This window comes from Pteronotus mesoamericanus, unplaced genomic scaffold (assembly GCF_021234165.1).
Source record: "Pteronotus mesoamericanus isolate MK-2021 breed Mesoamerican mustached bat unplaced genomic scaffold, CSHL_Meso_final scaffold_1186, whole genome shotgun sequence".
NCBI lineage: Eukaryota > Metazoa > Chordata > Mammalia > Chiroptera > Mormoopidae > Pteronotus > Pteronotus mesoamericanus.
This window is the reverse complement of record NW_026555302.1, coordinates 4377774-4506106: the sequence shown is the minus strand read 5'-3', so window position 1 is coordinate 4506106 and position 128333 is coordinate 4377774. Positions and strand designations below refer to the sequence as shown.

At 44.2% G+C, this 128333-nt stretch overlaps 2 protein-coding genes across 3 annotated transcripts; one reads left to right on the top strand and one right to left on the bottom strand.

The window, feature by feature from the left end:
- Positions 1-7072: 7072 nt before the first annotated feature.
- COLGALT2 (collagen beta(1-O)galactosyltransferase 2) lies at positions 7073-88134 on the bottom strand. The gene is made up of 12 exons (XM_054587669.1): positions 87838-88134; positions 43432-43542; positions 41198-41315; positions 36432-36566; positions 34739-34943; positions 28847-28966; positions 21030-21106; positions 17719-17825; positions 12384-12516; positions 11162-11289; positions 9088-9294; positions 7073-7559 (listed from the first exon to the last, which is right to left on the bottom strand). The coding sequence occupies exons 1-12, from the start codon at positions 88098-88100 to the stop codon at positions 7283-7285; spliced, it is 1881 nt and encodes a 626-aa protein (XP_054443644.1). The 5' UTR covers positions 88101-88134; the 3' UTR covers positions 7073-7282.
- Positions 88135-96023: 7889 nt separating this feature from the next.
- TSEN15 (tRNA splicing endonuclease subunit 15) lies at positions 96024-111157 on the top strand. Of its 2 annotated transcripts, XM_054587532.1 has the most exons (6): positions 96024-96161; positions 98855-98936; positions 99256-99391; positions 109822-109963; positions 110474-110530; positions 110780-111157. In XM_054587532.1, the coding sequence occupies exons 1-5, from the start codon at positions 96036-96038 to the stop codon at positions 110492-110494; spliced, it is 507 nt and encodes a 168-aa protein (XP_054443507.1). In that variant the 5' UTR covers positions 96024-96035; the 3' UTR covers positions 110495-110530; positions 110780-111157. The 2 variants fall into 2 exon arrangements, with proteins under 2 accessions (XP_054443507.1, XP_054443506.1); XM_054587531.1 differs by having other exon boundaries at positions 110474-111157.
- Positions 111158-128333: the final 17176 nt, after the last annotated feature.

The window sequence follows — 128333 nt, the reverse complement described above, 5'->3', positions numbered from 1 at the left end:
AGGCAAATTTAATTATTTTAGACTCAGAATTTAAAAACCACCTATTTCGTATGGTTTTTCAACACCTCTACCCAGAAAACTCTGTGGAAGCAATTAACAGCTGCTAACATTTTGTGAGGAGCCGGAGGCATCTTGGAAATGGTGGGGTCCCCCCTTCGCGTTACAGAGATGGGCTGAGGCCGGGGGCAGTGAAGTCCGTTGCCCGAGGTTAAGGGCCGAGCTGTGGATTATCTATCCCCCTACGTGCGTGCGACAGCGGGCTGGACCCTGAATCCCAGAGGTGGGTGCGCCTGTAGCCCAGCCGAGCAGGGGAGCGCGCCTGGACCTCTCTGCACCGTAGGGCCTGATGCCCGCGGGCGTGCACACCGTCTTGGTTCGATGGTTCTTTAAGGCCTCCACGGAGCGTTCCGCTGCCGGTCAGAGCTCTGCTCCTTATTATCCCGGGCACGCCTCCATGTCACAGATGAGGAAGCAGGGCCTTAAAATCGGGGCTACGTTGTGAGTTCGCTCCTTAGCTAGGATTTGAGGCCATTCCTGATCCCTGAACTCGGCGCGCCCCCGGTGGTGGGGTGGTTGCGGGGGGAGGGGAGGGCGGGCCTCCTGTGGAAAGCACCGATGTGGGAGGAGTTAAGGGAGGCATGTGACTGGGGCTTGGCTGCCCTTGGTTCGAGGGAGCTGGGACCTCCCTGCGCAGCCACTGTAAGCCAGCTACCCGAGCCAAGCACCTGTGCACAGGCTTCCCCGAAGGTATGACTTTATCCCCACCATCGTTTCTTCCCAAAGCTACATTTTGTGCTGCAGCTCCAATTTCTTACATAAGGGGTACGAGAAAATCAAGTAAAGAAAAAAAAAAAAAAAAAAAGGGCAGTGAGTGATTTAAACTGTTTCTGGATTGCTCCAGGCATAAAAAAATATATCAAGGCGCCAGTTGCGAAATGGGAGCAGCATTCTAAATGAGACTGTTAGGTTTAGCTTTCCCCAGACGTCTATTTCTGATCCTTGTTTTTACAATATCTGACATCCAAGCCTCCAGCAAACCGTCTGATCAGTTGACGAGTCAATATATGAGGTACCAGGCGGGAAGTAAACGCAGGGCTGGAGCTGCAAGCCCCTCTATGTTGATAGAGCTGTGTGCGTGCGTGCGTGTGCGTGCGTGTGCGTGCGTGTGCGTGTGTGTGTGTGTGAGAGAGAGAGAGATTCAGAGGGTCAGACAAAGATAGAAACATTTGAGGTTAGTAAGAAATCAAGAAACGAGACAGACTGTCCACCGGACGCGGTGCGTGGATGGCTTGGTGTGGATGGAATCTGACCCCAGGCCGCCTACTACTTTAGCTAAGTCACTGAGTTACTATTGCCTCACCTGAAAAGCGGGAGCTGGTGAGGGTTCCCACCTGTGGAGGCTGGTGCGGGTTAAAGGACAGAGCGCCCAGGAGGGAAGCAAGCACTCGGGCATCAGCCAGCCGCCCGTACTCCTGGCGGCTTCTGGCAGCGGGGAGCCGCGTCTTCCCAGAAGCTCTCCCTCCGCCTGCCCAGTGGGGCAGCCACAGGCGGCAGCTGGGACAGCTCAGAGGTGAGACGCCAGGTGCGCGAACAGCAGCGCCCTGGGAGCAATCCAGTTTGTTGCTGCTTTGCGGAAAGACTGACTCTCGGGGCTGGAGGGCAGCCAGGGCTGCTCCGGCTTGTTCCACCTCCGCAGGCCAAAGAGGCTCCCAGAGACGGGACCGTGGGCCCACGCGGCCCTGCCGGCGCGCGGGGCGGGCTGCAGGCTCTGCTGGGTGGGCGCGCACTGGCCGGGCTTTGATGGGGCGGCCCGCTGACGGGAAGCAGCCCTGGTGAGCGGCGCGTCCCTCCCAGGGCCAGAGCTCCGTCACCACACGGCGTCAGCAGGGATTCGCACGACGGTCCCACCTCCTTGAATCCCCTCGGTAGTGACGGAGGGACAGTCCTCTCACCAGAGGGCACTGTCCCTTCTTCCAGGCGCTCCCTCCCGTGTCCACCTGGACCCTGCATCTCTCTCCGGGGGAAGGGAGTCTCTGTCCAGGACCATTCAGACGCGCGGCCTTGCATTGTTGCTGGTCCTCAGGCGTGGGCGGCTCTAGGCCGTTGCTCTGCAGGCCGTCCCGCCGAACCACGGCCTTGCCTCTCCCACCGCTGCGGGTTCGCCAGGATAAAGCAGCTGCTTTGAGGACCAGGCGTTGCCAGTGCCATGGAAGCCTTTCTAGTTCTGCTGTTTCCCTTCTGGTCCCTCCCTCCTTTTCTGGCCTTGTTTTCTCCGCAGAGGGGCTTGACTCTGTCCCTTCGCCCGGGTCCTGGCACATCTGTCCTGGGCTCTGTGCACTGCGCCCTGGAAGCCACCGCTTCCCTCTCCCCTGCATTCCCTCAGGCCTGCGCCCCTCCTCCGCCCGGACACTCAGCTCTGTGCGGGGTCCTCCCAGTGCCCAGCCTGCACAGGCGCAGCCCCGTCAAGCCCACAGTTTGTCCCACCAGTTTTCAAAGCAGCTGAAACCCCCTAGGTCACACCATCGATGCCTGGGCATCTCAGCTCCTGTCTGGGGGACTTCCCCAAACTGCCAGGTTCCTCCCAGAAGAGGGCACTTTGTCACATTGTATTCTAAGTTCCTCTGAAGAGACAGAGGGCTGTCCACCGCACTTTGAAGGTCAGAGTCCCCACACACAAGAACCAGCCGTCTCTCCAGCTCCCCTAAAACTGGAAACGCCCAGGGGAGCCCTCTGGGTCCAGGGTGGGGGGCTGGGACACTTGCGCTCTGTGAGCCCCGGAATTGCTCAGACGTGGAGGTTTTATTAAAATGCCTATTCTAGAGGCAGCCAAGCTGAAGGAACCACAGGGAAGGGCCATGCAAATAAACTCAGCGAATTAAAAATAAAGAGAAACCAATGCTCAGAGGCAGCTCTTCATTCTTTCCACCCCTCTCGGGGGCAGATGGGAGGATGACTTTGGGCTGGGAGCGGCGCAGCTGGTGTCGCGGGAGCCACAGGAGCAAGACCATCTCAATGTTAACACATCCGCGGGCGGAGAAAACACCCGGGCCGTTTTAGGTCAACTCACAGAGCGGAAGGAACCGTTCTCCTGCTCAACGACACATGCCAGTGGGGACGTGCCACCACTTGCCTTGGACTCCCATTTGGTGTCGAATAATCCTGTGAATAAATGCTTCCCGAAAGCACCCCCAAAACTCTTCACGCTGTGGTTCGAGCTGCGGCCCTCGTCCTGTGCTGGAGGAGGCACCATTTTCCCTGTCATCTGTGGTGACGCAGAGCACCAGACCCCACCGTCCTCTTTCTCTCTTTTCCAAGCCGGCCACGAAGCACGGGCGAGCCCGCGCTGGCCAGACTCTTCTTCCCCGTCTCAGCCGCCCTGCGCTGGCTGAGAGCTGTCACCTCGCTCACAGGGAGGGCGCCTCCCAGCCCCTGCCCTCTCCTCTGGGCCCTCCTGCCTCCGCCACATTTAATCGGAATGTCCTGGGGGAGGAAGCTTCCGTGGAAGCTACACACCACGGAACACACAATATGGCGTGACGATTGTTCCCAAGGCTGCCTGCTTTCAGTTTTCCGCCTTTGCTACTTAACCTGTCACGCCATTTTCTTATCCAGCCTCATTTTAACACTCACTTTGTCATTACTGGACTCCTCAGCGAATTAATTCCTTGTCGGCCATGGAGACCCTTCCGGATCATTTCTCTTCCCCTCTGTTCACTTGGAGAGTCTCAAATGCTCATGGCACACACCTCGCCTTTATTGGACAGTTACTTGTTGGAGGGATTTATTCCAACCTTAAGTGAAAAGATTCCCAAGTGTGCAGCTGAATGGGAGCATCTCTGGTGTCAGACATCACGTTTTACTGGAAACCTCCACCCACACTGTCTGTCAGGAAGCCGAACGCAGAACTGACCCAGGAACAATGGCCTCTGCATTCATGTTGAGACAGCCGGGCCATCGCTACCAGGTCTCAAGCTTGTTTCTCCCCGCCCCACCCCCCCAGCTGGCACATACCTGACTCTCAGTCCCACCCAGGTCCCCGTCCCTGCCGCAGGCGCCGTCACAGTGCCTAGGAAGCATTTCCACCCACCCTGCCCAACCCTCCTGTCTCGTCTAAACTCCCAGTCATGCCCGGCCCCCCAGCCAGCACAAATGTCGCCTTCCCGGCGGAGCTGCCTCACCGGTCCTCCCCGGCAGAGCCAGGTGTTCTGGGGCCCCCTCTGCTCCTGCCTCTGAGCTAAAGCCACCTGCTTGTGTGGCTGCTCCACTGGACCACGGGGCCCACAGCAGAAGGGACCTTTCTCAGTCTTCCGAGCATCTTAGTGCCCAGAGCAGTGCCTAAAACAGGGTAGCCCTCAGACCTGGTTTTTCAAGTTTTGGGGAAGCATGATCTGAAGTTCAAGGGGTAACTAAGACTAGCATGGATTTTTTTTGTCCCAGGATAAACCTCCTTGGCTTTGGTCAAGCATCATAGTGCCTTCTGACGAATGGACAGACTGACCCACAGCACAAAAATGCAAGACGCCCTCCCACTGCGGATTCCTGTCCTTTTCCTGTAGCCTAGAATCTTTTCTGGCTGCCCCACCTCTACCAAGCGCTCTCAAACAACCCGCACTGGGCAGGAAGGTCTGTGACCAACCCCCCACCCCCACCCACCGTGTGCTGTGGGGCCACGCAGCAGTGACGGGTGCCTCTGGCCTTCGGCACCTTCGCTCCAGGGCAGACCTGGAAATCCCAACTGTGGCCATTGTTCAGTGTCGGAGGAGCCAATGAACAATCATAATAGCATGGAACCAATTTTTTTTTTTTTTAATTTTTCACAAAGAGCTTTAGAAGGCAAGTAGTAGTTTATCACTTCCTCTCCTGAAATGCCATGGAAAGACAGGCAGTGTAGGGTGCGGGGATGCGGGCTCTGCCCCGTTTTCCAAGTCCCTGTGGCGGCCCAGGACCCGAAGCAAGGCCCATGCTGTCCTCGCCCCGAGGCACCGGCCGCGCTGGGGTCAGGTCGTCTGTCCAGAGGGCCCACCTTGCGTCCTAAGACCCAGACAGGGATCCGGATGGGGAATCCAGGTGGAGCTTAACTTCAGAGGTGGGATGCAGGTGCCACAGCGGGAGGCAAAGCCTCTGACACTGCGAAGGCCAGAGAGAAGGGGCACAGGAAGAGGATGAGGTCAAGTAGCCCCTGGACCACTGAAGGGATCGCCTGGTAAGGGATGTTGGGCCTTCCGCCTGCAGTGTCTGCGGCCAGAGAGCTTCGCCTGGGATTCCGGACCCGGGCAGGGAGAAGCAATGGCTGGGCTAAGAGAGCTGGAACTTTCTTCACAGTAGGACAGACCTACTCTAAAATTCTAGAATTTAAGACCAATGTTTTTTAAGAATGGGAATTCATAAACCCACCAGACCAGCTGATGGGGGGGGGGGGATGTTCTCTATTAAACAAAACCACACGAAAAACAGCTTAGTCCCCTCTGCGCCCAATATCCCAGCCACCTCCCACCCCATTAAAAACATATCATGAACATCACACACACGTACACACACTGAAATACGCAAACAAAATACAAAATACCCAAGGAAACCTTAGGGATCACCTAAGGGTTTTTCACAAGCTCTCCAGGTTTTTCTTCCTGTTTTGTTTTGTTTTGTTTTCTAGAAAAAAAGAGTCAAGCTCTGACAGCTACATCTAAGCCATAAAAACGAGTCGGCCGAGATCCCTTCTCTCCATGTCCTGGCTTGTTAGTCAACGTAGAGGGGTATCAGCAATACTTCGGGAAGGCAGGCCAAGACTGGCGTCTGCGGAAGGGGAGCTGCCTCGTCCTGCTGCCTCGTCGTGGACCCTCACCGGGGTGCCCACCCCCCTCCCTGGAGAACTGTGAGGAAGGTGTGGACAGGATGCTGGGGAGGCTATTTCTAGAGCAAAGCTTTACTGCTTGTGGGCATGAGAACATGAACCAGAAGCAAACGGTCCCGAGACAGCCGAGGATCCCAGAACAGGTGACGTAGTCCAAGTCCGCCTTCCACAGAAGATGAGTCCATGAAGGAAGTGGGGAGGGGGTCTGCCCGGGATCCTGACTCCGGGAGCTTCCCCGGTGGCTGGCCCACATCAGTTGATCAGTCCACTCTTTCTGACCAAGCTCTCTCACCTGGAATGGATAATCATTTGTTTCCAGGTGGTTACAGCCTCCCATGCAACAAGAGCCAAAGGAGGAGAAGCAGACTGCTGAGCCAAGGGGCCTACACTGACCACTCCCCAGGGCGCCGTTGTGTTTAGTGTCTAAACACAGTAACGCTTGAAACATCTGTTTCTCTGCCTATTGTACAGGTATCTCCCCCACATTTTGTAAAATAAATAATTCAAACTAGAACGAAAAACTCAGGCAAGGACAGTTGCTGCCTCTGAACAGTGACTCATAAAACTCACACCTGCAATTCATTCCCAGGCGGGGTGTAGAGGGGAGCGTCTGATGTGCCAAACCCTTGGGACAGAAATTAACACCAGCCCTGACCTCTTATATATTAAATTTATCTTCATAAATAGAGCATCCTAACTCCAGTGACCACACTCAAAATGGCCAAAGTCTGAGTTCTTTTTTTTCCTCAAATATCTACACAAACCCCCAGAAGAGCTACTAAACTGTACCCACATGGTGAACTGGAACCCTGTTATAGAGCTTCAGTCGCCATGATAGTCAAAGGCAAAGTCTCAGCCAGACCCAATACCCATCCCCGTTGGACAAAAAGAACTAGGATGAAAAACTCAGTTTGCAATAAGGCTCATGACAGAAATCCTTTCAACAAAAAGCCCAGTTAATTTGATTTTCAATAACTTGATTTCCCCCCATAAACTTATTAGCTACACAAGCTTTTACGGTCACATCTATGAATCAAATGGGCCCACCAGACCTCAGATATGGCCAAATTGGCGTGGCTGCCTTGCCCTCTTGTTAATTGACAGTGTGGTCATCACCTTTCTTTTGGACAGGTGTCTGAGCCATATTCTTCCACCCTAATGTGAGAGCCAGTGGCACACAGGTAATGAACTAGAGGACTAGGTGTCTACATTGAAGCACATCTTACTGGCTGCCATCAATCCTATCTTCTAGCCATCCTAGGAAATTTGGGTTTAATTTTCTTATTTCTCCTCCCCTGTCAAAAATATACTTATTTTGATTGATCCCTTTTTGACTGCTTTGGTTGGATTACTGTGACCACCAGAAGAAGCCAGAGCAAACCGATGAACAGCCCATTAGAGAAACCAAAGGGTGGTGAACCCTGCATGGCGCCTTCATAGCTCATCCCTCGAAGGCACGGTGTTTAGGGAGGTCGGCGGAGGCAGGGCCTCTGTGTTCTTGGCGTTGTGGTGGATGTGGCCCTGCTTCTGGGACTTCCAGGAATGCGTCCTGTCCCAGTCAGTGGCCACTGTCTCGTTGTCCCAGATGGTCGAGGTCTCCGTGTCGCTCAGATAGCCCGGCTGGCCTGTGTAGTGCGTGGGGTAGATGAGCAAGGGCTCTGCGGAGAAGGCTTTCAAGTCCCGGGATTTGTAGTACTCCTTGTACTCTGCTCTGCAAGCGAGAGGCGCACAGGCGAGTGAGGGCCGGGCACTTACAGGACGGGGGACAAGAGAGAGGGGCCCTGCCCGTTACCCTGCCAAGGGTCAGGGAATCATCAGAGGAGCTTTTAAGTTGTGTCCTTTGTGGAGAACTTTAGTCTATAAATACAATAAACGTCCTTTGAAAAGTTTTCAGATGATCTAAACGAGTACGTAAAGAAAAAGTCAGGATATTTCTGTTGTATTTGGATAGGCTACTTTAAAAGATGAATTTCAGGTCTTACTCTAAAAGTTAGGAAGGAAGCTCTGTGGGACCATGATAATGAATACATGTGATTCTCTGTAGCAAAGGCCCTGTCGCCAGATTAATCAGTTCGATGGCAGCATGGGGAGGGCAGTGAAGGGGCAAGGGGACCGGCGGAGGCCTGGAGGCGTGCCAGCGTGGCTTCGCGTTCCAGCTCCCTGTGAGTATAATGTTGAGGGGGACGCAACCTCCTTCCCAGGGCCCTGAGGCAGGTGATCTGGGGCGACACTTGCTCAGCTCCTAGGCTGGTAAGCGCTCCACAGGCTCCCCTTTCCTTCCTGTGAGGGGGGTGGTATGACCTTCCTGTTTCTCCAGGACTCAGCGATCATGCCGGCCTCTGACATGTATAGACGAGGGCAAGGAGCTCGTCCTTACTGAGGACAGGAGACAAAATGAGCAAGGCAGCGCTCAGGGACTCTCAGCTGCTGACGTGAAGACCATCTATGTGAGGACGTCACCCAGCAACTGCGAGAAGGAGCTGAGGTTAGGCTCTGGTCTCCTGCTTCATGAACAAACTTGGGAATCCTTGACAGAGCAGCTGGGAGGGGCAGAGCTTGGTTTAGACTCTAAAGATATAGAAAGGGAGGACTGTGCCTACCTCCGGGGCTCCTGGGTTGCTGGGGAGACTGACGAGGACACTGTCACTTACCAAGCCCTTTGACAAGTGCGTGGTCAGAGGGAACGCCTGGGCACTGAAACCCTGAGCATCAGGCCGCTTGCTTCCGTGGACGCCGTCCTCACGGCCACCTCACTTCCCCTGAGCCTCTAACACACACCCCGGATCAGAGCATCACAGTCTGTCATGATGATTGTTTGTGGGTCTGGGTTCTTGGCTAGACCGCGAGCCACTGCATGGCCAACAGTACACACAATGGACTGAGAGGTGAATTGAAAAATTTGAGGTGCTTAGGAAGATGACCTTCACCTTGAGGTGTATGGAAGGGTTTATGGAAGTAAGATCCAAGACAAGGAGAGGACTGAGCAGATTATGTCCATTTAAATTACACACTGGATATTAAGTGGGATCCCTATGCAAGACTCACCATTTCTGCCGCATCCTCCCAGTCTCTAAAAGGGATAATCACTCAAGTCAGCCTCTCTGGGTCATGACGAGGGACAGATCATTTAGGAAAGCAGCACACCTTTAGCAAATATCAAGTACTGCCCGGTAACTGAGGAGGGTCATTCTCGAGTGCACTGCGCTCACGGGACAGGCAGGGAGTTCAGGGCGACTCACACGGGATGCTTGTTGTACATGATTGGCAGGAACTCGTCCACTGGCAGCATCTTCCCAAAAGGATCAGCTCCGACCAGCTTCCGCGCTCCTTCCAGGGAGATGACGTAGCCCAGCGTCCAGTAGGAATAGTCGGCTTCGACCAGATTGACCACACTGGGCACCGCCTTCTCTGGCTCTTTTACTTGCATCCTCTTCCTACCAATGTAGCTGAAAGGAAGTGGGCAGATCAGACAATTCCAATTTGAGTACCAGACGCCCATAAAAATGGAGCGTGGCTTCTCAGGCACTTTTGAAGGCTCGGACCAACTGGGTCATGTATTAAACGCTTCACGCCCCACTTTGCATTGCGTCTGCCACCAACCATGACTGTCCCCGGCCACCAGTGAGGCCATGGCCCTGGCTCCATTTATCCACAGCTCATCGATTCTTGCTTAGCAGACAGTGTTTCAGCCAGAAGGTTAAGATGTAAAGAGAGTTCCAGCTGTGTTTACAGAGGTTGGGAGGGGACCAGACAGGCCAGATGTGAGAATCCTGAGTCTCAGGTCCCCAGAGCTTCCGCCTTTGCTGTTGTCGGCACAGCTCTCCAAAGGCTGGTGGCAAACACAGGATAGAAGGGCCGTGGGAAAGGGGCGGTGTGCAGTAAAAGGTCCAGGGACCCAGCAGGGACGCCAAGGCGGCTCCTCCGGGGGAGAACGATGACAACACCTCACCCACCTCGCTCGGCCCATGCTGCCTCTTGCGTGCCCTGCCCTGAAGAAAGCGTCCGGGTGCATCCTCTTCCGCATGAGCATCTCTGGCAACCCCAGTTGTACCCGCAGCTGAGTCTGCCCTCCCGCCACCTACTCACGGGTGTGACACCCGTTCCTTTTGTCTGGGACCTGTCTGTTTTACGCTTACCTGAGCAAGCTGAATTTTACCTGCCACATAGAGCTGACTTCCTCTACTTGGCCCTAAAACTCTCTTTCAACATCCAAGGGAACAGAGTCACCAATATTCTAATAACTGTGTTTGGTGCCAGGTGGGTGCTGGAAATATCAGGGGGCCACTTTATAAAGTATGTGATTGTCTAATCCTCTGCTGCACACCCCAAAAGCAACACAAAATAATGTCGAATGTAAACTGTAATTAAAGAAAAACATTCACGGGGTACTTCTTATTAAAACATCCCAGGATTTGTGGAACAAAACTAGGTTCACCTTCAGCTCTTTGGGGCATTAAATGTGCCCTCTCAGCCACTGTCTCTCCCGACAGAAGAGTCTGAATTTTTTAAACATGTCATCAAGTGGAGAAGAAACCTCTCGTGAGCATGTGAGAGGAGGTGAGTGGGACTGAGTCTGTACTCAATTTTTTCATTTTACTTACGTTCAGTTTTAAAATTGGAGACGTGTAAAATATTTTACATATTAATAAATGCGTAACCGCCATTACACAAAATTCATTATTTTAAAGAAAACTGTTATTATTAGTAAACAAAACAGACTATTTTGGTAGGATAACAGTTTACTCTAGCAGCTGAAAGCTTAGCATTGAGATGGCGATGTGTCATAGGTGTAAAACACTCACTGGATTTTGAAGACGGTGTAAACAAAGGAGGTAGCCCTGATTGTGTGGCTCAGTGGGTTGGGCATTGCCCTGCAACCTGAAAGGTCGCTGGTTTGATTCCTGGTCAGGGCACACGTCTGGGTTGCAGGCCATGTCCCTGGTTGGAGGCATGTGGGAGGCAACTGATCGATGTTCCTCTTGCACATCAAGGTTTCTCCCCATCCCTTTCTCCCTCCCTTCCCCTCTCTCTAAAAATAAATTAAAAAAAATTTTTTTTTCTAAAAAAAGGATACAGACTATCTCATTGATAGTTTGGAAATATTGATTACATGTTAAAATAATATTTAGGTATGTTGGGTTAGATAAAATGTACTGCTGAAGTTAATTTGCGCCTGGCAACTGAAGAGAGAACGAAGCAGGTAAATGGAGTCTGAGCCGTATCTCCTCCCAGCTGGGGAGGTGGGGCTCGCTGCCCCCTGGAATGGACCGAGTGCCCTTCCGAGCTCTCTGATAAGTTTGTCTTGTCACTCACATCAGTTCCCAATCCAGCTGAGCCTGGTCAATTTCATCCATCAGCTTCATCAGCTTCTTCTTAAACTGATGTTCAAAGCGCACATCGTCCTCAATAACAAGAGTCTTCTCCAGCTCCCGGTCAATTACCTGCAAAGGTCATCAGCGAGAAGTATCATATCTATTTTTTTATTAGACCAATAAGTATTAAACCGTCAAGAGTTTAATAGCATAATCTGTAAAAGCTCATAATTGGATTCCAAGCCAGTGCCCATCAATAGTAGAATGGGTCAAAAACTGTGGTGTATTTACAGCAATTAGAATGTATGACACCATGTATGATCTACAATCAAGTACAAGGTTCTAGGTGAATCTCCCAAGCGTAGTATTGAGAGACTCTGCATACCATATGGCTCCACTCATATAAGAAAAGTACAAAAGAAGACAAAACTATTGTTTCTGTTGCTAAAAGTCAGGACGGTGATCACCCTTGGGGACAGGTGACTAGACGGAAACACAGAGGAGGTGCCTCTCCAGGGCTGGCACCTGCTTCTTGATCTTGGTGCTGGTTTAACATGGGTGTGTTGTTCAGTTTGGAAATTTCATTGACCCACAGTTTACAATCTACATATTTTTCTACATATCTCTTACATTTCATTTAAAATTTAAAGGGGAAAAAAAAGAGCAGCCTAGACTGGATCATTCAAAGAGAGGAGGCATTCAAGGCCCCTTATTAAGGGACTTTCTCTATTCTTGTGAGACTTGAACCTTTATCAGGAACCTCACACTGCAATATCACCCCTATCAATGTCTGATCTGTAAGATATGGGTTCAAGTCCTGGCTTTGCCACTTCCTGCCTGGGCAACGTATTTATTTCCTCTTGGTTAAAATGGGTCCCCTGCTGACCCAGTTCATATGACGACTGTGGGGCTTCCTGTATGAAATCTCTTAATAAATGATGACATGTTAGATACATACAAGGCACTCCTACAAAGGAGGAGAACGCATCAGTAGGAGTGTGGCCCCAGAACATGGGTATCTTCCCCTGTCACTGTCCCAAGTGGCACCAAGGTGACCCGTGGCTGGCCTTGTGTCAGAGGGAGACAGGAGGCAACAGCAACTTCCAAGTCTCCTTCCAGAACAGAGGTGGGTTCACTTTACACCCAGTCCTCATTCACGTACAAGGTCCCACTCTCCTTCCTGCTCATGACAAAATCGCACATCTTAACAAAGCACCATTTACCTCTTTCCAGACAGAGTAGTGGCTTAGAAAGCAGCCGATTTCACCCCTGGTGAGAGGCCTGGAGGAGTAGGGGTCTCGGTATCCGGGCAGCATCTCAATGTTCAGGGCCTTCAGCTGGCTTGTGTTGAGTGCCCTGCATGACAGAGAACATGTCTGAAGGTTAACAAGGTGAGATGTCCCCACCACGGAAGCCAGAAAGAGAGCTCTGCCTATTCTCCAGAGCTTTTACGCACACTGAGAAAAATGTCCCAGGTTTCCCATGATGCCTTGGGAGCTTCCCAGGATTAATGTGTCCTGGAGGTGTTACAATCTTTGTGAAGATAAGAGAGTATCTTATATTTTGTGTGTCCCCTACAATTTCCAACATATTTCTAAGTACCATCACTTTTTTGACAAGTTTGAGGAAGTATTTTTCTAATGAAGGAAAGTGGCTAATAGAAACATTAAATACTGGAAGGGATGAGGATAGGAAGAAATGAAAAAGGAATTGTGTGTGTGTGTGTGTCTTTCCTTTTGATCTAATTTTTTTTAAAAGAAGGGTTAAAAACAAAAATAGCAGAAAGAATGTTTTAAGTAGCAAGAGGGAAGTGCCTCACTGCATAAAAAGTACACTTGATCCTTGAACAACATGGTTTGAACTATGCCGGGTCCACTTACACATGGATTTTTTTTTTCAATAAATACATACAATACTGTAAATGTATTTTCTCTTCCTTATGATTTTTTATTTTTTTTAATTTATAAATCATGTTTATTCTATTACAGTTGTCTCAACTTTTCCCCCTTTACCCCCCTCCACCCATCCCACCCCCACCCCCCACTCCCACAGTCAATTCCCACTCCATTGTCCATGTCCATGGGTCATTCATACATGTTCTCTGTCTAGTCCCTTCCCCTTCTTTCCACCATTGTCCTCTTTCCCCATCCCCTCTGGTCACTTTCAGTCTGCTCCATGTTTCCATGCCTGTGGTTTATTTTGTTCATTAGTTTATCATGTTGAATAGAGTCCACTTATAGGTGAGATCATATGGTATTTGTCTTTCATCAACTGGCTTATTTCACTTAGCTTAATATTCTCCAGTTCCATCCATGTTGTCGCAAAATGTAAGAGTTCCATCTCTCTCTCTCTCTCTCTCTTTCTTTCTTTCTTTCTAAATGCAGATTGAGTTTATTTATTTTTTAACATGTCAAAGATAATTATAAAATATTTAAAAAATTTAAAACCGTTATAAATTTCAGCAATTATACCAACATGACACCAGCACAGAAACAATAAAGTAAAACAATGAAATATAATAAGAATTCTAAAGATAAATGTATATATCTGTCTAACAATGTAATAAAGGATTAAGTTGATACCTCAAACCAATGGGGAAAATAAGATTTATTCAACAAGTAAGGGGCATGGACCACTATTACTTGAAATAAAACAAACATAGAGCCCTATTTCACACATTATACAAGAAATATTCAGGTGAGTTAAAAATCAATATGAAGAATCTAAGGAGTTCTAAGAGAAAATACAAAATAATACTTTTCCTACCCTGAAGTAAAATATTCAAACCAAGAAGCTATAAAATAAAATATTGACAATATGACTATATTAAACATTTAAGACTGTACAGTAATATACATATAAAAAAATTAAAGGACAAGTAATAGAATAGAAAAATATTTGCAACACATCTAAAAAAGAGTTAATGGTTTGCTTTGGGTTTTTTTTGGGAAAAAGTTCTACAAATTTTTAATAAAAAAATGGATTAAGAATACTAAAAAGTCATTTAAAACTTTTTAAAAAGAATATAAATAAGCAGGAAATATATAAAAACAGGTTTAGTTTCAACAAATAACAAAGGAACAATTAAAATAACACATCATTGTCATAATCAGATTAATACATATTAGAAAATATTGGTAATATCAAGTATTGGCAACTGTGAAAGGAACAGGGTATTCATAGACTCTTTTTCTTCATCTTAAAGCAGTCTCTTTAGCATATTTTGCAATGCTGGTTTGGTGGATGTGTACTCTTTTAGTCGTCTTTTGTCTGGGAAACTCCTTATTTCGCCTTCCATTTAATTGAAAGCCTTGCTGGGTAGAGCAGTCTTCGGTTGCAGGCCTTTGCTTTTCATTCCTTGGAATATTTCTTGCCTCTCCCTTCTGGCTTGCAGTGTTTCTGTTCAGAAGTCAGCTGCTAGTCATATCAGGGCTCCCTTATATGTTACTACCTCTTTCTCCCTTGCTTCCTTTAGGATTCTGTTTGCCTTTGATATTTGCCATTTTAATGATGATGTGTCTTGGGGTGGGCCTCATTGGGTTCCTCTTGACTGGGGCCCTCTGTACTTCCTGGACTTGTGTGACTTTTTCTCTCCTCCAATTATAGAAGTTTCCCGTCATTACTTTTTCAAACAGATTCTCTATCCCTTCCTCATCCTTTTCTCCTTCTGTTATCCCTATTATATGGATATTATTATGTTTCAGATTGTCCTGCATTTCCCTTAATGGCTCTTCATTCTTTTTGAGTCTTTTTTCATTTTCCTGCTCTTTCTGGGAGCTTTTTTCTACCTTGTCCTTTGGCTCGCTGATTCGATCTTCGGCTTCATCTAGCCTGCTTTTGATGCCTTCTACTGTTTTCTTCAATTCAGAAATTGTATTCTTCATTTCCTCTTGTGTCTTATTGCCAGTTTCTATGTCATTTTCCATGCTGATACAGTTTGCAGTAAGTTCCTCATAGTTTCGCTGTAGTTTTTGGTAATTCTCTCTGAGCTCACTGAGTTTATTGAGCTTCCTTAGAACTGTTGTTTTGAACTCATTATCTGATAGTTTACTTGCTTCTATTTCATTTAGTTCTCTTTCTGAGGATTCCTCCTTTCCCTTCGAGTCGGGGGTGTTTCTTTGTCTTTCCATTATTTGTGAGACTCTTCTTTTCTGCTTCTGCTCTCAAATTGATCTGTCTTGATTTCCTGACTTTGTGGTGTGAACTTCTATGGTAGGAGATGGCTGTTTTTACTTTCTGGACCTTTGATGATGTCATATGCCATCCCTGTCTGACCTTAGGCAGTCTGTTTGAGATTTCCAGGGATCTACTGTCTGTGGCTGTCTCCTTCAGTTGCTAATCTGGTCACTCTGCACTCAGCAGGCTGCCGTAGACAGCTCAGGGTGGGGTGGAGTCCCTTCTGGGGGCGGGGTTATTGGGTCCTCTCACTCTGCTGCCATGTGGGGGAGGAGTCAGCACTGGGATCCCACCGGCTACTCTCTCCCTTCTCTCCCCAAAGCCTCCGTCCCCAGTCTCTCCGTAAGTGTCTCCAGACCTCTCTGCACTCCCTTTATCCAGGGATCTACTATCTGTGGCCACCACTCTGCACTCAGCAGGCGGCTTAGACAGCACAGGGTGGGATGGAATCCCATCTGAGGATGGGGCTATTGGGTCCTCTGAGGCTGCTGCCGCTTGGGGGAGTGGTCTCTCCCTGAGCAAGATGGCTGCTGCCGCATGGGAGATGAGTCAGCACCGGGATCCCACCAGCTACTTTCTCAGTTCTCTCCCCAAAGCCTCTTTCCCCAGTCTCTCCTCAGGTGTCTCTAGCCCACTCTGCCCTCGCCTTTGCAGGAGACCAGGGTAAGTGGCTGGAAGTAGAAGTTTGTGCGTTGGCTCTTTAAATGGTTCTTTGCATCTCCAGCCACCAGTCTCTGGCAGAGAGCAACCCTGCCGCTTTTCTCGGCTGGCTGTTTTCTGTGTTCTTCTGGGCTCTGGTGCTGTAGGCTAGAGATCCCCGCTTTTGGTTTTAGACCCCACTCTTCTCAGGGGGATCCAACTGGCCATTTCACTATCCTTCTGGTGTTGCCACCCGTGGGCACCCCACCTGCCTTCTCGAGTCTCTACCATACTCCTTGCCAGTTAGGTTGTGCTAAAGCTGATTCTTCTGTCTCCAGTATTACAAGGCTCCTCTCTCACTATTGTTCAGTTGCTTGTTCTAGGTAATTTCTCCACAATTTAGTTGTAATTCCAGGTTGGTCCTGGGAGGTCAGCGTGACTTCCATTCACTCCTCTGCTATCTTCCTTATGATTTTTTAAATAACATTTTCTTGTCTCCAGCTTACTTTATTGTAGGAATACAATATATAATATATAAAACACATAAAATTATGTGTTATTCAATTGTTTATGTTGTCAGTAAGACTTCCAATCAACTCTAGGCTCTTAGTAGTTAAGTTTTGGGGAAGTAAAAAGTTATATGCATTTTTTTCAACTACGCAGGGGATCAGTGCCCCTAACCCCCACATTGCTCAAGGGTCAAATATATTCTCAATAAGATTAATAGCTGATTCTCATTAGAAGCCATGGAGGCCAGAAGGCAGTAGGTTGACACATACAAATTTCAGATAAACAATTTTTTAGTATAATAAATAATTTTTTCAGTATAAGTCTCATGTAATGTTTGGAACAAATTTAACTGGGTGTCCTGTATCTTATGTGGCAACATTACTCAAAAAAAAAAAAAATCACCTTGAGGCTTCTTATATACAGATTCTTGGCCGGCCCTAAAGATCATGATTCAGAAGCTCTGGGATGGACTCTGGAAGCTGCCCTCTCCTCAGCCCTGTGCATGTCCAGGCTCCACTTCAAGAAACACTGATGGGATTAACTAAAGGAGTCATAAGAATTTCCACAACAGAGGCATCCATATTCCAAGTGAACATATAACACTGAAGCTGTAGTATTTGCAAAAATCTATGCCTTGAAATAGGGCATCAAATAGAAGATCAAAACAAAAGAAAATAACAACAACAACAGCAGTAACAAAAACCCTTGAAGGAATCTTCTAGGGTGTCTTTCCTGCCACATCCTCGGAAACAGTGACCAGCCAGATGGACCGTGGCAAGCGTCTCATGCAACAGGATACACAGATCGTTATGCACTTTTTCCATTAATTTTCTTCAGGTTGCCCAAGTTTAGACACTTTGCTCTAAATCAGGCTCTGCATGCAACTCTGAACACATTCTTTCCAATACACAGGGGAAAGCTGGGAACCACCCCAACCATTGCAAGAACCCCGGAGTTGGGGACATTACTTCCAGGGTGAGCCTTCAGCATCGTGCAGACCAGAGATGGCAGAAGGTGAGTAGGTTACAGGCCAGCTCTGCACAGTGAAATTAACCCCCATGCTGCTATATATGTCATAGCATGTCTTCCTCTGTAGGCTGCACGTGGCTGTTGTAAAAGCACGTCTATATTCTAATGACTGCAGATTCCCCCCACCCAGAAATACTCCATCAGATAGGGCACATCCCGACGCCAACCCCATCTGCAAAGGGTCAAGAAAAAACCCCAACTCACTTTCCATCCACAGCCTCCACAATTTTGACCTCAATCTCCTGCTCATACAGGGTGCGTAACATCCGGTCCCTCCTGTCCTTTCTGCGTTTGAGATTTATCATGAAAATCTAATGTGGGAAGAAAGAGAGAAGAAAACACATTACTCAAGTCTTCTGTTAGGCTCTGAGAATTTAAGTAAATGTAGGACCAACGTTTTAAAAGCTTTAGTTAGAATAAGGAGTGGAAATAACAGGGACACTGTGGTGAAGATTTGTTTATATTTCTTATCGGGTCAAATGACACGAATCCAAACAGATTTAGTCTCAAATCTGAGCCTTTTGCAGGGACTTAACACTCTCGTTTTCCCTGATGCTCGTTGATGTACATGGTCACTTTGATTTTGAGACAGAAAAGTTGAAAAATTACTCGTCAGGAGGCTTACAGACTTAAATGTAAACATAAGCACTAAGGGCAGGAGGCAGCTTCTCAAGTGGTTCAATTTATTAGCAGATCTGAGTTCCCGTCCTGACTGTTATTTGCTAGTGTTTGCCTTGGACCAGATCTTCTGCCTCAGTTTCCTCATTTGTAAAACTGGAATAATAATGGTCTTACCTCATGGGTACTAAATATCAGCTATTATTTTAATGTTTATCCACTGGCAATAAATTTGAAGTCATTCAAAGAATAAGAAAAATGTAGTCTTAACAAATTCCTTTTATTTCCAAAGGTTCCAAACTGAGTTATCAAGGTCTCAGTTTTAGTAGCTTCTGTGTCAAAAGTCAACTCTCTTAAAGACAAGGGAATTTTTCTGAAAAAAGTAAAGGGAAGACGCTGTGGCCTTGCAGGTAGCCCGCTGAGAAAGAGAGAAGGGGAAAATGGAAAGACATAAGTGAAGGCTTAAATGAAATCCTGAATTTCCATGTGGATCTGTAGGAAAGGCTATAGGGGAACCTACTGGTCCCAAAGAAGGTGCATTTAGAACGCCCCCCACCATGAGGGCTAGGTCCGCCTGTGCCCCCACTTTAGTCCCTACATTCCTGATGGCTGCACTGAACAAATTCATATCATGAAGCCATGACAGGAAGTCCCAGCTGATGAGGCTGTCCTAACTATTCCCAGACTTAAGGAACCACAGAAGAACCTAGAGTCTTGTGAATGCTATTACAGGTAAATTAGTATTTTTAATAAGGTCTCTTTGTTACCTGCAGTAATAAAATCACTCTGAACATTAAACTAGTCCTCTGAGTGAAGAAGACTTCAGCTACTGAGAAGAAATGAGAACACTTAGCATGGAAAAGGAGAAACCTGCAGGAATAAGTCAGATGACGCTGGCTTCCTCCTGACTAACCACCTAGGTGACATTTAGGGACATTTAATGTTACAGAGTCCAGATCCTTGTTTCTAAAAAGAGGGAGCTGAACAAATTCCTCTCTCAAGTCAAGTACAGATTAAAACATTCTATGACCCATAGTTTATAATAGAGCTGCCTTATGCTACATCCAGAATAATGAAGAGGGTATCTTACAACCAGCCTGGAGTTCAGACTAGATTGGGTAAAACTTCGGTGCATATGGTCATTCTGAGTGTGCTTATCAATATGTTATACAATTTACTGGGATAAAAAGCTACACTAACTAAAATGTCAACCCATCCTTACAAAATACTCTCCCTTCCATCCATTTAGAAAGCTCTGGGGAAAAAATACTGATGGGGAGCAAGATGTCTTCTTAAAAAACCATTCACTGCATTTAGGGCAACGTGAGCCAGATGCATTATTTTTTTAAAACATAATTTCTGTGGTGACTATTTGCCTGGTCACTTGGCATTTTACAATTTCATGGAAGGTGTTCTTTTATATTTCATTTTCTTCCTGTGCAGAATCACACTGCAAGAGGCCATGTCCCAGCCCCCAATTTGATAGACAGGGGAAGGGCGTTGCTCATGGGTACACAGGGGCCTACCCAGGGCCACTCCAGGAGAGCAAAACTAAGCCAAAACAAAAAATTAACAGAAATAAACAAAAAAGTCCTCTCACACCAGAGACCTCTTGCCTGGGATGACTTGGGGAAATTACAACCCTGTCCCAGTTTCTACCAGGACAAGTGCAATAAAAACTGTAGCCACGAAGGAAAAACACAGACGGCTTGCTCATACTTAGTGAACAGTAAACAGAGAAAAAGCTACACAGCCAAGTGCAACTGAGACGCCACCGCCCAGGTCACAGAGTACTGGGCGCATTGGAAGGCCCAGGAAGTCTTTTTTTTCCGCACTATCCTATCTCTGTTCAGGACAGAGGGGTGATCACCCCGAGCTCAGGAAAGTAGAGTCGCTGAGCCTGCGTCACTCGCAAGAGTTGGCATTTTTCAGAAGGCTTCCAGGAGTGATCCAGTCGTCACACCCATGTCCAAATGGAAGATCCTGGTTTGGTCCCATTTATGTGGGGATTAGGAACACGCGTTGTATGATACGGGGTGATCAGTAAGGAATTTCCTCTCGGTGGAGCAGCGACAATGAGCACAGAGCAAGAAGCCTGTCCTGTAACATACCCAGAATCCATGAAAAACTCCTCAGCTTGTGGATTCCTGAGGGACTGCCCTCGCCTCCAGGCCCCCCCGTCCCTGAATACTGTCAGCAGCCACACGACACGAGGGACCAGCAAGGATTCAGTGACTCGGGAGTCACATTTCTTGCCCTGCCAGGCATCAAATACGTTGGGCATATTACCGAGGGGCATCTCTTTATATTTTTACTTCATTCTTTATACAACTGAAACTTAACAATAAACATGGTCCTCAGAGAGCTATTTTAAAGTTCTTACCTGCCCAAAGGCAGAATTTTAGAACAGTTTCTTTTTTCGCTTTTTCTTTGTCCTCTTAACCTTACCCTCCAACCTTCGGAGGTTGTTTCATGGGAGAACAGCAGTAAGAAAATAGTGTTCCAGAACAATTTCCACCCACTCCAAATAAAGTCCTCTAATACCTAAAACATATATCCTCTTTACCTTCCCCTTGAATCTTGATAAAAAGGTTGATAAAAGATGGCAATATTTTAGAAAAAAATATCAAATTTATTTTCACTACTGAACAGGACCTTCTTTGTGACTCCAGGATTGATTCACTTTTACCACCATGCTCCCTTTTTTCAGAGAAGAAAACAGGCAAACAAAAACCAAGTAATTTTCCCCAAAACCTCAGTGCCTTTTCAGTAGCCAAGCCAGGCTTGCAGGCTCTCAGATGCACGCTCGGGCTTCTGTTTTGATATAAACATAGAAGCATGCTATGCACACCCTTGCACACGCGTGCCGCACACCCACCCACAGGCACCTTTCCTACCTCATCAAATCCCATCTTGTCTGGATACTTAGGGACAACTGAGACAAACTGGGAGGGTTCCATCGGAGGGCGGTCAACTGGAAGACACAAGATGCACGCAGAGTGCTTTGTGAGTGAACGTCAGACAAGAGTATTCCATCCACACACCTGACGCCTCTCGACATGACCTGGGTGTCCCGGGCCGGGGTCCCGCTCAGTGCTTCTCCAGGACTGGGTGGCTGCACAAGAACCCTGATGGCCAGGGCACTGGTTTGGAGAGCACTTGTGTATAGGCAGGTTGCAGGCTTTGCTGCATTTCCATTCAGATTTATTGTCAGAGCATTTGGTAGGGAGTTTAGGGCGAGGATTAAGGGGAAGGGCTCTGCGGTCAGATGGCCTGGGTCCACACTTTGGTCTCTGAAGGTCTGGAACAGTTAGGTGACTTCTCTAGGCCCCTTTCTTCACGTGTAAAGTTGGGATAATAAAAGTGTATATTTTAGGATGTTATAAAATTTAAATAATACCAGCATGCAAAGCACTTGCCACAATAAATTAGCCTAATAAATACTCATAGCCCTCAGCTAGTTCTTATGGTGACCCATGATGAAAGAGTTCAGAAATAGGCCAGACTTTCTCAGAATAATGCTTTTTCTATACAGTTAAAATGGTCAAAGTCTAGGACTATTTTTATCCCAGCCAGGCAGGTTTCACTACAGATGCACAAAAAGTCCTTTATTTTCATACAAACTCAGCTCTGAGGTCCAGCCCACATCCCAGAACTTGGAAAAGGGCTGACAAGGACATTTCCAGATGGAAGGGACATCACATCTTAAGTAATGAAAGTTTCATTTATTTGATACTCCAAAAAAACTATCATGACAAACTCTATATTTACAAGGTTGATAGCCATGTTGATGTAAAAACCTGAGAAGACCTTGAAGATTTCTGGTATTGCACAAATTCAAAGCACTCATTTGGTTTTTTTCTTAAAGAGCTAATACAAAGGACGTTCGAAATGAAAGCTAGTCAGTGTGTTGTTTGAAGAACTATGGGTGATGGCCACCACCAGAGTCCGCCAACACCCATTCTCCCCTATTCCAGGTCCAAAGAGGAATGCAGCTCCTCACCCTTGAAGTTAGTCATGGCCACGTGACTTCCTGCTGCTCCATTCTCTAAGCCCCACCCCCCAGCCAGACCTGCCACCGTGATCTTAGCAGCATGTTGACATGGGGAAGCCACCAGTTTGAAGCAGCCCAGAATGATGTGCCGACCTACGGCGGATAGCTGCCCAAGAAAGACATCGAACCACGGCACACTTTGCACAGCCAGAAAGAAGCCATTGCTGCATTAAGCCAAGGAGATCTGGGCACTGTTTGATATACCAGCATAACTTGGCGCATCCTTACTGAGATACTGTCCAAAAGGCATTATTTAATGGACTTACCCTTCACTGAGATATTTGTTTGAAAAAACTTAGTATTTAAATTTTTTTTTAATTTCATGACTTGAGAGAGAGAGAGAGAAAGAGAGAAATATCAATTTGTTGTTCCACTCATTCATGCACCCACTGGCTGTCTCCTACATGCGTCCTGACCAGGGATTGAGCCCACAACCGGGTGCATCGGGACGACACTCCAACTAACTGAGCCATGCAGCCAGGGCCTTCACCGGGATGTTGAAGAGAAAGCAGGACATCCAGTTTCACTCATAATCAAATAACGTCAAGTTCTAGAAGATAGCGAGATAGGTTTCCTCAGCCAAACACTAGAGCTGTCTTCATTACTTCAACCGTGACCCTCACAGCCCCGTCTCTGGGCGTACACAGAGCACATGTTTGTTTTGTCAGCAGCCCAGAACGTTTTGCTCCTTTCTGTTCCACCCCCTCATTAGTTTCTTTTAAAATCAACAAATATTTATTGAGGGTCCACCATGTACAGAGTTTGGTTTTTAAGAGGAACAAAGTTAACATACAAATGTCTCATTCACACCATTGTTTGAGGCGCTGTCTAGCACTCCCTCCTTGGGCTTTAGACTGGGAGGGGTTATTTTTTGAGTTACCCTTTCCACGCTCTTGGTCTGTTTGGCACTCACATGGTTTGTGTGGCTTTCCCATTTCAGCCAAACAGTCTGCTTTTAACCACTTTGCTTCCATCAAACATGGGCAGTCATTGTGTTCATAGAAGTGTCCCCAAAAAGCCCAAAGTGGCCGGCTCCTGAAAACCACCATTGAGCAAAACTATGAGAAACACCCCTGGGTTTTGCCACTAAAGGCAGAGAGCTAAGCCATAGGGAAAAACAGAAATGAGGAATTAGACCTAAGACACTATATGGGGGAGAAGGGATGGGTCTTTGCTTACATTAGACTTCAAGGTTCGCTATGTCCTAGCTTCTGCTTGGGGTCATTTCTGACTCCATCATTCATAATATATCCAGTCCCTCATTGAGTTCCTCCTAATACATATTCCCTCCCTGTGCTGCCATTTGGTGTGATGTGTTTCATTGGCTCCCGGATCTAGAAATCAAGATCTAGGGATAATAGCTATTTTACAGAGTTTTTATTACTCACTGAACTCTGAGCTACCCTCTTGACATATTTAATCACATTTCTTTAAGTTTAACAACATATACCATAGATAGGTAAGACTGTCCTTATTTTTACAGATTAGGGGGGAAAAAAGCTTAAATAACTTGCCCAAGGTCACAGAGCTGATAGCACTGATGTTTGAATCTAGGCCTGACTCCTGCACCTGAACCCTTAACCCCAAAGCTGTACCCTGCCCCCAAAGCTAATTCTTGGTAGTCACTGGAGTCAAGCTGGCCTGGGGCAATGGGTCTGGGTTCATAGTAGCTCAGTTAGCTACGTCCTTGCTCCTGGGTGACCATCACTTACTGCTCTTTCTGTGGTCCACACTGGAGCACCCTCTACTCATCACACAATGTACCAGCCCAGTCATGCTCAGAAAAGAAGTTGAGAAATTGTGCTTGGAAAAAACCCTAACACTTCCCTATGGTTTCCCCAAATGTCCATTGCTCTAGCCACTACCCTAGCTCAGATCCTCACTCACCTGTTTGGGGTGTTTTAATATTTTTCAAATACTTATGTGCTCTTACTCTTGCCTCATTTTAAGTCATTGTGCACACTGTTGTCAAAATAATTTTCTTCCACAAAACAGCTCTGTTCTTGACCATAACTGCCAAGCTTGGCACTCAAGTGCTTTACAATTTGTTGAGTACTTTTGTGTTCTCCACATCATTTGATAGTTTCACTTTTACTGTTTGTTTTTATAAATGAGGCAATTGAGAACAACCCACACGTAGACTTTCTCAAGGTCAAATAGTAAATGATGGGCGGAGATGGATCTCATTTTTAGCTCTGACATCAGATCCAATATTTTAATAATCATTACCTGACATTCACTTGCCTCAAGATGTCATTGCTGAGAACAGGCACCTAAGATTTCTACTGTCTCGAGCTCCGATGTGCCAGGGCAGACTCCTCATGCCTCATACCCACTTACCCCATCACTTTTGCAAGGTTTTGTCATTTATCTGTCCAGGAAGCACATTCATAAATTTCCATGCATCTCCTAATGTACTGAATGAGTCAGTGCATGGAGGGTGATGGGTACAGTGTGATTCATAAGTGTCATCTACTGTCCTTATACCCCACCTCCCACCCACCTAAACTTTTTAGCTCTGATCCCTCAAACTCCAGTCTGCAATTCATAAACTCCCTGACATATTTGGTCTCTTCACCCTTTCTGTCTCTTCACCTTTTTGTTTTAATTCAAAGTTGGCTTTCTTTTGAAGACACTGCCTCCCGTTCCGCTGTCAGAGTGGAAGGTGATTTTTCTCATATCCCCCAACCCACTCCAAACTGTTTCTCCTTCATCTGTCACAACTTCCAGCTTCTTTGAAGCATATTTTCGCACACTCCACCTCCTCATCAGGCCCCTTCAGCCACTGATGACTACGGTCACTGGCTCATGGTCTCACTGACCCTGTCATCATTCTTAGAAACCTCAGCATCCACGTGATGATCCATCTAATGGCCTGTTGGCTTCTAGGTCCTAGACCTTTGCACCAACAATCACGCTTTCGGCGACCCACTACCATGCCCGTCACTCCCCTCCTGCCCTTGCTTCCATCGCTGCCCAGCCCGGACCTCATGGTCTAGCACACTAACCATTCCTTGTAAAGACCCTTGAACCTCTTCCATTGATCTTGTGGGGTAAAACCCCAATCCTGGTTAAACTCAATTGTCCACTTACTCAGACCCAAGAAAAATAGCACAAGAAAAATACACACAGTTGTTTTGACTGAGTCATTGCAAAACTATAACCACAGATGTCAAATTGGCACTCCACGTTGCCAAATGATGCAACTGTGTACTTCCATCGTAGATTTACTCTCTTATTCTCTGAGAGATCTAGTTTATACCTTTTTCTCTCTCCTGAAATCTCCAACATCTCTTTAAATGCGATTAAAGCTGATGACTGGAATGCATATGTCATAGAGAAAACAAAGTCATATTAGATATGCCTTTTCTTTGACCTCAAGTTTGCAAACCCAGATGCATCTGTATCCACACATTCTGACTTCCACACATCATTGCCCTATCTAGAGCAACCTCTCCAATGTTGTCCTGGGTTATACCGTCTCTTGTTCTCGCAAGGACTTCAGCCTTACAGTCATCTTCTCCTCTATATCACCAAGTTTTCCTTATATGTTGGTTCCTTCTCATAAGCATACAAACATGCTAAAATCCTATCTTAAAAATAAACAACACAAAAAACAAAACCTCTGCCTTAATCTCTCACTGCCTTCCAGCCACCATCCTACTCCTCTCTTCTCCATCCCAACAGATTATTTTCTCATCTCCCCATTGTCCTCTCTTCAGTCCACTCCCATGGGCTTGTGTCCCAGTCATTGCACTGAAGGGGCTCTTATCAAGGCCATTATAGATTTCTATCTTGACGGAACAAAAGATCAGTTCCCTACCCTCACTTTATGTGACTTCTCCTCAGCATCTGGCCCCTTCTTGAATACTTCTCAATTTTTCCTTTCAGCTTTCTGGCTGTTTGTCTCCCCTGGGGATCTGTCCTCCCTCTCCTCTACCCTTTCAATGTTCTGTTTCTAAACAAGTTCACACTGTTCCATGTCTTCAAATATCCTTTTAATGGTAATGACTCTCAAGTGTCTGTCTCCAGCTGGAGTCTCTCCCTGAACTCCAGACTCATAGAGCCAAGTATCTCCTAATCTTTCCATTCAGATGTTCAATAAATATCTTCAGTTTACGTCACCGAAACTTCTCTCCCCAAATCTTTTCCCACGAAGACTTTCCCACTTCATTAAATGGTATGCCAGGCCAAAATCCTGGACTCATCCTTCATTCCTTTCTGTCCTCATGGGCTGCATCCAGACCTCTCTAAGTCATATTGGGTCTGCCACCGAAATATATCCTAAACCTACCTGCTTCCCATCACCTCCCCGCTACAGCTTGCATTCCCAACACCATCATCTCTCACCAAGAGACACAGATATACCGGTCTCCCCACTGTAGTGTCTGTGCCATAGTCTGAATGACATTCCTAAATGCACCAGTCACATCATGCCACTCCTGTTATTCTTAGATTAAAATCCAAATGCTTTGCTGTGGCCACAATATTCAGCCCGATCTGGACACCTCTTCCTCCATGACCTCATCTCCTCCTACTCCGTTCCTCATCGTGTCTACTCCAGCCACGTTGGCCTTCTGTTCCCGGAGCACCCAACCTCTTTCTTAACGGCCTTTGCATGTGTCATTGCTCTGCTTGAAACACTCTACCCGAAATATTCATTCATGTGGCTGATTCCTGGATATACTGTCTACTTCTCTGTGGAAGCTTCTGTCAGTTTTGTTCACTGCTATATCCCTAGCCTCTTGAACAATCCATGGCACATCGTAAGTGGTTAATAAATACTTACAGCCCCGTTCTCTCTTCGGATACCTTCCTTGGCTCCTCACTGCTGAGGAGGAGTGTCCTGCTGGAGCTTGCCATTCAAGGACCATGACAGGGGAGTCATCCCAGCCCTCAAACCTTCCTTCCTTCTGTGGTGTAAAGCCAACTCTCTTCCAGGCAGAGAATGCTTTTGGATCAATGTGTTCGCTCAGTTTGTATCCCCTACCTATAGTGCCCTCCGTGTATCCTTCCTTTTGTTTAAAGCCCATGCTGCTGTCAAGGCTCAGCTTCAGAACCACCAGGATATGACGTTCTCCTAGATCACCCCAGCCCCCAGCAACCTCTCCCTGTTCCAAACTCCCTTTGCCCTTATACTGAATATCTGTTCCTTTCACAAAGCACCTCATCATTGGAGACTTTTTATATCTGTCTTGTCTCCCCAGTTCAATATAAACACCCAAAACAGAGAATGGGCTATAAAATCTTTTAAATCCCCAGCACCCGCGTGAGTGAGTCATCCACTGGGGGCAGGCACTCGGCATTTGCACATGGATATAGTGACTGTTCCACACTTCCCTTGGTGTCATCTATTAGCAGCTATCTGTTTACTGACTGTTGGGTTCCAGAGGTTGTGCCAAGGGCTTTTAACATCTAGTCCATCCTTCCTAGGGACACTTGACAGATATGATTCCATCACCAGCATACTTCTATGAATCCTCCAAGGTCCTCTAGCCTACATTTCTGCATTATTACCCTCAAAGATTTATTTTGCAATTATTTTCTTATTCTAATTATGCTCTATCTTTTAAAATTCGGAATCTGAAATTTTAACAAAGTTATAACTAGAAAAGGTAAATGCAAGAATTAAATAAAATGCCATCTTTAAAGTGCCTGAAGCCAGCATTCCCCCACCCCGCCCCGCCCCGCCCCAGCCACAATTCTCGGCCACGAGAGTGACTGTCCGAAATCCAGGCTCCAACCTGACATTTTCCCACTAAAATCCCCTTAATTGCTCCCCTCCCTTCAGGAAAAGCCCAACACATTAGAGGTCCTTCTAGCTGGGCTCACTGCCTGTCCCTTCCCCACACACAGCCTACACTCCGGTGATGAGTCGCTGAATTTGTTAGTTCCTGCGTGAGAAATTCAGTGCAAATATTCCCTCTGATGGAAAGCCATTTCTGACCTCTTCCCCTGGGCAGGGGTTATCTGTCACTTCTCCTTTAGCCACCTGTACATTATACATAGTAATTAGTGTAGCTACTAGTTATTGGGTATTTCCCAGTCCTGATCTCACGCTAGACCTACGGGCAGTAACAACGCTGTGTTTAAGGCCATGAGTTTTGGAGATAACAAGATTGGTTCAAAACTCAGTCTGTCATTTGTTTAGCAGAACGATCTAGGGCAAGTTACTTAAACTGTCTACACCTCAATTTCTTCACCTTCAATAGGGGGATAATAAATCCCTCATTGTTGTTGTTATTAGACTTTATATATATAGTAGAGAATCTTTCCCCCCAACTCTACAAGTTTTCATCATCTCCATCGCACAACTAAAGAGGTAAGTTACTTTCTGAAAGTCACATAAGTGAAAAGGAGCCAAGTCTGAGTTTCGATCCCACTGCAATGCACCATTATAGCCCCTGTGACATTGTGTGAAATGCGTTTACTGTGCACACAGCTCTCCACCCGGATGGGATGCTCCCAGAGGGCAAAGACCTTGTCATATCCACATTTCACATTAGGAAAAGCCTAAGAATAAGCGAATGAATGAATATCCATGTTTCAGCCGAGGCAGACTGGGGGCTGTGAGACCCCAGTCCCCAGCGAGGGGAGAAGTGCTGGGTGCAGTCACGTGGCCGTGGGACCAGAGCCAGCGCAGGCTCCTGGGTCACTCACTCATGGCTTCTATCTGCACGTGGATGAGGCTCTCGATGTCATCCTGCAGGGTCTGATGGGACTTCAGGGGGATGGGCAGGTAGCCGTAGTGCTCTCGGTTGCAGAGGTACATCTGGATGCCTGAGGACCCAAGAAAGGAACAAAGATGACCAATCAGAAAACACACTTCTTAGTTTGATAGTGACCATTATGGAGAAAGAGACTGGACTGTAGGAGACCCTGGGTTTGGTGCTTACACTTAACAAGCAGCTGTTCCAGGCACTGTCTGGAGACCTCAGAAATGCTCCTTTATTGAGAAAGTATAACAGGGCATTGGGGTCTAATAAAAAGCCCAGGCCACACTTCAGCTCAGAGGAAATTGATTTTTTTCCCCTCTAAAGCAGAAGCATACTTGTGGTCTGAAATGAACACGAGAGGCATGAACCAATCAAAAGGGAGGCAAGGAATTCCCGTTCCAGAGAACAGAATGGAACACTGTAATCCAACTGCAGGAAATAACGAGAATGAGGAATAAAATCCATATTTGATATGAAAGCAAACAGGAGGACAGATTATTAAAGCTGAATCTAGGCATCTGTAGAACAAAAAAATAAAAAGCAAGGACACTTAAATTCTCCAGGACTCTCCTTGGTTTTATTTCACGTCTTAGCAAGCATGGATTTGGACACAGCCAATGGACATGAAACTTCTAGAACAGTTTCATAAAGGAACGAAAGAAAGACTGCGTTTCAAGTCCTGTTAAGAACCTGCCAAAAATATGCCACAGCCCTCTCATGTTCAACACCGGTCTTCACAGCCCCGGCTGGCTAACTCTGAGTTATGCTACAGCGTCTGTGTCCAACCAGATAGGCAGCAATACAGGGATCAAGGGGGTCTCAGAGAGGCCTGGCAGCAGACAGTCCTGACTAATGAAAAGATTGCTTAATTAAAAGCACGGGTCTGCCAAGCTCCGGTCCGTGTGTCCACGCTTCCGATTAGTTAATTGATATGCCAATCATCTATGCTTCCCAGAGACAGAATCACCTGCACAGAGCCGCCTTTATGCTGTGCAGATGAGGTTTCCTTCAGTCAGCTACATCACCTGCCAAATCAGGTGAAGCTGTCCCCTGGCATTAACAGAGAAGAATGAGAAAGAAAAGAGTTTTTATTCCCCCCTTTGCTGACTCTGGCGGAACCAAGGTTGGCCTACCAAGCACTGTCACTTCTCGTGCATCGCCAAGTGCGCTCACGAGCTCTGCTGTTTGCCCACATAAATGCTTCTGGGGAACTTCAAACCAAACGCTACCCTCATGATGAATTCAGGAAGAAGAGGGAAAGTGATTTCATGTTTAGGTTGTCTCTCTACCCTAATTAGGTCAATCGTTTTACTGTTTAACTTTCCAAAGCTTCATTAAAAAGAGGAATGAGACCTAGCCAAGCTATCCATCAAGTGAGGGGACAAGAGAGGCATGTTCAGACATTCCAGGTCATAAATATTTACTCCCTATCCCTCTGTCTCATCAGGTTACTGGATGATGTGGAAGAAGAGGAAGGAGAAGGAAGGGGAGGAGGAGGAGGGTTACAAATAACAAGGGAGACTTGGGACACATGGTGATGAGGACAGTCAGTGAAGAAGAGACGAGAAGGGGGTCCCAGGCTGACATCTGTGGCACCATGAAAGTTCGAATATGTCAGAGGTTTGAGGACAGATGTTATCATGAACACACCAAAAGGACCTCTGGCAAATCTGACATTCTAGAGACCCAAAACACTAATTTCAAAGAATATGTGCACTCCTATGTTCATTGCAGTGTTGTTTAAAATGGTCAAGATAGGGAAGCAACTGAAGTGCCATCAATAGACAAGTGAGTAAAAAAGCTGTGGTACATTTATGCAATGGACTATGACCCATAAGAAAGAATGAAATCTTACCGTTTGTCACAGCATGGATGGACCTAGAGGGCATTATGCTATGTGAAATAAGTCAGTCAAAAAAGACAAATACCATGTGATTTCACCTATATGTGGAATCTAAAGAACAACATATATGAACAAACAAAATAGAAACAGACTGAAAGACACAGGAAGAGATTGAAGGTTGCCAAGAGAAGGGGGGTTGGGGACTGGATAAAAAAGGTGAAGGGATTAAGAAGTACAAACTGGTAATTACAAAATAGTCATAGGGATGTAAAGTATAACATAGGGAATAAGTCAATAACATCGTAATATTATGTATGGTGCCAGAGGGGTGGGTACTGGAAATATCAGGGGGAACACTTTAGAAAGTATGTGATTGTCTAACTACTATGCTGTATACCTGAAACCAATACAAAATAATGTTCCATGGAGACTGTAAAAAAAAAAAAAAAGAGGAAGTAGATGGATGCAGGTGTACTTAGCTATATATTAAAAAATCTGGCCATGTGCATGCTAAGAGCAGTTTTAGACAATTAGAGATTAGTTTTGGATTGTATTAGTAATAATCAATCTAAGACACCCCCCAACCAAAGGCAATTGCTAAGTTAGATATGAAAGGAAAACTAAGCACAGTCTATAAAGTGCCCAGTGTAGAAGAATTCGGGTGAGGTGCCTATAATATTGAAAATGCTGACCATCCTAAATTACCACATAACTCTACGGAGAGGAGACCGGGTGGGAAGAGGGAGCAGAGAGAACTTCATCTGTAGAGGACAGTCCATTGATTATTCCTACGATAAAACCAGAAAATCAAGAAATAGCGATACAAGCGTGTTATTTAGAAACACGGGTGCAAATGTCATACTTGCATCCCCCTCAGGAAGAGTTAGTGTGTCTCCTAGAAAAGGGAAATGGCACAGGGGAGACAGGCAGGGGACTCGAATTTTATAATCAGTCTTGGGGGACTCTTTGAACTCTTTCAACTAGGCGCATGGATAATTTGACAAAAACATAAACATTATAAAAGGAAATGTGTTGATGGTTAGATCAAGTCTAGGAAGGAGTCTGGTGCTCTCCTTGGACGCTGCTCCCGGGAAAACGCTTCTCTCTGAGGAAGAATGGCGAACGACGCCGCACCCGGAAGGGCTGTGCTTACCATATGAAGATCTCAGTCATTCCCTTGTCCTCACATAGCACCTTAGCCTTGTAAGGGGACATACTTTTCTTTATCCTGGGTGATGAAAACTCAGACTCAGAGAGGCTGCGACCATCGCCGGTCATACAGTCTGTCATTAGCGCCAAGCCTCTGTCCCCCAAGGCCAATGCCAAGAATCTTTCTACCCACCGGGATCCGGAAGCCGAGCCTCAGGACCAGTAGTCGCTCTGCAATGCCACCCTGCACAGGGGTGCACTTTTGATCACTATCAGTGATGTGCAGGAGGCAGATCTAGCGGCTGTCACCCATACCTTGTGCCTCTTTGGACTCGCTGGAAGATGACCGGCTGGCGCCAGGGACGGTTCCTGGGGCCATGATACAGAGCCAAGGTCACCGGCCACCATGGGAAATGAACTCCTGACCTTGCTCTCATTATGGCCACAGACACTTCCCTATGACCCTGCTCTCTTTTGGGGATAGATGGGTGGCCATGTCCCCAGCGCCCCGGTCCACTTGGATTGACCCTCTCACTCATCACCCCGCTGTGGCCATGCCTGGGGTCTGAGGTTAAAGAATAAGGATCAAGGTTTATGCATAGACAGTCCTGCCTGGGACGCGCAGACCCTTTATTTCCTTTCTGACAGTTTAAAAACAATGCTCCAATGGATGCAACCCAGCCAGGGAGCATCACAAGAGTAAGGACAAAAGAATACATGCCATCTGCCTAGAAACACTCCATGGGCTGCCTTCGCATCTCTCCTGAAAATATTGATACTTCAAGACAAGTGAAAGTGCTACCTTAGGACCCCACGACGTCGGGAAAGCTGTTCCATTCCTGCAAAAGGCAGTCAGGCTTTCCGGGCCCGACCCATGGCCTGTTCTCAGGTTGAACCGCCCACCTGGCCCACAGCTTCCACTGTTTCTCAGCTGTGATGGTTATGTTTCCACAAGGAAAGGCCCCACCTCTCCCAGCACAGTGCCAGGCACCAGGGCGACGCCTAGGGCCCCAGCCCCTGCGCCTTCCTTTCCTACCTCTCTGCCCCGAGCTGAGCCACCAAACAGCGTTGGGCCACTGCACCTGCTTTCAATGTCCCTGGCGGACCCTTGGGCCGATAAAGAATGAAGACCAAGCGAACAGGACGAGCAAAGGGCAGAGCTGAAAAATTCCTTCCCAGCCAGTGTCTCCCTCTAAGCCACAAACCCAGTTTTTGGTTTAAAAGAATTTATTGTCATGAGTTAGTGCATGGGTCACCCTAGTGCCCTTTGCGATGGCCGTACAGGGTGACCCTGTTAGGCAAGGATCGTTACTGTGATTGTTCATCGTTCGCTTTCCTGGAACAGCCTTACTGCAAGCTCTGAGGTAAAGGGCCTGGCACATGTGGAAGGAACCAGAAAGCCCTGTGCCTGCTTCTCACCCTGGGGAGGTCAGAACAAATCACAGGCCAAGCTGAAAGAAGCGGTTTCCACTAACACTGACACAGGAATCTTCAGGAAAAGTCCCGATCCACAGGAGACTAAGGACCTTGCTTTTGCCCTGACACAGGCCTAAAAATGGCTACATCTGGTCAAAAGGGTCGCAATGACCCTAGCAGCGAAGGGGGGGAAAATCAGCCTTCCGCATTTCCACCACATATTCTCATTCCTGCCAAGTCGACAACTGATGCGTGGGACACCTTTGGCTTTCAGAATGGTCCGGTGAGTGAGCTGTGGCTTAAATTTGTATTAACTCTCACCTGCCAGCAACCTGCCTCAGCTGGGTAGGGTCTTGGCATGCTCCCAGCCACCCTAATTTTTATGGCCACCGTGAGTTTATCCACCATCTGCCTGGTTTCTGAACTCACTTTTGCTGGGGGTGAAGTGGCACATTCCTGGCTCGTAGATAATGCATTGGACCTGGCTTCCGTCAGGAAAGTCTGAATGATCCTGAGAAGAAAACGTTTCAGGAATGTTGTGGCTCTTCCTGTTGAACTGCTCTGGTGAATTATGTCCTCCCTGGTGGCATGTGCCGGTGACCCGAGAGAAATAACAGACATTCCTACTGACTGGTCTTCTTTACAAAACTTAACACACGCCACTGGAAACGCGTTCCTCATGGTGCACGAAAGACTTCCACCTGGCTTTGCCTTACCTTCCATGGGGACTGCGGCAGAGGCTGATGGATGCCTCCCAAACCTACTCTCTCCCTCCTCCAAGCGAGGGAATCGGGGCTGTAGACCGCGCGGACAACAGTGGGCGCCTCCCTAGGTGTCGTCCGGTGACTACGTTCTGGTTCATGGGATATGCAGAGGAGTGAGTGGTGCATTCAGCTTCTGGAGTGTACCCTCCAAGGGGAAGCCAGGGCTGTCCCCTCTCTGGCGTTCCCTCGATGGGCGGAACGCATCCCTCCTAATGTCTCATTAGGGTCACCTTGGGTCATAGGGTTAAGGCCGATGCCTCGTGGAGGGTGGAGAAGCCACAGGGGAGCCTGGGTCCCTGAAAATGTGTGGAACGGGGCCACTACACCAGCTCAGACTTCTCTGAGAAGAAATAATCTTCCATTTCTAAAGTCCAGGGTTTTTGCCAGTGTTGTTTTGGGTCTCTGTCACAGTTTCTAATTAATAAAAGGACTCCTGTAATGAACAAAGCAATGCAGTAGCACCAGAGAGAACCAATCACCTGCCTGTGGCTCCCACCCCCACCACTGTCCTCCCACTGCTCAGCGGGGACAATTAATTGCCCCCAACACTACCTGAAGAGGAAGCCCACATCCACGTATAGCAGCGTTTGTAAGAACAGGTACAAAACAAAGAGGCTGTTTATTTTCACTATTTCCAAGAGGTACCCCCGCATACCAACAGTACCTGCTTGCCTGCTGGAGAAGGCAAAGACGATGATGTCGTCGAAGGTCCAGGTGTAGTCCTGGTGTGGGGGATAGAACATGAGCTTGTCTGAGGCTTCCTTCCTGAGGTCGATGAGGAAGGTGGAGTGGACCATGGGCACGGGGAAGCAGCCCATCCTCTTCCATTCTCTAATCTGAAGGTAGTCTGGGGTCCGTTTATAGAAGCCCTGTGAAAGAGCAAGCGGGCGGGCTGTGGTCTCCCATCCAGCGCTTCGTCCTCGGCAGCCTCCTGCTAGCTGACTCCTTCCAGGGCGTCACCAGTTACGTGAAAGTCCCCAAGCCGAGTCCCCCTCATTCTTTTTATCTTGGCCTAAGACTTTCCAGTGGAATGTAAGAATTGCTAGTTACGTGTTACACAATACGAAGAGTCCTGTCACCAGGGAGGGTTTGGGCTCCAGCATCTCTCGACTTAGTCATTTCATAAAAGTATACTTTATGCTGACTTATGGTTGAAGTACGGATACTAGGAGGTGGTAAAGCCAAGCAATGATGAACACAGTTTCTGGTGTCAGCCTGTCTGAGTTCAAATCCTTTGATGAGGATTTGCATATTTTTAATAATTATCTCATCAAGTAGTTTGATTGCAATTTACTTAACCTTTCCATTAGCTTAGGCAACATTTACGTTGTTTGCACCGTAGGAGTACTTACACCACGAAAACTAGCAGACGTTGCCAATCAGGATTTCCCCCCCACAGAGAGCCAGTTACTAAACATTCATCATTTGGCCCCAAACCAAACCAAACATAAGAGAGGGGCTCAAAATTTTAGCTCTTTGGGTATGAGACCAAATTTAACATATATTTTTTTCCTTAAGCCCATCTTTCTCTGACACTGATCAGTTTATCTTTTGAATTTATTAACTAAAGAATAAAAATATCACCAGCCATAAGCACTCACTGTAACAGATCTCTAGACTTTAAAGATTTTACAATGGAAAAGAGAGGTGACAGGAATAAAAGAATTCTGTTTTCAATACGAATTTTGTAAAAACATGCTACCATGGTAGTTCTAATTATTAGATCTCTTTAGAAATAAATTTGGCAGTATATATCAAAGCTCATCAAAATATTTATATTCTTTGATTCAGTAATTCCACTTCTAAGAAGCTATCCTAAAAAATTAAATACAGAGAAAAATTATATTAATCATGGTAGTCATTGTAATAGTTAAAAGTTGCAAATAACTGAAATGTTTTTAAACTAAGAGAAGGGTTAAATAAATTGCATTAAAGCTACTTGACATAGTTATAAAAAACATGCAAGCTGTTATCTATCGTGTTTGAGTGATGGGCATTAACATGATTTTCTTTAACTTTTTTCATTTTTAAATTTTTCTATAGTGTTTTTATGAGAGTTTTAATGACAAATAAACTATTACATTTTTTAAAAACTCCTGAATCAGGGAGAAAAAAGTAAAGATTGTCCTAAATAGGTCTGTCCTCTCTCTCTCTCTCTCTCTCTCTCATTCATTAATACAGAAGAGCTCACTGGGTTGTGGCACTGGATCTGGGTTGACCTCCTCTCCTGAACATGCCCGCTCTAACACGGCATGCATCTTTCAAGAAAGGAAATGAGAAAAAGGTTAACAGGGCTACTGCGGACACATGGTGCCTTGTTAAAGCTCGTAGCTTTAATTCATTAGCCCAAGACTTACCTGAGGTGTGATTCCGCACCAGAAATTAGAGTAGAGGCCCCGAGACTCCAGCATGGGGGCCACGATGGTTTTGTTCTCTGCAATCATTAGATTGAGGGTCTGTGGGTTAGTCAGGAAGTTGTCAACATCAATGAACTAGGAAAAGAGAAAGATAAAGTCAGGTGAAAAGGTACTTTTCTGTAATGAGTTCAAGAGTAACCCAACACTTCTGGAGGATCACAGAGGCTTGCTCAGGAGATACAGAACCAGATATCTACGCTCTCCTTTTGGAAACCCTTTGCAACTGGATGGCTTTCATTCTGGCTAAATATATTTAGTCTGACTGCTCCATGCAAAAGGCACCAAGCAATGAATTGGTGTTACCACACTGGGTGCACATTCAACCAGGACTCAACATACAAGATATTCATGGCTTCCAAGCCCTTCAAAGTTTATTCAAAAACACTTACTGAGTGCTCACTCTAGATAGAAATGGACAGACCTATTTAGGTTGTATATAATAGTGCTAAAATGGCCCAAAACGGATTCATTAATGTATTGTCTTTTTCTTTCTCCTCCCCTCCCCCAGCCGTTCTAGTCACTTTCAGTCTGCTCCATGTTTCCATGCCTGTGGTTTATTTTGTTCGTTAATTTTGTTGAATAGATTCCACTTATAGGTGAGATCATATGGTATTTATCTTTCACTGACTGGCTTATTTCACTTAGCATAATAGTCTCCAGTTTCATCCATGTTGTTGCAAAAGGCAGGAGTTCCTTCTTTCTTTTTTTTTAAAAGTGAAGATTGATTTTATTTATTTATTTTTTAAATGTCAAAATCTATGATAAAATATTAAAAAATTTAAATTCATCATAAAGCCTCAGCAATTAAAACAACATGACACCAGCACAGAAATAATCAAGTAGATAAATGAAATAAAATGAGCATTCTAGAAACAAACATATATATCTGTCTAACAATGTAATATATAATTAAATTGATATTTCAAATCAATGGGGAAAATAAGGTTTATTCAACAAATAAGGGGCATGGACCACTATTACTTGAAATAAAACAAATAGCCCTATTTGACACATTATACAAAAAATATTCAGATAAGTTAAAAATCAATATGTAAAATCTAAAGAGTTTCAGGAGAAAATACAAAATAATATTTTTCTTAACCTGAGGTAAAATATTCAAACCAAGAAGCTATAAAGTAAAATATTCACAATATGATTATATTAAACCTTTAAGACTATACGGTAATACCCATATAAAAAAAGTTAAAGGACAAGTAATAGAATGGGAAAGTATTTGCAACACACCTAAAGGAGGGTTAGTAGTTTTGTTTTGGTTTTATTTAGGGAAAAAAACCTATAAACATTTAATAAAAAAATGGATTAAGAATATCAAAAAAGTCATTTAAAGCTTTTTAAAAATAATAGAAATAGACAAGAAGTATACAAAAACAGGTTTAGTTTCAACAAATAATGAAGTAACAATTAAAATAGCACATCATTGTCATAATCAGATTAATAAGTATTAAAAATATTGGCAATATCAAGTATTGGTGACTGTGAAAGGAACTGGGTATTCAAAGACTCTTTTTCTTCATCTTCTTAAAGCAGTCCCTTTAGCATATTTTGCAATGCTGGTTTGGTGGAGGTGTACTCTTTTAGTCGTCTTTTGTCTGGGAAACTCCTTATTTCGCCTTCCATTTTAATTGAGAACCTAGCTGGGTAGAGCAGTCTTTGGTTGCAGGCCTTTGCTTTTCATTCCTTGGAATATTTCTTGCCTCTCCCTTCTGGCTTGCAGTGTTTCTGTTCAGAAGTCAGCTGCTAGTCATATCAGGGCTCCCTTATATGTTACTACCTCTTTCTCCCTTGCTTCCTTTAGCATTCTCTGTTTGTCTTTGATATATGCCATTTTAATGATGATGCATCTTGGAGTGGGCCTCGCTGGGTTCTTCTTGACTGGGACCCTCTGTGCTTCCTGGCCTTGTGTGACTTTTTCTCTCCTCCAATTACAGAAGTTTTCCATCATTACTTTTTCAAACAGGTTCTCTATCCCTTCCTCCTCTTTTCGTTCTGGTATCCCCATTATATGGATATTATTATGTTTCAGGTTGTCCTGCATTTCCCTAAATGGCTCTTCATTCTTTTTGAGTCTTTTTTCATTTTCTTGCTCTTTCTGGGAGCTTTTTTCTACCTTGTCCTTTGGCTCGCTGATTCGATCTTCGGCTTCATCTAGCCTGCTTTTGATGCCTTCTACTGTTTTCTTCAATTCAGAAATTGTATTCTTCATTTCCTCTTGTGTCTTATTGACAGTTTCTATGTCATTTTCCATGCTGCTACAGTTTGCAGTAAGTTCCTCATAGTTTCGCTGTAGTTTTTGGTAATTCTCTCTGAGCTCACTGAGTTTATTGAGCTTCCTTAGAACTGTTGTTTTGAACTCACTATCTGATAGTTTACTTGCTTCTATTTCATTTAGTTCTCTTTTTGGGGATTCCTCCTTTCCTTTCAACTGGGAGGGTTGTTTCTTTGTCTTCCCATTATTTGTGAGGCTCTTCTTTTTTGCCTCTGCTTCTTAAATTGATCTGTCTTGATTTCCTGACTGTGGTGTGAACTTGTATGATAGGGGGCTGCTGTTTTTTCTTTCTGGATCTGCCTCTGATGATGTCAGATGTTGATCCCATCTGACCTTAGGCAGTCTGTTTGAGATTTCCAGGGATCTACTGTCTGTGGCTGTCTCCTTCAGTTGTTAATCTAGTCACTCTGCACTTAGTAGGCCAGCTGAGACACCACAGGGTGCCTCCTGGGGGCGGGGCTATTGTGTCCTCTCCCGCTGTTGCTGCTCAGGGGAAGTGGTCTCTGCCTGAGCAAGATGGCTGCTGCCGCGTGGGGGATGAGTCAGCACCAGGATCCCGCCGACTACTCTCTCAGTTCTGTCTCCAGAGCTTCCTTCCCCAGTCTCTCCTGAGGCGTCTCTAGCCCACTCTGCCACCGCCTTTGCCAAGGTAAGTGGCTGCAAATAAAAGTTTATGCGTTGGCCATTTAAATGGCTCGTTGCATCTCCAGCCGCCCGTCTCTGGCAGAGAACAACCCTGCCGCTTTGTGAAGTCGGCTGTTATCTGTGTACTTTTTGGGCTTTGGTGCCATAGGCTGGAGATCCCCGCGTATGGTTTAGAACTCGTTCTTCTCGGGGATCCAACTGGCTGTTTCAATATCCTTCTGGTGTTGCCACCCGTGGGCACCCTGCCCACCTTCTCAAGTCTCTACCACACTCCTTACCAGTTAGGTTGTGCTAAAGCTGATTCTTCTGTCTGTCCGAGGTTATAAAGCTCCTCTCTCGCTATTGTTCAGTTGTTTGTTCCAGGTTATTTCTCCACAATTTAGTTGTAATTCCAGATTGGTCCTGGGAGGAGGTTAGTGTGACTTCTACTCACTCTTCTGCCATCTTGATTCCTCATCAATGTTATTTTCATGTTATAAGTAGAATTTTTGTTTACAGTACATTATACCAACCCACGCTAACCAATAAAAGCGAAAGTACATGTTAACACTGATTGATTTGCAGGGACAGTATAACATGCTCTATCATACAAAATAAATAATCACTCTGTACACCTAAAATGATTAAAGTGACAGATTTTATGTTATGTATATTTTACCACACACACAAAATAAACAAGCAGAAGCTTTCACTCTTATGAGAGTCAACCTGTTTACCAAAAACTTTGTGTTTCAACATTGGTAAACTTCAATGACATTCAAATAGCTATACAATGTTAAGTATCATCAGTACAAGTTGAAAACTTCTATGAATTTATTTGTATTGAATGTGAGTGTATGTGTGTATGTGATAAATCATTGAGCTGATTTTTGTTGTGGTAAAAGGGCTGTGGATAGAACATATCCAACGTGTTCCCTTTAGGAATCAGTCTAGTGACAAAAAGCTGTCAATACATCTAATGAAACAACGTTGACTTTGCTTTATTGGTATTATTTCTGGTGTTATGCTGGAAAACGTTTGCCAAAAGAAATAAATGGATTTGCTGGGAAGACGGGGTGGGTGGCAGGGTACAGATTAAGAACTTGGTTTCCAGAAACTTATGGGACAAAAGTCAAAATTCAAAAGGGAAATGGGAACGGTAGCTACTCAGGAAGCTGTCCTTTCCAGTCGAGATGGGTTCATGGAGGACGAGAAGGGAATGCAACATTGATTCCTGATATCAACTCCTGCACATTCTGGATCACACTCAAAGTTCCAAGGGAAGTGATGGAGCCTCTTCATGGAGAAAAATTCCCTGCGAGAGCTCAGCATCAGGGGACGGAACCAGGAAGTCAAGAAAGAGATGCCATTCTCCAATTATTCAGGAGCAAAAGGGAGTGGCATTTCAAAGTGGTTAATGTCATCTCTTTTTACAGAATTAACTTTTCATATCCACAAAATATTTCTATAAACTTACTAAGACTATTTTTATTGCTTTACCTACAGCATTCCTCATGAACTACAAAGATTCCTTTTTTATGCCTGTTATATGAAAGGGATTGAATAATTTAAGAGTTTATTTACTTACTGAAAGTGCATGTCAGAAGTGCATCTGAGATGAGATCCAGGTATCCCAATATTAATTCCCAACATTTCCCCCTGTGCCTTCATTAAAAAGTAGGGTAGTGATTAAACAAAAGATTGTTTTGATTGAGTCTGTGGTCCTAGTTTTTGGACAATTGATTTGGACATACTCTGGATAACAGTTGTCAAGAAATCAAACATGTGACCTTACCAGAATGTAGTCTGACCATTTTTCCCTCGCAGTTCGAAGGGCTGCTTGCCGTAGTTTCATCACGTGGGCAAATCGGGAGGCAGGCCAGTGCTTTGGGCCAATTTCATCAGGATAAGACCTGAGATAAATAATAATAATAACAATAATAATAATAATAGTCGCTTATAATTACTGAGTGCTTCAGTGATTGAAACAAAGGTTTCATTTACCCGGGCAAGTCTAAGTAAAGGATTCCGCAGAACCTGACATATCAATGTATCCCAGGTAAAGGGAGGCTGTGGAGCAGATGCATCGCCATTGGAATCTCCGTCAGCATCCTCAGAGCAGCCAGCCCAGGACATAGGCAAGCAGTTGGTGCACCCTGGAGAGCCATTCTGAAAACCCCTAATTGGTGTGGACATGGATACTCTCACAGTGGCCCAGACTGGCCACCACTTCAAGTTTTTATGGTTGTGCTGGCAGCACATGAACCTCAGTGAATGAAAAACCACAAAACTGTGCAAGTAACGTTAATGAAACTATGTACTGCAGAGGCATTTTCTGGGATGTCTTCCCCTCTTACTGCTTCAATGAAAATCAGTACAATTCCTGTCTTTTTGAATATATTGCCCCCCAAAAAGAATGCCTCCTCTAATATTTCTCATCCTCACTTGTCATACAATTTATTTAGTCAAAAACTGGCTACAGAGAAGATTACCAGGATGCACAGTAGGTACGTAAAGTCTCTCTCAGTCATTGTTATCAGGCCAAATTCCATTTAAAGGAACTTCAAAAGGGTGTCAAAAATTTTTAGAGTGTTCAGATTTTGTTGTTAAATTTTGCTTGATATATGTGTCATACACTTGGACTTGAAATATATATGTATACATACGTATAATAAAAGTATTAAATAGAGAGAAACTAAGGACCACATGCTAAGATTTGAAATATATATACAAAGTATTATATACAGAGAGACTAGAAGAACAAATATTTGTTTTGGAATGGCAATTATTATTATTATACAAATTTGGCTTTCAATAAATGACTTAATCCTAGGCAAAACTTCAGGCAACTCAATCCATTCTACATGTACAGTTCCTTAAACTGGAATTGTAGTATCTTTGGGAATATACACAATAGTAATACATTCACTCATGTTCTCATTCATTCCTTTGTTCATCCAACAAGTTTTTATTTAGTGCTTTGTTCACCCAACAAGTATTAATTTAGTGTTTTAGTTCCAAAAACAGCATTGGAGGAAATATAATTTGTATACTTCAGACCCTGCCAAAGAACTCAGAAAATTGAAAAAAACACATAAATTATATAGTCTGGGTTAGTTAAGTCTGCTGTTGTGTCAACACAAGGTTGAGAGGTAGAGGTCTGTAACTGGAATGACGAGCAATAGCTTTCGGCAGTGGGTGGGACTTGGGATAAGAGTTGGTTGCAAAGAAGGAAGGGGCCTTCCAGGAGAGCAAGGCTTCATGAGCAAAGGCCTGGGGTTGAAAATAAAAGAAATACTCTAGATAAAGCAGCTATTCTTTTGGGGAGAATCGGGAAATGCATAGATATGGGTGCTAATTTCATGGAATCTTTTAAAAATCTAAGTTGGCGGTATTTGAACTTTGGTCTGTAGGTACTGGGGAGGCACTGGCATTCTTTTAGCAAAATAAAAATAAACCACATCATTAATATTTTAAGTGGATTGATGGGACAGTATGTCATGTAGAATGGCTTGAAGATGGAAGCAACTAAGAAATTGCTATGGTTACGATTGCAAATAACCTCAACGCTCACCAGTAAGAGGCTGGTTATACAATTATGGCACATCCCTACAATGGATACTCTGCAGTCATAAAAATAATGAAGACGCTCCTTAACTATGGCTATGGAACGATTATGAAGATATGTAAGTGAAAAAGCAAAACGTGTGTAAAGAGTAAATAAACTTTTCACTATGGTACCCCACTTATAAAAGGTTTATACTTAAAATATGAATAAATAATATCATTATTTTACAATATTGACAGCTGTGCTAATTTATAATACTTGTGACCCAGTAAGAACCTGACCTTGGCTGGTACCTGCCAGAGTAAAGAGGAAGAGAGAAAGATGAAGATTTGTCAAAAGGAAGAAATCTCCGAGATACACAGATGAAAGACAAGGAGAGGTCTCATGTGCCTCCAAGATGGGAAGCCTGGTTGAGGGAGGAAGGTTAGAAGGAGTTCACCAAATGTTCTCTTGCTACTCACTCAGGTTCATCCATAGGCCTCCACTCCACATAGTGGTAGACTCTCTGTACATTTTTCAGCCACTCCCTGAGTATTTCTGTTGTATTATCCATGTTGTGGTCAGTGGCTGCCCTGCATGAGAGAAAGCACAGTCGAGTTCAGTTACGCCATCCCAGGCAAGAGGGGGAAATCCAAAAGACCACAGATTAAAGGAAAGGAGAATGATCAGTTTCGAGAACAGTATATATATGAAAATGATTCTCTCACAGTCCAAACTGAGCAATACATTTCTAAAGAGAAGGATTCTGTTTCAAATCATCCTGCGTCATTAGATCCTTAAACAAGGCTTGGTCAACAGTAAAATAATAAGTAACTGTAGTAAAATGGTAGAAGCATAAAATGAATTAAATTAGAGTAAGTTAATTAATCTTCTTGGAAATCTTCCTATTTGCTTTCCTTTTGCGTTATTCAAGATGTTAACTCTGCCTTTTCGCTTCACTAACAATTACCCATAATTTAAACAATACATCAGCTGCATTTTCAATTCAAGTCTACTTGTAGGTCACACCAAAATTGTCAGTCACTGGTGCTGCAGTCACGTGCAGTACAGGGGAAGCCGCAGTACCAGTTCGGAGGATACAACTCAAAACGTAACGTATCTCCATGGGTCTGTTTTGGATCAATTTTACCATCACTTATACAAAAAAGAGTAACATCAAAAGCCTTCAAATAATGTATACGAAGCTTATTTCTGTTCTACCTTGGAAGTATAATGAGCTGATCCACTTATAAAGGAGGATTCACTTATTAAAACAAGAATATTTTTATATTGTATCACAAAGCAAACTCATGCTGTGTAGAAGGTACACATCTAAAACAAAGTCAGAACACATAAAAATGAAGAGATATACCAGTCATTCGAGGGGAAAAAAGGAAAGAAAGGATTATAATTTTGACATCAAATAAGGTAGAATTCAGGCCCCCAAAATTAAGCCTGACAAAGAGGGATTTTCATTATAATTCTAAAGGATGTAATTCACATTAAAGATTCCTGTGTAATAAATGTGAAGATGTTTGTACCTTCATATAGTAAAGGGGCTAGCAAACTTTTTTAAGGGCCACAAAGTAAGTACTTAGGCTTGCGGGCCTTCCCCTCTCTGTCCCAGCTACTTAACTCTGTCATTGCAGTAGTAGAGCAGTTGTAAACAACACTTAAAGAAATGAGCATTCCTGCCTGCCAAGAAAACTTTATTTACAAAAGCGAGCAGCTCATCTACAGGCTGTAGTTTGTGAACCCCTGATATAGTAGAAAGTATGGAATTTGCCAGGAAAAACAGAAACACCACTAACAAGAAATGTTAACATACTCTTTCAGTGGAAGATGGTGCCAATGGAAAAAAGTAAATATACAGAGAGGAGCTATAGGATACATTACAGAGACTATATTTTCTTCTCCAGTGCACATGGAACAGTCAAAAAGTCATTCAACAATTCTGTGACGAAGAATGACTCTAAAATATTGAAATAATGTCAATAACATTTTTTGATCAGAATGTGAGAAAACTTGAAATTAGCAATGAAGTAAAAACCAAATAATCCTTTAAAAATTCTCTATTAAACTACTGAGTAAAAGAAGAAATACAAATCAATTTCAGAAAGTATAAGAATGAATAATGAAAACATTACATATTTTGGGATACAATTGCAGCAGTAATCAGAGGAAAAAAAATGCAGTTTTATGTGCTTACATCAATAAAAATAAATAAGTTGAATTCCTACAGAAAAAGCTAGGGAAAGAGCAAGAAAACAAACAAGCATAAAGAAAAAAATAGTAAAGATAAACACAGAAAGTCATGGGGGAGGAAACAGAAAAGGAGCAGAATGAACAAATACAAATGCTGAAAAAGAATCTTTTTGAGAAAAACATTAACAGGGGACAGCCACTAATTAACCTAATCAAGACCACACCAATATAACAATACGGAATGACAAGGAGAAGGGGGTTAGGATTGATGCGGAAGCCACTTTTTAAATCATAAGCAATTACTTTGTACATGTCAATGGAAATTAAATTGAAAAACTAGATAGAACGGGAGATTTCCTAGGAAGATGCATGTTAGCAGAATTGACTCCAGTATAAATAAAAGCTTAGACAGAACAATTTCCATGGAATAAATAAAGAGAAAAAACAAAATCAAACCCTAGGCCCAGATGGCATCACAAGGGAATTTTACCAGATATCTTAACAGACTCGATATTTTCACTGCCACGTAGCTTGTCCTCCACAGAACAGGGGGAGAAAATCCTGAGGTCTTTTCATAAGGCAAGTGCTATTGATACCTAAACCTAATGAAGACACACACATACACACACACAACATGCACACACACACAGAACTACATTCATACTTTTAATGACTATGCTGCAAAAATCCTAAAGTATTAGCAAAAAGAACCGAACACCCTGTTAATAAAATATTATATAGCATGTGGTAAGATTGTTCAATATAAAGGAAATGCATCGATGTGATTCACTATATTAATAGATCTGAAGAAAATTGTCTGATTAGCTCTGTGAGTGCTAAAAAGGCCTTTAACAAAATTGAACATCTACGCTTGCTTTTTAGAAACCATACTATATAATTTTATTAAACATGTCACCTCAATAAATTCAATAAAAAACATACTAAATACAATTTAAAATGAAAGGAAGGGAGGTGGGCAGGGAGGGAGGGAGAGAGAGAAGGAGGGGGGGCAAACAGAAAAGAGAGAGTCAGGGGAGGAAAGAGGCATCTGAGATTTTATTGGCTGCCCAGCAGGCCCTTCCGGGAGAGAAAGGCCTGGGCATTATCAGCAGCGGTGGTTCCCTGGGAGCAGGGCCAGTGAAGAGCTGGGAACAGGGGTTACTTCTTCCATATACGGCAATTTCAGTAAACAGGCTTTTGTTCAGCTCAATCCATAATGGCTTTTGCTCTTTCTGCTTGAGCTTTTGGAGGTCCTTGCAGCTCCAAAAGTAGCAAATGAAATCTCTAATAGAGAAAATATTCAGGAATGTTCAAGAGAAAAAACAAAATCATTAAGCAGAGTGGAACCTAACGTTATGTCGGGAATAAATTTCCGTGAAACACCAAGCAACTTGGAACTACATCAAGTCACACTTCAGTCATAAAGTACAGAAAAATGGGATAGAGGTGTGTGACTATACTTGCAAATCTTAAAAACCAAGGCAAGCTTATCTACTTCCAAGTCTCTTCTGGAAATCAGGTTAGAACCGCTCCTTTTTTCCGAACTAGGTCTAAGGGCGGGCGGGGCAGGGGGAGGGATGTTCCGCCAGCGAGAGGGGGAGAGGTGATGTGTGCTGCTGACAGCGCCGAGGGACCGACGCCAGGTGAGCACCTTTGGACAAAGATGGGGAAACCCGAGGAGGTGGGAGAGTGGGACAGGAAGCAACATGGGAAAGGACCACGGGCTCCATCCAGCTTTCGACTGTGCTGAGAAGCACAACACGTCAGCGAGAATCGCATCCCTGTGACACACGGCCACAAGCCAGCCCCCGACGTCCAGCGAGACCGCCGTGAGGGGCACTCGGAGAGGCGAGCCCCTGGAACTGGGAATCAGCCTGACGCACATTATTCCTCACTCAAAATAGCGTGAGTGAGTTAAAACAAAACAGACAAAAATGTCTTGACTGCAGCGTCAGCCCAAAGCTATGGGAATTCTATGTTATTCCAAATGACTTAAAAATAGTATAGGAGAATTTATACAGCACCCACTTGCGCTGATTGTTGCTTCTCCATTACACAGGCCTTAAATTCTCTTTGCCCTCCCTACTCATTGAGGCATTTCCTAACGATCTGAACAAGCTTGGCCTTATTATATGAAACTTATTTTCCTGGTACACAGACTAAACAACTTCAGACTCTTAAGTATCCCCAAATGTCCTTAGATATTAGCTGCTTGGAGTATACAGAGATAAATGTTTCAATTAAAAACAGAGGCATAGATTTGAAATACTCTTTTTATTGAGTTGGAAAAATTTCCTATATCGTTACTTCCCTGAAATGTTAAGATTCTCTTTGTTTGTCAGTTTATTTGGTTCATGAGATTCCTCATACAAGTGAGATCATATGGTGCTTGTCTTTCTCTGACTGGCTTATTTCATTTAGCATAATGCTCTCCAAAACCAGAGGCATGGAGACAGGGAACAGACTGACAGATCTCAGAGGAGAGGAGGTGGGGGGACTGGAAGAGATTAGCCAAAGAACATATTTGCATATATGCATGGCCTGTGGACACAGTAAACAATGCTGTGAAGGCCTGGAGGGGTGGGGCCTGGGTGGCGGGGGACAAAGGGGAGGAAAATGGACATCTATAATAGTGTCAACAATAAAAAATAAAAAGGTTCTCTTTGTTCTCATGCTTCTGAGGAAAAGATGTCTCTGGCTGTGGCCTGAGGTCCGTCCACATGGCCTTTGAAGTGCAGGGCGAGTCACTGCTCCAGAGGAACAGCAGCGCTGACCACGCCAGCCCCCGAGGAGGGCTTGGGGCTTGCACTCCCCGCTCAAGGCTAACTGCCCTGCCCCCACCCCCTCCCGTGAGGGCAAATCAACACAAATCTGGGCAGGCGCTTCTAACTGCTGCCTTTTAATCCCTCTGTCACAAATGTGTTTCTGGTCAAATACATAATCATGAAGGCACGCAGGCGCCAGGCCATCCAGAGGACTGGAGGGAGAGATAGCAAAGGCCCAGATGCGAGCTCCCTGGAGGGAACAGGAGGCTTGAGTTAAAGGTTCTATTTTCAGCGCCCTGCGGAAGAAGGCAGCAACGCGGTGCCTGTCCTGCTGTGAGGCTCCACAAGCCACCGGACACAAAAAACTCTGCGGCTGAGATGGGTTTTTCCATCAAGCGAGGAGGCTGAGGACAGGGAATGTGTGAACCGCTTGGGAGAAGCCCAGGCGCCTCTCCCACCCCGCGGGCTCCTCCCAGCCCCGTGTACCGAGAGCACTGTCTCGGTCAGCCATCCTTCCGTCCAGACCAGGAGAGGCACCCAGAAAGGGAACAGGCATGGCGAAACGATTCTCTGAAGAAAACAGAGCATGCGAAGAGACATCTGCGGAGGTGTTCTGCCGGAGATTTACAGTCCTACTCAAACTGGACACCCACTGTTTGGGAGCACAGGCACGCGCTGGCTGGAGGACCACGCGCCTGGGAGGCTGAGACCGTTCAGTCTTTGCCTCAATTCCCCAACCGGAGTGGAGTCACTCTTAAATCAACAAGTCCTTCCCTCCCTCTGCCCTGGTCCCCTCTGGCTCAGGATAAGACGGCAAGGAGCGATCAGCTCTTGGGCCATTCCAGTCCTCACATCATTCGTTTTTTTTCTGAAGGCCATGTTGGGACAATGACTTCCCTTGATCTGTAGGGAGCACCGGGACCCACCACCACCAAGAGGTCTCTCCCCTCCACATCTAGGGGAGCCATGGGCCTGATATGGCCATGGTGTTTGCCGTTGGTCCCCTCTCCGTCCATCAGTCTGGCTTCCTTTGGAGCTGGTGCCTGAAATGGGAGATTTGGTAGAAACAGGTGCAAAATCCCCGTGGCCTCAGTGGGAAGCCTAGGCCATTCCTCATCATGAGGCTGCCCATCTGCTTCTCTCTGATTCTGCCTCTAGTTCCCATTTCCACTTCCTCTTCTCTAGCTCTGCACATCAGAAGAAGCCCAAGAGTCTCAGATTTGAAGTCAAATTAGGACAAAGGTAAACATATACTGCAAATACCACCAACAGCATGTGCAGGGATCTCCTTGGCTAATGAAGTTCCCTGGCCAGCAGGTGCATTGTCACGGTTACAGGGAAAGCCAGAGCTCATGGAGCAGAGGAGTGAATAAACATGCCAGCAGGATGATATAGCTTTACTACTTTGGCTGTGCCCTTGCCCATCCTAAAAAGTCGAGATTTCTCTGGCAAAGTCTAAACACACTGACATTTCTACTTGGTCCAAGTCAATTTCCATTCCTCAGTCTTGGCTCTTAAATTAATAGCCAACTTGAAATAATTAGCATTGACTCACTTGTTTTTACAAGTCCTACTGAGGTTGTGAGGGCTAAACTCACATTGACAAGCATGCGGCCAGGGGAGCCATATAAACACGCGGACCGGGCATCCCGGCAGGTGGAACACAGATACGGAGGAAACAGTACCCCAGAGAACTTCCATCTGCACTGACCCTCAGGGAATATTCTAGGCCTCCCTGCCACCCCACCAAATCTAGGCTGATACTATGGAACAATGAGACTGCGATTGCTGGGGCAGGAGGAAGGCAACACTGTGGAGCAGTTGACCTCCGCTGCTTCAGTATGTCTCCCAGAGGCTCCAGGGAAGAGTGATGAGATGACCAACAAAATTAGTCACCACCTGGATCGTTCACATCATGACTAGTGAGTTGGCATAAGTGAATTTTCCAACTGGAGACTTCAAAGGCTACCCTTTTTGCCGTTCCTTGTTTTCACTCGGTATGGAAGGCTCATGGGTGTAGAAAATGAAGAGCCCCACCAGAATTCCACTTTTGAAAGCAACCAGGACAACCCATTTTCTGAAAGGTCATGCCAAGTCCCACCACCTCTCTGTCTGTTCTCAGGGACAGCCTCACTAACAGCTGTCCTGCCAATGCTTGGCGACTTGGCAAACTGTGATAATAGATCCTTGCTTCTTGATAATGGCGTGGGGTTGTTTAAAATCCACAGTCCACCTGCTGGGTGGAAATTACAAGTGGACATGGTTAAGGAAACAGATATGGATCATGAGGGCTGGAGATTTCTCTCCACAAAAAGTCTTTTCTTAAGTCCTACCACGTCCATTAGTAGCAATTCTTCCTAATGAATGAAGAAATCCGGAAAACTCGCTTCTCATAAAACCTCCCTCACCAATAAAATAAATGTTTATACTTCTCAACATCTCTCCTCAGTGTGTCCCATTTAATCCCACAAACAATCTCAGGCATTACAGACCTCAAGGCTGGGTAAGAGTGACGGAAAAAGAAATGTTTGATTCTGGAAAAGCAATCAAACAACAGATCAACTGCATTCCTAAGAGCCGGAAAAAGGAATGGTAAAATCTACCAACTGACCATTGAATAGTCCATTCAACATCAAGATGAACTTAATTAAACAGGCTCCAAATGGGCCTTTTCTTGACACTTCTGATTCTGAGCTATAGTTTTCCTCTCTTGGGTAAGAACACCTCACCCCTATATCACTCACTATCCCATTTTAGGTCTAAGTTGGCGTTATTTTTATCTCCTCATTTTATAGAAAAGAAGGCTGGAGATGAGAGGTTACAGCTTGCGCAAGTCATGCAAAAGGTGGGCATTAGAGTTTGGCCTTTTCCTTCAGACATTTGAGGCCCCATCCCAAACTTACATCAAACCCCCCCCACCACGCTCACCCACAACAGTGAAGTCTCACCTGCCGATTGAAAGAAATTCTCTGCCTTGCCAAGGACGTTAATCAATGTGGCCTATACGAAAATCTCAGAATGAAAGGATGAACATGTCCCAGTGGAAATAAAACAAGAAAAATGGAGAGATACATCAATTCTCTATACCCTTTGTTAAGGTCCAATTCAGCATAACTTTCTCTGGAGTCAAACCCTTGAAATTCTGTGTAAATATCATTGGCAGTTCCGAGACAAGATAAATATGGTTCTCATTTGTTTGAATACTCCTTTTCCTGTTTTCTTCTCCTTTGTCCTTTGTTGATTCTTCTTCCCATTTTTTTCACCCACTTTTCAGTTCCCCTTTTCTCTTTCTTGCTGGATTTTCAGATTCTATGAAATTCTTTAGTTTGTGGCTGTGCCCGGAAGAAATGGAGTTACTACTGAAATGTTCCTTCATGGTCAAGGACGAAAGCACGGACAGCTAGAGAGAGGGCATGCGGGTCCAGGACCACATTCTCCTGGAGCCCTGGACCTCTCCAACTCCTGACACTTTCGGTTTAAACACCCGGTGTGTGTAATTATGCAGAGATTCCCTGCCCACGCTTCCAGCCTTGTGCAGTGTTGTAATTAACTGGTTCTAGGTCTTTTTCCATTACCAGTCCCTTCCCTGAGGATAGGCTTATCCTAGTAGCTAACAGAGTTTACCGTGTGAAACTGGCACTTATTATGGGCTTCATGAATGAATGAATGAACAATTTCAGGGAGAATTTTCCCAATCCGACCCAAATGTCTATAAAGGCTAAGCACAGACGACATAAAGGAGTAAAACGGACCATGTATGAACTAACAGTGTGAGCGAAATGTTTTTAAGGTTCATCCATGTTGGAGTGTGTGTCATTCCAAAAGGAGTACTTCATTCCTTTGTTATGTCTGTGTACTATTCCGCTGGACGAACATACTACATATTGTTTATCCATTGATCAGTTAGTGAACATTTGGGTGGTTTTCACTTTTTAGCTATGAATACTGTTACTATGAACCTTCAGACACAAGTTTTTGTCATTTCCTTTGGGACTGTTGCCCACATCCGGGAACCCTGGCATCTGGCTTGAAAAAACAAACTGATGAATAATTCTCTGAAATTATATATTTTGTCAGACTGTGGCAGGTATTGCTTTTAGCATGACTTTATTCTTTTAATTCCTCAAGGGAAATGCTGAAAATACACATTAAATGTTGGCCTACTTTATTCCATTTTCATATACAGGTTCAGCTGCTACATATGATGGGTTTTCTGGGGAAGCTGTGATTTCTAACATCCTGACCCATTTACTTCCAAATTTCCTTTATTCTTCTCAGATCATGTGTCCAAATTTCTCACTCAAAAACTGTGCCTCGTTTGTAGTAAAACATTTAGCATGTGCTTGTTGAACAACTAAGTGAATAAATTAATGCTGGCATAAATGGATGAGAAAATAAAAATATATGCTCCATATTTACTAAGAGCCTGCCACGTCAACAAGAGGAGTAAAGGATATAACAGAATAATGCTAAACCTGCATAAAACATTTTGACTAATTAAGGAGCCACCAAACTTCTTCCTTGTTTCCCCCCCTGAAAAAGGCGGGCTATACACATGAAAAAAGACAGAAAGCATCCAATTTGTAAATTGAATTCAAGGCTGTTTTCCCACAGAGTCGCCTACAATGAGAACTTGGCTCCAGCTGACGAAACATTTCAGTCCAGTGCATAGCTGTTAACCCAAACCTGCTGTCTTCGTTCCAATAATAACAGGCCTGGCCAGCTCAGGAGGGAGAGAGAAAATGTTTGCCTTGAATTTACCTGCTCTGAAAAGTTTTAAGTCTCGCCTTCCCACATCACTTCATTCGAGATGTTTTTCCTCGGGGTCGCGGGGCGGGGGGTTGCTGTTTGGCAGGTGTTAGCTCCATGTTCAGTTCCCGAATCACACTCAGGCAGAGTGCAGGGTACCAAGATATATTTTTGAGGAGTTTTGAGTTATTTACTCGTGTTCATGGTGGAAGGCTATGCTGATGGTATTTTTTCCCCCATCTCTATTATGGAAAAATACCATCAGAAGGAAGGAATAGTCTGTGCTCCTAACATTTCCAGGGTCTGTGTGGGTCGGTAGGAATATACGCTGCTGGGGAGGGAGCCGTGCACAAACCCGCAACGCAGAGATGTCTTCCTCCTTCGTCACTCACTGCAGTCTGTAGAGCAGACAGTGGCAGGAGCAAGCAGCCGAGCGCTCCCTACTGGTGAGGCACTGAGCTGGACCCTTTGATTCGTAGCCTGTCACGTCCCTCTCACAACAACCCTATGATGTGTGTCCTTATTAACCCCACTCTAAAGGTGAAGACAAAAAGGTTCAGAAAGATGACACCTCATATCCAAACCTCAGAAGCAGTAAGAGTTAGAGCCAGACTTGAAGTCAGACAGCAGGGCTCAGATGACTGTCTTGTTAACCACTGCTCTGACTCTAATTTTGAAACAATACCTTGGAGTGAGGTTTCAAACAGAAAGAAATATTTTGTAGAAGGTAGAGAGTAAATTCTAATTGTGTCCTCAAAGTGCTGGGTCTATCAAAGGCTTTGTGTTGTTAGTAAAATCACTGTGACCACAGGACATTTAAGTCTGTCTGTTTGTCTGTCTATCTATTTCAGTCCTCACCCAAGGACATGCCTATTGACTTTAGAAAGAGGGGAAGGGAGGGAAAAAAAGGGGGGAGAAACATCAATGTGAGAGAGAAACATCGATTGGTTGCCTCCCGCACATGCCGAGACCAGGAACCAAACCTGCAACCTAGGCACGTGCCGTGACTGGGAGTGGGGCCGGCCACCTTCCAGTTTGTGGGACAATGCTCCAACCAGCTGGTCCCCACCTGCCAGAGCTATTTAAGATATTTTTGAGACCCCAGAGGTCACTGGCCTTCTTCATGTCTCAGGAAGGAACACACCCAACCAAGCCCTCTTAATCTGGAATAACATCTTGAACAGCAAATGATACTTATCAATAACTGATCGATTTCTCTCTTTGATGTTCCTCAAACTTTCCATTATCTTGGTTATCTCCTCTCTGACCGATAGGTTTGGGGATCCTTGCTGTGAATGGAGAAATAAGGTTTAGGGAAAAATATGAGAGAGACACTAACTTTTTAAAAAGCCTGTCACAAATGTCACCTGGTGACTTTGGAGGGTAGGACAAGGTTCTTGGATGTTAGACTTCCAAGGTGCTGAAGCTTTCCCTGACTTGCCCTCGTGGGTCCAATTCCCTAGTAATAAGTTCTTTTCGTACCATGCGTCTCTTCACTCTAATACTTACCACAGTTGCAAGCTGATCTTTATTTCTATGGTACTGAGTAATCTTATTTCTCTCTCTCGTCTGTAAGCTTCATGAAGGCGGGGATATGTTTGTCTTTGCTCATCATTGCATTTTCAAGCCCAGGGCAGTGTGCAGCATGAGGTCTGAGTGAAGTGTTGCTAAATGGATAACTGAGTGCAAGACTGCTGTCCTCACCCTTCTTTTTACGCACTGAATATTTAAAGTGTGGATACTATACCCACACACAATGAGACAAGTTTGGGGAAATATGTTTTGGGGCGCTTCCCTTCTGTCTCATAATCCATATCGGGAATGTCTGCGTTTCAAGCAGGCCCTGGATACAGGCACGGGGTCAGACACTGCTTGGCAGCGAGCTGTTGGAAGGCTCCGGAGGGAGCCCAGTAGTCTGTCCGAAAGGCCATAGGGAACAGGATCCAGAAGACATTTGGCCAGGGCAGAGTTCAAGCAAATATAATTGTTGTCGATGGTAAATATGGCAACACGTGAGTCATCCTTCTTCCCGGCTTTCATTAGGGTGTGTCCTTTGAGCCAAATTAGAAATCCAGCAACAGGACTTGGCACTGATCATTATAAACAGAGTATAGGTACAGCCAACAACGGGAGAAAGCTGTGACTTCCCTTTCAGGCGTACAAGAGGGTGTGTGGCTTGTACAAGAGGGTGTGTGGCTTCCCCAGGACCAGGTGGGGCAAGGGTAGGTCCTCTGCTCTTTCTTCCCAGGCCCAAGCCAGGCCAGGCCTACAGCGCGCTTCAGCCTTCAGCTGCCACCGACCCCCTGGGGCACCAGGGCCATGAAGCCAACGCTGTCCAACGTTTACAGTTCACTTCCCCAGACTCTCCCGGCTGATTTTTCAGCTTGGGTTTTCTGTAAATTATGTCATATCAGGTCACTGGTGCACTTTTCATTTTCATTCCCACATAGCTGAAGAGCAGAGAGGGAATAAGGCATTACCAGAGTCCGATTCGAACTCATGGACCCAAGTTTCTTCAGCAGAGGATCAGAGCAGAGCCTCAGGTAAACAAAATTTTCACCAGGGCTACTATGTGCAGAAGAACATGACGACGCTCTTTGGGATAATGTAGTTCTCAAGGGTGAATGTGTGGTCAAATGAATCACGTGTTTTCTCCTTTAAAACTCACAACATTCTAGAAAGTAAGTATTCTTCCTTTCTTATGATAAGAAAACAGCCACAAAGCTACTACAAGATGAAGCCAGGATTAAAGTCTAAGTAACCTGTAAATTAAAGGTGAATTTTTAAAAGCAATGGATAAAAAGATTTCCTTCTGGTAAGGTCTTGAGGGCAGGAATAACAAAATACCCAGCATAACATCGAGAGTTTTATATTTGGTCAGATATTTAAAAAATAAAGTCAAGTGACTCTGACTATGGTGTTTATAGGTAGGTTCTATTCTATCCAGGAGGCTTCTGGAATCTTTCAGCTATTTAATGCTAACTAAATTACTTAACATCTTTATGTCTTTATTTTCTCATCACATTGCAGTAAAAACTAACAACATCTGGAAAAAGAAAATTAACAAAAAGAAACCAAATGGAGAGAAATAATAACACTGATGCATAATATCAAGAGTTGCTTTTTTTAATATATAAAACTTCCCAACTTATATAGCAAGAAATTGTGTCTATAGGTAGTTCATCAATAAAGTAATTTGTACTGTAATCCAATAAAAGGCATTTGGTCTTGATTCAGTGGAAAAAATCTCCCAAATAACCAAGGAACTTTCAAAAATTCAATCTATTTGAAAAAATGATTTTTGAACTCTAAATCTATAATGAACAATGCCAAATATATAGTGTCATGTCTGACACGGATTAAAAATATTTTAGGTGAAACCTTAGCAAAATAGAATACAACAAGTGTGTTGAATTCGAGAAAAGAAATATGTACTTGAGCTAGCTAGGGCAGGCAAGGCGGGGTGAGAGTAGGAGGGGCAGGGATAAGCCCCGCCCCAGCCACAGGGCATTCTCTTCAGGCCTAACCTCCTGCAAGTGAAGACCCCCAGGCTCAGGAAGCCAAGCCACACCGGCCAGCAAGCTCTCAAGGGCTTCCAGCTGGTGTGTATGTGTGTCTTGTCATTTCTTTTCTTTTCTTCTTTCTTTCCTTTTCTTTTCCTTTTCTTTTTTTCTTTTCTTTTTCTCTTCTTTTTTTTCTTTTTTCCTTTCTTTCTTCCTCCTTCCCTCCCTCCCTCCCTCCCTCCCTTTTTCCTTCCATCCTTTCTTGGTTTGACTATTTGTTTTCCTAAGAAAACCTTTGGGCTTTTCCTCACAATTTTTCATTTAATATCCCAATTCACTTAAAGATATATTACTTACCTTAATACATTCAAGTAGTCTTCATTTATAGTCTTTTCATCTTATGGGGTACTTTAATTTACCACCTTTGTACAATCTCTTTATAATTCTTACATTCTCCTTTTTAAAGTACAATCCTTGTTATTATTTTTTATGCCTTTCTGTCCTTAATCTTCAATCCCAACTACAACAGATGTATATTTTTAATTTTTCATACTTAGTGGGTTTTGCTCTTTTCACCATTTATCTTCTAGTCACTTCATTAAACAAATCTTATGTTTCTTTTGAATCTTACAGCACCCTTTTCTAGCCCTGGCCTTGTTGGTTGGGTGCTCCTGGCCTAACACAGTGCCAGGCACGTGGGAGACCTCAGGGACCCGTTTGGGCTAATGAAAGGAAACCTACATGAGGAAGGAAATGCAGAGAGTTGAAGCAGATCGTGTTTAGAACTCACAGGAAGCTAGATAAGTCCATCTAACAATAAGGTGATATAAAGGTCTAGAAGGTGATTGGGTGTCAGGGTTCAATAAAGAGGCTCCCAACTCAGGACCAATGAGACACACAGAAAGAAAATGCTATGAAGACATAAAAAGGAGGCCTAGCCTGAAACACTGGACTCAGGAACTCTGGGATGGAAAGACTCTTTTCTGCCAAGTTATCTCTCCTTAGACCAAAATAAATGTTTTGACATTCCTGTGGGCTCAGTGAGTTTTCGGCCTTGTGAACAAAGCCTGCCTGCCTCCCGCTGAGGACCTGTCAACTGGCCGGCTGCTCATCTGCCCTGAAACCTGCGGCCCTGGCTTTCTTTAAACAAGGCAACAGCGTTCTTTGGAGAGGATGTCAGTTTTCTCTCAAGTGCAAAATACCTGCTCAGAGAATCTAAAGATAGGTTTGAACACACAGCAGGTTATCTGAGATCCTAAAGAAAGCAAATATATACGCTCCTCCACTTCCTGTCGGGTTACCATGGATAAACACATCATAAGGTGAAACCATCGTAAATCGAAGCATTTAATACATGTAGCCTACTGAACATCGTAGCTTAGCCCAGCTTGCATGAACTGTGCTCAGAACACGACAGCAGCCTACGGTTGGGAAAAGTCATCTCACACAGTGGGTGCACTGCACAACGTCGGTCTCATCTGTCAATGGACACACTGTACAGTGCCTGTTTCACCTAACACAGTGGGTGCAGGTGGAACATTGGTCGTTTACCCTGGTGATCGATCGGTGGCTGACCAGGAGCTGGGCTCACCGCCACTGTCCAGCATCATGACAGAGTATCGTACCGCATATAACTAGACCAGAAAAAGACGAAAAATTCAAAGTTCCAAGTGTGTTTCTATTGAATGTGAGTTGCTTTTGCACCATCATCAAGTCAAAAATTTGCAAGTCAAACCATCTGGGACCAACAGTACTATGCAGGTTGAAGGATACGCCTGCCAAAAACAGGGTGAATGTGCACCCAGACGTCACTGCCACTCAGGGAGTGAAAATATTAGTGACGAAAGCTTTTTATGCTCTTGAGCTTTTACCCTTGAAAACATTTCAACCGTATTGTACAGTCAAGAGGGAAGCGGTCCGTATGAAGTGAACGAATAGGTACACAGGAAAATAAATGAACAAAGGAATTCATGGCATGAGAATGACAATCTGCAGAAATATTTCTGTAGAACACGAGGCTTGGGATCTGGCCCCAGCCAACCTGGTGTGGAATGTCAAGCAAATAAATTTTCATCTCAAATTTATTTTCTGTAAAATAAAACTATCTTTTGCTTAACGGGGGTATTATGAAGATAAACATAAAATAAAAAGTTTTCATTGGACAGTAATAGGTAAAGGTAAGAAATTATAAGTTGCTTGCTTTTTTAGCCTATATGTGTTTAATTTTTGTAAAAATTCCACGTATATCTGAAGAAGAATATGTGTTCTGCAGGTATGGTGGTTTTTTTAAAATTAGGCATTTACATAACTTACAAAGCGATCACTCCATAAATCTAGTACCCATCTGATACCATATGTAGTAATTACAATATTATTGACTATATTCCCTATGCTCTACTTGACACCCCACAATTAGTTTTTTTCAATATTTCCTGTCTTATTTTAGGTTGAGGTATTTTCCTCTCATGTCATTATTTTCACCTCTAATAGTTAGTGGTTATCATAGAAATTAGAATATATGTGTCCAACTTAACACAGTTTAAATTTAATAAACATATTTGCTTTTTTCAAACCAATTCAAGAAACTCAGAATGATTTAACTAGTCACATCCTCAAATAAATGTTATCATTATCCCATATTTTAGTTCTATCTTGATTGTTCATTATCATTTTCTAAAGGCAATAATTTCTTAAGATTCACCCCCATGTCTACCATTTTCCTTGCTCACCATTGCTTTCTGCATCTTAAATCTTCTTTCTGGTATTGTTTCCTTCTTCCAGAAGCACATGCATTTAGATGTGTCTTCAGTCAGCATCTGCGGGTAGTAATACTCTCAATTTTTGTTTGTCTGAAAATGTCTCCATGGACCCTCCTTGTTTAAAGGGAGTTTTGCTAGGTATAGAATTCCAGGATGCCAGTTTTATTTCAACTCTTTCAAGATGTAATTCTGTTTTTGATCTAGCTCTTGAAAAGCCAGCTTCAGTACATTGTTCTTTTTAGTAATCTATGCCTTCTCTCTGCTGCTTTAAAGCTAAAAAAAACAGAATTCATCTTTTTTGCTAAATATATTTTGCAGTTTAACTACGATATATCAAGTTGTGGATTTCTTTTTATTTTTCCTGGTTGGGACTCCTGGAATTTGGATCTGACGATTGGTGTCTTTTACAGATTCTGGAAAATTCTCAGCCATATTTGGTCCAAATACTGCCTCTCCCTTATTCTCTTTAAAACCAACTCTGGAATTCTAACAGGCATCTATGAAATATTATCATCTTTTCCTCCATATGTCTAGACCTCTCTTTCATATGTTCTATCTCTTTGACTTTCTGTACTGAATTCAGGATAATTCTTCAACCCTTATTTTTCAGTTTATTAATTCACTCTTATATTGTACTTAGTCTGCGTTTATAACTTAAAGCATTATACTGTTTTCTTTTCTAGGAATGGCTCACAATTCCCTACTTCACATTTTCAGGCAGATAATCACCTTTCCAAAGCACTTGCATTATAGGCCTATTCAATTTTTTAAAAACCATTATTGACCTTAGCATGTGAGTCTTTTGTTACTAGTAAGGTCTGCTGCAATCACAGAAAATATTCCGCTTCATTTATAAAGCCCCTGAAAATGCTGCGCTCCAGTTCCTTCCCCCTGAATTTCAAAGTCACCACAACCTTCCTAGGCCAAGTCAGAAGTCCAGACCCTTGGTTACAGCTGAGAATATTCCACGGGTCTGCAGGTTTGGGTCTTATACCTCCCTGGCACACAATTTCATTTCCTTATAAGATCCTCCCAGTTAGAGATTTTTAAATGACAAAGTATAAACCCGCTAGCTAGGCTCCCCCATTTCTCCTTTTAATTCCTCCTCAGTCTATTTTGAAAACTATGCATTTCCCATTCCACTGCTGCCGAAAGCAAACGGGGAGTTTGGGATGGAAGCCCAGTTCCCACTGCATGCTGGTCCAGCTCTCCCAGATGGCGCGCCCGAGAGCATCCGCCTGTCACCACGCAGGGTCCCCTCCGCCAGCGGCTGCGGTCAGGTGACTGCTACTCCAGGCTGCAGGAAGAAGTCCGTGTGGGGCTCCTGCAAATAAACTCACGGCCATCTACATTCCCTTTCATGACTCAGCCAATCTTTATGAAAGGGTTCACTGTGCGAGGAGCGGGAGGCCAGGAGACCTGAGAGGAGGAAGGACCGAGGAGAGCTGCTATTCCTACGTCGCTGAAGTCAAGGCGCAGAAGCAGCTGCTCCAGGCTGCTGCTGCTCTGCTGTGGCAGGAAGAGAATTTCCCACGTAAAGGGTAATCATCGTGGGAAAGTTCCTCTTTCAGATACAATGCAAACAGCACAGAAGCAAAACAGGATCAAGTCACCTTATTGGGATTTCAGGAAAGCAAAATGTCAGGACCCGCTGACTAAAGGCTGAGTTTGTCACCTCAAGGCCAAGTCCAGTTTGGTGTGGTAGGAAAGGGCCTTAGGTCTGAATTCTTGTCCCACGCTTTCTATCTTTGGGCCCACGGGCAAACTTCTTGCCATTTCTGAGCTTCAGTTCCCTTATCTGAAAAAACAGGGATAATAAGTATGTCTTGGGGAGAAGCTGAGAGGACACATATAAAGAAATTATACAGAAATTTCTAGTTACCTACTCATATCCATTCTCCCCTCAGTTCCTAGTAATAAGAACTAAGAGTTTGGGCACATTTCCACTCCGATAAAAGGATTCACTCCCTAAAACCATGTGCCTATGTATGTATAAGTTTGGCTAATGATATGTAAAAAATATTGCACAAGATTTCCATTAAGTATGAAGTTTTTTTCACACTCAAACTTAATCCTGATGCAAAGAATTAGGCTTAATGTCTACCAAAATTAGAAGTTCACATTTGTTTGACCCTATGTACTGGGACATATGCCTAAAAGATACAATAAAAATGTATCATTGTTTGTGATAGCAAAAGACTGGAAACAAATTCAATGTTCAACATCTAAATCAATGATTTTTACTCAAACAGGAGACACTATGCAGCTGTTAGCCTGACAGGTCTCTATGGAATAATCTCCAAGTGAAGCAAATTCCCATGGTCCCATGGCGGGGGCGGGATTATATATGTATTTTCCAACAATAGCTGCTGCACAGAGCGGGGCTAACTCTCCTCCTCTTGAACCTGGGCAGCAGAAGTGATGCTGCGTGACTTTCAGGGCTAAGTCTGAAAGGAGGGGCAGCTTCTTCTTGCTGGCCAGGAGACTCAAGCCCGAGTCCAGCATCACCAAGAGACCGCCATGCTCTGAGGAAGCCACGCGGCACATGTCGGCTCTGCGCAGAAGTCTCAGTGCTGAAGTGCACCCAGTCCAGGACCACACGTGGGAGTGGATGAGCCTTCGGGCGATTCCAGCCCCCGGCTTTCTGGTCTTTTGAGCTGAGGATCCAGGTCTCATGGAGCAGAGTAAAGTCATCCCTGCTATACGCGTTACGAATCTCTGAATCACAGAACTGAAGAGCCTAGAACAATGGTTGTATTTTTCTGTCATGAAGTATGGGATGGTTTGTTGCATGGTAATAATGTACTTTATACACTCATTTATATAAAATTTCAGGGAGACTACATAATAAAGCCATTAACTCATTGCTTATGGTGAGTGAGACAGGAAATGCAGAATGGGCAAAGAGTTTTCGTGGCATGCTTTTTCCTACCATTTCAATTTTTGTTTTTCCACGTACACATATTATTGCATATCCCCCCCACCCCAAAAAAGTACATGCGCTAAGAAGACATGCGATACCTGAGACAAGCAGATTTGCTAGCTCTCACCAGCAACAAGTGTCCTGAGATCTGGTAATCGAAGGAGAAAAATAACCTTACCTCCCCGCTTTACCACACTGTGAAGGTAACGGAGAACACAGGGTGTAACTCGTAACTCAGAGGGCTTACGCTAAGCAATACCAGGAAACATAAACAGAAACTATGAAGCAGAGCAATGAAAGTTCTTAACTGTGTCCTACAACAATTTTCTTAGCACTTTAAACTGTTCGTTTTCTTTTCATCACAAAGCCCTTTTAGGACAACCTGGTAGCAAGGGACAACCAGTCTTCTGTAAAAATCACTCAGTGACTCAACAGCACCCATGATACAGCATTTTCTATTTCCATAATTTTTAAATAGGCACCGTGGATGATCCACAAACATTCTGAGGGATAGACTGGCGCTTTGTGGACATGAGGGAGAACACTAGTATTCTGGGATTTTCTGTAGAAAATTGTTCTACTTTGCTATATTGCCAGTCTCACTACAAACCAATAGAAAGAGTCTTCGCAGCAGGGATGGGGATGGGGAGTGGGAGTCACTTCCTGTGGTTGGTCATTGAATGGATTCTAAACATCATTAAAAGACTTCCTCCTGTCATGATGTCTGTGAAAATCATTGGGAATCATTAAAAATTTACACCCAAAGGAGGTGGTTTTTTCTACTAACAAGAAAGTAATTCCCACACTAAAGGCAGGAGGCACCTGAAAACAGAAGGTGCCCTTGGCCGTCCAATAGCACAACGAAGGGGAGCTCAGAGTGGGGCTTCCAGAAACATTCGCTGCATGAATGAATGAATGAATGAATGATAAGGCAGTTCAGATTTCTCCGGACAGTCAAGATCAGAGAGGGATTTGTCAGCATTAAACATGATTTGTTAAGTGTCATTTAAGAGCAACAGAAATTTTCCTCTTTTGGAATTCCTAAAATTGCACTGTGTTGAGACTGACATTTTCATCTTCAATATAATTCCCTCAGATTCTCTCTTTGGAAATTATGAGGTATAAGTAAATTAACAGAGATATAATTTTTAATCTACATCTTTTTCTCATTACATTTGGCCAATAATTCCAGAAATGTTGGGCTGCATGTGACACTTTGCTCTCCATATGAACCCCCTTCCTTCCTCTAAACACTACTTGTTGTGCTTCTTTCAGATTTTTAAATAGAGAGTTAGAAGGAGATCATCTTGAAGATTATATTCATATTGCTAGCCAAAGATGGCACTACTTTTTTCAAATCACTGAACGACCAAACACTGGTAGTAAGAGCCTAAGAAGTCAACAGAGATAGAGTTAAAAAACAAAAAAGATGTTGGCTTAAATTTAAAACTTGTGATTATGACAGCATTTGAAAATATCACTTCTTTCCTGTCCAGGCCAGTGTGGCTCAGTTGGTTGGAGCATCATCCTGTAGACTGAAAGGTCATAGGTTCAATTCCCAGTCAGGACACATACCCAGGTTTCAGGCTTGATCCTCAAATGGTGTGTGTACAAGAAGGCAACCAATCAATGTTTCTCTCTTGCATCGATATTTCTTTTTCTCTCTTTCTCTCTGTCTCTGTCTCTCTCTAAAAGCAATGAATGAAAAAAATGTCCTCAGGTGAAGAGATATACAGGGTCTGGCAGGAGTAAGGCCTGCTTGAGTGTGGTTGGTAGGGTAATAATATGGGTGTAATAATTTAGTTTTAATTTGAACATTTCACCTAAACTGTCATATGGTGTGCTTGAGTGTGATATTGTTATGTTACAGAATTACATGCTTATGATTTTGTAATAAAAGATTTTGTGATAAAAAAAGGGGTGTTATTTGTGCTGGATCGTGTGTGTGTGTGTGTGTGTGTGTGTGTGTAAAACTTATGTATTACTTCTCTCCCTACCTACGTTTTGGACATAAGTTGTATTCCTTCCAGTCTTGCTCATGCTGTGTAGTCTGTAAGAACAGTGTTATTATTAGGACAGAAAGCAAAATAACAGAGCAGCTGAAGGTCTAAGCCTTGAGTTGTCCAACGCCCTGCTTCTGACCAACTCCTGGAGGAAAGTACTTCAAGGCTCCCTTGGACCTGGGCCAGCCTTTGCTCCAAAAGAATGGCTACCTGTCCCAGCGGCACTAACAGGACTCCTAGCCAGGTTTCAGGCAACTGAAACCAAAGATCATCAGCTCCCAGGAGAAAAATCCCAGCCACCGAGCAGGGAGCTGATGCTGCCCTGCAGCCAAGGAAGCAGATACAACAGGCTCGTGGGAAGGAAGGTCTGTTTTTAATTTTGGGTGGCACCATGCTGCACGCTCAGTGAAAAGCTGCATGTTGGGGGAAGGCCATTACTTGACATGTAATTATCAGGAGTAGCAACCTACCAAGGAAGTTAATGAAGACCCCAAGGGCTGTTGCAGCCTTTTCAAGAAACAGTTAAAAACCTTGTAAAAATAGTAACATCCACGGTTCATCTCCCTCCTTGGTGCACGTCCCGACCTGGAGTTGAACGCACGAGACGCTGTGAACACTTCTAAGTGGATCACTTAGTGGTGCAAGTGCCGGCCATGTGGTTTGATTTGGGAACCTATGTACTAAAAGCTGGAATCTGGCCCCAGGAAAGCTTTTATTTTGGCCCCGCTTCTCCCACATTGCTCTCTGACAACTGAACTGAGGAAGAGAAACTATCCCGAAAGAGACTGCTGTTCGCATCCCCTGTGTCTGTCCAACTCCAGGAAAATTGAAACCTCCAGTTACCTTCAGAGCCGTCTGCTGAAACCTCTTCCCTGATGCTGGCTGCTCCACAAAACCCAGGCAGCCCCATCTCTACGACCAGCCCTTGTATAACGTGCCAGCCAGTGTGCACTCAACAGACTTCCTGGCTCCAAACAGCTGTCCTGCTATTTGACCTAAGGTCACAGACCTCTCTCTCAGCAATCCAAGGTGTCACAACCTGAAACGTCCCTTTGGTTCTCAATATAATTATGGAGCTATGATCACTATGCAGTTTGTTCAGTTGTCTGTCTTGTCGCCCTTTTAGAGCACATAAACCCTACATGTGAAATCTGTATATGAGGGGCCGCTGAGCAGCAGTCTAGTCTATGTTGATTAACATGTGCCCAGATTGTTACATAAGCCAATGATAAATGTGACCTGACTGGAATGGTTTGGCAGAAAATGTAAATTGTACAAATTCCCTGCATTTCCACTAGCTCTTATTATCAAATACTTAATTATAGTTCAGAATACTGGTATCTCCAAGAGGAATGTAAGAAAAGGAAAAAGGCAGAAAAAGAAAGACATTTCTTTGTCCTTCTTCTTGCCTGCCACAAATAAATTTCTCAGGCTCTTCTTCCCCAAAACAAAGAGAAGTAGAATAATGAAAAAAAGGAGAGTAGAGAGTCCCCAAGATCTCTCCTGAATGCAGCCCATGACATGTCCACGGCCTTATAGCATCTCTACCACCTCTTTCTTTAGGAGGCTGAGAGCAAATGAGGTTTTGTAATCCACTCCCCTCACCAGCCTTTTGCACAAATGTTTTTATGAATGTTTAAAACCATTATAAAATGTGATCTGCCAATATGGACATGGAAGCAAAACTATTTAGAGGTTTTGGTAGTCGCAGGATCTACGTCCAAGCGTGTGTGTGGTATCCTATGACATCTGCGGTTATTGGAGAAGACTGTTTCCTACCAAACCAAATGAAATCTCAGTGATGGCTCACACTTCGAAACCTCTATTTTTAAGAGAGAGGAAAAAAGACTGAATCTAATTTTCATAATGAGTGTGGATCACTTTCTGAAACAGTGAATCACTGTTTGTTTTTTAGTATCATGATAAAGAAACTGTATATTTTCAGTGTCGACATGAGATTCTTATAAAATTGAAATCTATCCTCATGGTGCACTTCAAAATGCACTTTATTCCCACCATTGAATAAGCAAAATAAGAGAAAGGATCCCACAGAAGAGAATGCCTGCCCCCTGCTTCTGGAAAGAAAGCCTGAGATTTCAGTTCTGGTCCTGACTTTGTAACCAGACAGGCCCTAAGGAACTGGGAGGAAACAATTAGTGGTCTTTAGAGACCTCAGTTTTATCATAAAATGTAAGTAAACTAGATGTTGATGTGAAAATCTATTAAAATAACTTACTTACCTTTTCCCAAATACTTATGGAGCCCCTTCCTGTTAGGTACCCCAGTGCCAGAATCTGGGGGTACAGAGGAAGACAGGGTCTGCTCCCGAGGTCAATCTTATGTAGATATAAGGTAAATACACATCTAGTCCTATTACTTTTCTGTATGGCCCTGATAGTGGGTGTTCAGGTGGGAGACAGAGGTGGCATTTTACTCACTTTTTAAGGGCCCAGTTAGACCCTTGATATCTTTGGTGAGACAATAAATAAAAGAACACCTCCATGCGTTCGCATAACTTCTAATTTGGCGAGACGTTGACCCTTCCACTCACCTTTCTTGCGCAGGTAATAGGAACATTCTTAGTTCCGAGATCCACATGGCACATCCTTGGCCCTGGGACATGATGTCATTACATTGAAGGTTAGGAAAGAAACCACAAAAGATACTGTGCAGCTTATGTGAGGAACTAAGGTTCGGTGGCAGAGGACAGCCAGAGTTTGCAGGGCGCCTCCTCAGCGGCGTAGAAGATTTGGCCAATTAAAAATAAAGCCTATGCATGTGAGCCTAGGAAGAGATCTTCCGGAAGCCCAGGCTGTGGATGTCACAGATGTGTATGAAATTCAAACATGTGGGAAATTTCAACTTATTATCATTTCTCGACAGTCACCGTTAACCTTAGTGAATATGCTGAAGAATTTAAAATGTCATAGGTGATGTTATGAAACTGAAATCTTACTGCAAGCCTCAAACTGTCACCGGGGGGCCTTATTTTTATAGGCACGGGGTGGTTTCTGAGGCCATAGGCAATGAATAAAATGTGACAATGTGAATCTTTTATGGACTAAAGGACACTCAATTATTAAATCTGTTCCAGAGTCAAATGATGTAAAATTTTTCCACTGATATTATAAATTACACGTCACTAAAATTTTTATCATTCCTGAGCCGCACTAGGGACCCGGGAGGGGAGGATGCTGCCGGCCCGGAGCCGGTGCTACGCGGCCGCGGCCTCCGAGCCCTGCGGGTTTTCAAAGCGCTTTATTGTGGGACAGGAACTTGCGCGTTAAGATACTATTTATAACCACAAGTGTGAGGATGTCTTTTTTCCAGTAGCGAGATTTTATTGTGTTAAATAAGGATAAATGTCATTAGTTCAGAAAGTGCTAACATGAAACTTTAATTGAAAGAACAGCTGGGTTGTCAATCGAAAGTTAAAAACAAGGTTTTAAAGGGACAGTTTGTGCCACTCAAGTGGCAGAGTGTCACAGAAGGCCCATAACTGGGTTTTAAAGCTGAGAACTTGGGCGAGATTAAATTAAGGTTTTATGGGGGGCTTATATAACTTGGGAGAATCCATTCTAAAAAAAAAGAATACAAGATCCCAAGTGTAAAATGAGGTATGAAAGTGATTATTTATTTAGAATAAGAAAATAGCTATATAAATAATTATAACCAATCAATAAATTTGTTTTATAATAAAATAATTAATAATTACCATAAGCTTTCAAAGGTTGATAAATGCCACGAAATCCAAAATTCAAGAAAAAACTTCATTAATTTACTACCTGACATACTTCTATACGTTTATTTCCTAGATTTTTGTTCACAGACTCTGATCTCTTCATATGATAATTATTTCACAATATCTCTTTGTATAGAGAGAATAGAAATATTATTGTCCTTTCTCAGCCAAGCCGACTGAAAATTGCTTACGATTATTAATAGGTTAGAGAACTTTCAGGCCGTTTCACTGCGTCGGTGACAGTTCCGTGTGCCATCTCAAGCGGAACTGCCAGACATTGTCAGGCCAACATGCATGCGATGTGCCAGAACGCAACCGGAGGTGTCACAGTGCAGAAAGCGGGTATGTACTCAGACACAGTGACCCTGCTTCCTGCCCTTCAGACACAGGAATTCTGGTGTCTTGTGTTCCATGTGATTCCCATAGAGAAAAGAAAAGCATCCAATAGGTTTATAATTATATTCAATTGCATTTACTGCACTATTAAGTCTGTTTCTGGTAGAAGAGAAGCTTTGTTTGGACCAGGAACTGATGAGAACTAAATCATTCACTTAACATTTTCCACATCTCAGGGCTGGAAGTAGTTGCGATCCTTGTTTAACCTCTGCATCTCACTTACTTCTGACACCAGCTACACAACAGGCCTGTTGGTCCTGCACTGTGTGTCAAAGGCAGTGTAACAGTAACAATCCATACACAGGGGTGACTGTACACCATGTTACTCAGCGAAGCCCAAACTAGCCGAATTCCCCGAGTTAGCATCCCGTTAACTAGATCCCACGTATGCCCATGGCCATTCTGTCACCACCTGAAATAAGAGGAGATGTGGTGAAGGGGGAGTTGACTCAGTGGTCTTGTCTGATTGTTGATCAAATATTTTCCTTTTGCTCATTTTGTCAAGTAGAAGTGAATGCGCAGCAATGGGCCCCCAGCAGGGGGGCCGGAGTTCAAGCTTCATTAACTTCACAGTCAAGCGCCCCCTGGGCCTGAGTCAGGCCACTGCTCTGCCAGGAAGCGTGTGGCTCCGGAAAAAATCTTAATGTGTCTGAACTTCAGTTTCTGCTTTGTCAGATGAGGCTCTAATAACAGCCCGTGTTTCACGGGGTTGCGGTGAGCTCTGAACAAGTTAGTTCACAGAAATTGTTATCACAATGCTTGGCACAAGTAAGTACAAATGCGTATGAGCTCTCAATGTTAAGTGAAAGTATTACATTGCAGAATACTAGAAAAAGTAATTTATATGACAACAATAAAGACTTTAAGCAGGAACAAAATTGTATACATTAATTCAAAGTGATTGTCTAAGGACAGCAATAGCACTGCCTTAAATAACCAGATATAGTTCAAAACAATAAAACTACTTTTAAAAATTATATTGGAGAGATTTAACTCATACAGATTGAACACCTCTTCTTCACATCTCACTATGTTTGAAAGGGGGGATGGCAGATTTGTTCTACTATAGCATGATGGGGAAAGAAGAATGCTTCTTTTCTAGTATTAATGATTTTAAAGAGTGTGTTATATTTCCTTTCCTAGGAAGCATATAAAGAATTCCATTCCCAGAAATCAAGGTTTCAAAACATCTTCAGAAGCAAAGTAAACAAAGTGGAAAACAAATCCTAACAATGATTTCATTCATAGGAAACTTCTCATTGCTAATAAAATCAAGAAACAGTAAAAGCCTTTTACAGACTACACGCATTCTTCACTTTACACACATACCTGCACTGTAGCTAAGTATTTCATAAGCTCTACATAGGGTAACTGAATGAAATGTCTATGTGAAAGGGCGTAAGATATTTTAGAGTCAAGTTTGATACAGAGGCCCCTATGAAGATGAATATGTCATCTTTCTAGGTCATAAATTAATATGCTGAAAGACGCTCCAGACAGCAGGGATCAGAATAAATTGAGAAGAGAGAAACATTTTCTGCCAGTAGCAAGCAGAAAGAATGCCAAATGTGAGGAAGTGGGGGAAGCTTTTATCAAAAAAAAAAAGAAAAAAGAAAAAAAGAGTTCATTGTGGAGCTCTACATCTGCTTAAAGCAAATCAGAGTATAATTATTATTTTATTACAGATTAGATTTTGGAACATCTTTAACATGAACACTTGAATTTGAACAGCTGAGATCCCTTTTCAGTCCCTATAAATGTGCCTCTCCCTTTTGAAATAAATGAATCACAGCTCTCTCCTCGGATTCTTTGCTTCTCAGTATTAACTCACTCCTTGGGAGCATTACATGGAAGGCAGAGGAAACATTACTGACCTGAAGGCTCTAAATCATAAGAGGTGAAAAGCGACTCTTGTGAGGGCTCAGGCAAGAGACAGAAAAATCTTGGCAGTTATCTGATTTTTTCATGAAGAAACCAGAGCTGAGCTTTGCCAAGCAGACACAGCTATGAGCTCATTGGTCTGAAATAATTATTCGTTGAGACTTTTCCCCGGGACAGAACTATTCGGTTTATGTAAGAAACATAACTCGAATATTGATTGAAAAGATTTTTCTTTTTATATCAATAATCAGCGTCTTTTGCCTGCTCTTGGGCGTGACAAAGTTCTTGGTTACATTCATTGACAAAGTAGGAGATTACAAAGAAAATAAATATTCAACCACAGCAGATTGTTTTTAATTCATATTCATTATGTTGGGTGGTTTCGTCCCTGTTTTAGGAGATTAAAAAAAAAAATTCAAAGTTCCAAACAGCTGAAAATGACAGAAGAGTTTTTACGGGGTATAATACTCCACAGTTGAAGCTCCGAAATGAAGCCCAAACGGAAGCAAGCCCAACACAGATGGCTTTGTTAGCCCAGAGCCAATCTGAGAAGTGCCCTTTTTATCAAGATAATATGTGCTGTGATGTCACCTCAGGAGCCAGGGACATCGAGAGGGGCCCGTGTTGAAATGATTTCTGTGGGAAGATGCCGCACAAGATCTAAAACGCTGATCTGCATTTTTGCAAATTGTGCTTCATGGCTAAAGAAAACAAATTGAAGTACAGCAAACAATTCACCCAAAACTCAGTCATTTTCGCTGCAGGTGTAGCAGGTCCTTTAAGTGCCAAATATATGCAGATCCGATCATGTCGAGCACTCACTTGTGTTGGAGATTTGTTAGGCGGCTGTGCTGAACGTCTTCTTCATTGTTGGGGTTGGGGTGGTACATTTTGTTGAGTTTTATTTTCAAATAAAGCACCTCCACATTTTTATGAGTGCTGCCCCCCTGAATCCTGTTAGCACTGGCATCACTACCGATGACAAAAGAGAAAGAAAGTCTTTAGAAAACATTCCACTGTGAGAGCCGGAGGCAGAGCATGCTAGAGTAGGGGACTGGCTGACGTCTGAATGTACTGACCTTTGACAACACGCAACAGTTAATGATGCGAATAATATTTATTTCCAATAACTGGCGGGGCTTCAGTTGTATAGTTACACAGATTGAGAAGAATTAAAATAAAAACATTTCATCCAGCCTTTTAGCTGTATTGGTCTACTTGGATAAGACTGCTATTTTGATGGTCCTGATACTGGAAGAAATGACTTTTCTCCCGTAAGGCTGGCCCTGCTGTGTAGGCCCACACTTTACTTGGAATCACTATACATTCCTTTAGTCTTCTTCCAAGCTCCAGAGCCATCGGCACAAATGTTTTTTTTGAAACTGAACACATAGTACACACAATGAGACTGAGAGATCACGGAAGTCAGCGTAGCGATCAGACCCCGACCCCCGGCTGGTGGCGGCACCTCAGTGGGTCAGAGGGAGGCCGGGGTCTACCCAGCCCGCCGAGGCCAGGCAGTCCACTCACGATCTCTTGGAAATGGACGCTATTTCCCCTAGGAGGAAGCCTGAAGAAGAATGGCCAGCCAATCAGAAGGCAAATCTGACTTAAGTCCAAAGTAGACTAGGCATACCGGCCTTCTTTGCTTTCTTCCAACAAGCAAAGCCTTTCCTCACTGAGGAGCCTGAGTGGTTTCCCTTCTCTCCTCTATCCATCCCCTCCCCACGATGTTGACAAAGCAGCTCCTTCTTGTCATTCGGAGCTTGGCTCAAATGCCTCCTTCTCAGAGCCCTTCCCGGACCACCTGATATAGGAAGTCCTCTCCAGCAAGGCTCTACCCCTTCATCCTGTCTTGTCTTCTCCTTTGCACATAGCTTTTAAGATCATCTTGTTTATTTACGTGCTTATCATCGCTGTCTCCCAGTGCTGTACAGCATACGTTCCATGCGAATTTGTGACCTTCTCGCTTGGAGTCTCTCAGGCTGCACTGAGGTTTCGTCCGGAAGCCTGCCTGGGCTGGACAACCTAGTTCCTAGGTGGCTCACTCATGTGGCGGCAAGTCGGTGCTGCCTGTTGGTTGCAGACCTTCGTTCCTCTCCAACGTGGGCCTTTGCTTGGGACCGACTCAATGTCCCTGTGGCATGCGGGACATCTCCCCAGGCCAGCAACCCACGAGACCGCAGCAGAAAATGCAGTACCTTCTATGATCTGGCCTCGGAAGTCACACACTCTCACGTCCACCTGTTCTACTGCTCCTGTGAGTCAGTAGGGGAGGGGGAGGGGAAGGAGTGATGGCGAGGGGGCCAGGCTCATTGGGGCCATCGCGGAGGTCCCTTAGCACACAGTGGTTACAGCTTACCATTTAAAAAGCAGGCCTTTGAGCTTAGAAAATATCCATGCAACCTCACATTTTTACGCATTAGTTCAATATTTAAAACCTATCCAAAGAAATAACGTTTTCTACTTCTCCACGAAGACTGGAAGAAGTATGCATTTCTTGTTAGTGTTAAAAGAAAAGAATCATAAAATGACTACTGTTCTCACTCTCACTTCTTGTTGAACAACAATAGGTTGGTTACTGGTTTGGTTTTACCTTACACTTAGTTGGACAGCAGGCAAGTGCTTTGAAATGTAAAAGTGAGATTAAGGCAAGGTCAAACTAAGCCAGGAGGAGTTTCAACAAATACTTGGAAGCGGCCCCCAGACAGACTATCCAGCCCATGTCTCCTTTGAGACAATGACATATGTAATTCTTCTACCAAAAATGACCTCACTTGTTAACAGCTGATTTTTTTCAGGGGTCTGGAAACCAGAGTGTATTTTTTTACCACCCAGGATGAAACTGACTGCAGACCGAAGCCATGTGCCACCTTGGTCTTCTCAGGGGTCAAAGGCCAAGGAAGGCAAATATTTTTTTAAGTGGCTGAAACTAGGAATTACCTGTCTGGATTTTTAAGTCATAATCATTTTTTGTAAGGTGATACATAAGAGTTTTTCCTAATTATTTTGGATAAGATGCCCGAATCCAATTGATGATAAGCAGATCCATCCATCAATAACTTAACCAAAACCTTCCTAGAAAAATGCTCATTTGAAAAAAATAAAAAAGAAAGAAAATGGAGCCAAACCCATGATATTAATAAAGGTAGTGAAAGTTAATTAGAATGAGAACTCAGAAAAGTCTACTGTGGGGAAATGACTTCAGAGGGTAAAACAAAGACTACGGTTTATTCATCCTCTGTTCCTTTGACATCAAAAAGATAAAGTGTTTCATTTAGGGAAACTATTTGCTTCCTAACCCAAAGGAACAGAAATGCCAGTGCGATTTATTATCTGAAACTTGACAGCTGAAATACTGATCAGGGGAAGCAACATCAAATCTCAGATGCCTTGTTCTACAGAAGAGAGGCAGAGCTTCACAATCCACTTTACTCCAGGGCAGAAAAGGTTTGACTCCCAGTCCCTTCAGCCACATATCCTGTTATAGCAGAAGAAAAACCCGCAGGGCATTTCACGTTATCCTGCCTGAGCCTGTGTTCCTGAGTCTTACTTCAGAAACTCAGAGCAGCTGGCCAAGATCCTACGGTCGTAGGGGAAGGAAGCAGCTAGCTTACAGTTTACGAATATCTTCTGAGTAGCAAGACCGGAGAAGGCTGGGAGAGGGAGCCAAAGGACAGCACGTTCTCAAGGTAATTCCGATCCAGCAGAAGCATTTGCTTTCTTATTTACTGGTTATAGCTCAGAAAAGGAAGAGTTTGATTTAAGAGACTAAACCCCAGAATGTCAATCAGAGAGTCACCAGCGGAAACACTCTTTGAAAAAGAAAATTGTTGACTTCTTAATTTTAGTTTTCTGGAGGCTATACATTCAAAATCTAGAGATAAGTGATTCTGTCTCCATTTCTCTGCCCCACCCGACCCCCAACTTTTTCTTTCTGCCTCAGCAAGAAAGGACATGGTCCCACCCAGCTTCACGCTACAGGGACCTGCCGGCCGGGGCCACCCGTGCGCCTGGCCTCTGAAGGCAGCAAAGACGCCTGTGCAGCACCTCTGCGGTATGACGGCCCCACTGTGAAGGAGAGCCTCTGGGAGGGGGAGGGGAGCCATCCCGGCGGTGCAAGGCCCCATTAGCCTGGGGAAACTTGACTTCCCACGGCCAGGTTCTCCTAACCCCCCAGTGCGCGTGGAAGCTGCTGTCCTCATCGGGCTAAGCAAAACACACAGGCCTGCAGGCTGGCCAGCAGCTTTGGCAAAGAACAAACATATATATTGTTTCCCATCACAAGAGCAAAAGTCAAGCTCCTATTGTTGCCTTTTCTTATTTTGCACTTAACTTATTTTGCGTGCATGAGAAAAGGCCAAATCAAATAAAAGATCTGCAGTATATATACACTCATGCAGCAAAGATTCCTTCCCAGGTGTTGACAGTAATCATTTCTCCAGTTTTAAGATCTGGAACTACCTCTTCTGATGTAATTCTCTGGGTTCTTTTTCTTCTCATCACAGCCCTTCTTTTGGCTGTTGTTCATGAATCCGAGATGATTATTTTATTTGAAGCTAGAGGTTATGTGAGCAAGAGTTCTCCAGAAGAAAGAACAGAACCAAGAGGAGAGAAAGAGGAAGAGAGAGAGAGAGAGAGAGAGAGAGAGAGAGAGAGAATGAATATAAAATAATGTAATAATATACTCTATCTCTCTATAAATATAAAATGTATTTTATGCACAGATAGATACAACAAAAGAGAGTTTAAGTAATTGGTGCATGCAATCACGGAGGCTGACAGGTTCAAAATTCGTAGAGCGGGCCAGCAAGCTGGAGGCTCAGGGAAGAGCCGAAGCTGCAGTTCAAGTCCAAAGGCAGTCTAGTGGCACAATTCCTTCTTGCTAAAGGAGGTCAGTCTTTTGTTCTGTTCAGGCCTTCAACTGAGTAGATGAAGCCCACCCACAATGTGGAAAGCAATCACTTTTACCCAAAATCCGCTGATTTAAATATAAATCTCACCTGAAAACACTTTCCCAGGAATATCCCGGAATCATGTTTGGCTACCTGTCCAGGTACCAGGGTCCAACCAAGGTGACACATAAAATATATCACCAAGGGCAAGCATTTTTTAAAATTTTATGATTTTATATAGATATGAACCATCAACCTATTTAGCAAAGAAATGAGACATGAATGAGTCACAAGTACTGAAGAAGTTTTATCTATGTACAAATAGAGCAATCAAGGCCCACATGCCATCTTCACTAATACAAGACAGAGTAGGCTCTTTCATTTTCCACGGCATCTGTGGTGGAACTGCAAATGCCTAACATGCTTCAGATAAAAAGGTCCTTAAAGTGCTCTCTGCCCAGTGCCCTCTGTGCACATGAGGAGACCAAGGCAAGGCAGACGATTCAGTAAAACCTGAAAACATGGCTTAGGTGACGTAAAAGGGCAAATAGCTATAAAACTAAATATCACTGGTACCAGAAGGCCCTGTGTGGAATGTGGCTGAATACCTTCCAGCCTTTTTTCCTGAGCTGAGATGAAGATGACCCTCCTTTGTCTGATCATACAAGTACTGGGCAGCATAGGGAGACACAGCTCAAGGCTGGGCTGGATGATTGGAGCAAACTGACTGATCAAAAACTGGCCTTTCTATATTCAAAATACAGATAATCCAGCCACAGAAAACTGAGAGTTCAGTGACTACCTTCATTTTGATATGATATACCTGAGGACAAATGAGGGTTTGGCCCCCACCGTGCCAACAACAGCGAAGACTGGCCACTGAGCGGGGGGCTCCGTGCTTCCCAGAGCGACCCTTAATAATATGCCTCTTGTGGGGTAGGGATAGTCCTGTGTTAGCGAGTTACTGTCCTTTCCTCTTCAGACAAATGCCAGCAGTGAGCATTTCCTTCACCAGCATTGCACAGGCCTCAGGAAAAGCTATTAAGATTCAGGACCATTATCAGAGGGGACCTAGCAGAATCTAATCTGCTTTGGGAGACAGAAAACTGGCCCAGAAGTGGAGCTGTAACCTTCAGTCACCTGCTGGCATTCCCTGCAATCTGATGCCTAAGAAGTGAGGACCCAGTGTGTCTTTGATGCCCAGCCCAGGCTTTGAAGCCATGTCAAGACCACAGGACAAAGGCAGCACTGTTCATGCAAATCTAGAAACAAAAGAAGCTAAAATCCAAAGCCATTAAAAGTAACATCAGAAACCCAATACCCAGAGATGATTAGAGGCCCTGCACCAGTATGAAACTGATGCCTAAAAGCGACACTGGGCAACACACCAAAACACACATGGAGGGAAGGAATCCTGAGCGGCCGGAGCCTGGCTGGATGCGCTTAGAAGGCTTGGTACATGCAGCTCCCTTTGCCAGGGGCAGCATCTGTGCACAGCAGGAAGCAAGCCCTGGGCCACCACTGCCTCTGCATCTGGTGCACACGGGCCCTTCGTGAGACGTTCCAAAGGTGCCCCTGCAAGGCCAGCCCTCTGGCTGCCACATCCCTCGGCAGCTCAGTCACCGTGCAGCACACGCCTTGCCCGGGACAAAGCAGCCTGAGTGAACACCTTTGAGCACAGTCTACCTACAACAGGATGTAGTACAGTGAGCCTCCGAGAATGTTTAGCTTTTATTTTTAAGCCATTCCAAAGAGATCGAAAGTTGGCTGAGTGTCCAGGAAACATCAACATCAATCATGCAGAATTGTGATTCCTGAAAATTCCTCAAATATGGCCACATGCAGATCGGGTAGGAGTTTCAGAGAATGTCTGACGCAGAGGTTCTCAAGCCTGGCTGTGCATTACCACTGCCTGGGAAGTTTTGAAAATACATCACCTGCCCTGGCCCTGCCTCAGAGATTCAGACTTCAATGGTCTGGGGGTATTTTTTAAAACCACATCAAATGATTGTAAATAGCAGCCACAATGAGAACTACAACTCCAGCAGCATTATCTCCTTTATGTTACAGGAGAGGAAACTGAGGCCCAGAGGGAATAAGTGACTGGTTCAAAGTGACATGGCACAAGCAATTCCTCCCAGTTTTTCACAAGACAACATAAATGACAAAATAATGATATCTGCACACTGGGGACAAGGCTCCAAGCAACTGTCCTGGAGACGCCAGGTGCACCAGCCAGGCCTCCCCTGCCTCCCCAGGAGACTATGGTCTTCTTGATGGGACACATGAAGCTGAAGATTGCAGCTCACATTTTTGAGAAGAAAAGGGACTAAAAAAAGACAATGGACACATGAACTTGAGAACCTTCACTGGGAAATTTTGATAGACCTGTTACCAAAAGGAGACAATCAACTTAGGGCGCGGGATAGTACAAGATTTAGCAACTGAGTTGTGATCCACCCCCAAGAAAGCTGCCTGTTGGTGAGGTTGTAGTAATGCCCCTGTATCAGTGTAGGACACACCTTTGCACAACAGGGACAAATTCAGAACAATCCTTGTGCAGCCCACCAGAACAGTGAGAGTTTCCAAAAAGGTATATTTTGATTTCGTAACTCATGAAGACACCAGACAGAGGGACTTTGTAGTATCATATAATCAGGGCTGAAATGTCAACTACTAAATGCAGGCTAGTTTAGTAGATTACTTTGTTCTTCCTAAACGAGGGGAGGGGTTTTTAATGGCATGCCAAAGAGAAAAGCAGGAAAATTAAATATCAGCTGCAAAGGGACCAAGATTAGGAAAGATGAGGACCCAAGCAGTTCAAGTGACTAGTATTTATTTGGAAGAAATGCACGGGTTTGATTTTTCCTTCACACTATTAAGAGATGTTCATCAATAGCTATCTTTTCTTCTCTAAAACTAAATGCTTAATGAGCTCATGACATGAGATACCCTGAGCAAAGAAAAAGGTTTGAGAGAGTGTCATTTTATACCAAGCGCTTCATCTGGTGGGCAGTTCGGGGCACTGTCTTAAAAAAATATATTTTTAAAAAATAGCCACTGTTGCAGGCAGGGAGAACATGTACGAGACTCAATAAAAAACATAAACGATGCTTGCCTGGCACCGCCGCTCCACGGTGATCTTGAATCTTCCTCCATCACTTGATAAGAAAACCCTTGGCCTTGATTGTTTCAGTACCTGGAAGCTGGAGATGAGAGGATCCCACGCTATGCCAACTTTCCAAGCTCTGAAATGCCATGGCCTGTGTTTTAGGCGTGCACATAATCTCCAGTCTTCCCACGAGCGTCCCTTGTTCCTCAGGGGGCCTTCTGGGAGCCCATCTCTCGCGGTTCTCAAACCCAGAGGGACATCGGAATCATCTGTGTCCATGTGTAAGACCACATTCCCAGGCCCTTCCCATGGGCTGTCTGATTGGATGGGGCTGAAATGGGGTCCAGAAATCTATGTCAGTAGTAAATGTCTTAGGTGTTGTGGTGCAGTTGGCCCCTGAACCAGCCTTTAAGAATGAAGAGTCGAAGCCCAGCAGTCTTATACCAAAAGGTGGCAGAATGGTGATGAAAGCTATGTCCATTCATGGCCAATGAACTTGACCGAGGGGGCGAGTGAGTCCCTTTAAGGCCACCCCGACTACCAATCTTCTACGCGATGACCTGGATTTATCCGCATAGACAATCTGCAATGGCCAAAGAAATAAAGGAATGTATCTAGCATTTTTTAGTCCATTGCTTTAGAGATTCATGGTTGATGGTGCTAAAGAGCATTTTCTAGGATGGAAATTAATGTCTGTAGTAAATCAGAAAGTCTAACGAGATTGAGGAAAGCTAGAGAGGAGATGTGTAATTTTCTAAAATATTTCAGTATGCTGGCTGCTTCCACAAAACCCATTGGTAACACAAGACGCCGTCCTTCTGTCTGAACGCTGCCCTGCCCCCACGTGTTTCCAGAAGGGGATGCAGCCATGTGGGGGCCTCATAGACCCTTACTGTTCAGGGGCGCAGCGGTGACATAAAAAACCCTGATTCCACTTGGCAGCAAGGTCCCACTATCTTGGCGGGTCTCACCCATAATCACTGTGGTGTGTGGAGCTTGGAGATATTATGGGGCTGGCTGGAAACCAAGAAACTAAACAGCAGTCCAGCGGTCCAACAAGGAACTCCGTGTTGGAAATGCTAAAGCCCAACTGTCCACAACCACATTTCTCACAGATGGCCCAGGAATTTAAGTTCCACTGTAAGTCTCCAGAAAATTCTACCTTTCCCAAGACCCTGAAAAGCAGCAATTCCTCACTTAACATGAAAGCCATACGTTCCCCTTACTCAGAGTCACCTCTCCGCCCAGTGAGAGCAGGAAGCTTGCTGTAACCACTGCCCCCGCACCTCCAAATCATGAACAAGCGCTCTCAGAAAGAAGAGAGTTCCTACTTCTCTGTTGTCTAAAATGCAGGCACTTTGGTCTACCTTCGCGGTTTTCTTGAGTTTGACAGCTGCCTTGATCTGTTCAGGCACTGACTGGGTGGCTTACAAACAACAGAAATGTGTTTCCACAGTTCTGGAAGCTAGAAGCCCAAGCTCAGGGTGTCAGCAGGGCCAGGCCTGGCAAAGGCTCTCTTCCGGCTCGCGGACTTCTCGCTGTGCCTGCCTCATGCGGCAGAAGGGATGAGGGGTCTCTCTGGGGCCCCTTTTAAACATTTATCCCATTCACAAGGGCAGGACCCTCCTAAAGATCCCACCTTCCAATGTTGTCATTTTGGGGGATTAAAATTTCAACGTATTAATTTTGGGGGGGGACACATTCAAACCAGAGCAACAGCCAACAGGAGGAGACATCCATTTAAGGAAGCTTCTCTCTGCAGCCTGACACCTCCCTCAATAGATGTGGAAGTGATTCAACCTAGAAGGTAAAAAATTCTTCCAATACAGCCAATTTATCACTGAACGCAGGACGCAGGACGCAGGAGAGCAGCCTGGCCCCTCCCTCAGTCTTCTACCAGACTCTTGGGAGCGCCCAGCCCAGGATCACTGCTTATTTATATCATTAATTCGGAAGTGCACGTCTTCTAAGGGGTCTTGAAACATGATCCAGAAAACACTGGGGGAGAGGGTGATTTTGCATTATCCTTGCATAGGAACCAAATCTCATCAGCTAAACCGGCAGGTCGGGGGCAGGCCTCAGCTTGCCAAATTTGATAAATGACTGAAATAATAACAACAGCCTCAACGAAATGAAACGTATCACAAAGTTGTAAGTCCAGCCTTGGCAGGATGTCATGAAGCTATCACGGGGGAGTGTGAGTCTGAAACGATTTCTGTACGGTGCTCCTAGAGAGGAAAAGAAATGCCCTCCGGGCAAATCTGAGGCTTAATTCATGCAAGAGACTTGGCAGACGCCACCAACCACAAGCGCTGTGTTTTCATGGATCCGAATGGCAGCAACTTCCAGAGAATTAATTACAGCCACTCCATTTATATTTTGCATGACTTCTCAATTATCACCTCTAATGAGATTCCTTTTTACTTTTATGAACATTCCCACACTGCTTTCCTACCAGAGGAACAGAGAGCTGAGGGAAAAGAAACAGGACCTTGATCTCTTCACCCCTCGATCGCTTGCTGGCCATGGGCCAAGCCCGCTGGTTCTAGAAAGCAGTTACTTCCTGAGTCCTAAGACTCCAGAGGAGCCTGAGAGGACGCAAGAGCCACCACCCAAATGCCAACAGAGGCCTTGTAAGCCACATCAAAGAGTCAGGCTGCACGCAGGGTGGGCTCAATGGGGACGTGACTGTCTAGAGAAAAGGGCAGGGACAGCAGCTACTCAGCCCCAATAGTCACAAACGCAGGCCTGGCGAGGCAGGTGCTGGTCCCACAGGCATGTTCGGTTTGTGAAAAGTTATCTAGTTATCTATCTATGATACATGCATTTTTGGATGCACATTACATTTCGTTAAAAAGTTGTGTGCATGTGTGTGTTTTAATGAGCACACGGCCAGGTTTTCTAGAGTCCAGAGACACAAGAACAAGAGGGCAAGAGGGGTGAAGTCAGGGTGGGGTTCGGAGTCACTACCTGGAGCAGGTATGAGATGGGTGGGCTGGCAGAGTTTAAGAACCTAGAACACAGAGGTTGATTGATAAAAAAAAATCACACTTATGCAGAACAGGCTACAAAAAATACTCATATTCGGGCTGACATTGAATGGATATGTGTGTATGCACAGAAGGTTTCTATTAGAATACATGAGAAGCTGTTAACATCGGTTGCCTCTGGCAGGTGGTGTGAAGTAGAAGGGAGGGAGGCTTACTTTTTATCCCAATCCCACTCATACTGTTTGAATTCTATTGTAGGAATATGTTCGTTCCAATTTCTTTTAAAAATCAAGAGAAAAAAAATTCTTAATATACTTAAATTACTGCTAAATAAATCTACAAGGCCCCTAAGAGATTTAAATGTTTCCAAATCAGTAATATTTGATATTCTAATAGCAAAAGTGCAGCAAAATGAATAAGTCCTTTAAAAATAGAAATGTCAAGACACACACATATACAATACACACATCTTGCAATTCCTAATGAATGGTAACTATGATTTAAACACATGCAGTGAAAGCTCTTCATAATTGACACCTGGAGAACAGGCCTAACAACCATACTCTAGGCTGATCATTTTCTCTTGGACTTGAACTTTACCATACATTGTTATTTGAAGAACTGTGCAGAAATGAGCATTGTAATAGTCCTATTATGGTCCCTACATGAACCTTATAACATCCCACTCTACTGTGCCGTTGACTGGAAGACAGTGCCACACAGTGATACGACCCATGTCTACATTTAAGTGTTGGCAAAAGGACCAAGGCACCAACCGCTAGCATCCCCCGCACCCCCGGCCCCGGTTACACAGCCGTCATTGTTCATTCCTGCGACCACCGGGTACAGTCGAGGGAGAAGGCCACGAGAGCCATGCCTATGTACCTGAAGTCACAGAGGCACTTGGAGTCCCCTGCAGAAAGGGCTGAAGACAAGTCTGTAAAGCCAACCCTGTTTAGAATCGCTGGCATGCTCCTTTAGACTGTGAGTGGTACTTGCTATAAAATAATCAGCACTAAAGCAGCCACACACGGTTTAAAATCTAGAGTCCTGCTATCTCACCCACTCATTCACTGCACAATAGATGAGGGTGAAATCCTGTAATCGTGCTTTACGTTCCCCACCCATAGAATTTAATTAACACATAGAGCGAGGACAATTCAGGCACCCTTGCTAACTGCCCGCAATCTGTTGCAACTAGAACAGCAGGATCAGTGACGTGCGTGAGCTGCTTCAGTTTTTACCCAAAGGACACCTATAACCCGGAGGGCCAACTGTGTTTTAAAATTGGGTGGTGAGGGGAAGCACTGATAATTTTCTCTAATCGTTTGAAAGGAACTTGAATGTAGGGGTCAACCAACTGTAAGACCACTCATTTAAAAGGCTGAAAAACTGGTATTTTCAGTTTTGTCAATATGAACCCACGCTGCTACAGACACTCATGTGGATGAGCAGCGCTGCCTGATTCGTGTGCCACTAACAATACCTGATACATTTCTTTCTGTTTCTATGTAGCTGTGGTCATAACAAGTGACCTGCGTATTTATGGGCAACCCACACAGTTAAGTCTCATTCTGTTCCTATGAAATCTACCACAGAAAGAGTTTAGTAACTAGGAACTGCCTAAGCTAAGTGACAAAATGATCAAGACAGCAGAAGGGAACCATTGAGTCCCTTATGTCATTCAAGTAGAAGGGGCCATTCTTGTTTGAAAGTAACACTGGCACTCTTATCTCCTGAAATTGGGCCAAGTGACGGAAACAAAAACTATTGTAGAACTAACTGCTCCTTTCTTGATCTTAAACAGACCGTCTGTACTCAGTCTGTGACATGAACCCTGCCTGGGTCACATCCTGATGCCAACATGCATGAGCCTTGTGACCTCAGGAAACTCATTTAAATGCCCTGTGCCTCAGTTTCCTCCTGTGTAAAGTGAGGAGAGCGATGGCACCTCTCACCTAGGATTGTGGTCAGGAGTAGATAAGTTATCAAAGCCAAATGTTTACAATAGCATCTCCAAACAATGTTCATTTTCATTACACCGATCATTTGTATTGGAAGGAAGAAAACAGAGTTCCTTTTGATCATGTATTTTTTAGAATCTCCATTTGGGAAGGTAAAGGTAAAGGAGATGGAACAAAAAGGAAAAGATGAATAGGATATTTGGTAGCATTTATATAAAAGACAACGTCAATGCAACATCTCATTTGCTGTTACGATAAATCTGTGAGGTAGGTCTTATTATTAGTCATTTCCAGATGAGGAAGCTATGCTCAGAGGTTTGCTGATGTGCCCACAATCACACTGGGGACTGGAACCCTCGTCTCTCTGACTCTAAGGTCACAGGCTCCAACCTCGGGATTAACCCCCGGCTGTGAATAATGAGAAAACGAAGGGGAGAAAGTGAGGAAAACAGACTAACGGAGAGAAGGGCACTAAAGTATCATCTACTTTTTTGGCCTTGAGATGAAACTTCTCTCCATGAGCATAACGTAAACATTTAATATCACGATGGTAATGTTAAAATGTGACATCATTTTCACTGCTGTTCCAAATGAGAATAGTTTGGAACACTTGGTAAACATATGTATATTAGAGAATCTAGTTAACTATTCACCACAAGCCTTCTGGTAGAGCATTAAAATGTGGAGATCAATCCAAGCTAATCCCCAAACACTACACAGAGTAAGCAGCATACAAAATATTGGGATCAGTACCCAGACCAAGAATGGCTCACCATTGTTTAGGATGCTACAGCTTTGAGAGGCTTTATGTCAACAGAAACTGTATTACACCCTTTCACAGGTGAGAAAACTGAGGCACAGAGAGGTTGTACAAGCACGTACCCCTAATGAAACAGAAACTCATCTCTTTATTTAGAAAGCCATAGAACGGCCCCTGATGCATGTATCACTTTCCAACACTCTGCCAAGCGAAATGCTCACGTTGGTCTGTAATTACACAGCAGTTACTGCCTTGTGATTGCACAGGCACTGCGAACCCCAACTGCTCCCCACAGGCGATGGCAGGCTCTCCAAAAGACACAGTTAATATATCTTTTGGGCCAAATGTTTTCCTGGTGCCCCGCTCCACTTTGCATTATCATGGTACTTGGTCTGGCTGCCCTTAATCATAGGATTGGAAACAGGGTGAGACCGGCCTTCCCTCTTTGGATGAGGTCACTGGTCATGGCTCCACTGATTTAAAGAGAACCCTCTGAGGTCCATGGCCATATGTCACGACGCCTCCAGTTCCCTTCACCTCAACACAGCCGCAGCTCCCACCCACTCAGGACTTCAGGAGAACACAAGGAATCCCTTCCTTCGTTGCACATCATGAAGCTGTGCTATTTGAAGGAAAACAATTAGTTTGGTAGCGTTTTCTGATCAGATCAGCAAATGGGACAAGTTTTCCTTTTTGCTGGTACAAAGTATGTCTAAAATATAAACTTTCCTTAAGTCAACCTAATCTGAACGAGCCTGACGCTGAGACGGCTACACTCACTCTGACAGCAAACATTTCCAGGTCAATTTGTTGACCCTCCTCCCACCCGTATGTGCAGCGCACACCTGGTCCAGAGCTTTAGGTGAGAAGAAACGTCCTATCACCAGGAAGTCTGAGTGTGATCAGCGAGTGAGCCAGGCCCCTCAATTACCCACTCAGGAAGGAATCTTCCCAGATGCTCCCCCAGCCGTGGTTAGAGGTAGGCAGATGAACGAGAAGCCTGCCTCTGCATGGTTATTGATATAAGATTAATCAGATGCAGGCACTCAGACTGTATATTCAACAGGGTTCTGCTTTGTAACGTTCTGGGCAGCTTGCAGCTATTTTTGTCACTGACTATTTTTGACATCAGCCTATGCTGGTTTTGCAGAGTGAATATTAATCAGCTTGGCATCTCAATGCTAAGTAGAGCTTGGGACAGACAGGCCAGAGGTGAGCAATTGGCAGAAGCCTCTCAAAGCTGTAGCATCTTAAACAGAGGTTCCACACACCTGGAGGGTCACATCCTATAACCTTCCCAGCCAAATACTCCCCTAGGACCAGTCGCTAAGTTAGGAGCTCCGGGCGTGCAATACAATGAATTTGGAGATTTGCTGTGAGTAGACCTGCCACCCACAATATCTCCCCTGACAAAAAATTTGGTTAATGTCCTTGTGCCTTTTTTGGTCTCGCTGTACCCTGTTTCTGGAATCTTCATTCCCCGCTCCCAGGTTTTAGTAGATTCCTATTTGTCCTTCAAAACTAAGTTCAAACTAAGGGTTAGCTCCTCAAGAAGCCTTCTGCGACCACACAACTGTCCCAATCTGATCTAGAAGTCCTTTGTTGCTCCCCCACATCTTGTAAATGCCATTCAGATAACCTTACACTGTCCAGGGAAAAAGAAAAAAAGAAAAAAGCTGTATTTGTCTGTGAAGAGCCATTTCTTATTCAACTTCTCTCAGCCCAAACTAGGTCATTAGGGATACGTGCTTGTACAACCTCTCTGTGCCTCAGTTTTCTCATCTGTAAAAGGGTATAATACAGTTTATACCTGATAGGGTTTTTATAAAGATTAAACAAGAAAGTAAGTGTAAAGTGCTTAGAAGAACCGTGAGTTCTTGGTATTAAGTATCTGTCATACTTAACAAATAAGTATCATTTTGAATAGGTCAGGTACTTTAGGCAGAATGCCTTCTATGAAATGGAGATAATTTTATTTCTTTACAGAATGACAGTAAGGATCAAATAAAATAACATAATTGATTAAAGTATTTTTGGAGCTATAAAGCACTACCTAAAAACTGCCAATCTTGGTTATCATTATCTAATACATGATATGAAGTTCCTAAGCCAGAACCCAAGAATTTTTAGTGGCTAATGCATGGGTGCACAAGGCCACACCCAAGGCTCGGGCTTCTTCCTTAGCTTTGCAACACTGGCCATAAAGGACAAGGTACAGTTACATGAATCATGAATGAGGGCAAGGGAATACAGATCCCAAAGATCCATGCAAAATTGGGATACTACCCACCTAAACGGAACACCAGTACTGACCGAACTGGGCGCATTGAGGGGAGCAAGGAAGTACAATCGCTGTTGGCCGATCCTGAGCACATCGTAAAATCTATGTCATAATTCAAGAGCCAGAAAGAATTTTTAACATTCTAATTTCAAATGTATTCCCATTCCCTCATGCTACTGATGAGAAAACTGATGTCTGTGGCTCCCAAGAAACTGCCCCCAGATCACATACCAAGCTGGTGACCAACAACTCTCATCTCCTGATTTGCAGCATATAGGTTTATGTCAGATTTGCTTATGTCTCGTTCCCACTGCTACTTTACCAGCGCAGGTGTTTAGAGGCACATTTAGGTTCAAATTCCAGTTCTACCATTTATCAATTCTGTGAGTTTAATTGAGTCGTTGAACAGACTCAAGTTTCAGTTTCTTCCTTTGTAAAATAAGGATCACAGTATCTCTTCTAAATAGTAACGGTTGTAATGTTCTTTAAAACTAAGCAGTGCATAAAGACCATATTGTAAAATATCTCCTTTGGAAAAAAGCATCTAAGAACTGACATATGTGAATTTTTTTTTTTTTTTTTTTGGTACTGAAGTGGTTAAAAAATTCTTCCTTCTGGTTTTAGACCTGGCTGCTCCAGCATTCCCACTTGCCACATAACATGCCCTTCTCCGTGGCAGCGGTCACGTATAGCAGGGTGTATATAGTAAAGCAGTGTATAGCACAGTGCTTCACTATACCTCATGTTTGCTTTCTCACCTCTGCACCTCTCCCGCCAGGTACGGCCAGGCTGCCAATTCCTGCTACTGCTTTATCCATCCTTCTGGCTTTCTGCCCAAATGTGGTTTCAAGGATATGTTCTATCTGCAGACAGCTTCCTTTATCAACACAAAATAGAAACTGCTCTGGGTTGACCAGGGCTTTGTCTTCCTCTAGGAAGTCCTCTTGTCCAAGTACCCGACTGCTTGTCTCCCTTGGGCAGCGTCCTTCCCCAGGCCCCTTAGCGGATCACCTGACACCTGTGATTATCAAAGGTGCGGAAATGAACCCATTTCTAAGGTTGGGGCCGGCAGCCACCCCAACGGATGTCCGGCTTTCCCCCTAGCAAACCCAGGAACCAGGCCCGGGGCTCTATATCCTAAGGGCAACAAAGCTTGGCTGTTCGCTTTCTCGAGGGCAACTCAGTTCCCAGGACGCAGGACTCCAGGGCGCCCAGCGCGGTTCGCATCCGGGGCGGGGGATGCGTCTCAGGAGGATGCACAGGTGGGGCCAGCCGGGAGCGCTCCCAGGAGACAGGGCCCACGGCGGTGGTATGGACGCGAAGGCGCGGCGGTCCTACCTAGCTTCAAACTCTGGGTCCACATCTTCCCTTTGCCGCCCGATCCCAGAGAACCAGGAGTCTCTGCCGGGGCAGCGGGACCTGTGCACTGGGAAGTCAGGGCAGCGCACTCTTCGCCACCCCAGCCATTCCGGAGACCCCCTTGCCAGCCGCAGTTGCGCTCCCTGTTGCCTCTGCAGGAATAGGCGGCGACAGGCGCACTTACTCTCTCAGTCAAGGGCGATGGGTATGAGGTGGGGAAATAAGACACTTCGAGAGCCAGAGGGAGGAGAAGCGTGCACTCTTGCGGGGTCTCCCCAAACCCTCGTCCAGGAGAGGGACAAGGACGCCCGGATCCACCACCCCCCCAGACCCCATCGGAGCTCCGGGCGGTTTGTTATCCTCATTAGCAGCCCAAGCGCACAATGACCCGCGCTCTTTCTCCAGCCCGGCCGCACGATCCTCCCGGGACCCGCGCAGACAGCGAGGGGGTGTGCGCACCAGCCTTCCCGCGGTCCCCGGCGGTCCGCCGCCCCACAGCGGCGCAGTGCGGCCCCCTGCCCGGGTCCCCGCAGGCGGCCGGGGCGTGCACGCCGCCTCCCCCCCATCCCACCCGCCATGGCTCAGGCCCCCGGTGGCTCACCAGATGGCCATCCTGCTCTTGGGGTAGTCCAGCCGCTCCAGGCAGCCGAGGAAGTGAGGCAGCGTGTGCGCAGCGTTGCGGGCCAGGATGGCCACCAGTACCGTGGGTCTCTGCAGGGGCGACTCGGGGAAAACCCTCACCTCCTCGTCGTCGTCCTCCGAGTCCGGCTCGGCGGCAAAGCGCGCCCGGCAGCCGCCGCGGAGCAGAGCCCAGGAAAGGAGCAGCAGCGAGCAGGCGAGGCTGGCGGCGGGGCTCGCAGCCATGTTCACGGCTGGGGCGGGCGGCGGGGGACCCACAGCGAGCGCCGAGCCGGGGGATGCGGCTGGCTGGGCCGGGGGTGCGCGCACGCCGGCACCGGCCTCCGTAGCCCCAGACCCTACCGCCGCCGCGGCGCCGCCCAGGCCCTGTCGCGTGGGCGCACCGGGTACCTGCTGCCGCCAGTGCTTGCCCGGGGCTCAGGCTTGCAGTCGGCTCTGTGTCGCTGTTTGTCCTCAGTCCCGCGGAAAGTTCCTCCTGTCCGGTCTCAGCCTCGCACAGCTGAGGTCTGTGGCTTCCCGCCACCCCCCCCCCCCCCCGCCCCCAGCGGTGAGGTGTGGCCGTGTCTGCCAATGGGCGTGTGAGTGTGTGTGTATGTGTGTGTACCTAACGGTACAACTCCAAGAAAATTTATTCTGCTTTCGCAAACCGCAGACTGAAGTCCTTCACAGTGATGCAATGTACCCAGTTTTTCATAATGCACCTATTGACTAGATGGGTAGAATTCTAAAATGGAAAGTCACCCAGCTCTTCATTACTGTGATATAAAAAATTGTTTTAACTTTCACAAAGGCAGAATGTTTGCAATTACTTATACGCTCCATTTCTCCTGAAGTTTGTTCTTGACCGAGCAGACCTCGGATCTGAGTAGACCAAGCTTGAAGACTTGGGGATTGTACAGCCAGGTCGAACCCCTGGAATGAACGGACAGGCCCAGTTGGACACTTCTGAATCCCCACTCTACCTGCCAACCCGGGGTCCTGACCTCCCCGCCAGGACAGGCAGACCCCAGACAGGGTTCAACGAGATGGTTTTCTTCTTCCCTGATGATCTAAACTAACCGAGAGAAGAAGAGTCCATACGTGTTGGAGGAAAAGAGACATAAGGAAGAGAAGAGGAAAGAACACGATTAGGAGGAATGAAATTGCTAGTATACACTGCCAAAGGATATTTACCTTTGAGGATTACACAGAGAAGCTGGTAATGAAACCCACAACATCCTCTTCGGGGGACTGTGCAGGCTTTAATCAATCATGGGAAAGGTGGGTTGCTACCATTGCATATTCATAACCCCCACCCCAACTTGTCCCACTGCCTTCCTACTAGTTTTGTCCATCCTTCTCTGCAATTATGAGAAGCCTTCACCACTCGACCATGACCACCTAGCTCCCTTGGAGGAGTTCACGTTCTTTACTGAACTTCCTAACGCCCTGTCTCTAACTAACATCTCCCCCAACACACTCCTGCCTTGCAGGTGCCTATCATGACAGAGCCTTTTACCCCTCCCTTCCCATCTCGTCCATGACTTTTCTTCTCATTTAGCCCCACTCTCTACCGAATCTTCAACTGGCTCCTCTCTATTCTTTCCCTCCAGATAAAAACTCAGCCAATCCTCTCTTACTCTATTATCTTTCGAACCCTAACCCTAACCCTAACTCTAACCCTTCTTGCTTCTGTGTTTCTATCTACCTGAAATTCCAACCTCTTTGTCCACTGTGACCCCTGTTCTTTTCCTAAAACATACTATTGAGTTCAAAGATGTTTATTTAACGAGGCCTTCCCTCTCTCTCCGCACCCTTCCTTATCCTCGTTTTCTACCCTAATACACACCACTTCCTTATATTTATTTGTTTATACGATATATGTTAATTACCCATGCACTTCCCACACCCGTGCCTTGGCACACAGTAGGCACTGAATAAATGTTGGAACCAATGAGTGAATACAATTCAAAGGGCATATCTAGTCTTCTCTAGAGTCACTGTTTTATGTAGTTCTTGAATGCAGGCCAGAGTGTAGATGAAACTTTGACATTGGGACAGGGGACGGAAGGGAGAAAAACGGAAGGAAGGGAGAGGGAAGGAGGTAGGAATGGAGGGAGGGATAGAAGGAAACAGAGAGGGACATTCAAAATAATCCAACTACGATTAATTCTTCTATTCCAAGGCTCCAAATTTAATGATTAAGTCTGTTTTACTGTATGATTAAAAAAAAAAATGTTGAAATGGAAAAAGAAAGAAAAGAAAAACTACCCCAAATCCATGATCGCACCACAACTACTATTACCATTTTGGGATCATTTTAATTTTATATTTTCAACTTGGAGTTCAATGCGTTTGTACTTATTGCTCTTCTGTGAGACTCAACACCAGGTTGATAGCAAATGCTGAATAAATATCTAGAAAAAGAGATGAACTATTTTGTGGACCCTGAATTGCTTTTGATGCCAGTCTGCCCTTCATATTTTAGATTTGCCAGCCAATGCAATTGCCATGAGCCAATCCTTCAAAACACGCCTTTCTCCACCTCTCCCTTCCCTCTCTCTCTATCTCTGTCTGTCTCTCTCCCTCTCTCTCCTAGTCTCTCCTTCTTATCCCCCCACATGTGTATCTCTCCCTCCCTTTCAGACTCTTTCTCTCCCCCCACTCGCGCACGTGTGTGTGTGTACACACGTGAACATGCACATCCTATTGGTTCTGTTTCTCTGGATAATCCTCCCTACTGCCCCTCCTAAATGTGTTAGTGTTGCCTGTGCTTGAATTTTTCACACACCATACAATTTGCCTATTTAAAGTATGCAATTCAGTAGCTTTTAGTATATTTACAGAGTTATGCAACCTCACCACAGTGAATTTTATAACGTTTTTATTGTCTCCCAAAGAAATCCCACATTCATTAGTAAGCAATTCCCATTTTCTCCCAACCCTAGCCCTCGGAAACCATTACTATATTCTGTCTCCATAGATTTGCCTAGTCTAGACATTTCTTATAAATGAAATTATACAGCCTGTGGTCCCTTGTGACTTTTATCCCTTAGCATAATACTTTCAAAGTCGATTCATGTTGTAGCCCGTATCTGCACTCAATTCCCTTTTGTTGCTGGATAATGTTCCATTATGTGGACATACCACATTTTATTTATACATTCATCAAATGAGGGACATTTGGGTTGTTTCTACCTTTGGCCTATTATGAGTAACATTTCTATGAACATACATGTGAAAACCATGTTTGGATTTTTAAAATTTAATCATATTGTATATATTTTTCTGTGATTAATACTTTGGATTGGGCATTAGGTTTTGTGGGGGGGGTTTTTTGGGGTTTTTTTGGAGGTTCAACCAGATTGTTGATTGAAGTTATGGTTCATTATTTTCAAGTAATAATATTTTGTATAAATATACCACAATGGATTTATCTGTTTTACTACTGATAGATATTTGGTTTGTCTTTGTTTTCCTGTCACAACCAAGACTTTCATAAATATTCTTGTACATTCCTCCTTTCCCACAGGAGATAATTTTTTTTATTATAACCCTCAGTTAAAAATACATTTGATATCATGCTGTAGTATAAATATAGAAAACACAAAATTTTCATGAGGCAATGCTTAGTAGCAGTTATCCTAACCATATGCAATATACAGTGATATTTTCTGTTTTATTTTTTAAATTATATTTTTTAAAACTCTTCCCAAAGCAGTCAATTTATTTCACAAAAGCTAATGGATCCTGGCCTTCCATTTGAAAAATGCTGCTCTTGGCTATGTGCCTGGCAATAGAACTGCTGCTTCATGGGATTTGTGCATCTTTCCTCTGCTCTCCAGCCAGCTCTTAGGCTTTTGTTATCAATTTCATGGGTATGATATAGTATTTTCTTGTCTCAATTGACATGTTTTCTCACTTCACCAATGTAGTTGAGCACCAATTATGTTTTCTGGACATTTATGGGCTTTTTTCTCTATTTATCCACATTTTTCCCCTTAGAGAGTGTTTTGTTTTATTTCCTAACTGATTTTTAGGAGTTCTATATATATTCTGGATGTCAAACTTTCCTTTCAATTACTTATTACAAGTGCCTCCTCCAAATCTATGGCTCCCCTTCTTTCCCGCTATCTTTATGTCAGACATTTTTAATTGAAATAAAATTAAATTTCTCAAACTTTTTTTCATGTTTGGTTCTTTTTGTGACTTGTTTAAGACACCCTTCTCTATATCGGGGTTATAAAATATTCTTTTATATTTTCTCCAAAAGCTTATGTGTTTGCACTTCATTTTAGGCCTTCAATCTACCTCAGAGTGATTTTGTTTATGGTGCAATTAGAGATCCAGTTTCTTTTTATGCGAACATGCAGTGCCTTAACTCTTCCCTGCATCAGCAACATCATTCCTGTGCAAATTTGTATGACTCTATTTTCTTCCATTGGTTTATTTATCTATCCCTGTGCAAATATCACATACCCTTTATAATAAGTGCCCTTAGTTTGTTCATCAGAAGGCTCTTGGTTACTTTCGGACTTTTATGTCCACATTTTAGAAATAGGTATTAGGAAAATCCCTGTGGGGATTATGATTGGAATTGCTAGAATTTATAGACCAGTTTGGGGGAAATTGCACCTTTGCAATACTGAATCTTTCTCTTCAGAAGCATAGTATGTCTGTCCATTTATTTAAGGTCTTCTTTAATGATCTTCAACAACATTTGTAATGTTCTTCATAAAGAGCCTGCTTATCTTTTGTAGGTACTTTATTTTTGTTGTTTTCTTTGTTCCAAATATTAGCAGTATTTTAAAAAATTAAGTGTACCATATCCTGATTTTGTAAATGGAGAATTTAGAATGTACTCTTAAACTTATGTGAAATTGGAGAAAACATATTTTGTATTATTCTAAATTATTTCCTGCCTGAAAGAAATCCCTCATATACGCTCATGCATGTGAATAGTAAGGGAGCAGAGCATGCTAAATATTTTACTAAAAGCACAAACATCTCACCCATTCTCCTTGAAACACAGAAAATGGAAAATTGTATAGTTTGTGTACAAAAGAAAGAACAAGCTATATATGAACATTCTCATAACCAATGAATTAAAAGCTGATCCAGAATGCTGGCCTTTGTTTTCCAGCTTGAAAACACAGTCTTACACAATACTGTGTGATTTTCTTTTTAACACACTAAAAATTCACATTGCAATTCAAAGTTTGTTTTTCCTCTTGGGACTCTAACTGAATTAATATGTCTCTGCCTAGACATTAGATATTTTTTTGAGGGAATAAAATGCTTTGGCTCAGACATCAGGATGGGAAATCAGTAGAACAAGTACCGGATTACACGGAATTTGATTACCCCCAGCGGGAATTTTATTGTTGTTACTTAACTAGTTTTTTTCCTAACCACTTTGATTCTCTAATTTAGTGAGCTGTTGAAGCATTTATAAAAGACGAAATCCTACAGACTGTCAAAAGCTGAAACTCTAACCTGTTCTCTGTGGATTACACGCTAGATGCCACAGGAGTCATTTTGATTCTAGCATGTACTTTAAATACTAGGCTGTGTTTGTAGTCCCAAGTCCTTTTTTGTTTTCCTTAGCCATTTCCAGCCATGAAGACTTATTTATAAATTTCCACTGCCTAATGTAAAAGCCAAAAGATACTCTATTTTCATTCTTTAACTCTTTTTCATAGTTATTAAAAGTCAGGAGTATTTAACATGCACGCTTAAATGTATCACGCTTTTGTGTGAGTGATAGAACGTCATATATTTGCCAAAGTGTAAATTAGCCTGTGGCTTTTTCAGTTTACAGTTCTTTCTGCATCCTCCTGGGATTCCCCACCCCCTTCTTAAATTTAAGCTTTAGCTGAAAACCTTCCCCTGAAGGTGGTTGAGCCTTGTTCACATAGTACCTATTTCCATTGGATCTCCTCACTAATTTATAAAATTTCCCCTCTACTCTCATTAGGAGCAAAATGCTCTTAATGCTTCTATAAATACCATCATATGTACTGATTGGGATCTTTAGAGGTCAGAGAGAAACATTCATTCACTTCTAATTACTTCAATTAATGTCAAGTTCAGTGCTTCAAGGAGTCTACTAATTTCAGTGCCATTTGCTACTTTAGGGCTTAGCAGCTGCTCTGTAGAGACAAAGGTTAATGATGATTCGAATGCAATACATTCTAGGGAAACGTATGAATCTTTATGTGCGGCTTTACATCACTTTCAGGAATACATGCACTCATTCTCCCTGTATGTGATATTTTACGTTTCTTTTGATGCATTCCAACTTTTTATTTGGCTTTCAACAATTTGACTGCAGCATGGACTTTGTTGTTTCTTTTCCTTGGTGTTCATTTAGCATTCTGTACCTGCAAATATCTGTCTTTCATCAAATTTGGAAAAATTTTTTGTTCTTCAAGTTTTTCTTGCCCCATTTTTTTCCTCCATCTGGTATTCTATTTATATGTATGTTGGATTGTTAGATATCATGTTGTAGGTCTCTCAGGCTCTGCTCATATTTTAAAAATCATTTTTCTCTGTGTTGTTCCCCTTGGATGATTTCTATGGCTCCAACTTCAAGTTTACTCCCTGCCCCCTGTAACTTGGCTGTTAAATTCACTCAGTGAAATTTTTTATTTCTGAAATTTTAATTTTCAGTTCCATAATTTCTATTTTTTTTCTTTTTCTCTGCTAAGTTTTTCTATATGTCTCCTGAGATTTTCACTCACTGAACACATGTTTTATTTTAGTTTCTTGAGGATAGTTATAATAGTTACTTTCAGGTCCTTATCTGTCATTTTTCAGTATCTGATTCATCTTAGAGTTGGACTCTAGAAAATCTGATCCATTTTCTTGTTTTTCATATGTCGGTAATTTTGCATCATAGCTTAGACTTTACGAATGATAAGTTGTGGAGTGTTTGGATTCTATTTTTCGATGATGGGTGTTATTTCTTACGTATTGGTAGGTAAACTCCTTGGCTGGATTTGAACTGCAAACTCTGTTTGTTTGGGGACAGCTCTGGCTTCAGTTCAGATCTTTTGTTTTTAACCGAACTGCTGTGATTCTGTTTCAAGTGGTTCAGGATCTGTCAGGGATATGAGCAGAGAGAGTTTGGGGATCCCCTCTCTGGCTTCTTCCCTCTGGGATTTCCTAAGTTCTTATGCATTCAAATTTCCTGCCTTCACTTTTCTGGCTCCCCAGATAAGAAAAACAGAGAGGTTTAGCAAGCTCCTCTTCTTACCTAAGTCAGCCTGCTTCCGTTTGCATTGCATTAAGTATATTCAAGTGGTTGCTTTTTGTCTGATATCCAAGTTTTACAGATGTTTTCTACTGGAGGGTAGTCCAGTAGAGTTTTTGCCATATTTGGAAGCAGATGTTCTACTGCTGCCTGGGAATTTCAATCCTGAGAGAGTCATTTCTTGCCTAGGTCAATGCAATAGTTTCCTAACTAGTGCCTTTGTCTACCCTTGCCCCCGACGGTCTATTTTCAACACGTCAGCTAGAGAGATACTATTACACGTTAACAGCAACTTCCAGGGTCTCCCCATTTCACTCACAGTAAATCCATGGATGCTTACAGTGACTTACCCTGCCTGGTTCAAACTCCCCATCCTTGGCTTCCTGGTCACATGTTTATGCGGGTTTGCATCCCACTTGTGTGACCACTCATACAACATCTCCTGTTTACTCTTGCTTCTCTAATTCCCCCAAAGGTGAGTCCACTGAGTCCACCCTAAAAATTCTTGGTTCTCGGCACTCTGGTCTTTCTTCTTTCCACTCTCCTCTATAGAGATCTCACCCACTTGTGCACTTGAAACTTACAGGTCACTGAATGAGGCTTTTCCCGTTCCCCAGAACTGGAGGGAGACCCGGACCCAATGTTGAAGGCAAAGAGGCCTTCTGTATTCCCTACTTTCTCAACAGAGCTGCAAACAGCACTGATGTGAGGCAATTTCCTCCCTCTAGCATCTGCTCAGATTGCAAGACACGAGAGCAAACCTAGAGTTGTTAGTGCAGGTTCTAGCTATCTTTGTTGGGAGGGGCCGATGTGAGCCCTGCGGCGCAGAGGCGGCGGGTGGCCGGGAGGCGGAACCCAAAGGCACGCGTCCCTGCTTCTGGCCGAGCGCGGGGCGTAGTGCACAACGCGCGCGCACCCCTGGCGGCATGGAAGAGCGCGGCGATTCCGAGCCGGTCCCCGGCTGCAGCGGTCTGAGCCCGGGCGGCGCTCTTGGCGGCGGCGGCGCCCACCCATGGGCCCCGGAGGACTCCTGGATGGGCACGCACCCAAAGGTCAGGAGGCGCCAAGGGAGCGTGGCGCCGGTGCACGCCCCCACCCCAAGCAAAACCCCCAGACCGCGCTCCTCCTCCTAACCCTTCACCCCTGCAGGGCCGGGTTGCCGAGTTCACGCGGGACCCTCGCGGAGGGGGACCCCTGTGCACACTGCCAACTGCAAGCAATACTGTTTTCGTTTGTTTCAATGAATTGAACTATTGCTCGGACACTATCCCCTACCCCACCACCTTGCTTAACCGCAGATAAAGACAAACCGGCCCCTCTCGATCCGGAGGCCAACAACAGCCACTCTGCTAAATGTCTGAGTTTGGCCATCTAGGGCTGGTTCTGGGGACAGTCTCGTTGAATCCTCACAGTAACCACGCAGAACAGGTTGTGAGCTGTGGATAAGATCTGCGACCCTGTACTGATAAAGGTTCAGGACCTAAGCCGTGGGCCCAGGGTGCCCGAATATGTGTCTTGATTTTGCCGCAGTACGGATGCCTAATTTTTCGAATTTCTTGGGAAGTTTGTAGGTTCTTCCCGAAAGTAGAGCTACTCACTTCGTGGTGTATTTTTCTGTATTAGCGGTAAGGGAGAGAAGGGTAATCCCTTGCTTGCTTCTACCAGTAGTGCCCCTGGCAATGAATGAACAGTGAATGGGGTGGGGGCTTTGTAGGAATCGCAGGGACTGGTCTAGTAGCTTTGGTAGAATTGCAGTCTTCTGCCGCAGAGCCTATATTTCATAGGTAATCATCGAAAAACCGTCAGGGAAAGGAAAATTTTGAAGACATAAGTCTGAAGAGTTAACTCCTTCCCATTTTATCTTGCTTAATGTTATCCTCCTGTTCTGTTTCCTTAAAAACAGACAATAACATGGAGATGTTTGTTATTCAGTTCCCTAAAAAGAAAAACTGTAACCTGGAGAGGCAGCATAGCGGTTAGGAGCATGAACTCAAAGCCACGTTGCTGGAGTTTGAATCATTCTGTTACCAGCTTTATGATTTTGGGCCAATTGTTTAATCTCATTGTGCTTCAGTTTTCTCACCTGTAAAATGGGGATAATGAAACTACTTACCTCGGGTTACAGGATTAAATCAGTTAATATTTGTAAGGCATTTTACATATGATAAGCACTATGTAAGGATTTAAAAAGTGAAACACCAGTAACAAGTTTTAAAAACCTCGTCTATAATTTGGTGCTGCTATTCAGTTTTTATACTTGCAGGTTTTTTGTCTTTGAAGTTAATGACTATATGTAGGCCCTGACCATCAGATCTTCCCTTTCAATTTTTTTTCCTCTTGAAGGATCTAATTGGTTTTTTAAAAAGAAAGAAAAGAAAAGATATTGGGTGTTTGGTTTTTTCACTTTTGCCTTTTAATTATTCAGTTTGAAAATAACTTAAGTCCATCCAGTTACATGGTATCAGATTTATCATCCTCAAACACCACATTACTCATATTCTCTTGCTTAGAAGTCCTCAGTGTTTCCTTATGGGTAAAATTCAGACTTTCAGGTTGGTTATCAAGGCCTTGCAACCCGGTCCCCAATAACTTTTTCAGCGCTGTGGTCAAGCACATTTGAGGTTTGAGGAGGACAACTGGTAACACCCCTGTTCTCCTGCACCCATGACTTATGATGAAACCAGCTGGAGAATGTGGCTTCAGATACGCCCCTGTGCAGGTCTGCGAATCCCTCACCTCTGCATCAGCCCTGTCTACCCACCTAGTCGCTGAGGTAGCTGGGCAACCTCAGGCTTCCCCTGCAGGAGTAGACTTGTGAAGAACGTCCCTCCCTGCAGACGACCAAGTCTGCAAGCAGCAGCAGCTTGCCTGGCTCTTTCTTTAAAATTCAGCAATTAATAAACTCCCTACTCTTGAATGAGAAAGAAGGACAGGCCAGGAGTGGTATTCTAGCAGACTTTCTCCACCTGCAAATAAGAGACCAGAGGAATAGAGGCTCCCACTACTATGTCCCAACAAAAATCTAATGAAATAACGTCTCTGCACCTGGCGGATAGATTTGCCTGTAGGCCCTTGAATATGTGTGGCTCATTCCCACCTTTGTGTGGTTAGTGACACTGTTGCTGTGACTTCTCAGTTTACTGAAATCATACATGTCCTTCAGGGCCCAACTTGTATCCCGTCTCTGCTGTAAAACATTCACCAACCAAGCCACTTGAGTATATTTCCTCTGACCTGTTGTGTCATTTTTTTTCATCCTTACTGAGGACGTGGTTATTGATTTTAGAGAGAGGGGAGTGGAAGGAGAGAGAGAGGGAGAGAAACGCTGATGCCAGAGAGAAACATCGATGGGCTGCCTCTCGTACGTGCACTGACCAGGGACCAAACCCGTAACCTAGGCAAGCGCCCTGACTGGGAATCGAACCCATGATTTTCCAGTTTATGGGACGATGCTCTAAACAACTGAGCCACATTGGCCAGGACTGTGTCATTTTTTTTTAAATTCACTCAGTTTTTAATCACTTTCTGTCAGGTGTGGTTATTTGCCTAACAGTTGCAAGTGTGCAATGTGTTTACCCTAATCCAAGTTTTTTTAGGGGCAGGGGTCAGGTCTTATGTTGCCTGTAACTCCCACTGTATCTAGTATTGACTTTTACACATTATATATTAATAAACAGTTGTTGACTGAGTGAAAAAAAATATTAGGAGATTTTTCATTCTCTAACAATTACATTTTGATTTTCAGTATTTAGAAATGATGGAATTAGATATAGGAGATGCTACCCAAGTTTATATCGCATTCTTGGTTTACCTGGACCTCATGGAGAGTAAGTTTTTGTTTATATCGCTTTATTATTGGGGCCATCGTAGAGGGTTGGGGAGTTGGGTTTGGCTCTAGTATTGTTGACATTATAATAAGCCATCATTTATACATTTGCTGTTAATATCATCAGTTTTGTAATTTCTTCATCCGTTTACTTTGGGAATTACTGGGTAACAAAATAAGTAAAAGAGAAGATAAATTAAAATGCAAAGAGAAGATAGCTTTATAAGAGATGTTTGCTCAGCTGAATATTAGGTAGAAGTTTAGAAGTTTTATCTTTGATTTTCGATAGACATTATTGTCACTTGCTGATGCTCTTTCAGGTAAGAGTTGGCATGAAGTAAACTGTGTGGGGTTACCGGACCTCCAGCTCATCTGCCTCGTCGGCACTGAGATAGAGGGAGAAGGGTTACAGACCGTGGTGCCTACGTCCGTCAGCGCGTCCCTCAGCCATAACAGGTGGGCAGGGGGTCGTGGTCCTTGTTTCACAGGTTGGGCCATGCCATTGTGCACCTTAAACGTACACAGTGTTAGATGTCAATGATATCTCAGTTTTTTTAAACGAGAAAGTACGGTGGAATGTGCGTGGATGAGAAGGATGATCTATTACAGGGAATATCAACTTATATTGATTTTATATTAAAAATAACATGCTAAGGTTGATACTTCATTGTTAGAAACAAGTGACTTTCCATGCACTGCCCAGCCAGACTGAGCACACCGATTGTGAATCGTTATCCTAGACTATGCTGCTTAGGTGTTTGAGTATAGTGGGTTATTTTTTTAATGTTCTTTATTGCTCAAAAACTTTAAATTACATTTTTATGACTAGAGAGTCTGGGCAGTAGACAAAGCCCGAGAGATGGGGGAGTTAGCATTTTGCCGGAAGGGCAATTTCATGTTATTTTTGTAGCGCATAAAGCATATAAGGCATGATAGCTGTCCCTTTCATTGAAGCCCGAGATTGTAAGGCTGGTCTAAACTCTATCATTTACACAGTTAACTACAACGTAGTCATAAAATATTTCCCCAGTGATGACAATAAAGAATCTCGCCGTATCCTAGTTTAAAACCACTTCAGTGGCTCCCTCGACTATTGAGTGGCACAGTGGCATGTATATATATTTGCATGACCTATTCTTGCCATCATCCATTTTATGGTGTATATGTGCTTGCTGACTCCTTACCAGGTAACAATTCTAGGTAATGTTGGATGTCGTATCTGAATTTTTTTTAAGACTGGCTGCACAGTTTTTTTTTTATCCATTTCTCGCTTAGTTTTCCAGGCTTTGGGCCTGGTGGTCTTATTTATTGAAAAATACAGTTTTGGCAGGAATGCAGACAGATTCCATTATAGAGGGAATCAGTATGATAGTGGCAGCGAGGGAACGGCTGCTCTGAGCAAGCGCCGTTTGCGACTGCTGTGTTCTGTGCAGCACTCGTATAATAGATGTTCAGAGTGAAAACACTCGGGCGTATTTTCCAAGTCTCAGAAGGTCTTTCTGGGAAGAGGTGGCACGGAGTAAAAGGAGTGGGGCTCCCAGGCCTCCTGCTCATCTGCCTTCTCGGCGCTGAGAGAGGCGAAGGGCCTCGGACTGTGGTGTCGACACGGTCAGCGTCCCCTCGTGAAAACATTGATTGGGTACTAATTGCTGGTCTCCAGCAGGGAAATAGAGTTTATGGTAAAGCACCCGCATCTGCTTACCTAGTGGGGGAAGCGTGCGTGTCTCCCGTCAGGACAAAGCGCACCTCCTTTTTCTCTCATCTAAAAATGCTGCTTAATGCTCCTGTCAAATAATTTTTAGCTTACATTTTAAAATATTAAGGGATGTGTTTGTTTTGTAGATGCATATGGAAAGTACTCTAGGTTGTTTCTTACTAAAGTGAATCTAAGAATCCATGCAGCACGTTTGGTAAATGACTACAGAGGTTGTGAACACTGGTTTCCCCAGACCCAGCAATGGTCGAACATCGTATTAGTGAGTCCATAGAGGTCAAAGGGATCTGACTAAGATGAGACGAGCAGAGGGATCCTGAGAAAAGCCAGGGGCCTTTCCCGGTGCTAAGGCAGCAGATGAAGCCGAGCCGATGTTCAAGAGCTGGATTAGCTGCTTTTGGACCACCTTGCCATTGGTGTTCCTTGAGTGCCCCTAAATGGGAGAAGTATATTACAACAAAGGAGGATAGAAGTTCAGTTTTCTGTAATAATAGTAGTATTACAGGTAGTTATAAATGGGAAGATATCTTAGTGACTTACACAAAGACCTATAGCAAATTATGGGGAAAAAAATGTGTTTCTGTTTTGTACTCTTTTTTTTTTTTTTCCCTGATAGAACCTATGTTGTCTCCCATTTTCAATGTCAGTTCAGTTTCTTCAGTAAAATACGAGAGTGGTGCTGAAAACTAAAACCACAGTTGCTCTATTTTTAAGCTTATCTGTTTATACATGTTTAAGTTAATTTTTAAAAAGCTGAGTAAAGTGTTTTGTAAATTGTAAAATCCAGAGAGAGCTAAGATACTGTTTTTTGAAATGATCTGTAATTTTTTTTTTTTTTTTGCTCGATCATACCAGTGAGTCACTCAACCTGACTGACCAGTAAAGGGCTCCCTCATCCTGGTGCCGGCCAAGGCGAGCAGATAGCTTACGTGAGAGGGGAGCCTCTCCCGTGGCCGTTTTGTCCCCCAGGTTCCGTGGATTAGTGGCATTTCTTTTGATTTCTTGTGATAAATGGGTGCTCTCAGCCATTTTATCCGAGAGAAAACTTTTCTCTTTCTTAGCATCTTCCAACCTGAACATTACTCTAGAAATTTAGAAAGAGGCTTCAATGTTCCTTATGCCAAATGGGGCATTTGCTAATTCAGCAGCCCTAAGGCTAAAAGCCTAAGAGCTTTTGTCATTTGTTCGGCCGAGACTCTTTAGGCCACACTGTTGCAACTTACTAAGCGGTCCGCCCTTATAACACTTACCACATTTACTGCTACTCAGTGTATTGTATATTTGTTTTGTTTTTATCATTTACTGTTTTCCTTCTCTATTAGAAAATGACCTCCATGAAAGCAGGAACTTTGTTCTGTTCATTGCTGTTTCCCCAGTGCATAGCCTGGTACCTGGTACTTGGTGTTAAATTGAAGTGTTTGTTGAATGACTGAAGGAGCTCTCGTAGACTACTAAGTTCCTGCAGTGGAGATTTGCTAACTCAGACCTTAAAGAACCTAAGAATGTGCTCAAGCAACCTTCTAACAGTTTCAAAAATTTAGAATGTCTGCAGAATCCATTTGCTTGCAAGATTTATCACTATTCCCATGCTTTCCACTGTAGCTGTAATCCATTACTGAGGATAGAGAACAATGACTATGCCCCCTTACCTTTCAATGAAACTCTTTTTCATCCATACCCACCCCCCTACCTTTAATCCCTTTTTTCCCTTAGTGCCTTGGGAAGAGAGGACTTATTAATGGTGGTGTAAAAAGTTACTAGAACTGACTGAGTTCCTTTTTAGAACACTTTTCTAATTTTTAATTTTTTTAAATTGAGGTACAATAGATATAGAACATAGTTCTATGACTGGAAGTATAGACATAATGATTCGATATCTGTATACCTTGCAAAATGATCAGTACAATAAATAAGTACAATAAATCTAGTCATCACCTCACATAATTACAAAAAATTTTTTACTTGTGCTAAGAACTTCAATATCTATTTTCTTAGCAACTTTCAAATATGCAATGTAGTGTTATTAACTGATAGAACCTTTTAAAAGATGGTCTTATTTATGCGATTTAATCCTGAAATCCTACAGTTTTTTGAAGGATATTCTATTAATTACTTCCTCATAATTGAAAAATATCTCCACTCTTCGAAGGTATATTCTTTATTACAAATTCATTTAATGACTGTTACTCTATTTGAGGCCTAAAGTTTACCAACTGGTAAAATGATTTCTGTCATTTGACTTCCCTGCCTACCCGAGGTGTGTCCTGACATTACCTCTGTTGGCAGTCTGCTGCTGGGGAAATCCCCAATGCTGGCAGCCTCTTTTTTTTCTCTTAACACACACCCCCCCACTCTCCCCCATACCCCCCGCCCTTGCAGTGTATATTAGCAGACTGGCTTCCCACTGGTGTGAACAGCCACACAGGCTCTGAATTGTTCAGCGCGCCCCCCCCTTGGATTTTAGCCACCTTGCTTTTCCACTAGGAAGTCCCTGGCATGGTTCCCAAGGAGGCGGTCTGTTATCCTGGAACCTTCTCTTCAGGACTGAGCCTGCGGATGAGGACAGCTTCTTGGGCACCCATTTAAATTTGCATTGTGTTTCGGAGTTGGATTACGGAGTGTCCTACCAAAATATTATAGTGAGGCAAATCAAGGAGTTTAATTGATGAGGCTACAGCATGTGCCAGTTTGGTCACACTGAAGAAGACAGAAGGAAATACTGCTTTCTCTGGTTTGAAATTAATCATTTTAACCCATGGCACATTCTGTTTCAGCAACATTGGAAGTTAAAAGTCATGCTGCTTTTGACTTTCTTGTCCTCTGTGTAAAGCTCCAGTGACCACTTAGACCCTCCTGAAGGACTGGTACAGCCACATGAATGCGGAGATTTATGGACGGCATTTTGGAGGGAGGACAGGAGCCGCATACGTTACCTGCCGCTTGGCCTGGGGCTTGTTTTCAAGTTAGCCTGGTTAAACGTTCAAGTCGCTCTGTTTGCAGGACGCCTAGCATCTCTCTGAAAGGTTATGAAAAAAAGAACATGTTGCAAACATCAAATTCTGTCACTGTTGAGACAACTATGATTTTTACTGATTTATCTCTCTCTTCAAGTAGGATTTTTCCCTTGAGATATATTAACTCAAAAATGTGAAATTCTTATTAATACATAGGTTGTTTTTCATAGGTTCATTTATAGAAAATATGAACTATATGCGATTTTATATCCAAATTATCATTTTAGATTTGTGTGATGAAACATCATTACAATGGTTTTTTAAAGGACTGAGCTTTTAAAAAATGTACATATAAAGAAACTTTGTTCTGTGGTTTCTAAGTTATGATTTAAAACTGTAAAGCTGTTAGAAGGTATGTGAAATTATAGTATTTTAGTGATGCTTCATTCCTCTCAGCATCTTTACTGTCCGTGTGATTTTTAAGATAGAACGCTGGAAACTTTTATTGTTGTTATTATTAGATTGAGAAAGCACAATCTGTTGACCTAAAGGAAGAGCAAACATTTTTAGGAGTCTATCACTATCCTGTAAAGGAAGGAAACAAGAAAGGCCTGAACGGGCAGGATGATGGCATTACTTTAAACACAGGCTAAAACCAGACTAGCGGAGAGCCGGGGCAAGAAGCCCCGCAGGGCGTCCGCTGTGCGCTCTCACTAACGGAGGCCGATGAGCTCGAGCTCTTTTGGTGCGTTGTTACCAGAAGGTCCGTTGGTAGTTCCCCTGCCCCCTACCCCGACTAGCAGGATGAGCAGAGCTCAGAGATGGGAACTTCCACTTCGTTTTTGACTGTGATTTCTCTCAACTCTGAAGACAAAACCGGCTTTACAACTAGGAGCTAATTTTCAGATGTTAGGGCTTCCCACATGGGTGTTCCAAGTAAGTCAGAAAATGTTTTGCTGTTTATATCCAAGAACTCTGGAAACAAATATGAATGAGATGGAAAATTCTATCCTAAATTTCACTGTATGTTGCTAGAATTTCCACGCAGTTTACCTTAGGAAACCCATACATACATGCACATTCCAATTTAAATAAGTGGAAGATGTGTAAAAGTCCTCTTAAAAGGTTTTTTCCCGTCCATCTGTGTCCCATCCTTGTCATGCTCTGCCAGTTGGGGATGTTTAAAGAAACTCATTTTTAACTTGTGTCTACTGCAGAGCCTTCAGGCTCTCATTTTCCATCGGTGCTGAGTACTGAGGCTTCTAATTAATATCTGTGGTGGCTTCATCTGATTGTCTCTAAAGTCAATCCCTGACGTGAACAGGAATCTAACTGATTTTCATGCTACTTAACATAATAGAAATTGTTTTTTAGGGGGGGAGGGTGGATAAAAACATACATCCAAATTCGCAAGGTAGCAAAGCTGGTAGAGGTACTGCACAGCAATAGAGTACTTGTGTTTAGTGACTCCTTGACAGTTAGCAAAGCTTCTTCATGTCCGCCACCTCGTTGATCTTTTCAGTAGTCATGTGTGTAGACATAGAGGTATATTGCCTTCATGTCACAGCACAGTCTCTTGAAAAGAACTTCTCCATTGAATTGCCTTTGTACATTTACCAAAAATCAACAGACAAGGCTTACAGCATATTAAGAAGTAGTATATGTGACAATTAACACAAAGGATGGGAGAGGAAGTGGAGCTCCGTAGCAGTGAGGAAATGACATCAGAGAGTAACTTGAATACCAGAAATATTAAATATGTGGGTAAATATAAAAAACCTGTAATATATTTTTAATCCTTTCTCCTCTTAACTTTTAAAAAGATATAAAATTATATAAAACAATAATCAGTACACTGTGTTATTGAGTTTATAACATATGAATATATATATATGTCAGTAATAGCACAAAGGAAGGAGAAAGGAATGAAACTATATTGGGTGTTCCTGTATTTTGTTAGAATTGAGTTAGTATTAATCTGAAGTAAGTTGTGGGAAGATATATGTAGTAATCTCTAAAGCTATTGCTTAAGAAACTAAAACAATGCTATAGGAAAAAAACAACAGAGAAATTAAAATGGCACACTTTTGGATCTGTTTAATCAAAAGAAGGTGGTAAAGGAGGAGCAAAAAACATGTGATAGATAGAAAACAAAAAGTAAAATGGCAGACACAAATCCAACAATATCAAGGTTAATTTTAAATGTAAATGGATTAGACACTTGAATCAAATGGCAGAAAATATAAGGCTGGATAGAAAAACAAGATCCCACTATTTGACCCCTGTAAGAGACACCCTTTACATTCAGAGATGCCAATTTTGGGAAAGTTTTAGCCATTGCCTCTACAATGCTGTAACCTGAATGTGTGCCCCCAAAGTTTATGTGCTGAAATCCTGATCCCAGAAGATGAGGGCGTTAGGAGGCGGGGCCTTGGGGAGGTGCTTAAGTCCCCAAGGTGGAGCCCTCATAAGTGACCCCCTTCAGAGACCCCCACCTCCTTCATCCTATGGGGACACAGCCAGGAGGTGCTGGCTGTGAGGCAGGAAAAGGGTCCCCACCAGAACCAACCACCAGAACCAGTGGTGCTGGAACCCTGATGTCCGCCTTTCTGGCCTGCAGAACCAGGAGGGAGACGTGCCTGTTGTGTATCAGCTGCGTTCTTACGGCAGCCAGTGCACTAGGGTTACACCCTTGTCTCTTTCCTCTCCTTCTGCGATTCCACTTACACCTAGGGCAACTTATTTGCTAATTGTACCAGAGACCTCTCAGGTTTTCTATTCTTACATTCTTTTTTTTCTCTGTACTTAATTTAGATGGTTATGACCTGCTTTCAAGCTGCTAATCCTTTCTTCCGCCATGTTTAGTCTATCCTTAAGTCTAGTCCGTACTTTTTAAAAATATATATTTTAAAATTCTAGAAAGTCCATTTTCTTTAGAATTCCCATTTCTTCTGCAGCGGTTCTTTATCTTTTCACCCATCTTGTGTTTTTTCCTCAATACTGAAACATATTTACAATGGCTGTTTTAGAGCCTTTAGCCATTACTTTCAGCATTTCAGCTTTTCAGTAACTGTAGTTGTCCGAAGGCCTTGTTAGGCAGACTTTCTCCCTTGATTTTTGGGTACATCTTCCTGTGCCTTCACACAGCTCAGAATGTTCCACTGGGCGCCAGACGCTGTGCACGAAGAAGAGGCGGGTCCCGATGCCGCCTTCCCCCGGGGCTGTTCCTCTGCTGTCCGTGGCCGGCGAGACACGGGCCTGGCTTAGGCAGCCTCATCAGGGGCCTGGAGGGGCCGCAGCAGCGTCCAGCGTCGGTTGTCTCCCTCCCCTTCCGGTTTCAGGTGCTCTGAGTCTGGGACCAGGCCCCCCGTCTTGCGCAGGACCGGGACTGGAGCTCGCCTGCTGTTTTCCAGACTCTTCCCTAGCTTTGCAAGCGGTTGCGCAAACGCCCGGCGGTGCCATGAGAGAGAGCTGGCGGGCTGGGGGCAGGTGCCCGTCCGGATCCCAGCCGCCGCGCCAGGGCCAGGGCGTGCGCGGCTCCTGTTGCCCTAGCCGGTTTCCCCTTCCCCGGGGAAGCTGCTTACCTGTGCCAGGTCACTCCTCCAGCCACATGTACCCGGACTAGTAGTGGCCCTCAGGGGCAGGAGTGGCTGTCTCTTGGTCTCTACTTACCTGGGAAGGGCCCCGTCTCCTGGAATTGTGTCCCTTTAAACTTCTTTGTGTTCACATCTTTTTTTATGGCTTAAAGGCAAAAAACCTGATATTTTTAAGCAAATTGGGTATTTTCCCTTTGTTACGGTAGGAATGGTGGTCTTTTGAGATCTTACACATACCAGTTGGAAGTGGAACGTCTTTCTGCTCTGACATTGGAATTAATAATATTGAAAAAAAGTACACTGCACTGTGATCATATCTTATATTCTTATTCTTAGCCTTTTTCACAGTGTGGGGTAAGGGGTCAGCAAACCTTTTCTTAAAGGGCTTAGATAGTAAACATTTTAGGGTTGTGGAAGGAGTGGCAAAATTCACGCTATTATGTAGGTACTTATATGACCATTCAGAATGTTCTGGTTAAGACGTAAAGACCATTCTTAGTTCACAGGCCATAAAAACATGGGTGACCATAGTTTGCCAAGCCTCGATATGGAAACAAATGATAAAAATTTGAATGTTTTGATGAACAAAAAACAAACAAATATCAGATACTTTTAAGGAATTTTTAGGAATTGCTTTGGTCCCAAGTTCCATCTACCATTGTATCTATGATAATAAGTACCAAAAATGATCCTGAGCTAAGACAAGTTGAATTTTTATTTACTATAATAGAATTGCCTGATAAATTTTAGGAAAATGTTTGTTAAGAACATATTTTAAAGTTTCTATTCCTAACGACTTCTTGTAGCCATAGGGAACTCCTCATTCAAAAAGTCTCATTCACTCTACCCAAGTATTCTAGCACATATTGGGCATTAGCAAATTTTAAAAAAAAAAGAAAAAGAAAAGAAAAAGGACCTTGACCCTCAAAGTGAGTATAGTTCAGTGGGAAACAGATACACAGATGTATAAATACAAGGCAGTGATTACAGTAACATAGAGTTGCGCAAAGAGCCTCCGTAGGGTAAGGTACATAGCTTTAACAAGAGGTTGGGAAAGGACTTAAGATGATGCTTTGCTGACTCTTGAAAAGGTACTAAGATTTTGCCGGGTAGACATTTTATTTATCCCATAACTGTTGCCTGACGATTATGCTTAACATCTGAAGTATTACCAAATTGCTGATTTAACTCTTTCAGGGTCATTTTAGAAAAGGTTTGAATATGCGGAAACAAATTTAGAGACTCGGTCTCATCTCGCTTTATGCCTTTGTAAACTTCAATTGTAGGTAGCAGGTAAGCAGCCTTTTGTCACTTTTGTTCTAACAAACCAGTTAGAACTTTAGCTTTTCCAGAAGTTTACTGCTGTTTTAAATCATTTTAAAAACTGCAGTCTCTACTTCAGATTTTTCTTAAAAAGCATTTGAATTATTATAGTAAAGATATTTTGAAGCAGAGACTTTTCAGATTTTTTGTTGGTTCAATAGGTCATAGGATGGGTGAACAGTAAACATAAGGATTTTTGCTAAGGGATGGGAAGTTGGACTTAAGGGGACAAATTATACTTTGGCTAAAGAGAATACAGTGTTGAGTTATTTATGTATTCAGCTGCTGCATGTTAATATGCTAGTAAATCTTTTCCCGATTTTTGGGGACTAGGTTAGCTTAATGAAAAAAACAACCGATCATTTTTTATTTGCCTTTTAAAGAAAGCTTCTATGGAGGTTGCATTTCTTGAATCGTTGAACAGAGGCTTTACTGAGTAGATAATAAGGATTTTCAGTTGGTGGTAAACAAAAAGTAATGGTGCTCTGAAAACCTAGATATTAGATTTGACAGATTATTTTCCACAGCACGCAAACTGAAATCATCTATAACATTGATAGCTTGATACATAATTTTACCCCCAAAGTTCTATTTTCCTCTCTATTTTTCTCTTAGCTTTTATGACACATTAGAATACATATTGAGAACCATAAAAATATCTATTTCAGATCTAATAATTCCGGTACTTGGTAAAATCCAACAAATATTTAAAAAGAACCAACTACCTTTGAGAAAGAGGATCTCCACAGCTTGTTTTTATTAACATCTTTACCCCTGAAAACCTGAAAGAACTTTATAACAATAAGGAGATGATTGGGTGAATTATGAGTCCATGGAATATTATATAACTATTGAAGAGTAGTACTTAGGAACACAATGGGGGAAATATTTATTATAGTCTATTTTTTAAAAAACAAACCTCAATACCAAATTATTTCACGGTAAGATACAGACTTCGAGAATCGGAACAGGAACGCTCCCGGCCCTTGGCCCGTCGGAGGCACCGTACGCCCCACGGGTGCCCTGCTCTGCGGGCCCCTGAGTCCAGCTCGACTCTCGGTGATGACCAGGAGGGATGGGCGCATGCAAGAGAGAAGGGCTGAAAGTCAGTGGCTGGCCCTTCCTGGCAGGATTTTCAATGCGAGAAGGCAACTTTCCATGTTTCTACTCAAGCCTTCAGACATTTTCTTAGCATATGGATATAATGCTGTTGCCTGCCCCTTCCCCAAGATTTTCCAGCCTTTGACCTTATTAAAGGAGTGCCTGTGAATCCTAAATGCCTCGTGACTTTCCTTTCAGGATAAGGGAGATCCTGAAGGCATCTCGAAAACTGCAAGGTGACCCGGACTTGCCGATGTCTTTCACTTTGGCCATAGTGGAGTCCGATTCCACAATAGTCTATTATAAACTTACCGACGGATTTATGCTGCCAGACCCTCAGGTCAGTGTGGAGGCTACTAGCAGTAAACAGTGAACAAAGGGAAAGGCTGTGGCATGGCTTGCACTGTGAATCAAGCCTCTCACAGAACTGCCTCTTCCTCTCAGTGTGAGAGTTCATAAAAAATCATGGTTCTATTTTCATGCCTCAGAAAACTGCTATATTTTGTTCAAAGGGACGTGTTCTTAGTTTCTGTAGAAATAACTTCCTTACTCTGTGGAGAATTTCATTTTCCCAGAGAAATTCATGAAGTTATGGTGCATTTTATTATATGAGGTGGAAAGTAACGGCTAATAATATTTTTAACCAAAAGAACACTTCTTTAGGATATATTAAATTGGTTGACATTTCGACAGGAATGTTTTAATAAAATAAATGTGCTATCTATGATGTCTTTACATATTTTGTTGGCATAATTAGGATACTTACATTAAATGTCTTGCTAGTTTTGCTTTTGAATCACATTATTCATCGGGGGAAGGTCCATCCTGATCTTTGTTTTTTATGTTGCAGAATATTTCCCTTAGAAGATGACACCTACACTTCCGGTGCTAACTTTATTCATACAAGGTTGGATCTGAGACCCATGAACCTGCGTAATCTTTGATCTCAGAGACAGTCAGGGTTGACTTAGCTGGTCCCATTCCATAGTTCCTTTCTAAAGTATAGAACTTTCCTCGATAGGAGGACTCATAGTTGTTCAAAAATATGGGATAGTTGTTCTAAAACTTCCTTATCTGGAGACAGTTTAGTTACCAGTTTACGCCTCGGATGTGTTAGGGGTGGAACCCTGTTTCTCCTCTCACTCCCCACTCACAGCTGCCTCGTTGTTTGCTGCTGCTGCTGCTGCTGCAAGCGTTTGTTGGTACTGCCACCTCGTTCCCTCGCTCAGCCCCCTTGGCACCTGTGGCTGCTGCTGCCACCTTGGAATGCCTCTCATACCCCCCTTGGGAGCTGGAGAGTTTACTTCAGTCTGGTGTTTCATCACAACAGAAAGTAAAAAGGTTCTTTCAGTTGTTTTTAATGTTGCGGTTACTGTTACTTTCCTCTTCGGTTTACTTTAAATCAAACTTACGAATATGTTCATCCAGAGTATAAACTTGCCTAGATTAATAGGGAGCAGAGAAGTGTCACCTACAGAGTATTGAACCTTCCTTTCCCTTCTTATGACCACGACCCTGTATCAGCAGGAGACTATTACCAGAGAAATAGTCCTTTCCCTTCTTATGACCACGACCCTGTATCAGCAGGAGACTATTACCAGAGAAATAGTGGGGGCAGTGTCATCCTTAAAAGCGTTTTTATGAAGCAGACCTAGCTAGTCCACTTTAGTTATAATATATTCTAATTAAGTTGTCTGAAGTATAAAAAATTATATGTGCAAAGATGTTCCAAGTAACTAAATTATAAACCACTTAAAAATTTAGGGCAGGGCTCAATAAATTTTTTCTGTAAAGGTCCAGAAAATAAATATTTTAGGCTTTGCAAGCCATATAGTCCCCATCACAGCTTCTCAACTCTGCAGTTTCTAGCACAAAAACAACAGTAGGCAGTAGGTAAACAAATGGGCGTAGATGGTGGTGCCCTAATAAAACTTTATTTACAGATGCAGGCACACACACACAATGAACGGTACATTATGTACGCATTAAAAATTAGTACAGAATATAATGAACATGAGAAAATATTAAGTCAAAACATGGTATAGAAGTGTATGAATGGGTATGATCATGGCTGTAAATAACATACCGACATAATAAAAAGATGAGAAGAATAAATTACTAGCTGTGGTTATATAATAGGATGGCAGGGCAGTAAAAGGAAGACTTGGGTTTTTCTTCATTATTTGTTTTCCTTTATTTGTATTTTATAATAAAAGTTTCTAAAAAGTATCTTGAAATCTGTAATAGTTATCTATTATTGCATAATACTGTAACAAACTTTACAACCTAGAATGGCACTCATTTAAGATCTCAAAGTCGGGTTCCGCCTAAGGCGGCGGCGAAGGGGTGGGCCAGGGCTGCAGCCTCACCTGGGGCTCGACCGCGGAGGGGCCCGCTGCCCTGCTCGCTAGGAGCGGCTTTCCGTTCCCTGCGGGCGGCTGGGCTGAGCACGTCGGCCCCCAGAAGGCGGCTGGCAGAAGGCCACCCTCGGCTCTGCCACGTGGGCCTTGCCAGCGCGACTGGTTGCTTCCTCAAAGCCAGCAAGCAGCTTCTCAGCAAGATAGACCCCACGCTCTTACCTCATATGCGCTCGCATTTCCCCTCACCTTTGCCATATTCTGTTGGTTTAGAATCAAGTCAGGGCTTTCCACTTAAGAAAAACGACAATAACAAGGCTGGAAAATGGCCAAAAATAGGAACATTACAAAATGTCATAAAAGCATCCTTCCGGGCCTGTCCTAGCTCCTGACGCTTTTCTTTTGGCCGTATTTGGACTTCACTTTCACCCCTGATGGGAGGTCTGGGAGCCCTGTCGGGTCCCTCTGCTCCTGCTGAGCCTGAGACGCGCCGGTTCGGAGCCGCGCTTCCCTGGCTCCGGCTGTCCGTTTTCAGAGCTAAGAATTCTAAAACAGTGTATGGTGCATTCTTAGGGTCTCTCTCACTTGGTTCCTTTTGAGGCTTTTTATCACAGTGCTGGAAAAATGATGCAGTTTCAGAAAGAAAGGTAAAGCTTCATGAACGATAAATCAGGTAACTCAGAGACCGAAGTGTCCTTTTGAGTTGACTGTGAAAGTTTGTCACAGATATTGTTACAATTGTGTGTCCTGGAGCGTTTACTCCATTTCACAATGTCTCCTGTGTACTTGACCGAAGTTGTTCTGAAAGCCAGCCAGACACCTGCTAATGTGAATAAAGATCCAGAACAGTTTAGAAAGGGAGACAACTCCCCTGCCTGTGTCTTTCATTTTAGTGAAAAACTAGGTAAAGCGATTTTTTTGTGTATGGTTAAGTGATTTTGTAATTGCCTTTACATTCGTGTTTTTTTAATACATCTGTGCATCCCATTGCCTTCCATAGCAACTGGCGTATATACTAAGCACTTAAATATTTGGCAAATGGGTGAATGCTCCTTGCAGGCTTGTTGAATTACAGTGACTGCACCTCCAGGCAAGCTGAAATCCATTTGGACACCAGAGGGCGCTGCTAAATAAGCACAAAGTTTTCAGACCAGGAGCCGATCGGTTTGAGAAGTGCTATGCTTTTCATCAGTTTGGGAAGTAGTGCTCTAGAAAATTTATTTTCAATCTGTAGGAAATAAAATAAATAAAATTATAAATAAAAGTTCGATGTCCTCACACCCCCTTTCTTTCTGGCATGCCTCTAAAATTACACTCTCAACTGTCATTAAATATGTGACTTGATTCATGCTTTGCTCAAAATGTAGATCTGTCCTTAAAAATAAAGCTTGTTTGGGGCAGGGGTAGGTGGTGTGGGTGTTTTTTTCTAGACTATGGTTTTGTTCATACCCATATGAAATGGTGCTTTTTTTTTTTTCCTTGCAAAAGCCTAATTTATTAAATTTCAAGAACAGATCACATAGCAAGAGACCCCCGTTCTGAAATGCTCGCTGAACGGGCTGCATACCGGTGGTGAAAGACATAAACTGCTGCTGTAATACATATAAACTCATCCGCGGGAGGGGGGCCTCTCTAGATGGGAGCAGGAGAGGGGGACGGGCGTGCGGTGATTTACCTGCGGTGCCATCTTCATCTTTGTTTTTCGGAGTCCCTGTCAGTGCGCCCTCAGACAGCTCGGGGTCCAGTGAGTCCAGATTAATCGTGTTTTCCTGCCTGGGATTCTCTAGAAAATGTGTTCTCCTACGAGAAACGTAAGGGCAGTGGCACTTCGCAATTCTAAGCTGTAATTAGAGAAGAAGAGCAAACTGCAACAAATCAGTGTGATCCGTATTTTTTTAAACTGAAGCGCTCTACGTCAATATGCCTGGGACCAAAGGACTTCGCCCAAACGGCCTGGTGTTTCATCTTCCTTTTCAGGCGTTTCTGCTCTGAATTCCTCTCTGAGGTCACTTTTTCCATGGCGGCCGCAGCTGGAGGCCTTTTGCCACCACAGCACAGCGGCTCCTGCCAAAGTTTATAGTTCCATACAGAAGCCCTTTATCCATCTGCCGTGTTTTCACCTTGACTGTTTACATGTGCAGAATAATGTCGCAGCCTCGGAACAATGAATAGTACAATTCCCCCTTCTTCCAGACCAATAGCGGCTCTGTTCCACTCCTGCAGCCTAAGCCTCTTAATGACCTTTGAATAAGAACTGCCTCTGTTCCGTAAGGAAAGAGGTTGGGAAAATCACAAGACTTATCGGTGGGTGTGCTTTTAAGAGGTTGAGATGATTCTGCAAAACTTTCCCCAAACCAACTGAACCCAAATCGAAGATTGGCTTTTTAAGTTTCAGGGTACTGAATGGAGGTAATATGAGGAATTATTTAATTGACGTTCACTCCATTTCTTAATTCATCTTTAGACATTAATTGGGCTCCTTGTGTGTACTTAGATGAGTGGTAAATGCTGGGGATACAAGGATTAAAGCAATGTGACCTCTGCCCTCAAGAAGCTCAGATAGCCAGTTACAACTCGCCTTAGCCGAAAGCCCAAACCGTGTTGTCACTGTGAGTGAAGGCTGTCATGCGGTCTATGAAGTTTATAGAGTTTGCTTAACGGGGAAGGGGTTAACAGTTTTTGGCATATTAGACAGTTTTGAAACAATCATTCATACATATATATATATATGATTATATATATGAAATTTGTCCCAAAGGACTGAACCTGGAATAGGACAAAAAGAAATATTATACAGTGCACCACCTCTCAAGGACTTCTTGTCTGGCGAGAGAGAACTGGAGAGCATTCCAATGCAGTGCTCTGTATAAATGCTAAATTCTAGTTCAGCAACAGTTTATTCACTACTAAGTACCTCCATGCTCTTTATTTTGATTCTCACAACAGAGTTGATGTCATTTACTTGTTGTTATTAACTTATTCTCATTTAATCGATGGAGAAATTAGGGTACCAAGTGAGTAGGCAATGGCCTTGTGTAGTAGCAAGTGAGCGGTTAATGAAGAGGGGATCCAGCTCTAACACCCAGCCCACTGTGCTTATCAGATGACCATGCTGCCTCCTTCTTGTTTGGTGCACAGAAATAGATTGATGTGTGTCAAAGAGACCAAGAACAAACAAGTAACTGCTTAGTGCTGGAGGGAGCTAGGATGTGATTTAGGGATCAATCATATTATCCTCTTGTACTCTTGAAAAAATGTATCAAAATGTCAGGCTGTCTGTGGGTAATCTAGAAGACAATATTCACAGGCAGTATACCTATGGTGTCTTATTACAAAGAACAAATGCATTGATAGCCATGCTCTTAGGTAGGCAAACCTAAAACAAATTCACTATTGAATGAGAAAGAGCTCAGAAAGTTTCTCTGCTTGTTAGAGAGAAATTTTGTGCTGGCACAAAGAGTAGACTGGGGGAACTTTTAAATGATGGTTTCACTTGAGTGAGGAAGAATCTTGCACCCTAAACATCCCCCAAGTCTGCTTGCTATTGCTTGAAATCCTGCCGCAGTTCTGCTTCTTCGTCATGATACTTTGATCCAAATTAATGATGAGCATTTTTGTAGCATCCCGTGACTAAGGCACAATGTTAAGATTTTGGAGGGGCATTAACCCCAAATATTTTATTAGTAGATTCAATAGGTAAAGTTAGTTAAATTGTTATAAGCATTTCTAAATGTTTATTCTAAATTCCTATACTTGCCTCATTGCATACGGGTGGTATTTTGTGGATTGGCATTCATTTGCAGAGTACACATTGAGGAACATGTGTCAGAACCCCGACAAGAAGTGCCGAGGGCGTGAACCCCAACAGCAGCCCAGGTATGTCAGGGAGGGTGAGAGTGTGATGCAGTAACAACCAGGGACTTAGCTTAACAGATGTTTATTTCTTGCTCACATAGCCTTGGAGTCCTTACTCTGGGAATCAGGTCAACAGAGCCTCCACCTTCTGGAATGTTGTTGGTTCTAGTGGCAGCAAGAAGAAAGCACTAAAGTGTCTGCCATAAAATTCTTCTTCTGGAAGCAATGCATGGCATCCCTGCCCAGATTTTATTGGCCCAGGCAAGTCACATGGCTGGCCGTGATCAACTTCAGGAAGGAGAGGAAGTGAGTTCTGCCGTGTTCCCGGGAGAGGAGAAGGAATAGTCTAGAGAACAGCATTTCCAGGTACTGGGAAGGAGAGGAAAGACAGCGCTGAGGTAGATTAAACAACTGATTAGCTGTGGGGACAGAGGAGGACGACAAGGTAAACCACAAACTATAGTGAGTCACTTTAAGTGAATGCGTGTCAGGTTGCAATGGGAAGATAGTGAGAGGACATCGCAAGGAGGACAGGGCACAGAGCCGCCAAGGTGGGCAAGGGGCCAGCCTAGCGCTGGGGAGCAGAGGAGGGCTGGGAAGACAGACTGTCCCCGCTTCTCTGCTCTGGCTACGGGTTTGGTATCTCAGAAGGGAGGCCTTTCCTGCATCAGAAACCTGGGACCCTGCAGTCCTTGCTCTTCTCCCTCCTCCGAGCGTCTTAGGCCGTGCACGGAATGTGCTGGCCTAGCCTTTCCTTCCGAAGAATGGGAAAAAGGAAGCACTTGTGCCTATAGCAGAGGGAATTTAGTTGGATCCAGTGAGGATATTTCTGAAAGAACCTGGTTAAACATGGATGTGTGGACAGGCCTGGGTTCGTGAGGAACCCGAGAATTCTTCCCTGGGATTGATAATTGTCTGGTGGGGTCATGAACCTGGAGTATTTATAGATCTAGGGGGCGTTCAGGGTACTTTAGCATGGGACAGGGAGGGCAGGTCGGGGGTGGAAGTCAGTCCCTGCCGGCATCGGCGATTCGAGCGTCACCCTGCCGTGCCAGTGTTCCACGTGCGGCACCGCCTCCTGACCCCTGGCCACATGATCTCTGAGATCCGAATCTCGGCTATTCCACTTGGGACTTGGAAAGTATTTGGTTCTGTGCCTGAACGCCACAGGCACGGGAGGGCACTCTCAGGCCATCTCAGGTTCTCTCCGTCTAGATATGCTTTCCCTGTTGTCTTCACTCAGGCTGCGTGGGAGGCAGCAGCAGCACTTTGGGCACGGGGCGCTGGCCACAGGCACCCTCGCGCGCATGCGGGGATCCCCAGTTTCCTCTTGTCTCTCCTCCGCCCCAGGAACTTAGTCAGACAGGGTCAGGGCAAAGGGGACGGAACACAGGCCTCTGCTCGGTGACCCATTCAGGGGCCTAATTCTTCTGCGTTTGCTCTCACCTGTCCCTGCCAGGTTTCTGCCCCCCTAGTTCTATCTTGGAGCGAGAAAAAAAACTATGACCATTTCCAGATCCAGTGTTCTTCCGAGTGTTACTTTTGCCAAGATTTCAGGTTTTGAAGTTCAAAAGGCAAGAAATGGCCTCTTTTGTTCTGTAGTATAATCCAGTCCCCAGGGCACCGCGCCAAGGGAGCTTGCGTGGGAAAGGTCCGCAGGTCACAGGAATCACTGAGAGGGGAAAATGTGTTAGTCCATAGATCAAAATATTATTCTGCCTCATTCCCAAACAGGTGTTAATTATCATTGACGTGCATATTTACACTCGTAAGAATTAATTTCCTTAGACCTATCAGGCTGTCTCCTACCTTTTGGTGGTACAGTACTTGGCAGTGTGAGAGCTCTGTGAATGTTTTATTTGATGGCATTCAAATGTTCATACATGGGCTACTCTTCTCACCCAGCTCTCTCTCTGCCATTCCAAGGACAGAGCAGGGAGCAGCTGCCTCTCTGTGCTGTCAGCCCTGTAGCAAACCAGGAGTCCCATGGTTCTTGCGCCATGGGAGAGAGCTCATCCCTTGCTAAATGCCCCAGAAACATGCTTATGACATGAGGTCCCTTATATTTTGATTCTTGGCCTTTGTCATTTTCAGAATCGACAGAGACCTCTAGACAAAATATATCTGCCTGATAAGCCTGCCTAATATATTGTTAGCTATTCTTTCCTAGGCTAAGCCGTGTGTTTTTAATTTATCCAACAATTATTGGAGGGGAATGTAGACATGATGCTAACACCACTGAATTCGGACACTCTACTTAGAAATGGTAATTCCGTACTCATAAAAGTGTAGTGATTGTACTTCTGTTGATGACTACAGATGGCGACACTGTGGTTTTATAAATGGGTGGAAAATTGGTCACCCCTTCTCCCATCCCATATAAGACATTAGAAAATTTGGTTCCTATAAATATAATGTAGATGTGCTTTTCCTGGAATGTAGGTTCTCGTCTCAGTCCCTGAGGTTTAAACGAGCATAATTCACCCACGGCGGGCCTTACTGTTTCACGTCTGTAAAACGGAGCAGTTGGTGCGCACGTTGTCGGAGAGCCGCTCTGTGTCTAAACTCTGGCCAGCGGACCTCAGGGGCCTCGCTGCACCGACCCTTCCTTTTCATCAACATCCTAACCCATCCCTTCCTGCCCTCACACCTGTTTCAAAAAAGTCCTTCCAATCATCAGCTTTGATAACCTATCCGTAGGAATGTGCTCTTCGGAATTTGTGAGGCTCAGGAAAAGACAAAGCTTTGACTCGAGACCAACCAGGGTAACGTGGGAGAGAGAATCCCCAAGAGCCTCAGTTCTCCTCTGTAAAATGGGGAACAGACTATGTCCTCCCAGATGTGTCGTCCTCACATAAAGAAATGATTGTGCGGTGATAAATGGTGCCTGGCCGTCTCCCCGCACTTCCCACTGGTGTGCACGTTGCCGCCTTGGGAGGGAATGTGTGATAACCAGCAGAGAGCCAGCCTCCAGGGAGTGGGACCTAGGAGTGCAGAAGGGGAGGCAGGAGGCACCAGAAGAAGTGGGAGGACACCAAAGGCCCACTGTGCCCCTTGAAAATGTTATCAGGGCCTGACTTTGCTGCTGCTGCTGCTGCTGGAAGTGGACTTTCGAAGTCAGAAAAATTGTACAGGAACAAGACAGCGGCCCTCCAGGCAGTGGGAGGCTTACCTCAAGGAAGGGACATTTCCACCTCAGGGAAGCTGGGTTGGGACAATTCAGTGGGATTGAAAACAACCAAGTTAAACTTCGCCCAGCAGAGCACAAAAGCTCATTGAAAAATTCCCTCTAAATAGAAGCTGGACTGTTTGGGGGGGTTAAGTCATGGGACCTGGCCTGGGAGCTTTCTGTTGATGGTGGGGGTTGGGCCTCTTCTCCTCTCCTTGAAGGAATTAACGAGTGAAGAAACACAAAACAATAACTAACAACTTGTATTTGGACAGCATGCTTACGTTGGAGTGGGGATGTACGGACCTGATTTTGTTCTCCTCTGTGTCCCCAGAGCTTAGAACAGTGCCTGACACACACTGGCTATTCCTTACGTATTTGTGGAAGGAAATAAGCAGATGAATACATATAAAAGAATGTTTCGTGGGAAGCGATAAATGCTGTGAAGAACATGGAGCAGGATGTGGGGGTAGAGCGTGACAGGAAAGCAGCTTTAGTCAAGGTGGTCAGGAACGGCTTTTCTCCGCAAGTGACGTGGGGATAGAGACCTGAATGCATCATGCACGGGCCGGGAGGATTAGCGGGTAGCGGGAAGGGCCAATGTCCTGAGGTGAGAGCGGGAGGGATCTTAGGTCCTGCCTTTCCAGGGAGTTCTCAGGTGACGCGCACAGAGCTGGTCCATGGAGCTTACTCGGAGTAGCAAGGATTTGGTCTAGAGCGTGGCCTTGGAGTCAGTAGCTGAAGTGAGGAGGTCAAGGAAATGAGAGGCAAGGTTGCTGCCTGAGATGAAGAGGAGGAAAAACTGCATATGCAAAATTACCTATGTAAAAGTACGAGTATATGCAAAAATGGATATTAAAAATATCCAGTGTTTTCCTCAGTGAGGTTGCATTGCAGGTGATTTAAATTCTCTTCTTTTTAGAGTTGTAAAATTTCTAACATGTATATCTATCCTGTTTCTATTCAGAAAAATATTTATTTTTATAAAGTTAATTTAAAAACAAGAAATATGTTTTTAGGTAAGATACTGAGTTCACAAGGTATGAAAATACTTCTAAAATTTAAAAAATTCTGTAGATGTATGGGAACTGGCTGGAGTTTGTTAGGAAAGACTTCATAGAGGGGATGGTTTTGAAGCAAATCTTGATTATGCAAGTAAGTGAGGCCTGAGTTCAAACTCTTAGCAACTTCTCCCTCCCTGTCCTCAGGTGGAGAATGGAAACGGACGCAGGGCTTAAGTGGTGTAGTATTTATCTACTGCTGTATAACAAATTGTCCCAACACTCAGCTGCTATAAACAGCAAACATTTATTATCTCAGTTTCTGTGGTTCAGAAATTTGGGAGGAGCTTCGCTGGGTGGTTCTGGCTCATATTTTCTCATGAAGTTACATTTAGCAGGATACAGCAAGATGGATAAGCTCAGGAAGAAAACAAACAAACAAACAAACAAAAAACTGGTTTGTATGAGAGCAGAAATGAAAGAGACTAGATAGAGTCCAGAAATTGTATGCATCCCAGGATTGGAAAAGAAAACTACTTATTGATCCCAATCAGGAGAAGATATAACTGAACGAGGCTTGAGCAAGAGGTGCATTTAAAAATGTCAAGTTAGTGGCTGCCATGATAGTTAGCTTCTATAGAGCAACAATTTTCAACCCATATGCGGCGATTTTTGACTGGTGGGCTACAAGAATTTTTAAAATATGTGGTACCTGACTAGTTAGGGACACTGACCTCTTTTCCCTTACATTGTCACATAAAAAAGTGACAACAACCAACACAACAATAGCCATCTGATGTGAATGAATCAAAATGATACCTGTTGGTTTTTTTTTTTCAGATTGGCAAAAAACACATGTTGTGGTGTGCCGCAGAATTTTAGCAATTAGTTTCGGCGGAATGAGAAGGGCGGAAACATACTGCCACAGAGGTTATAAAATCACTGGACGCTGTTCTCTGCCCTCCAAGAGTTCATAAGGTCCTTAAAAATGTAAGACAGATAACTAAAGTGGACAACAGGTAATAATTGAAATGTGTTGCTATGAATTTTGGAGGAATTCCAACCTTCTGGGGAAGCCCAGAGGATGGGTTCTCGAGAGGAATGGGGAGGTTGGGCCATGGCCACCCATCGAGCCCTCAGACTCATGAATGAAGGAGCCTCGGCCATCCTTCAAATTCACTTTCATCTTTTGAAGTAGCGGGGTTCAACTTTGGTCTGGGTGGTAGCTGATAACGGCACAGGGAGGGGATCCCCACACCCGACCCATGCTTTCTCTGTAACATTCTTCCCTCACTTTACAAAGGAGGAGAACTTGCAGCTTCTTATTGTTTCCTGGCATGAACCTAGTACCTTTTTGTCTTGGGTTTCCCCCCCACTTTGGCTGCACAGAACATTTTTCTAAATATAGAACAGTGTACCACTATAGGCAGGACTGGAGTAAGATTACATTTTCTTTCCAATCAATTCCCTTGCATTTTCTAGTGAGCACTAGGTCCTGTTCTGTCCTCAGAGTAGCAAGAGTGGGCAGCAAAGAGAAACGGTATTGAGTTGTGGAGCTTTCCAAAGCAGAAGGCAGTCGCCGCAAGGCTTTCTGGGGCAGTGAGGCCATGCAAGGTAGCTGGTGCTCCAGGCGCTGGCTCTCTGTGACCTTAGATGAACCCATGGGATGGTCAACAGCACACACCTGCCCATTTGGAGCCTGGGAGGTGCGGTGCTGATAAAGCTCTCCATGGGGGATCGCCAACCACATGGCATGACGAGAAAACTGCACACTGTCCAGCTACACGCTTCCACCCTTATCTCTGATGGCCACCCTGCTTGGGTCCTTCCAGAAGCCGACACTGAGAAAAAGATTTTAGTGCAAGTAGTTGATTTCTGAATCACAGGAAACACCAGCTGCCGTTTGGCAGTGGGTAAGTGATCCAGGGAAGGGGAGGCAGCCAATGATAGGTACATTATTATGCCATTTTCCACGAGTGGCTGAAACTCCACAGGGAAACACAAGGTCACAGTGTAAAACCCATGCCTCAGAATGACGCCACCCAGGGAAGAGTCTTTGGTAGACAGCCACCCCCGTGACCCTCCTCGTACTGAAGCGTGAGGTCTGCAGATGCGAGTGAAGCACTGGGGGTCTGTCGCACGCCCTCCAGCACAGTTCTGATCGGCGCAGGAATGGCCTCATTTGTGAAAAGCCCAGGGTGGAAGGTGCCTCACTGACCATGAGCTTGCAGCCCACCCACCCTCAAAAAATTCCCACTGTACCGCCTGCTGTGGTGTCTGGAACTTGTGCCATAAGTCATCACTCTCCAGAGGCCACCAAGAAAATGTCAGAACAGTACCCTGGAGAAGCAACTCGTGACCTATGACTTTTCCTTTCCTAGCTGAGAGACTTGTCTCGAGAGAATGGGTCTTGGAACAAAGATGTCTCAATGGAAGAAATATGAAGAAAGTTCTAGGCAGGAGTGAGGGTAAGGGAGGAATAACAATGGATGAAGGCCCTAGGTAATCTGGAGGGCTAGCTGCCAGGTTGGAGGCGGACATGAGGGAGGTGGCCTCTGCGGAGTGTGGGAGGGACACAAAAGGACATTTTTCTACTTTCCAATTTTATCCAGAGCCAGGCCTGGGAAGGAAGAAGGAAGACTTCCTTCACTGCTGCTGAGGCTGTGAGGCCTGGGAAGACGGGGGCTGCATCTTCTCATCTCTGTACTCCCAGAGCTCAGCACAGTAACCTGAGACTCGCCCACTTGAACAGAACGGCCATGAATTCAGTGCTCTGCTCTCATTTTCACCTGCCAGATCCTTCCAGACTTTTCTGTTAGCCACTCTATGTTCATACCAAGGAGCTCTCCATATGTCCACTTCTATAAACAAGCAATACCATCAACATCTCAATGGATGTGAGACTTTCAGCAAATTACTTAACCCTCAGTTTACTCAGTAATAAAAAGTAGAGAAAGCCCCTGACTTCCTGAGCTTGTAGTGAAGACTTAGTGGGGTTCTTACGAACTGAGTTGTGTCTCCTCCAAATTCATTTATTGAAGCTCTAACTCCACAATGTGACTGAATTTGGAGTTAGGACCTATAAGGAGGTAATCAAGTGAAAACGAAGTCTTAGGGTGGAGCCTTAGTCTGATAGGACTGGTGTCCTTATAAGAAGAGGAGGAGACACCTGAGATGTCTCTCATGCACAGAGGAAAGGCCACGTGAGCACACAATGAGAAGGTGGCTGTCTACAAGCCAGGAAGGGAGTCCTCACCAAAAACCAAATTTTCTGGCATCTTCATCTTAGACTACTAGTCTCCAGAACTGTGAGAAAATGAATTTCAGTGGTGAATTTTGTTATGGAAGCCCTAGCAGAGCAATGCAGAGCTTACTCATACAGAGGGCTTTGCTACAGCACCAGGACACAAGGCAGAGTCATCGAGTGTAGCTACTGCCATTATTATTGCTTCTAGTACAATGTCTTCCTTTCTAGGAGAGAAAGAGAACTATGGAAATCCTGATACTAAACAGTCTGCAAATCCCCTTTAAGCTTCTCATGAGCAAATGGGGACATCAGAAAGAAAGCAAACTGCATTCACGGAAACTTTCCAGTCCTATTTCTATATATAAAGCATAATGATTGGTGTTAAATAATATGACTGCATCTTTCCTCTGAGGAGCTTAATGTGCTTGTGCCAACCACTTACCCGTCAGGCAAATGCTTGCATCCTGAAGATGAGCCAGAGAAGCGTCTTAGATGGCCAGGTGCCCGAGACCAGGACTGTGTGCAGAGGGACACCAGTAAAATGTGATCATCGTATTCATTCCACCCTCTCCGTAGTTTGGGCTGTGCAGTCTGAAAGCAGGCCAGGTTGGTGGCTTTCAGGAATTGCAGTGTTGAGCTTACAGTACAAGTTGGCCTTGACTAATGGCTGTTCCATTTCTTCAGAAGTACAACTAACTGACTCATGAGCACGTCAGGGAGAGGGACCTCTCAAAACTCTGTTCTGGTTTCATAGTGTTGTACATATACTGCTCAGGACACCTCCCTCAGGCCCCTCCGAGTGCAGACTGCCAATGGAAAGATGGGGAAGGGGGCAGAAGAGGCCAATTCCTTTAGTCTTTATTTTCAATCCAAACGATTGGATTAGAGTTGCTCCTAAAATCTGACTGGAAAACCAGAACCATAGAAAGAGGAAAAAAACTGTGCTGACTTCTGATCACTGGAAAAGGGGTTACATTGGCTTAATTGACACCAATGGAAGGGGTTCTTTTGTCTGGGTTTTCCTCAAGTTTTTCTTCAAATCAGTGTTGTGCGGCTGTCCCCAGAGGCTACATAGGGCACAGTTGAAATGCCTGTTGTCCTTTCCTGTTACTTTCTCTCCATTGATCCTGGCCTCATAGGGCAGGATGGTGTGGCCTAAAGGATCCCTTGCCCATTATTCCTCTGTCACCGACGTATGAAGGGCTCAGATGTGAATCATTAAACACACTTCCTTCTATGTATCCCGGTTGCTAAGTATTTGTTCTCGGATTCAACGCTGATTCAAAGTATTAATTAAATCCAAACGTTTGCTCAACACCCACCATGTTCCCAGCCCTCTTGAAGGCACTGGGATGCTAAAGCAAATGACCCTGCCTTCAAAGAGCGGTAATTTCATGGGAGGGCAGAGTTCGCTCAAGTTATTAACACGTGGCCACAGGGGACAGAGCGTGGAGAAAGGCTTTGAAGAGAATACCAAGGGATATGGAGGTGATGTTCCAGGAAGGAAGAAAAAGAGGAGCATTAGTGGGAGGGAAAATGTAATGGGGAAAAAAGAAGCAGCCAGTGAGAGGGTCAGTCTTTCTGATGTGCCTGCCTGCTGAAGGCAGCTGGTAAGGCTGGTGTGGGCCGCAGACAGCCTTAGCTTGGGCACCGAGAAGTAGCTTCAGCAGGTGAAATCCCGAATGGAAGAGCCATTCTCATCTTGAGCTGCACTATGTAATCACTGGGTATAGGAAGGAAGGAAGGAAAGAAGGAAGGAAAGGAGGAAGGGAGGGAGGGAGGGAGGAAGGGAAGGCGTCATCTTATATGCTTGAGAAAGTATCAGATACAAATCCATCGGGCTCCATTCCATCATCCCAGCCCCTCTCCCCAGGAGGATTAAGAGATTGGTGCAGCAGACTTTATCTTTAGCTTTCATAAGGTACAACTAATAAACACCAGATTCATTACTTCTCTCGTTGCTCAGAAGATTGAGAACCAGACTGATCTTGCACCAAACCCTTGAGAAGTGCATTGACTTTGGAAAAGCAATAACCGTATGATGTCTTTCTAAAAATAGAGTGGTATTAAGATCGATGAAATTACATATATATTACTAATCTGTTGGAACATTATCGTTCATTAGCATGTAGCTTGGAATTTGTTATGTCAGTGGCCAAAACCTGTTATAAACAAGACAGATGCTCTTCAGATTGTGGGGTTCTAAAAAATGGGACTCCCAGAAAGATGTCCTAGCATATACCTTCACCAATATAGTGCTGCTCACAAGGAACAAGAGGTGAGAGGCAGGAGAAAGATCTATTAGCTACTGGGTTAAAGCTCAATTTAAGGATGGCTGTAAGCATTCCACATGCTTCAGGGACAGTTGGGAGGCTTGTGTGAGGGCCATTTGGGGAGAAGCGGGGCAGTGGGAGCACCTGAGCCCCCCGGGCTGTGGTCCCTGATGCTCCACACCTCCTACCCTCATCCCTCAGCTCGTAGGGGCTTAAGCCATGGCTTCGGTTTTGATTTCAAGTGCATAGTTATTCAGTACATATTGGGAGACCCAGATCATGCGGGAAGGAAATTGACTCAGGCTTTCTCAGTCCAGAGATCAGAGGACTGAAATCACACCTCGATCTTACTCATCTTTGTACCCAGACTAGGTGCTCAATATGTTCCTTGTAGAAATTCACAGGCTTCCTTACTTCACCTGGTTTTACCACTGGAAAACCTATTCCTTCAACAAATATTTATTAATTACCTACTCTTTGCCAGGCGCTGTGCCAGGAAGCAGGGCTATAAGAGTGAGCAGGAGAATGAGGGTGCTTTGTTCCTGGAGCTTGTTGCTCATGCAGAGAGACAATTAGATCTGGAGTTACAAGAAATTATGATAACATCACAGTATGGTAAATGGTGTGCCGAAGGGGTCAATACTACGGACCACATCTGTCAGGGGGGTGGGTCAGGGAGGCTTCCTGGTATAAGTGACTCAGATGAAGTTAGCGCTCAAAGCTCTAACGGGATTTGTGATCTCTTTGGAGAAAGGACACTGTCATACAGGCAAACGTAAGAAGCGGTATGATGTAAGTACTCTAGGTTCAGTGTTAGCGCAAGGCTTACAGATGGCAGAAGGGGAGAAGCGTAGGGCGGCGGTGGGCATGGACATTTGCCAGAGGAAGGGGCGCTGGGCTGTCCTTGGAAGAGGGGAGAACAGTGGAACCGAGCAAGTGGGAAAAAGGCAGAGGTAAGAATCACACACAGTTGGGAAAAGTGAGGCCTAGAAGAGACAGAGAGGACAGAAGAGGCAGCCAGAGGACCTGGAAAGTCAGGCAGAAAGAGTGTCTGCATAGTCGTGGTATAGTTACTGTTTTTAATAATGTGATAAAAGCTACTATTTGTCAAGTCCCCATCTAGGTTGGGCACAGGGCAGGAAATGTTTACCAAGGGTCCTGGAATCCATGCTCTCTCTTTACCAGAGGGAGGCCCTTGGGGAAGAAATAAGGAAGGTAACTCTATCAAAGCTTCATATAAACACATGTTAACGATAGACGTCCAAGTACCCACACGAGGGATATTTGCTAATGCAACATCCTTATCTATGAAATGCTCTTAGAAGGTGGTACCTGGTCTGCCCGGATTGCTCATTAGTAACAAATCTGGAATCTATGGGTGTATTGAGCAGGGAGGATCCTGGGGGAAAAGGTATGTTATGTTATGTAACTATGTGAGTGTGCTCTGAAGAAGCTTCACGATGGCTCTTTTTGGCGTAGTCGACGAGGCAGCCCACATGGCTCACGGATTTTCTGTTTGATCTGAACGAGAGAATACGCTGAAGGGGCGACAACAGGCCTGGCAGGCTGCCTTCACCCTGGACCTCTCGCTGCTTCGCCTGAGCCTTGCGAAGGCTCCACTGAAGTTATTAGTGAAGCTTGATAGTGAAGTTCTTGTGCTTCTGCTTGAACAATCGGATCCTTCGTCTTCTCCTAGGTACTTTACATGTATTGTCTCACGTCAGCCCTCTAAGGTAGGGCAAATTGATTAACTTCCCACTGCTTTGTATTGGTCCCCCTTCTAAACTTGAATGAGACAGAACAGGCCACAGGGCCCGCGGAAGGCTCTGGAGGACCACCAGGAAGCCCCACAAGCCCTTTGAGAGCCATGTCCCCAAAGTACAGTTTTAATGAAAAAAGACCTCCAAGTAGAAAACCTGAGGCATTGGAGACTGAGAAGGCGGTGTTTGCATCACATTTTCCATGGAAGTTGATTTTCACTGGAGGCGAAACACTTGCCTTCCACTGGGACTCCAGCTCACGGAGATCTTGCGTGCTATCTGGGGAATAATACCACAGTCTTTGACTGCTGAGACAATAGCCCAGTTGACTCTGCCCTTGATTGGAATCAAAGGATATGAGTTGGAATTTCTAACTCCATTTTTAGCCGTAAAGCAAGCTGGGCCTTGTGGGAAGTCCCGCTAATCCCTGGTGAGTTGAATCAGCCTGGTTTCACATCGGCTTCAATTTATGAGGACATTGGTAGGCATTCAGTCACGCAGCTGGGGGGTGGGGGTGGGTTGTTTGTTTTTTCTCACATGGTTCTTTGTAAAGCATGAAGGAACTTCCTGTCAGGGAACTCAAGTTTCCCTTTTATTAAACACTAGTTTAAATGGGGAGAGTATAGGCCTTATCAAGGAATCCATCTCTTCTTTTCTAGAGAAGTGGCTTAATTCTAGTGACCCCAAGTCAAGGAATCCCATTCATAGGGGACAGCTGCCTAATACAGTGCCTTGGTTCCTGTTAAAAGCGCCACAGGACACTCCTACCTGGGACGTGACAGATCGCCCCAGGCCTGGGCCTCTGTCTCAGGGCTGCCAGGGGAGCCCCCCCACCTTGCGTGGCCGTGCCTGTCTAGCCTCCTATGGAGGTGGCTGTCGTGCCTCCAGTCAGATGTTCACCCTTGTAGACAGATGGGATGAAAGCACCAGAGTCTTTATTTCTGCACGCACAGAAGCCCCACACAGACTTGACCTTTATCTACAGCGACGTGGTCCGTGAGGGGCACTTACCTCGACTCTTTATAAGAAGGGCAGCAAGCTCCGCTGA

Coding starts and splice junctions, on each gene's coding strand:
- COLGALT2 (XM_054587669.1), bottom strand. CDS start 88,100: ATGGCTGCGAGCCCCGCCGCCAGCCTCGCCTGCTCGCTGCTGCTCCTT. Junction 36,567..41,197: donor AATGGTCAGACTACATTCTG/GTAAGGTCACAT, acceptor CTCTTTTCCTAG/TTCATTGATGTTGACAACTT. Junction 34,944..36,431: donor GGTGCGGAATCACACCTCAG/GTAAGTCTTGGG, acceptor GCTCTTTCACAG/GGCTTCTATAAACGGACCCC.
- TSEN15 (XM_054587532.1), top strand. CDS start 96,036: ATGGAAGAGCGCGGCGATTCCGAGCCGGTCCCCGGCTGCAGCGGTCTG. Junction 96,162..98,854: donor GGATGGGCACGCACCCAAAG/GTCAGGAGGCGC, acceptor TTTGATTTTCAG/TATTTAGAAATGATGGAATT. Junction 99,392..109,821: donor GCGTCCCTCAGCCATAACAG/GTGGGCAGGGGG, acceptor CTTTCCTTTCAG/GATAAGGGAGATCCTGAAGG.